General features: G+C 42.7%; 1 protein-coding gene across 5 annotated transcripts; it reads right to left on the reverse strand.

Moving 5' to 3' along the window:
* Positions 1–6,204: 6,204 nt before the first annotated feature.
* Positions 6,205–81,660, reverse strand: CCDC93 (coiled-coil domain containing 93). Of its 5 annotated transcripts, none has more exons than XM_045575637.1 (24): positions 81,462–81,659; positions 76,642–76,755; positions 75,094–75,188; positions 69,536–69,647; positions 64,305–64,403; positions 63,494–63,550; positions 59,217–59,317; positions 50,392–50,413; positions 49,572–49,664; positions 49,235–49,285; positions 48,316–48,402; positions 39,986–40,102; positions 33,277–33,339; positions 29,130–29,203; positions 27,962–28,043; positions 26,997–27,068; positions 25,693–25,746; positions 24,084–24,146; positions 21,923–22,031; positions 18,405–18,487; positions 16,337–16,374; positions 14,199–14,283; positions 12,338–12,451; positions 6,205–6,604 (listed from the first exon to the last, which is right to left on the reverse strand). In XM_045575637.1, exons 1-24 carry the CDS (start codon positions 81,504–81,506, stop codon positions 6,551–6,553), a joined length of 1,884 nt encoding a protein of 627 aa, XP_045431593.1. In that variant the 5' UTR covers positions 81,507–81,659; the 3' UTR covers positions 6,205–6,550. The 5 variants fall into 5 exon arrangements, 4 of the variants coding, with proteins under 4 accessions (XP_045431593.1, XP_036276695.1, XP_036276694.1 ...); XM_036420802.2 differs by lacking the exon at positions 50,392–50,413 and adding an exon at positions 52,106–52,142 and having other exon boundaries at positions 49,235–49,282; XM_036420801.2 differs by lacking the exon at positions 50,392–50,413 and adding an exon at positions 52,106–52,142.
* Between the last annotated feature and the right edge of the window lie 62,519 nt (positions 81,661–144,179).

Below are 144,179 nucleotides of genomic sequence, written 5' to 3' on the forward strand. Positions count from 1 at the left end.
TTAGCACTGTAGCCAAGTGACTTAGTCTAAGCCTGCATTTCCCTCTCAGAAAAGAGGAAGTACTGCCATCTGCCTCCTAATATTGTGAAGAGTACGTGAAATAACAGTGTATGTGGAATAGCTGCTGCTTTATTTTCATTCGTTTCCAGGTTCAGAATCATTCATATGTGTGTATATATTCATGCAAATCAATAAACCACTCTACCTACCTACCTATTCAAAACACACACACACACACACCCTACAGATGGGGAAAATGCCTCTTGTGGAAAAAAAAAAACCCACAACAACCCACTATCACCAACCCCGTCCACCCTTCAAAAAAAAAACCAACCAACCAAACAAACAAACAAACAAACCTGTCATGGCGAAACTTGGCCTTCTGGTCTTTACTAAATATATATATGTGTGAATATATAGGAGTCAAATATATATATATATATATATATATATATATATATATATATATATATATATATGAATTCAGGGGCCACAGTGAGCAGGCAACTGGACTAAATCATCTTGGCCACAGTCTACCTGATTTTGTAAGTGGGCTGGATGCCAACTAATTAGGCTTTCTATTTAGCCATTCTCTAAGCTGACAACCTGGAGGCAGTGGGGCAGGCAGGTATGTACATATCAATCATATGACCATAGGCCACCCGTTGCATTTTAAGGGCTATAGCTCAAGCTACTGGGGACTTTCCCTTCCAGGTATGCTGCTGATCTTAGTCCCTATACTGCCTTTCCTGAAATACATAATGAGGAAAACATTTTAAGAGGAACATTTATTGGTCACCATGTGCAGCTATACCAGGTACTGGCCATAAGTAAACCATGTGTAAACCAATTCCTGGCAAAGAGAAATAGGCTTCCCAGGACTGTTTTAGAACAGCTATCAGGATTCCTCTCCTGGGGCCAGACACAGTGACCTGAACTGGACAAAATCAGAGATCTGCTGGTAAGGGTCACCCACAGAGGTCTCCACGCAGGACAGGCATGGCTTCTGGAGCACATTAACAGCTCCCCATTGGGCCATGGCTCAAGGTACCATCTCCAATTTTTTTTTTTCAATAGTTTTAAAAATTTACTTTAGAGAGAAGGGAGAGGGAGAGAAACACCAATGAGAGAAACACTGATGGGTTGTCTCCTTATGCTCTCTACTGGAAATCAAGCCCAAGACCCAGGCAAGCGCCCTGACTGGGAATTGAACCAGTGACTTCTCTGTGCATGGGACAATGCTCAACCACTTGAGCCACACCAGTCAGCCCCATCTCTACCTATTGAACCCCAAACGCCAGAACTGTGCTATGATCCTCATGAGAGACAACCCGATAGCAGCCTTAGTCTGTTCCCAGAACACAGCCACCTCACAATCCATTACCCGCTCCCTCCGCTCCCCCCCAGCACATCCCCACACAACCAGAGTGGAGCCATCCTCACTGCTTCACCTCCCCAAAGCCTACCACAAGAAGGGGACAGCCCTCTTTTCACGACCCTATTCCCTCCAACACGCAAGAAAAGGTGAGCTTAATGACTGTTGGCTCGAGGACTCTCTTAAGGAAAGCAGATTTACTAAATGAGAATGTCCTTATTTCTATTTTTTTAAAAGTAAGACAAAATTTAAAAACTTTATTTTTTGAGATGAAACATGTACATAGTACAAAATTCAAAAGGTACCAAAGGTGTACAGTGAAAAGTAATTCCCACCTTTCTTCCCAGAAGCAACCAAGGCCACCAGGCTCCTGTGTCTCCCCAGCGACCTCCTAGGCTTCTGCACACGGGTGGGTTTGATACACATTTGTGTGTTGTGTGGATACCGATGCACACATACACCCGCGGGCTTACATTTCTCTCCACCCCTTCCTCTTTTTACAAACTAGCCCTAGGGAGTGTACTACACACTTCTTCCCTCCTCCCAGCCAGGCATCCTGGGGCTCATTCCGTGGCAGTGCAGACAGAATGGCACTGTTCTTCTGATATTCCATTGTGTGGAGTCACCATAATTTATTTAACCGTTGTCTTATGGTGGTAGATTCCAACTTTTTGGTCTTAGAAACAATGCTGCAATGAAAATCCCTATACACAGGAAAAATTCTTAGAAGTAGCACTGCTGGCTGGAAAGGTTTGTGCACTTGCACTTTTGAGAGATACTGTGATTCGCCCTCCAGAGGTGGTACGATTCCTGCTCCTGCCAACACCATTTCTGAGTGCTGCAGCAAGGCTTGGTTTTTGTGGCTGAGTCAGTTCAACCAGACAAGTTATCTTTAGATCCATGACACACTTTGAGCCAGAACACACCCCTGGTCTAATCTCTGGCATGAGTGTGCTCCACTTCTCTCCACGCTCTCCCCCACTTGCATGGGGAGAAAAAACTTCTGAAACAGGTAAATATGAAACCTCTGGCACCTCTTTCTTCCCAACCTTCAAGGTGAGAATAAAACAAGTACACTCTGAGGTTCTCTAAAGCAGCTCAGTAAATTGTCTACCTGTTTTCAAACTAAGTATAAATTAGATAGAAGGTTAAAATCTAAACTTGGCTAATGCAGGGATGCCAAGATGCAATTTGAAGAAGCTATTTTATCCAACAAAACTTCCTGACTCTCCAGACTAGCCAGACGCAGGCCAGGCCCCTCCTTGTGTGGCTCTTACCCTCCAGAGGGAGGGGCGGCAACAGCTCTTCCAAAAAGGACTATGATGCAAACACTGCCAGCAAGTGCCACCCAGACAGACAGCAGGGAAAGGACAGAATGTGATCAGGCCTGCAGCCTGACACTGAATGGATTTTGTATGAGCATCAGGTGGTCAGGAAAAGCCTCTGCCCACAGCTTTGGAGGGAGAGCAGTCCAGGTGTGACAAAATCAAGGCCAATACCATGGACAGGCATGAGTTTGACTTGTGAGGCACTGATGTAGGCTGGCATGGAGAACCACAGTATCCCCACGTCCAACAGGCTGCAGACCAGCTACTAAACCTCTGCCGATGTTTTTACACATTTATTGTTATTCTAAGGACAGACCATGGGACCTTATTTCATGTAGTATTCTTAGCTTATTGCCATGTGCTGTATGAAGGAACGCTCTGAACAGGGGAGGGGGGATCAGAAGGTGCATCACACAAGGCACTTGCCTTGTAACTGTTAGAACTTGTTGCTAGTGCAAGGAGGCAGGCGGGTGGGGTACAGGCTGCTCACCAACAGACCAACGGACGGGACTGGCGGATGCCCAGGCTGCAGGCCCAGAAGTGGAGGAGGCTGTGGTGACTCAGGGTGAACAGATTCTTAGAGGACTTTTTAGCAACTTCCATTATGTGGTACCCAAGTGGGACCAGAGGCTTCCTTTTTGTCCCTTGGTTTTGGCCTTGGAGTAACCACCAACTAATTTCTGAACAAGAAGAAGAAAGGAAACCTAAAATGACTTCTGAAAGTAGCAATCTTGTGGACGGGAGTTCTGAAGCAGATGTTTTAAGGAGGCTTCTCAGCATATACCTGGCAATGACAACTCATGGCTCACATCAGACAATGAAGATTTCAATTTTGATAGCAAGAATGCTGAGCAAAACTAACTGCTACTCAGCAATTCAAGAAAAACATAGAAGCAAAATATGGCATGTGAAACCAGAGAACGGGACTTCATATGAAGACAATTTTTATAATGAAAATGACGATGTGGTTGGCAACATTCCCAACATATTAAAAAAAAGTCCAGGGCTCTTCTCATCCTACCTTTCCATGACTTGAACCTCTTCTAAAAGCTTCTTTCACATCTTTGGCCGTTGTTGGCCTTACAAAGAAAGAAGCGACTTTAGAGGAGGAACCAAGTTGGCGGCGTAGGTAAACACCAGTACTCACTGCCTCCCAGAGCCACATAAAAACTACAGCTAAAATACAGAACCACCATCATTCACGGAACTGCCTGAAAGCTGGCTGAATGGAAGTCCTACAACTAGAGAAGAAAGCACACTGAGACTGGTAGGAGGGGCAGACACAGAACAGGCTGGCCCAGCACCCACGTGTACTGCTTTTTTAATCGGGAGGAACATGGTCTCTGTGAGGCCACCCGTGAGGAGCAAAGGGTTCCAACTCCAAACCAGACCCCCAGTCCAGGGATCAAAAGCTGGAAATAGAGGTCCCCGAAACTTCAGGCTGTAAAAATCAGCAGGGATTTTGGCTGAGGGACACAGAGGCTGTTGGAGACCCAGGTGTTCCTTTTAAAGAGCTGGCACAAGAACTTACTTCAACTCCTAGCACTGGGCAGCTTTGAGGGACCCAGACACATACGGGGAGGAGCAGGATTGTCTGGCATTGGGGCAGGAACTTGGGAGTGGCTTTCTCCCAAGACTGGGGTGCTCACAGGGGGTCAATGTTCCTGTGTTGGGACTGCCCCTGTTGCAGAGCTGACTGGCAGTTGTGCCTGAGTTTCCAACAGCATGGTATCATTTACTCTGTAGATAAACGGTAGCAAACATGGAATTTTCTAGACTGGCTTCTGCTGATTCAAAATGTATTCAAGGACTGGAAACTAATTTATTATTTGTATTAGGCCTTGTAGATTACAAAAAAAAAGAGAAAAGATTCAACTGAGACCTCCTTGCACCAAACCAAATCAAACTTTTTAGAAACATAGACCAACGTAAATGCCCCACTTTGGATAGGTCATGCCATACTTTTCCCAACAACAGAGAGGTGGCCTACAGTAACCCCAGAATGTCGCCCACTATTCTTCCCTACTACCTTTGGACAAATATCTGAATAATCTCCTAACTCCTCAAAAAGCTGTCAATTAGGGAGCTCTATAAGCTTCTCAACAAGAATAATAATGGTCCCCTGAACCTAAAATAATTTTCAAACTAACAGCTGTTTCCTTCCTCTGCCCTCCAAGTGCCACCTGCTCTGCAGCAATTTCTTTAACTTCATGGATATGAAAGTCCACAATGACCATATCCAGGGACCAGCCTAAGTGGAGATGTTCACAGTTCAACATATGGAATACCACTGCCCTGGAAGCAGCCATCCCTGCGATGCAGGCTCACTGGCCCTGGCACAAAACCAATGGCTGCTGTTAATCCAGCATGAGATTTCCTTCACATCTAGACACATCAGCCCTTTATCACATATATGCGGGAACTAAAAACGAACATGACCTTCCTTGTGACTGTTCTGTGACCCATCCATTTGTCCACCACCTTTAAGCCCTTACGTTTTATGGTCCAAACCTTCTGACTGGTATGTGTGCAAGGTTTATGCAGAATGAAGTGCAAACCTCACACTGGGAATTCCTAAACTTGACCGAGCTGCCGCTCGCTGGGGCCAGGGCAGGCGCAGTGTTTGGTTGGGACTGCTCATTTTCAGAGGTTCAAACGACTCTTCAGCCTTCCTTCCAAGGCCTCCAAAGTCTGGTCCTAGCCCGTATTTCTGGACTGGTCTCTAAAGCCTCTTGCACAGAGACCAGCCCATCCAATGCTCTTTCAGCAGGCTTTGTACTCTCTCACACCCTCTGGAATATTTGGTCAGAATCATTCATATCTTTATCTAAAATGGCCTTCCCTCTTATTTGTGCCTATTAAAATGCTGTGACCCGTTCACATGTAGCCCAAAGCCTGGCTCCGCCATGAGTCTCCTGGATCTCTGCACATTTCAATGCTCTTTCTCCTGACATCTGTGATTTATCACGTCCTGCCCGGGACTACAGTGAACGGTGTCTCTCCCCTCAGGGCTCAGACCATGGCCCTTCCACAGGGCAAGGCACGAGGAATGAGGGTTGTACAAGGCCATCCACATGTTGCTATGACTGAAATGAGAGCTAGAGCATGACTAGGCGTCATTCTTATTTACGTCCTCAATGAGAGGCCAGCTTTCAGTTTCTGGTGAAATGAACATGAGTAGTATGTAAGGATTAAACCAATAGCAGGCCCTGAGTTTTTTTTCTAGTTAACACACCATGAAGCCTGCTGGCTGGCAATCTGAGGACACAGGAACAACAAGCACCATGGCAAGTGAAGAGCTCAAGTGACCAGCACTCACATGGGTTGCTCCCTAAGCTGTAAAAGCCTGTGATTACTAAAGAAAATCCAAGGTGGCCAAGCTCTGGGGTCATGTGGCTGTATCTGCTCTCTGGCCCACTGGCTGGGTGCTCGACTACAGGGACTGTGTTTGATACTTCCATCTCCCTCAATGCTCACTTGTCAATGGTTGTTCAATTAATATTTGCTGAACAAATGAATTTCTCTTTATTCAGAGAGTCCATACAGGTACCTTCATATGTGCAAAATTATTGGAGAAATACAAGTTGAATCGACACAGAGAACAAATACTGCCCACACTCCTGCAGAGGATGAGTGTTATCTAAGCCACATTGTTTACACGGTCTGATTCCATCAACGACCATCACAGAGTTGGAATGGAAGCCAACAGGAGAGAGAAAATATCCAGGATGTGTAAGTCATTACACCTGCATCTCTCTACGGTAGTGTTCAGAACCATCTCATGATCCTGTAGCTGATACGTGGCGTTCACAATAAATCACTGACGTCCGATGATGGCTGGGAGTTTTCAGGAGGCCTTGGCTTTCATCTTGGACAGCAGCACCTCGTTCCTGCGGCCCTCCTGGAGGGGAAGCAGAGAGAGTGTGTACAGAGAGGCGGGGCTACAGTGGTACCTATATGAGGCCCAGATGGTCTTGCTGTCCTTCCCCCAGTCCCACTGGACATAACTGCTGACCAACTAAACCAGCCTCCTACCACATTGCCACCAGTGTGATGAAATTTCCCAGCGACATGCTGACCTTCAATACTAAAATAGCTATGATGACAACCACTGTTCACACTGTCAGACTGCGAACAGGATGACAAGACTAGGCACTGTCACTCCAAAAGACTTGCTGAAGTCTCTAAAACCTTAAAGTGGACACAGAAGCTGAAAGCTGCCAATCCTGGATACTATAGGCAGCGAGGAGAGGAGGGGAGGTCCTCGGAGACAGACTAAGGAGCACAGCAGGGGAAACAGTAGACAAGTTCTTACTCTGACAACAGTGAAGGTTAAGAATATCCTTAACTTTAAGAAAGAGAAACTGCCGAAACCGGTTTGGCTCAGTGGACAGAGGTCAGCCTGCAGACTAAAAGGTTCCAGGTTCCATTCCGGCCAAGGACATGTACCTTGGTTGTGGGCACATCCCCAGATGGGAGTGTGCAGGAGGCAGCTGATCGATGTTATCTCTCTCATCGATGTTTCTAATTCTCTATTTCTCTCTCTTCCTCTCTGTAAAAAAATCAATAAAATATATTGCCGAAACGGTTTGGCTCAGTGGATAGAGCGTCTGCCTGCGGATTGAGGGGTCCCGGGTTCGATTCCGGTCAGGGGCATGTACATTGGTTGCGGGCACATCCCCGGTGGGGAGTGTGCAGGAGGCAGCTGGTCAATGTATCTCTCTCATCGATGTTTCTAGCTCTCTATCCCTCTCTCTTCCTCTCTGTGAAAAATCAATAAAATATATATTTTTTAAAATCAATAAAATATATATATTAATATATATAAAAGAGAGAAACTCACTGAAGATGAGAAGCAAGCATCAGGGGACACCTTCCCCCTTAAGAATGAGCTGTGTGAGATCTATTACTGTATGGGCTGAGGGACACTACTGAGGGAGGTCACTGGCCCCATCCTCTGCCTGGGTAACTGACATATAGTGGTATAAGGTCACCTCTGCATTATTTTATATTCCATTTTTCAGACATCTTCAAAGGCTTCTCACTGTGTTCTCCTGCCCTCTTATTCCCACTGGCTTTCATAGCTCAGGATACATTCATTTACTAGCAAAAATCTCCACCCTTTCCCTGGCAAGTGTTTCCCAATGGTTAGAGCACCGGATGCGCAGAGAAGGATCTTGGGTTTGACTCCCAGTCAAGGACGCTCCCTTGACACAGATATAAAGAAAAATACTGAAAAACACGATTATCTACATGTTCTTTCTGGGTTCGCTCCTGCCCCCAATGGGGCCCTTTTGGGAGGCAATCGTCCATGCTTCTCTCTCACATCGATGTCTCCTCCCAGCCTCCTTACCCCCGCCTCCCTCCACTCTCTCTGAAAAGCAATGGGGAAAATACCCTCAGGAGATGCTTAACAGCAACAAAATCTCCACCCCTTCCCCGGGCCACGTCACAAGGAATTCTGCTTTACACTGAGAGGACTGAGAGGAGAATGTAGTAGTGGGAAGAGCCTGGAGAGGGTGAGCTTGAGGGCCAGGCCTCTAGCAGCCATGCTTCCCTGGAGACCCATCAATGTGGAAAAAAACTTCATTTTACCCTCGAACCCTCTGCATTAAGAGGGCATGAGTGCTCCCAGCTCCCTGGAGGCCCTTTGCTCCTTCTGGCAGCATCATGGCTCAGGGTCACAAGAACGCTGGTTTATTAGATAAATGCCAGCTCACTGTAAGGGTACTCTCATCTTCCACTCAGCGCCGAGGCCTAGCCAGCCTCTTGGACTGGGGTAAGGCTGAACTATTCTGTCAGAAGCAAGGTGCTCTGACACTTTTTGAGCACATACTTTTGGAGAGGGAGCAGTTCATTTTTCTCGGGGGTAGGGAGAGAAAAATGGTGAAGTTTTAAGAAGAAAATTTTCCTTTCAAAACTTAGTTACTGAAGTTTGCTTGGGAGAAAAACCTTCCAATCTCCCACCTCCTAAGATAGGGAGGGATAGGGATGGAACAAGAACAAGTAGATAGTCATATTTTTATAGAACTGTTCTCTATTTCTGTGTCTTTTTTAAAATTCTCACAAAAGATAAAACAAAATAATAAATAAAGAAATTAGCCTTAGTTTTCACCCACCTCGCCTTCTAAAAATGAGGCAAATACAACACAGAAGCCTGAGCCCTCTGCTGTGGCAGAGTCCCAGCAGGTGATTCTGGGCGTCACACCACACCCAGGCTGTCACCCCGGGGGGGTGCGCACTGAGGAAGTCCCATGCAATCTACTAGGCGCCTTGTGGGAGACTACAGAATGATACTGTTTGAACACAGAAAGGGTCCTTTAGACATTTTTTTTTTTCTAGAATAAAAGGGAAAATGTCTCCTTGCCTCTGTTTCTTTCCTACTTAAAACCAAAGGGGCCTGCTATGTGCCAGACACAGCAGATCTGCTCACTCAAGATTATGTGTGCAAAGCCAGCTTCAGGCTTCAATGCTGGGCTACCATTTAAATCTTGGTTTGGTGACCCTGTGAGAGATGTGGTTTAGCAACACAATTAACTGATGTAATACTGTGATTAAGGTGATTTGTGATTTCAGAGAACGTGCTGTTTCCTGGCAGACCTGTTATTAACAAACTTTCCCAGGGGGAAGGCATGAATTAATGTGCTCAATTAACGTGGAACAAACCACATGCAATAAAGAGAAGCAAGATTCTGGACAATAGTACTGTGCTCTGCATGATGAGTCATTATTGGTGCTGGGCCCAGGATGTGGTGGGGAGTCAGAATTCAGGAGCAGAAGACCAAGCATGTGGGCAAGAGGCAGGTAAAGAAAGCAGGACAGGGAAGGTTCTGGGAGAAGATTCCACCCTGGATGAAAGTCCAACTTTCAAACTAGTTTTCTACCCCAAATGAGATCGTACTTGGAACTGCACCATGTGAAATATCAGAATTCCTCTGGCTGAAGGTCTGAGGAGCAGCAAGCAAGCCACTACACCTCGGAGGAGCTTGTGGAAGGAACTTTAAAGTTTGGGAACACTGATATATGGTTGCTAAATTAAAATTTTTGAAACAAGAACAAAAGAGCAATGCACTATCATCATTATTTTGTAAGAGGAAGGTAATTTTAACATAAACAAGAGGCCATGCTATTTTTTAAAGAGGTGAGGTTGTTAAATAAAAAACATTTAGCTGTCTGAAGAACATACTACATCTCTCCTCCCTAACTTGCTTTGGACAGAAGGACCTGGTCTAGGGGCCTTCCCTGGCTCTGAAGGTCCCCCCCGTGTCTCTGCTGGGAGAGAACTGTCTCAGGAGGCCGAACACGGAAGTCTTGACCTTTAATACACCTGAGGAACCTTTGGTAGGAGGTCACCCTAAGTCTTCAGCCCCGAGAGCCTGTGGTGCAAGAATGAACTTTTCCATTTCACTTTTATTGCTTTGACTTTGACAACACATACTTAGCCTCCCAACTTACTTGTTTTTTGTTTCTGCAGAGCAGTGCTGGCATGTGCAAGCAACTTTTGAAACATAATTCCCAGGCCTTCTCTCTTTGTGAGGTACTTGAATTAAAGGGAAAAGAGTCCCTGTTCATTCCCTGCCAGACCCTGTTTATTCACTCACTGGCCCTCCCGCAACCGCAGCTCCAGCCTGACCTGGGACACCGTCTGGGTCATGTCTGACGCTGCCCAGCCTAAGGTCTTTGCAGGACTGCTCCCTGGCTGAAGGACTCTTGTTCTGCCCATGGTCGTCAAGTCCTTCCAAACCGAGAGAGACCTCTCCTGACCATTTCGTGTATGTTAGATCCCCGTCGGCAAAGACTGAAATTACTTATTTATTATAACTAGTGTCTTACGGCTTGTTTCCTTACTTGTCATGTCTCCCTGAGATCACGACATAAGCCTACTGACTGAATCTGTTTTCTAACCTGATATATCCCTCGGGGCATGCAGGTGCCAGAAAAAATGCAACATTCCCCCCCCCCCCCCTCCCCGAAAGCTCAACTACAAAAAGGGGAAGAAGTAGGGAAAGAAAAAATGAGGATGGAGGGAAGGAAGGAAGGTCTTAAAACTGTACAAGAACAAAATTATCACTATGAAAAGATTATATTGTTTTATTCTGTAGACCAAACACCAGGATACAACTTACCATTAATGCCTCTGTATTTTCAGCAACCTTTAAACTCATTCAAACCACATGGATTTAGGTTAGAATGGGGGTAGGTATTTCTGGAAATAAAGCTGCTGAGACCTGGGAAGTGACAAAGTAGTCTCCCTTCTGGAAGATCTCTTAAGTAAAGGGCACACACTTTCTTTCTGGAACAATGGAGAGTAAGCCTGCCCAAATGCAGGGAAGAAAAGACGGGGACAAATGAAATTCAGTGACTGGTGGGTGTCACAGGTGCTAGACACAGTGCCAGATGCAATCGTCTCTCATCTGACCCAACAGAGCCCACCAACGATGAAATTAAGGCTAAGTAACTGCCCACGGACACAGCTGGTAGTGGTAAAGGTAAGATTCCAACCCAAGCCTGGCACACTTCACAGTTCACTCGTTGTCCTATACTGCTTCTCAAGGTTCCCCCCACATCCTAACTAAGGCTGAGGGGAGAAAAGCTCTAGGTCTAAATCACAACATAGTCTCTAAGTGGCCTGTGAAATGGGCTGATGCTACCATTTTATAAATTTAACTAGAGGCCCGGTGCATGAAATTCATGCAGGCAGGGGATGGGAACGCTCAACCCTGCCTACACCTTCCAATTAGGGACCCCTCGGGGGATGTCTGATTGCCCGTTTAGACCCGATCCCTGGACATCCCTCTCATAATCCAGAACCGCTGTCTCCTAACTGCTCACCTGCCTGATCACCCCTAACTGCTCCCCCTGCAGGCCTGGTTGCCCCCAACTGCCCCCCACCCCACCCCACCCCACCTCCAGCCTGGTCCCTCTCACTGTCCCACTCTCATTTACTGCCAATTGCCCCCCTGTTGGCCTAATCGCCCCTCACTGCCCCCCTCTGCAGGCCTCATTGCCCCACACAGCCTGCTATTCGGTCATTTGGTTGCCCCCTCACTGCCCTCACTATTGGCCTGGTCACCCCACACAGCCTGTATGGTTGTCCATGTGGTTGTTTTAGTTGTGACAGCCCCTGGTTGTTTTTTTTTTAATTTATATAATATATTTTATTGATTTCTTACAGAGAGGGAGAGGGATACAGAGTTAGAAACATTGATGAGAGAGAAACATCGATCAGCTGCCTCCTGCACACTGCCTACTACAACCAAGGTACATGCCCTTGACCAGAATTGAACCTGGGACCATTCAGTCCGCAGGCCTATGCTCTATCTACTGAGCCAAACTGGTTAGGGTACCGCTGGCTTTTTATATATATGGAAGGATGGATGTGCTTGTTAAGTGTTAGGAAAATGAAAAAGATGTTAAGTCTCCTGGAACATTCAATTAGAACCTCAGGATGGCTTCAGAACAAGGTGGTCCGACCTACCCAGAGGCCACCCTCATGGTCAGTCGCACTGCCACCTTCTCTTTCCCATCACAGACTAAGAGAAAACCAAGGAAGTGCTCTGGTTTCTAATGGCTCATGTACAAGTGAACATAAATCTCCCTCCAGCTATATAAGCCCGACCCTTCTCCCTCTTACCTCCTTGAACTCTTTCACAGTCTTAAAATATAGCCTCTGTTTCTCTAACAGTTCCAAGTACTGGTCATTCAACTGGTCTCTTCTCATTTTGTTCTCTTGCTTCTTCTTTTCCATCTATTGAAACATTTTGGGAAATGGTAATGAAAAGACATGTTCTGACCAAGGACTATTGGCAACTATTACTAATATTTTTATAGATTTCCTTCCAGTATTTTCTTTCTTTGTATCATTTTTTTTAGGTTGGTTTATTTCTTTACATGATATTGCATAGAGGTTCTATTTATTCCCATCAGTTTTCCTATTACTGGGTATTAACTGCTCTATTTTAATTATTTTTGTGTGTGACTAAAAACAATTCACAATCAACCAAGGATTATTTTGTCCCCAGAGAATAGTTGGCAATGTCTGATGACAGTTTAGATTGCCACATCTGAGGAAGCGGTGCTACTGGTATCTACTGATAGAAGCCAGGGATGCTGCTAAACATCCTGCAATACACCGACAGCCCCTTTACACCAAGAAATTACCCAGCACTGAGGGGCCAACAGCATGAAGCCTGGGGGATAATGGAGAGAATGAGGGGTCAGGATATACCATCCCCAGGAAGGCACTGCATAGTAAACAGGAAGGAGAAACCAAAGGGAAAAATTGCTGTTGTTCTTTACTCTTTTTTTTTGTTCTTCTTTTTCTTTAACTACAAATTTTCTGTTGTTTTTTACTCTTAGCAAGAGCACCTAAGGAGGAGCATGGTGAGGTGGGAAGGTCCACCACACTGAGATGTGGGTTGAGACAGGCTCATGGTTAGCCAGGTTCTATGCTTTCCACCTACCTCATACCCAGGCCATCAGAGAGCTCATCCACCTTAAGTATCTATGTACAGGCAAGCACTGCCTCACATCTGCTCTCATTTTTGTGGATAAAAAATCTTATCACTAGTGACACCTTTTTCTCCTTTTAGGTTAATTTCTACAGGGAAAATAATACGGAGGGATTTTGCCCTCAGATACTTCATCACTTGTGAGATGAGAGCATAGACAGCCTGATATCTGTCTTCTGCGAGTGAGTTTTTATGACGACAGGTCCCACAGGCAACCCTTCCATTTGTTTACGTTCCAGCATCACTCACTGGACCACTCTGCCCCAAGATCATTTGAGGAGATACCCTTAGTCTCCAGGAGGATCTACAACCTTGCCTGAGGATCATTCTGGTGTGATACATTTTTTTCTTTTAAACAGGAAACTGCAGCTGTGTCTGGCTTTTAGACAGCCAGCAAATCTGCTTAGTTTCTGACAAAAAGGCCTATGGGCAGAGCCACAAGGAGGAAAACTCCGTGCTACTGGGTGATTATCTGAAAAACCACCTCTGGAGCTCCCACCCTTTTCAGTTCCTCTACTTTCTATTCTGACTTCTGAGGCATTCGATATTCTTTCACTTTAGAATTCAGTTCAGCAATTATTTGCATTTTTTAAAATAGGAGGTTCCTGAACACTACAATGTGCCTGAGATCCTAAGGAATCAATTTTTAATGGCAGAATGTCAGGAACCAAAGATGCAGTGAGGAAGTGATGCTGATGAGGTTGGTTTCTCATCTGTAAATGGGTATGACACCACTCCCTTAGGAGGGCTTTAAGAGGATTAGCACAGTCCTTGGCACAAAGCAGGTGGTCAATCGTGGGAGAGATTCCTAAGAGCTGCCTTTGGACCAGCAGTGCAGGAGGCCCTAGGAGCTGGCCCTGGCGCTGCAGAGGCATGAAGATATGTCTTCAGGACTGAGGGCACATGACCAAGAACAGCCAGAAGCAGCCTATTCTTCCCACGGCCTTCTCTCCTCCATCACCAGTGTAAAACCCGCCTTCTAACCTTCATTCTACTTTGCTTAATTCCTTCGACGATCTGTTCCATCTGACGTAAAAACTGGTCGCGGGTAGCAGGGGAAGCCATGGCTCTGAAAGAAAAACGAGCACAGGTATGACTAGCACACAGGGCTCTGAATAAGGGGGAGGTACCACAGGGTCAGCCTGGTACCCAGACGATGCCCCAAGAAGCATCCAGGCTTTTGCAAATGGACCCGTGGTTTAATAATAGAGAATTAATAATTCTAAACTCTGAAGGCATAAAAATGAACCTGATTTTATAATTAAATATTAATCTTTTTTCATTTTTCCTACAATTTTCTTCAGTAACATGTATTTCTTTCATTGAAATTCCACTAAAACTAACAAAAACTTTTTTACTTTGAATGATAGTAGGTACTGCTTAATGAATAAATTTTGAAAGATAAACATCGCATGATCTCACTCATTTGTGAAATATAATGAACAACATAAACTGATGAACTAAAATAGATCCAGAGACATAGAAGCATTGAACAGACCATCCAATCTCAGAGGGAAGGCAGGAGGGGAATGGGGGGAGGGGCAGTGAGAGATCAACCAAAGAACTTGTATGCGTGTATATAAGCATAACCCATGTACACAGACAGTAAGGGGTGAGGGCATGTCCTCAGGGATAGGAATGACCGGGGAGAGGTTAATGGGAGAAGAAAAAGACATATGTAATGCTTTCAACAATAAAGAATTAAAAATAAATGGGGGGGAAAAATAATTTTGCCTGGCCAGTGTGGCTCAATGGTTGAGCTTCACCCCATGCACAGGAGGTCACTATCAGGGCATATGCCTGGGCTGTGGGCTCGATTGCATAGATGATTTTAGCTCTCTCCCCTTCTCCCTTCCTCTATCTGAAATTAATAAAAACATATTTTAAAAAATGAGTTTCATTTATTAGTTCTTAAAAATCTGAGGATTTGAGACACTGCTCAAGATTAGTAGATATATTCTGATATTTTCCTAAAACAAGGCTGGGAAACCTGGTATTTCTAGAAGCAGTAGCTAAATGAGTAGATTCCCTGATGTCCTAAAACATTCCCCTTTGCCTCCAGTTCCAGAGAGGAAGTAACATCAGAGGGGTCAGAGCACATGCAAACCAGGATTTAGAAATTCTTCCAAAAAATGTCAACAGTCACAAAAACACCCAAACTGCAGGGCCTCTCACTGGCCAGAAAGGAAAGATGAAGGTATCATTTTTAGAAATGTCACAGTTGTAAGTCACTAACTGAGTTTTTATCACAGAGCTATGGGTGTTTTCAATTAGAAATTAAGCTTAAAATCTAGAGCTTGTAATCTATTAAGATCTTAAGTTACTAGTCACCTGTTAAGGGACAGTAGAGATCTGTGCTGGAAGGAAAGGAAGCCTGCTATACAGAGAGCAGGCCCTGGAGCTGCCTGGAGGGTGGGTGGGCCAATGGGCATGCATGCCTCAAGGCTGGTATGATTTCAATGCATCAGGTTTGGTACATCAGTTTTTGGAGAAAAAATTCATATCTGAATTAAGTACTTTAGAGGATGCACATTAACTTAAAGTCAACCACAAGATTTCTAAAAATCTTTTAAAAATTATACATATTATACTCCATCCGGGTGGCTCAGTTGGTTGGAGCACCGTCCTGTCCTGCACATCAAAAGGCTGCCAGTTAAATCCCCAGGTGGGATGTGTACAGGAGGCAACCAATTGATGTTTCTCTCACATCGATGCCTGCCCCCCACCCCTCTCTCTAAAATCAATAAAAACATACCCTTGGGTAAGGATTAAAAAATATTATATAATTCATTACCTAAATTTTAAAACATCTCTATGTCCTGAAGAACAATTGGTATTAACCTAATCATAGCAAGACAAAAGTAATATACAGAGATTATAGAAGCTGGGCACAGTCAACTAATTTGAAAGTTAACTTTTCCCTAAGCTATTCCTTGTTTTTAAAATTCACTCTAACATCATTGTGTTTCTGCAAGAACTCAAGGGCTGTGCACATTTGCACTTAGCAGCAGGGGAGAAGTATCAGCATCACACATGAGCACTAAGTCTTGCTCAGTGGCACTACTGCAGCACTAAGGTGAGCAGAGAAAAGTGGAGGGCACACCAAGTCTGACAGTACTCACTGTGAGAAGTTCTCATGAATTGAGTTCAGCAGGCTAATCTGAGGAAGAAAGAAAAAAAGAAAAACTATAAGCAAAAGATCCTTGTCCTGTCTCAACCCCTGAAAGCCTGTCCTACTCTGGACAGCACTTCTGAAAGAGCACCTCTTGTTTATGGAGATGAAAGTCACATGAAAAAACACACAAATAGCAACATGTTCTTAGCCCTAAAGTTTTCCCCCAGAAAATCTAGCTGGACACCAATGGCCACAGGAATGTAGGAAGAGGGATCCTTGAAGGAACCTAAATCACTCCAGAGAAGTTGCTGAGCTAACATTAGGGCTCTTTGGGCAAACTGCCACCACTGCCCTTTCTGACTTGCAAACTTTGCAATTTATTTTGAAGGCTCTCAGTGGAGCACAGGGTTAATTGAGGTGGGGAGTGAGAACACTGTCCATCCTATTCCTTCCCACAAAACCTTCTTGCCAAGGTGGCCAGCTGCTGGGGGGCTCTGAGAGGCTCCAGAGAGAGTGCATCATTCAAGGCCTCCATTCCCATGGGAACTGCCTTCAGCCACACAGTATGCCACTTTATCTACCCCAATGACACAGTCCAGGGCAGCTCTGAGTCCGAAGAAACTAGAAACCTAGTTCCTCCTTTTTGCCGTGTCACTAATTTAACTTGTAAGCTCTGTACTTAGCCCTTACTATACTTGGCTCAGGTTCAGTCTGTAACATAGAAATTATATTCTTGTCCTTATGATTCTAAAATATCACAGGCATAAACAGATTTTGAATAAAATGCATAATTTATTCAAATGCAAAGTTCTGTAATAATATGGATTAAAATTAAAAAGTCCTCATTCCCCTATATAGTCCTACTAGTTTTTAAAAGAATGCAACAACTTCAGATACTGCTAATGAAGGAAGGTCAATGGGTTCAAGGCTTTTTCAGGAGGAGCTGGCCCATCCCTATGTTAGGACTGACAAGTCTTTCCCATGTCACATAGAAGACTCCGAGACCAGGATGTACAGCACAGCTATCCCACCAAAGGCAATCTACTCATCTATCCAAACACTTATCAAATTCCCATTATGTGTAAGGCCCTGGATACAGAGGAAATGAGACCTCTGTCCTCCTCAAGGAGAGCCCCCTTCTAGAAGAGAGATTTATCGCATTTGATTAGCAACAGGCAATAAAGGTGATAATAATTATAGATGCTTCCATGTAGGCTCAAGTAAAAGATACATCTGTAATATTGTTCTTATTAAAGTGGCAATCAGTGCAAGCTGCAAGGTGAGAACATGAAAACAAATTCTGTCAAAGTGAGGGGGTAAGCAGGAACTATATGTATTGAAAACCACCATGTGCAAGGAATATCACATTTCCCCCATTCTGTTCCCATCATAAATCATATGAAAAGTTGTGTTCCTATTTTCCTGGTTAAGAAAATAAGGCCAGGCTACAACCCAAATCTGACTCCAAAGCTCATGCTCTCTCCACCACACTGTGTTGCTACTGTGAAAACCAGTCCATATTGTTCTTTTATATATGTAGTTGCACACCCCACCCCACTCATTTGTCATCCGACTTTGGGGAGCACTGAATTATGAATGGATTTACCTGACAGCAATACTGAGAGGCTGTCAGTGCCATGTGAAGCTTCTTTCACACATTGATGATCCTTTTAGTTCATACCTCTGTCTGATACTAATAATTAAACAGACATTTCCCCATGTAAACGACGACAAGCCCACCATCCCCATTTCATTTAGCTGGTTCCTTCCTTTAAAACTCTAACGTTTCACCAACTCCAGGATCCCTCCATATGCACTTCCTGAGCACCCGCTGTGTTTCTCTTAAGAGGCATGTTTCCAATGCACTCTAAGACAGTTGTCTACCTGCATCACTTCACCCCAGACAAGGTGAGCTCCATGGAATCTTGCACTTTCCGACTCTGCATCCCAGCACTGGGCATATACCAGGCACTCCTTCAGCTGAAACTGAATGCATCCCAGACACCAAGTTCATCTGAACTTCCTGGGGTCAACAGCACTGGTGGCTACTCATCTGATTTTACAAAGATTCTTACCTCTTTTTCCAAATAAACCTTTTTATCATCCAGGGTATTATACAAAGTGAAGAACTGCTTGGTTTCTTTATGCACTGCTGAAACTGCAAATGCAAAGAAATCAGCACATGAAAAGAAAAAGTATCAAAACAATCCTAAGCACCCGTTCCCCTTAAGGCAGCCCCCTCAAGAGTGGGACCTGTCAGGCTGGCACTCTGGACTTGCAGGCTGGGAAGAAGCTCACAGGGCATACAAGCTTGTGCTCAGCTGCTATAGGCTGATGGCACGCAGCCAGTCAAAACTGCTCCGGCCAACAGCGGGGACTGGAGAAATCTCCTTGTCAGATGTGGGTTTCTCAGAAGTCCCTCACGTGAAAGCCCTGGGAGGAAGGTGACAAGGATGATGAAAGGCCAAGCTAATAACTCTTTCTGGTTGTGTGGCTTCCTCCCTTCCCACACCAACATAGCTCAGAGCCTAGGTGACTTCCTCAGGGATCTAAATTTCTATAATATACAGCCACCCAGAGAGAGATGAAACCCCAAGACCTGGGTTCACAGCCAGGCTTTGACCCAAGCTAAGCACACCAGTGTAGCTGTAGCTAAAGATCTGATGCCACATGGTTGTCAGGCACTGCCAAGACTACGTGGGGTCTATGCCATGGGCTCTGGGTGCCCGAAAGCAGGTTGCCTCTGGACAGCAAACTGGGAGGAGAGAGGAGAAGTGGAGCAGGCCTGGGCAATTCTAGTTTCCTTGGGCAACTACCATTAACATTAATATCCAATTCTTTAAACCAGTCAACTTTTAACTTTTATATTCAGTAAGAGCTGTATTTTCCTCCAGCAGTGTAGCTCAAAGACAAGCAGGTCAGGGAAATTTGCTGAACATATCTGGTAACAGACGGTAATAATCTGATATAAGTGCTTTGATGAAACAGGAAAAAATGTTTCTAACATCAAAATGTATGATTTGTAGAAAAATCACACTATGAACCAGTGAATATAGAGTAGTATTATTCTTGCTAAAAGCTTTAGAACAGGGGAATAAATTATGCATTTTATTCCTGCTCGAAAAGGAGAATCACCCGAGGAGCTTTTAAAGTCCATGACCATTAAATAAAATATTCTGGGATGGGACCCAGGTGATTACAATGGGTGGCCAAAGTTAACAGTCACTGCTGAAACGCACCAGTCAACTTTTATCTTTATTGCTCAAGAATGTAGCTGTCACCATTACTCCATCCAGCAGAAGGACTGGTTGGAGGAAGCAAGTATCTATACATATAAAAGGCTAATATGCAAAGTGTTCCCACAGGAATTCAATTGGGACTTCCATCGTTCGCTATGATGTGTGCAGACCACCAGGGGGCAGTGCAGAAAGAAAAAAGGCCCCAGACAGCAGCGGAAAGGCCCTGATCAGCCCTGATCACTGGCCAGGCCAGGGACCCTACCTGTGCACAAATTTTGTTCACCGGGCCTCTAGTTACTTAATATTTTTAAAAGCTTTAAAGTAGGCAAGGTAGAAAATTAAGGGAAAAGATTTAACTTAAAGGCAGAAGTTATTTTCTGCTGAGAAACCGCATTACTGCTACCTGCAGCAGAGGACCTGGGTCAAAGATGAAGACTGTGATGGGGGTTAGAAATGGGAAAGAAAGCACAAGTCTGGACTCCAGCAGATACAGTGCTCTAGACCAGTGGTCAGCAAACAGTGGCTCGTGAGCCACATGCAGCTCTTTGGCCCCTTGAGTGTTGTAACACCACTTCTTCTAAACAGACTTGCCCAGGCCATCAACCGACTTCTGCGCATAGGCCACAAAGTTTTAATTGCGCTGTATGTGGTATTTTGTGGAAGAGCCACAATCAAGGGGCCAAAGAGTCACATGTGGCTCGCAAGCTGTGGTTTGCCAACCACTGCTCTAGACCGAACCAGGAAGACTCTTCAGAGGCCAAGTTTTCAAGGCAAAATCTGAGGTGGATTTTAAAGAAGAGTTGAAGTTTGCCAGGACCTGCAGGGCAGTGGCAACTGGATCTGGGGACCAGCTCACTGGCCAAGACTCTGATATCCTCCTGAGAGGGGAGAGGCACTGAGGGACTGTAGGGGAAGCCAATCAGTGACTCTAGCCTGCAAGATGGAGGACTTTATCAAGGTATTTAGGATTTTAAAGATTATCCAACAAGTTATGGCAAATTACTAAATGCTAAAGCTATTAAAGCAAGAATGCAAATGATCAAATTTATGTTTGAGAAAGGTCTCCCAGGCAGGAGTGCATAGAAGGTGGCTAGAGCACAAGTCCTGAAGGAAGACTTGACAATGACTCAGAAATGGAGCAGAGAGAGCAGCTTGAATCAGAATGGACTAAGGGGGTCCAGCTTGACCCCAGTGACCAAGAGGAAAAACAGGATCAAGAGGCTATAGAGTAGGGGTGTCGAACTCAATCAGAGAAGGGGCCAAAATCTAAAATCCAGCCTAAATCGCGGGCCGAATTGTTTACTGAACAGTCATAAACTGTCACTGTGATGGAAACGCAGCGGAGTGCAGTGATGACAGCGTGGTGCGGGCCACATTGCAAGGCCTGGCGGGACGGATTTGGCCCGCGGGCCTTGTGTTTGACACATGTGCTATAGAGTATGATGCCCAGTGGGAGCCTAGAGGAAGGAGCAATGGTCCAGGAGTCTTGAAGGATTCTGCCAGACAGGAGGAAGGCTAGAATCAGGTACAGGAGGAGTGGAGGTACATGCATCAGGTGTCCAAATGCATGTTGTGTTCAGGGGCAGTGTGTGGACTGGTGAGGCCAACTGTGGACCTAGAGCAAGCCACTTAGACTGGGGAGAACCCCAAAAAGAATAAGGAGAGGCTTTATTTAGAAGGCTCTGGGGAGCTCCTGACAATTTTCCAGCAGAGGGATAAGTGACATGGTCAGATGTGTGGATGAGAGACTTGCAGAAGGGGCTGCAGACCAGCCAACGGTCATTCAGCTGAGCTGTGATGCAAATAAGAACAGCTATGGCAGTAGCACAGAAAGGCAATGACAGTTTTGAGGGCCACTCTGAGCCTGAGATGTGGTCACTGATTCAGGCCAAGGAGATCCAGTTCTGGATTACTGGGTGAATAGATGCTGTAAAAGGCAAGGGCCACATAAGACAGACAGTCTGGAGAGAAGGACAAGGAGTGAGAACTGACCTAGAGATAATGAGGTCACGATGTTCTGTGCAATGCTGGAAAGTGGATGGGAGCTCAGTGGAACCAAATGGCTGATCGAAATGAGGGCTGGTTAAAAATATTCTAAGAACTCAACTAGAGTAACTGCTCGTTGAGAGGGCAGTAAGAGCTTCTTAGTGCTGCTTCAGGACTGTCAGTTACCCACCGGGGCTCCATGGAACGAGTGCTGAGCGGGCTTGACAATAAAACGAAGACCTTTGCAGATAGCTTTTATAGACTGTGCTATGGTGCATGCTCCACTATCCTAAAGTGGGACACAGACCCTTGCCCCCTGGCCCTCCCAGGATCAGCCTCCCAAGCTCATCAGTGGTTGATGCACCTACTCTGGCGATAGAGTTCAATAAATCTCTTCTGATACTGGATTAGCTCGGCTCGGCTGGGCACTTCATCAATCTTGCGATGCAGAATTGCTATTTCTCGATTTCTTCGAGCCTAAACGCAAAAGGGAGGGTGAGACAACACTATTTGATAAAAGGCCTTATGTGTTCTCTAGGAAGCCAAAACATTGCCCACCACCCACCCAGAGCACAGCCACATGTCCTGGAATGCAGGCCACAAATTCTGCTGTTGGCTTGAAGTACCTGTCTCAGATTCTGATTTTGCAATACTCGGAAAAGGTGTGATTGCGACTGGAACCCCAGAGGCATCAAATTAATGGGCAAGGAAGGAGGATAAGGAATGGGATGGGTGCTGTGGCCAGAGCAGCCAGCCAGCCTACTCGGCCATAAAGTAGCCAATTATAACAGGTGACAAAGAACTGATGTCACCTTGTTGCCTCCATATAAATTCCAAATCTCTTCATGTGATTGAAAACCTCCCACAATTAAAACCTAAAATACCTCTCCAGTATTTTCTCTCTCCCATGGACTGGGGTATATTGGCCAAAGTGCCTCTCTGACTGCATCTGGGGAGACAGAGCAGTGTGGTGTGGTGCAGGGGAGCTCACAGGCTTCTGAGGCAGGCACCACCTTCCCCTGCAGGGCAGCTGCCTGGAGGAAGTCGCTCAGCTCCCCCTCCAGTCTCAGGATTGGTGGGCTCTTGGGGCTGTCTTTCCTCTGTGCCAGCCTGTCCTCCACTCCCTAGGCCTGCTTCACTCACACGCAGAGGTGGAGCTCTGTATCACGGGGGAAATACAAGTCTCCAAACGAGAAGCCATCATCCATCCTGGTACGAGGGGAGGATGTATTTCTCCTTCTGGCCAAGGCTACATCCCCCATGGGTGCTCAGGCTCTGACTCCTGCTTTTATTTTAGGAATCTACTCTTCATTCTTTTTCATATGTCTCTAACCTTTCCCTTTCTACTGCCTCCCTCTCATCAGTACCTAAATATGTTCAAGTATCTCACTCTTAAAAATAAAAATAGCCCTTCATGCCCAACTGGTGTGGCTCAGTGGTTGAGCAGTGGTTAACCTGTTAACCAAGTGGGACCTATAAATACATCAAACGTAAACAATATCGGGAACGGGTAGGATGTATGAATACATCCTGGAAATACATGTTTCACCCTGAGAGAGACAGTATATATTTTTTGTAATCTTTATAATTGTTTGTAAAATTTATAATTTTTTAATTCGATGTTTCCATTTTTTTGTTGGTATTCTTTTCTATTTTTTTGTAATTTTGTATTTTCCTTTGTGCTTTATATATAAATAAATGATATATATATATATATATATATATATATATATATATATAATTTATTTTAATTAAGTATAAATAAAAAGAAAATAATAATATGAAATTACGTCCTCCGGGCATGACGTACTGACACGTCCTAGTGAAAGAGTACGCACCCATTATAGGTTGCGTAATTAAAAAGGGAACTCCCCGGTTAACAGGTTTTAAGCATCCACCTATGAACCAGGAGGTCACAGTTTGATTCCTGGTCAGGGCACATGCCCATGTTGTGGGCTTGTTTCCCAGTGTGGGGCATGCAGCAGGCAGCCAATCAATGATTCTCTTTCATCATTGATGTTTCTCTCTCACTCTTTCTTTCTTCTCTGAAAATCAATACAGATATATTAAATAAAATTTAAAAAGCCCTTCCTTAAACTCATCATGTTTCAGCTGCCAACCTTTCTCCTTTGAACAGCCAAACTTCTTGAGAGCCACATACCCTCTATTCCTCTAACTCTCCACTTCCCTCCAGCCATCCATCCCACACTCCAGCTAGCTTCTTCAAAGACCCCCCTGAAACTGTTCTTGCCAATGTCATCTTTTTTGCAATATAGCCAGAGGGCAATCCTCAGCTTCTAGCTTTCTTAACTTCTAGCAACATTTACCATTCTCTCTACTGAGCTCTCTGCTCAGCTCCCATGAGACCTTGTACTCATGTTTTCCTTGCCTTGGGCTGCCCACATGCTCTGAACAGTTGCCTGGAGGAAGTCCCTCTGGTTCTCAGACTTAAACTTTCGAGTTCTGCTACGGGACACTTGCACCTAGCTAGTTGCATTTACGTAATTCTGTGCTCTTGTTTCTACTCACCTGTAGTAAACGGATCTTATAAAGTTTCTCTTTCTCCGTATTATATCGTCTGTCTAGGTCTTCCTAAAAATTGAAAGAGGACAGTTATCTGGGAATACATAAGTTTCATTACTTGATAAAAGTCTTTTGAAGTTGAATGCTTTTAACCTTTTCTCCCCAATCCTGAGGCCTCAAATTCCTTTTCTCAAATGGCCAAGAGTCTGTATTCTATGTCATGTGAGGCCTTTGACACACTTTAACATCCCTTATAACAATTCTTCCTTCTTCTGGGATCCAGGCTGAACTCAGTGTTCTTAAGAGAAATATCCCCCGTATCCTTGTGCTTTTCCCTGCCCCACCAAAACCAAACTATGAGGAGACGATCATGACTTGAAGAACCTCTTGTGTCTGGAGGTGATGCTGGTTTGCTTTCTATGTTTCTATTTGGAGCTGCACTGTTCAATATAATAGCCACTGGCCACATGTGGTTATTTAAATTAACTGAAATAAAAAGTCAGTTTTTCAGTTGCACTAGCCACATTTCAAGTGCTCAGTAGCCACATGTAGCTAGTGGCTACTGTACTGGACAGTGTAGATACAGAATATTCACACCACTGTGGACAGTCCTTTTGGATAACAATGAATTAAGAGAGAAACTAGCCAGTTCACTGCACCCAATGAGGTAAGAGACACTGCTAGGTGGTTTGCTGAGTTAGAGAAAGCTACAAGGGGGCCAGAAATGTCTCCTACCCAATGCACACACACAGGAGAGAGAGAGAGAGAGAGAGAGAGAGAGAGAGAGAGAGAGACACACACACACACACACACACACACACACAACACAGTCTCCTCCACAGGGCTCAGCTGCAGGCAAACCCCACAGACTTCACAGGAGTCCTGAAGCTCATGCTCCAAGGGCACAAAGGGAAAAGAATCCCTAAAGAAGGAAAATGATTAGAGGCTTTCCTGCTTCTCTCTTCCTCCTCCTCTCCCATCTCTCTTTCTCCCGAAGGTTTCCTGGCATGCTGGAGTCCTGGAAGCATTAGTTTAACTCAGCACAGAGGTCAGCAAACTGTAGCCCAAAAGCCAATCTGATAGCCCTGGGACCCAATCTGCCTCTGCCTGTTTCTGTAAGTAAAGCTCTATTGGAACACAGACCCATCCTTTGATTTACCTACCAACTATGGCCACTGCAGTGGAGTGGCCCACAAAGCTAAAAATATTTACTGGCTCTTGAGTGTTTGCTGACCCTGGAATGCAGTACAATGAAGAGAGGTGTTCTTCCCTCTCACCAGCCCACCCCCCAGAGCCTGGGGGTTGTGACCAGCATGTATGGCCAATGTAGGCTTCCCCTTTCTCAGCAGATGCCAGAGTAAAGACAGCACTCCTGCACAAGGTGCTAGGAGAAACCCTCCCTAGAATGTTGGCCCTCAGGGCCAGCCCTGGTGAGATCCTGCATCTATCTGAAGAATCAGGTGTGCAAAATGGGTCATTGCTTCCAACATTCCAGATGAGGAGATGGCTATAGAGAAAATGAAAGCAGGCATGAGAGAGTGCCAAAGGAGAGTATAAAGCTGGTCACCACACTTGCAGAGAACACTGACAGTTTTGATAACGAGAAGGTACTTACATTATGAGTCATCACGGGGGTGAGGGCATCATTTGGCTCTCCACTGGAGAGGGTCTGAAACAGTAAACAATAAGAAACAACTCTGAGGGTCTAGATGTAGGAAGGAGTGGTGTGGGGGACAGTTCACCGACCATGTCTGGTCAGGAAACAGAAAGGGAACAGTCCTACGTGAGCCCCAGATTTTAAATTATTCTTAAATATCTGTCAGTTACAAATAAGCTAACCTTGTCTTTGAATGTAATAATCTTTCTAAGGAGATGTGATTGATGAGAAGAGAAATGGGATCCTAGAAGTCTGTGATGTATGCAAACTCAGAAGCTGACTGAGCTGATGATTTGAGTCTCAAAGGTTCAAAACTTTAATAACAACTGGAGAGGCAAACGGTTGACGATGGTCCCAGACACCACTGCCCAGCACGGCCACACTCTGGTATTTCCTTCTCACAGGAGGGGAGAGTAGTGTAGTCTGGCAGACATGACATGCCAGGCAGGCGGTATCTCCCTGCTGATATGCAGTGTCCCTTTCAGTCCCTAAGCAAACGGGCTGGAGAGTGGCCTGCCAACTGGCTTGCACAAGTTTCTTCCCCTCCCTGAGCCACAAGTTCCTTATTTTTATGAGGGAGTTGGTGCAATTGATGAGTGTGAGGTCATGTCCAACTCTCACACCCAACCACAGGGGCACTCAGGAAATAAGTCTTGAATCAAGTATGAGAAGGGGAAACAAACACAGCAGTGCTTATACTGGTGAGACTTTTTCTGTCCTTGTGCTATGCTTGATGGAAACCCAAACTAGCTCCTCAGGAGACCTAGTCTTTGTTCAGAGAACCAGGCAGGCCCCTCAGTGCAGGAAGCCTCTGCTGCTAGAGCTGATAGTAACCCAGCACTGTTCCCCTGCTTCCACTCAGTGCTGCCTCCTAAGGGTGGGGCATGTCCCTAGCAGGAATGGAGGGTGAAAGGAGTAAAGTGGTCCCAGATTCAGAGAAGAATAGGTTGAGTGGGAAGCAGAGCTCAGGCTGCTCCTAAAAACACCCTTCCCGGAAGGAAGAAGAAGACTTAAAATCTGGCCATTCTCGTATGGAGTAGCTGCCATCCGCACCCACTGCTGTCTTTCACCCACCAGAAGGAAGAGAAAGGGGAGGGATAGAAATCTAAATAAATCATGAGATGAAAACAGCTGAGAAATGTGTGCTCAAAGGACCAGGTTAAGGAAACTTGTCTTTCCAACCAATCCTTTCGCTGGCTAGTACTCCAGGAAACTTCAGTCTGAGTTATAACAGCGCCTCACAGTTCGAGCAGGGCCTTTACCTTTACTTCTCCGCCTGGAGCTCTCTCCGCTTTCAGGTTTTCAATATCCTGCTGTAGCCGAGTCATTTCTTCCTGTAAAAGTGATACAAATGTTTATGAAACTTGGACAAGCTAGAAACTAGATGCACTTTTTACCTTGACCCAGAGTCTTATTTTCATATTATACTTTGTGAGTTTATACTAAGACAAAAAGTCTATTAGGAACTAGCTGCCCTGATCTCCCATTGTCAGTCTGGGACAGTTTTTTCAGGCGACACAGAGCTGGTGGGGCTGCACCTCCTGCCTCCTGCTGTGGTCATGGTGCACCCATCGCCCCCACTACGAGACACCAAGTCCTCAGATGGCAGAAACAAGGACTTATACACAGGATGAACAGATATCCCAGGTTTTCAGGACATCCCTGCTTTTATATAATATTATCCCTTTATATTTGGTAAGACTTTTCTTTTAAATACATTTGTAAATTAGGAAACACTGTTTGTAAAACTGTTTGGCATACCCGGTGTCCTCAAAGGGTACCTACCATGGTACTCTATTCCTTTTACACAACTGATTGAGGAATTTTTTTCTTTGTTTTTTTTTTGTTGTTGTTGTTAATCCTTACCCAAGGATATTTTTTCCACTGATTTTTATGGAGAGTGGAAGAGAGGGGGAGAGAAAAAGAAAGAGCAACATCATCAATGTGAGAGAGATACATTGATTGGTTGCCTCCTGAACATGCCCTGTCTGGGGCTGGGGATAGAGCTTGCAATCAAGGTACATGCCCTTGATCGTATTCGAACCCATGACCCGTTAGTCTGAGGGCCGAAGCTCTAACTGAGGAGCCAAACCCCAAACTGGCTGGGACAGGAATCTCCTTTTCTGAATGCACCTGGATAGGATGCGACATCAGGACAAGGAGAGGGAAAGCAAGAGATTTTACAAGATTCCTGGTTTAATGTCTGCTGACACCAAGCAACACTTACTCGACAATGTGCTTTAAACTCCTGTTCCTGGCTTTTTAGGTTTTCATTCATGGCTACAAGTGCTCTCAAGTTCTGCAGAATACTGAAAAGACAAAAAATGACATATGGCAAGCTATTATGATTTTATGAATCACAGCTAAAACTAAGTCCCCAACTAAAAAAGGAATCCCTTTTAATTTCCTTTGTCTCTCCCAAGTGTCTAATGGGTTCTCCACAAGTGATTAAGACTGACATTATTATTCATTTATATGCCAGAGTCCATTAGCTACATCCAAACAAACATTACAGAAACCAGAATTAAAATGTCAACTGCGGAAACATCAACGAATTTCAAAATACTGGATATACTTAACAATACCAATTACTCAAACATATTCAAAGCATAGACAGTATGTAAAACCATTTTTAATATCCATTCTGAGAAGGAAACATGTTGCTGAAGGTCATTAAACACACTTTTTTGAGTATAAGAATGTCAAGTATCTAATAGTAGTTTTGCTCCATATCATGAGAGGGCTTTCTAATTATAAAGCCAAGTAAGCTGTGGGCACTTCCTTGCTAACATGTTCATCGAACCCAGAACCGCTCAATCTGGGCCTGAAGCTTAATGATTTAACTATCTCATTCAAGTGAGTGACAGACACTTCGGAGATTTCACCACCCAAACAGCTTGTGACAAAAACATCAAATGTAAGTGCTTTATCTGTATAATTTAAATAGTCTAAATACATTTAATTTAAAATGGGGAGAGGGGAGGGAAAACACAAAAAAACAGAGGCTGATTTTTGGCAGAAAAAATTGCATCTTTACTCCCAAGGAGACATGGCTGAAGTGAGTGCTGTCAAAAACTGGTAACAATGGTTGACTCCTGGGAGAAATGGGTGTCTGGAGGATGGGGTGGGAGAGAAACTTTTTAACAGAAAAATGAAAAAAATAATTAAAACTCCAAACATATTGCTTCTGATCTCCAGGGCAATTGGGAGAAACAGGCAGCCCAAGCACATCTTAGCAAGTGCCTGAGCGACAGGCACATTCTGGATAGCACAAAATTAACTGACCTGTACGAGGACAAAAGCAGGACCCCTGGCTTCTGAGTCCTGTGAGCTAACAGGTACTGGCGAAGTCCCTTTCTCCAAAGAGAAAACAAACACATGCTAAAACCTCTTACCTTGGATCAGCTTTGGACTCTATCTTCTCAAGGGCTGCCTGTTCCTTGTCCAGTTTCTCACTGTGACTCCTCAACTGCAAGAGAGAATGGAGGCCCTGTTGCTAGAGATTTGGTAACACAGAAGAGGGAGTGCTGCCATTCTCTCTTCTTCCCCATGATTCCACCTGAACTCCACCTCTGACAGGTGGCCAAGCCCACAGGACTTAGCTGAACACTGAGAAACAGGTGGACAAGAAAAACAGGATGGGGGTGGAGGGAAAACATGGGCAGGTTAAAACCAAACTCTTCTTGACGCACATTGCTTGCTGGTCAACAAAACCTTGGCAACAGCTTTCAAAAGAAGCAAATGGTTATTATTAAAAGTCAAGATTAATGTTGACAGCAGATGCCTTTCAGTGGGAAGGGGGGAATAAAATGAGTGGCTGTGAAAGACAGACCTGGGTTCAAATTTCAGAATGTTAACAGGGAACAGGGTTAAATCTCCTTTCTTTCTTGAATATCGATATTTTCACCTCCATTTCAAGTCATATTGTGAGGTTTTTTAAAAAGAAAATTTGAAAAATAAACTAAAATGTACATTATTTTGAAAAATAAACTAAAATCTATACTAGTAATAGAGGAATATGCAAATTGCTGGGACGCTGTTATATAATGACCAATCCTGCACCAGGTGTCTGAAGGGCATGGAGAGGAAGAGAGAGCAGATAGGTGGTTAGAGGGATCAGGCCAGGAGAGGAGCACAGATAGGCAATTAGGGGAATCAGGCCAGGAGGGGAGTGCAATCAGGGCCATCAGGCTGGCAGGAGAGCAGTTAGGGGCATCAGTCAGGTGAACGATTATGAGCCAGTGGTTCTGGATTGCGAGAGGGATCCCAGATCGGAGAGGGTACAGGATGGGCTGGGAGACCCCTCTTCCCTTGCACAAATTTCATGCACTGGACCTCTAGTATTATATCGATATAATAGAATTCTAACATGCTATTAAAAATAATTCAGTTTTTATAAATATGAACTCTAATATCTACTGTTATGTGAAGAAAACAAGATACAAAACCATAAGCATAATATGCTTCCAATTAGTATAAAAAATGTATGTACATTAAATGTATGCATGTATAAAAGAATGTGCAAGTTACTTATATATGCATGTATTACTTCCAGAAAGATTCATAAGAAGCTGGTCACACTACAGTCACCTCTGGAGAAGGTAACTGTGTGGATGAGTTCCTGGAGTGCACCCTTTGTACTTTTTGAATTTTGAACCATGTAAATGTGTTACTTATTCAAAAGAACAACTTAAAAAAAGTTCCAAGGATTCTAGCTGAAAATGAAGGACCAAGTACAAGTTGCAGCAACCCCTTCTTGCCTCAGGTCCTAAAAATCCAGACTATTATGTTGGAACAAGGGACAAGAAAAATAGCCAAGAGACAGAGATGGACTGAGGAGGCCTACTGTGTGGAATTAGCAGATGCAGAAAGACTGACATGCATCAGGAACAGCCAGGTGGGTCAAGCATCATGGCCCTCAGCCCATGAGCTAATTCAAGAGCTGGTGTTTGAGTCACAGAGGCAGGGCAAGGCCCCAGAGTCAACAATACCTGGGAGAAAGGGTTAGTTCTCCAACCCCGAATATTAGTTACCACCAGCTGATCCTACCGAAGAGTAGGACCCCCAGAATAATCACATGAACCAAGCTGCATAAAATAGATACAGAATCCACATCATTCATAAAAGGAAATTTGAGAATCAAAGATAGACATATCATAAAAAATTATCAAACATCTGAAGAAGGATAATGCCATAAAAAAGATGTATTAACTCAACATGAATTTTGATATGAAGAAATAGTTTATAAGAAAAACTTCAGACAATTAATGCCCTTAGAGAGAGGACAGGATATTGCTTATATTAGGAAGGCTCAAGCTCACACATAGGAAATTAAAGTTCTGATTACTGAAATTAAAAAGTGGACAGCTAGAATCTGGCAACCAATGCAGGGGCCAGCCAATCTCGAGTCTTCTTACAGTGGTGTGCAGCCTCCCCCACAAATTTTTTATAGATATTTTTGTTGATTTCAGAGAGGAAGGAGGGAGAGAGAGAGAAAAATGATGAGAAAGAATCACTGATTGGCTGCTTCATGCACACCCCCTACTGGAGATCGAGAATGCAACCTGGGTATGTACCTTTAATCGAAATCAAACTGGGACTCTTCAGTCCACAGGCTCAGACTCTATCCACTGAGCCAAACCAGCTAGGGCCCCCACAAATTTTATAGTCACCTGTTCTCTATCCATCATGCTCTGCTTTATTTTCTCTGATTTACTGGTACAATGGGTCTCACTGTTTTTTTAGTGCCACTAGGTTATCCTGGAAGGGTAGCCTTTGCTGAAAAGGTAATACCTGGGAATACTGGTAAAAAGGGTACCGAGTATTCACTTGGCCAATCTTTGCCTAGAATAGATAAGGAGACTGAGGCCCAAACACCAAGCTCATTATTAATCCAGGGTCCTGGACTTTAGTACTCTGACCAAATCAGGCTCCTTCCTCAGAACTCCTTCCTAGTTCAGAACTAGGTTTAGTAGAGCTTCCCAGTTTTGTCGATGGGAATTAGTTTGACTGTCCCTCTAGTCTCCGAGAGGTCTTTGATGTCAGACTGCCACCCTGGCCCTGTGCATGACCTTTCTGCCTTAGTTTCCTTACCTGCAGAACAAGTGTGTTGTTAGGGCTGTTGGGAAGATAAAAGGGACTTATAAAAGTGACGTGCCCAGAGCACACCCAGCAAACACTACTAATGCTGGCTGCCATTATTATTTGAGGGTGGGAAGATTATCTCTTATTATTGACTTAAATCACATGTTTACCTTTCTGAAAGGGGCTCAACAAATACTTGATTTAATGTTTAGTACAAAAAGCCACTTTATAGTCACTTAGGATTTATATCCTAAGGCATGGATGTGTTTTAGGAAATTGATATTAAGATGTTTTATCTTTAATCTTTCCCAGATTATTGCATAAAGACTGATCCATGACTTGGCAAACTTCACCTTAGGGACTTTGCGGCATTAAAGGACAGCAGTAGAAATTCCACCCCAGGAGTTTGCCATCTAATCCATAAGGAATGTAGTCACAGAAGAATAGAAAGAAAGCTGATCCTAATGCAACGCAGGCATCTTTAGAAAGAATTTTAAACAATTTACTCTGCCCTTTTTAAGCATTCTGACAATAATCAAAGAGTTTAGTCCAGGTCAAAATTGAAAAGCTTTGTCAGGTTTTCAGACTTACAAGTGCTGCATATTGCTATCTACAATATAAGAATTTAAATGGGTAAATTTCATGTAAAATTTTGAAAAATAGGGACTGGCTTGGTTTCAGAAATGTCTTGAACATCAGTCCAGTTTCCACAAAGTCCAAAAAGTACTATGTGGGGCACTTTCAGTGTGGCCCTGTACAGTACAGCCACAGCTTGAGCTCCCTAGTCCCAACAAGAGCTTTTCTGGTCCAGATGAGGGTAGTTCTATGGGTATGAAAGGGCGTAAATAACTCACTCTCTATGACAGACCTGATGTCAGAGGTATTTGTTTCCTAGAATATCAGACATGGAGGGAAGCAACACTCTAATGATGATGTGAGGTGGTACACTTGTAACCTGGATTAGAAAATGAATCACATGCTTCAAAATATACCAGTAAACCCTCTCTTCCTCCTAAGACACCTCCCCAATCCCAACCACCCCCCCAGGCTTACTCAGTAATTTTGAACAGAAAATTATATCACTGTGATCCTCTCGTATTACAAACAGAAACCGCCTCACTCTCATGGATTTCAGTATTTGGAACTATTCTACAACTTGCAGCTTGAGGAGCAGGGGCCACTTACTGTGATGACCCCTCATGTTCTTCTATGTGGCCTGCCTTCCTCAGCAAGCCAACTCTGATCTCTCCCACTTACATCGTGGATGGGCTAGAACATGGAAGCATGGATAAACTAGTGGCATGGGTCAGCACTGCCATATGATTGTCGTATGCCCCCAAATGGACCTGAGAAGGGAATCCTGACTCCTCCTCACAGACAGATGACACACGGCATTCATTAATAGTGCAAGTCAACATGATTCTCAAGATGGCCCACAAGGAAGGAAAATCTGCTCACCTCTGTCAGTGTTTTCTTTGTTTCATCGTATCTGGCTTGTAGAGTGGTATGATCTGCCTGCAGCTGTAAATGAAAGACAGAAGACATTGGCTCTAATTTGATCCTTACAACACAGATATGGATGAAATCCCCATTTCACAGATGAGAAAATGGAAGCTTAGAAAGATTTAAACTGTGCAAACATGGAAATTTTAGAAAGGTTGCCAAGAACAAATGAAGAGAAAACTCATATATAATTAGTATCAAGTACAGGTCATGAGAAATGCTAGATAGTCTGCATAAATCCTATCATTGAACCTTATATTCAATGGGAGAAGACATTATTCTTATCTTACAGATAAGGAAATAAAGATTCAGAAGGGTGAAGTGACTTGCTTTATAGCTGACAATGATAAAGCCTCGATTTACATTCAGGTCTAATTTTTCTATCTTGCTACAAATGATTCAGTTAACCAACTTGCCCATCACAGAATACACACTGCATTTCAGCACTCATGATTCTAGCACAGAATATGATTGGCTGGCAAATAACGCAAGATAGAAGAAAGGATTTAGGACTTCAATACTAACAGAAAGAAAACGAATTACCTTTACATTCAAAGTTACATAAATTGTAAACTTGCATCTCAAAAATGTCGTTTCCCTTTTTCTTACTGAAAAGGTATAGTCTTGTGCTGTCTATGAATTTGTAGAAATCTGAAAATGTTCCATTAAAAATTCAAAGGGTTGGCACGTTTCTACTTTTGAAAGGGGGAGTAGCAGACTATTACCTGTATACAAATTAACAATGAGAAATTTTATCCTATAGCTCAAAAATTATGACAAAATAACTTGCCCATCCTTGAACCTGTAAGCAACTTATTGAAAGCAGTATCATCTTCAGAAATCATGACTCCTCAATCATACTTCTAATTACCAGCCTTCAGACTGATGAACAAGGCCTACCAGGAAGCCAACTCAAGCAGAGAGCAGAAGTGATGAAGGAGGGAAGCAGGTGGGCTCTGGCTTCTTCCTTTTCAAAGGGAGCCACCTGTGTAATGAGAGCTTTTATTAACCTGTTTATGCAATTGGCAGATGAGAATATTTCTGGAGAAAGTGTTTTGTTGTTGTTTTTTCTCTTGAAATCCTAGTGATTTAACTCTTTATATTCTTTGGGGCTCCAGGAAGGAATCCTGGCATTTTCCCCTCCTCTTTCACCCACCACCCTGCCCTCTTCTCTCATCCCTGCACCCATACACCTGACATTTACCCAAAGGTCTGCTCAAATGAGGTGAGTGGGAGGAGAATTCGAACATGACACAGCCTTTGCCCTCATGGAGCTGGACCAGTAAACTGGGGAGTAAAGTAAACTGGGGAGCTGGACCAGTAAACTGGAAGAGCAGACACAGACAGGCCCAGGGGATGGAGCCCATGGAAACAGTCACCTTACTCATCTGGGATTACAAAGACAGTCTTACACAGGCTGGATCTTGGCAGGGAAGAGATGCGTTCTAAGAATGGAAGACTCACCTCTCCTCCAATTATTCTATCTAGAGTTTTCCTCGTCTCATCTGACCATATTTATTTAAAAAGGAAATGTCTCTGTAGCTAGGCTTAGTTTTCACCTTGCTCTAATCCTCCATGATTCTCCTATCTCCATTTTCTTTTTCATTAACCTTCATTACTCCCTAAATTCTGTGGATCAAGCCCACAACCTCAGCATGTGCCCTAGACTGGAATCAAACCCGGGACCCTTCAATCCGAAGGCCTACACTTTATCCACTGTGTCAAACCGGCTAGTGCAATATTTTCTTTCTTGATTCCTCTTTCTTTCCTCAATTTCTGGTGTCTTCTGAGTTATCTACCAGCGGTACTGCAATTCTGTGCCACAGCAAAATATTCTCTTGTTGGACCATGTGATGTCCTCTACTCCTTCTCCTGCTTTTACCCGTCTCCATTTCTCTGTTGGGGTAAGACCTTCTCCACAGGTGGATCTTGGTTGCTCTCCCCACATATTACTATGAGGAGAAGTTCTTAGATGTCAAGTTTTGATTCTCTCACGTACTATTGATAGAACTGTAAATTGGTAAGCTAACTTATAAATAATTTGACAGTTTTGGGCAAAATTGAAAAGGCATATATTTTTTTGATCCAGTAATTCCACTTCCTAACATTTATCTTAAATAAATATTTACATACTGGAGGTCTGGAGCATGAATTTGTGCACTGGTGGGGCCCAGCCAACCCTCCTGATAGGGGTCATCAGGGGCAGGCCGGCTGGGGTAAGGGGCCATGAATGGTTTGCCAGCTGGCCCCACCCCCACTCGGGGTTGGGGGCCCTACTCTGGGGCAAGACCAGCTGGGGCGAGAAGCTGGGGGCATTATGGTTGTTCCACCATTCAGTCATTTTGCATATTACCGTTTTATTATATAAAATTTGTACAAAGATGATGGCATAAAGGTATTCATGGGAGCATAAATTTGCAATTGGGAAATAAACCTTGGAAAAACCTATATACCCATAAGTGGGGAACAAGTTAAATAAATTATGGTACATATATCCTTTGTCACATTAAACAGACATTATAAAGAATGAGGAAGATCTATATGTTCAAATCTTAGTTGCACTGCTAACAAGCTGTGAGATCAAGGCAAAATTACCTCTTCTATGTGTCCCTTTCCTTATTTGTAAACTGAGGATAATCTAAAGTCATACCATCCTGAACATGTCTGATTTTGTCTGATCTCGGCAGCTAAACAAGGTCAGGACTGGTTAATACTTGGATGGGAGAGGATAGTAGCAGTAACTTCTTCATAAGGATGTTATATAAAATTAAGTAGTTAATTTAAAAAAAATACACCTTGTAATTACTTAGTAAAAAAAGTTATTAGCCATTATTATTACTGGAAAAGAGATATTTTTAATAGAAGAGGTTAAAAAAAAATTCAACCTTGTAACTAGACAACCCACTGTCCCCAGGTAAATGGGCATCTATAAATGCTTGCAAAGGCCTAGAAAATCAAGGCTGGGCTAAGAAGTGAAGCTTTTTAATCATTTTTTAAAAACATTTTAAAAAACATTTTAGAGAGAGGAAGGCAGAGGGATAGAGAGAGAGAAACATCGATGAGAGAGAAACATTGGTCGACTGCCTCCTGCATGCCTCTGCTGGGGATCAAGCACACAATCTGGGCATGTGCCCTGAGCGGGAATTCAATCGTGACCTACTAGTTCACAGGTTGACACTCAACTACTGAACCACACCAGCCAGGCAACATTTTTATACTGGAGGCTGGAGCTCAAAATTCATGCACGGGGGGAGGGGGGTTCCCCTCAGCCCAGCCTATACCCTCTCCAATCCGGGACCCGTTGGGGGATGTCCGACTGCTGGTTTTGGCCTGATCCCAAGGATCGGACATCCCTCTCACAATCCATGACTGCTGGATCCTAACTGCGCACCTGCCTGATCACCTCTAACAGCCTCTGCCTGCTAGCCTGATCACCCCTCACTGCCCCTCCTGTCCGCCTTGTTACCCCACACAACCTGCTGTTCAGTTGTTACTGTGAGGACGTCATGACCAATTTGCATATTCCTCTTTTATTACCGTGTTTCCCCGAAAATAAGACATCCTCCGAAAATAAGACCTAGCGCATGGAAAGATAAGACATCCCCTGAAAATAAGACCTAGCGCAACTTTGGGAGAAAAAATTAATATAAGACAGTCTTATTTTCAGGGAAACAGGGTAGTATAGACAGTTCTATACTATTTGGTTTATTTACAGTCAACTTGTATGATCCCTATAATTAAAAACAACACATAAAAATGTGTAGGAAGCATTTACAACTTGATGAGACAGGAAAAAAAAAAGTGTTTAGCACATCTACGCATGTGTGCATGTACACACACACAGTATATACTCCCTCACTGTGGCTCTCTATTCAGTGTGAACCAAGAAATAAGTGTAAGATGGACATACAAGGCCAGATGAGATGGCCAGAGAGGCAGTTGAGGAGAGAATGCAAAGAACTAGGGTTGAAGCTCTAAAGACCTAGATTCTTACACAAAAGGCTTGCTGTTAGGATTGTTGTTTGTTGCCCTGTGACTTCTAACAGATAAAACCAGACACTATTAGAAGATTAAACAATTCTGTAGACCAGATAACCTAGATGTGAGCAATCTTTTGTAGCAGGGCAAATTTAGGGACAGTAACAAAGTTTAGAGGCTTCAGATTTTTTTGATAGAACATTCCAAATTAAAATTGGTTTATTTAGCAAGTAACCTAGAAAAAAATGTATATTCTTATAGCTGAAATAATTTTTTTGGAAAAAATGTTTATGAAAATTTTGATGTTAATTTTGAATCTTCATAAAACTTTCACATCTAGGCTTATTTTGAAACATTCTCATCTTTGGTGTCTTACATTTGTATAAAGCTTTGGTTCATTGAAAAGTGCATGCCTGTTTACATTTTTCATTTTGTCCTTAAAGCAACTTCTCTAGGCACATGTTTATCATCATTTGAGAGCCCCTAACCTCATATGTGCTATGTGACCCCTAGTAAATGTCTATGTCTCTACCTCATTCTCCTCATCTAGTTGGCCTAGATACATAGACAGGGGTTACTGCACATGCTAGGTTATCTTTAGTAACACTAGCCACTGCAATAATGATCACTCTCCTTTACTGACTACATGTTAGGCAGTATTCAAAAAAATACCAGGCTATTGGTAAACAGTTTCAGAGACGCTGTTCTTTCACCTGGATTAAGAATGTGCCAGGACTGCTACTGGAAGGGCACACAGCATGCCTTCTCTCCAAGTTTAGACAGGATTTGAAAAAAAAAATCTATCTATTCATGTTGAAATATGATAATCTGGTTCATGGGGTCTGCAATATCCCCCAAACTGTCCTTCCTCAGAGGACAAAGACATTCTGATGGATAAAGCCTCATCCTTGATTCATGTCATTCAATTCTGTTCTGAGTCCTTTTTAAACCAATCACTTTCAGGTTCTTTTCACTGGCAAAGGTCAGGGGTAAAGATAATACTTTCTGTACTGGGAATTAAAATGCCTAAACAAATTATCAAATGAAAACCAAATCACAGTCCACCTTGGAATCCTTGTTTGCTTATGATACAGAGCATTTGGTAAATCTAGCCTACTGTTTTTTCAGCTGTGGTTGAACAAATTCAATCAAAGAAATGACTGGGTAGGACCATTTGATATACTTTGTGGGATTTGAAAAGATGAAAAATATACAAGTTCATAATGCAAACTGGCACCAATTTTTGGAAAATCAATTGTTACAGAACTACTGGTAAACTGTTCTTTAGAAAGCCATATTCATTCCCATCTTCTGTTACATGTATTTTCCTAATTAAATATTATTGCCAGTGCAACTAAAGCATATAACATTTTCTCTTCTAATGACTGTTCCTGAGTCAAACTCCCCAGCTTTCTCTTATGCCTTCTTTTCAAGAATATGTGAAGGTCTTTCTAAAATAGTTCCATCTATCATCAAGTATTAGAGAATGCCATCTCCTAAAGTAGGGGTGTTGAACTCAATCAGAGAAGGGGCCAAAATCTAAAATCCAGCCTAAATCGCGGGCCGAATGGTTTACTGAACAGTCATAAACTGTCATTGTGATGGAAACGCAGCGGAGTGCAGTGATGACAGCGCGGTGCGGGCCACATTGCAAGGCCTGGCGGGACGGATTTGGCCCGCGGGCCTTGTGTTTGACACGTGTCCTAAAGCTAAAAAATGATCTGGTTTCCTCCATTTCCCCTATTACCACTAGTCAAAGCCACCAAAAGCTCATGTCTGGACCACTGGATCAGCCTCCTAATGGTTCTTCCTAAACCCCTTCTCACCCAAATCCAATGAACTCATGCTCCTACAGTAAACAGAATGGTCTTTGAAACAAAACTGATTCTGCTACTCTCCTACTTAAAACCTCCCATGGCTTTCACTGTCCTTAACTTTACCTCAGAGATTTTGTCTGATCATGTTCTGCCAACCAGCTGTCTCACTCATGATTCTCCAGCCACAAAAAAAGATATTGGCCAAGACGTATCCTTTTTTAGGTCTTAGTTCATATTATTGCATAAGCCCTCACCTAAGCCCCACAACTCCCATGCAGACTTCCTGCCCAGCCAGAACACACTCAACAGGTCTCCCTTCAGGTGCTTTCTCGACTCTCTAGACGCCTCTTTCAAGCACTTACCACAGATGTAACTAAATGAGGTGTGTGAATGATGTAGTATATGTCTCTCATTATTACTTGGAGATCCTTGAAAGCAGGATCATAACTTGTTCTTCATTCATCCACATAGTTTAGTTTAGTTCCCAGCACAGAGGTACTGAGTAAGTATTTATGAATAAATGCTACTCTTGCTCTGTGATCTTCTAGAATAGAGGTTGGCAAACTTCTTCTGTAAGGGGCCATATAATAAATATTTTAGGCCATGTGGTCTCTGTTGCACCTAGTTAACTCTGCCACTGAAGCTTGAAAGTAGCCACAAACGTATGGGTGTACTTGTATACCAATAAAACTTTACTTACAAAAAGAAGTGGAGGCTGGATTAGCATAAGGACTATAGTATACTGACCCCTGTCCTGGAACCTCCTTCGACCATTCTACCACAACAATCTTAACTCCTTCCCCAATTTTTACCTTCATGAAGAATAGTTTCATTTGACATAAATAAAACTATAAAAGGAAAATACCAACCTCTTCCAGATGTTTGGTCTTCTGCAGAATCTGCTTGTTTAAGGAAATGACTTTCCGATGATGAAGTTGAGAGGTTCCTAATTTTTCTGGACTTCCTTCAGCTGACAGCTCAGACTGCTGTGGAAAACAGAGAGGGCAAATCCAGATTTAATTAATCCACCTTAGTTCATGTAAGATAGCTCCATCCCTGCCCAGTCTGGGCAGAGCACCCGTGCAAACTTCAGGTTCAGAGAAGAAGACTGGCACAATGACCCATCCCTATCAATGGGATCTGCACCTCTGGCAGGGAGAATGGCATGTGCAGAAGCAGAGGAATATGTAACAGTGGTTTGTTGATAGCATATAGGCAATGGGGCATCATTAAAGGGTCTTAGAGGAATAACATCATCATATTAACATCTTTAGAATACAATTCTGGAATTGTCAAGAATGATGAAATGATTCAATTTCATAAAGTATTATAAGCATACTAGAGGCCCAGTGCACAAAATTCATGCATTACTAGGGTCCTAGTGGCTGCTGGCTGTCAGCTGCCAGCTGGGTACTCTCTCCCTTCCCCCAGCTGCCGGCCAGCTTTGCCCCCTGGTCGAACTCCTAGACAACCACATGGTTGAGGGGATAATTTGCATACTACACTTTTATTATAGAGGATGGTTAAAAAAGTATAAGCAGTCAGAAACACTTGGACAAACACAGAGACTGTCATACAGGAGAGATTTCTGGATCAGGTGAGGTAAATGTAGCAACATTACTGAGAAATCACACAAACAAGAAAGCAGCCTGGTATAGATTCTGAATACAAATACATGCCTCAAGATACCAAAGAGAAGCTCCCCAAAAAGAAACAAAAAAGCTGACCTTGTTGCAACAGGTATACTTAGAATACTTGTTGGATGATCATAGATAACTTTATTACACAGTAAATGCCCATTTAAACCACATTTCCTTTTTTATGGAAGCATCTCAATTCCAAGTGAATCGCTGACTTTAAACCTAGGTGCAACAAAACAATTTGGGTATCTGATTTTTAACAGTGATCATGAGCTTGAAAGTCTAGAAGACTTACCCATGGGGAAAAGGATGGGAAAGTGAGGAGAAGGAGAAATTAGATGTCACAGTCATCATTTATTTTGACTAAGGACTTCCCTGAATTATTCAGCAGCATTATTAACAGATGATGAGGGTGGTTTTTTTTTTTTCCTTTTTTCTTTCTTTCTTTCTTTCTTTCTTTTTTTCCCTTTTTTGCTTCTTAACAACTCTGGAGGTAGGAAACAATCAGCAGGATATGGTTGCATAAAATAGTAAGAAACGTCATTTTCTATTTTGTGGGCAGGCCATAAATGTAGCATTTGGTTTTGCAATATAACTAGCCTTGAAATCTGGGATTTTGGAAAATGTCAAGTAACATATTCCAGTTTATCTGGATTTATTGGAATTGGAGTTATCTTTTAAAGATGCAATTGGGCACAACAATATATCCACAACCTGGAGTCTGGGGAAGAAGAATTGTTTCTGAAAATCATTTGAGTACAAAAAAGGAGGGGGGCAGAGAGGAAAGACCAACCCTTTTCAATTTCCAAGTCACTTGTCAGAAACACAATTATAATTAACTAATTATATCTGCTCTACTTTGACTGCATTACCCTACTGTGTGTTATATATTTAGTTGCTTTTCTCTTGTAGATAATTTCAGATTTAGGTTTTAACGCCCAATTAGACCTTGATTTCTAAAGTGTCACTGGAATATTCTCAAGGCATTTTACCTTACTAGCAGAATTACATAAGCCTTCTATCTCATCATTTATTGACATTTGAAATAGAATTAATTCCCCATTCAAGGAACTGTCCCATATGGTAGGTCTCTCTGTTTGCTTTACAGATCCTCTTGAGTACCATGACCTCCTCCAGCTGCCTGCCTGGCTTTGGAGCAGAACAAGCTGTGGGCAGACAGGCCTGGGCGATCAGTTCATGTAAGTAGCTCCTGTCTGCAGGGGTGAGCACACCTTCATTCAGCACTATTCTGCACTTGGGCTTGGGCTGGATGATGTCTTAAACTCTCAGCAGGTTTTCCTGCCCACTACCTGACTTGATGGCCTAGGTTCCAAGAGAATGAAAACTGCATTTCCCGCCAGGTTCCACACCATCTTATCAAGTTTGCCTGGTACACACACAGCTTTGTTTTAACCTGTTAACTGCCATGTGTCCAAAACGGAAACCATCCCCATTTCTTCCAGGAGCACTGCAATATTTATGAATTTTAAGTTACCATAATTTCTTTACAAATCCAGAGATGTCACTGACAAGATCACTGTTTAAAATTGGGTGATTAGAGTTGATATGCAAGGTTTGTAGCTATAGAAGCTTATGGTGTACAAAGTATTAAAACTATGACCTTTGACTTCACTTCCAAGAACTCTTCATGGAGGAAAATCAGTAGCTATCTTTTTATCTGAAAGATTTCCAGGCTGGCCTATCTTTTTCTTTCTCTTGCTGGCAATTTTACTTCCTTTCTCCCTTCCTTCCTTCTCTCTTTGTCTCTCTGTTTCTGTCTCGCTCATGATTTTACAGTGAAATTTTCAAGATACCATCGCTTTGATGTTAATATGTAATGTACTTTTTATTGTCATTTGTAAATGAATTAATACATAAGCTATTGGGATCTCAGTAATTTTTAAGAGTTCTAAAGGGTCCTAAAACATAATTTTGAGAATCACTACTTTAATCTAAGGGGCCTGACGCACTCAGGAGTTATGGTCACAATCACTGGAGTGGGCTGACCATCATTTATACAACATTCAGAGGAGAAAGTTCTTTCTGATTCTACTTTTTTTTACTAGTCAGGTGATTCACAGAGGGAAAATACTTGCAGTGCACAGAAAGGTTTGAAGTCTTTATACAAATGTACTATTGTATCTCCTGAATGATAATATACTAGTGGTCCAGTGCAAAAAGGGATTAGAGAAAATATTTTAATATTGCTATTTGTCCTTTCTCTATAATAGAAGTGTCAGAGATTAAAGAAAATTAGTAATGAATATGAAAATCTTCCTCCTGTTAAGAGTCTGGAGCACACCAGAGAACCCAGAGTCAAGTCCCCGACACTGACATGCGCCTCAAAATTGCATAAGACCCAGACCCAGCTGGACCCCTCACCCCCATTGGGCTAGATCCAGACCCAGCCGGTCCGTTCCACCCTTATCAAGCCCCGCTGGGCGAGTGGCACAGTCTCAGGTGCCCTGGCCAAGCACTGGGGAGGGAGGAGCAGCCTGAGCTGAATGGAGGGGGACGGGGGGTGGCGTGGCCTGAGGTCCTTCATCAAGCCCCACCGGGGGGGGGGGGGGGGGTGCAGCCTCAGGTTCCCCATCAAGCCCCATTGGGGGCGTGCGGCCTGAGGTCCTTCAGCCTGGTGCCAGGGTTGGGAGCACAGCCTGAGGTCCCCTGTCAAGCCCTTCTGGGTGGGGGGCATGGCCTGAGTCCCCTGTCAAGTCCCGCAGGGCTGAGCAGCGTGGCCTGAGGTCCCCTGTCAAGCCCCACAGCAGCGAGGGGGGCGCAGCCTCAGGTTACCCTGCTGATTGCTTGTTACGGCTCCTTACAGGAAATCAGCCTCTGCTGTAGGTGCAGCCATCCTGTCTCACGGAAACCCTTCCTCCGCTGTGGGTGCCGCCATCTTTGTGGTGGAGCAACAGTCAATTTGCATATTCCCTTTTTATTATATAGGATGTTCTCAGCAAACACAGGCTTTCAAAATCCTTCCTCTTATTGCTAGGTAGTAATTCTCATCGCTCTGTGGAGTCCCTTAAATTTGCCCCTGCAAAGCTTTAATGTACATAATATCATATTTGACATTTCTCAAGCCCAATTAAAATGAATAATGTGCAATGAACAGGTCCAAAGTACATATAAATTTGTAAGTTCCTTCATTTGAGTTCCATCCAACTTGTGAGTTCCTTCATTGAGTTCCATCCAACTTGGTCATCTTTTGAGTCTAGAGATGGTGCTATGCAGCCCTAGCTGGTTTGGCTCAGTGGATAGAGCACTGGCCTGAAGGGTTCCAGGTTCGATTCCAGCCAAGGACATGAACTGCAGCTGTAGGCTCCTCCCCAACCTGGACTCTGGTCAGGGTGTGTGGAAGAAGTAACCAATGGATCTCTCTCTCTCTCTCTCTCTCTCTCTCTCTCTCTCTCTCTCTCTCAATGTTTCTCTCTACCTTTCCCTCTCTCTTCTACTTGTCTCTAAAAATCAATGGAAAAATATCCTCAGGTAAGGATAAAAAATAAAAATTAAAAAAAATTAGAGATGGTGCTATGCAAACTGCTTTGTTTAATGGGAAATTATTTTTGCATAGAAAAGTCATTTATTCCAGAGCTAAGCTGCAAAGAGTTCTTAACCTAGTCAGGGAAAAGCTGATAGCTTAATTTTTCAAACATACCTTTAATTAAGCAATCTAAGTTTTTAATTTCTTTCAATAACCTCTACGCAACCAAAAGCATCAGACTGATGAAGGCAGAAGCATGTTTTTAAAACAGTATGTCTCATCTGACATTCTGTTGACTGAGAGTCACACTGGGAAGAACACTGAAGATGACCAAGTTGGATCTTGAAAGATGACATAAAATTGTCCAGGTGGAGAATAGTAAAGGGGAATTTTCAATAATTCCTTGATAGAAAAAAATTTAAGTCCTGGGGCATCTAAACTGATTTCTACTTGAAAAGTACAACATCTCTCAAAAAATACCAGCCATGTACAAATAATCCATTTGTGTTTACACTGGAGTGAGGGCTATAGAACCAATCTAATTATGTTCAACAATTTCAGATTAAGAACGTGCTTTCAAAACTACAGCATGGATTAGATGACTTCTAGTGCAGATTCAATGTTTTCTACAATAATAACTGACATATATTAACAACTTTCATTCGAGTGGAATCAGATATAAATGTCACTCAATAAAATTAACCCAGTTCAAAATAGTAATTACTCAGAGAAATAAAAAAAAAATGATTACTTTAGCTAAAACTGCATACTTTGATAATGAAAGAGACCTAAAAGGTTATTTATATAATAACCTTCTTGCTAATACAGGAATCTCTCCTATGTCACCCCCCCTCCTAAAAATATAGTAAGTTGTCAATAATAAAGATCCCTATCGTAGGAGGGTGTCCAAAGTTCTCTACTGAACAGATGAACTTCAGTTTCTGACACCTTGATGAACCTTCCTACTAAAAACAGGTTAATATAAAATATTCATTTTTAATCTTTAAAAAAATCTAAAGCTAGCTAGAATGTATGACATCCTGGATGGCCAAAAAATCTAGTGAAAGTGGAAATACAGGAAGGTTTTGTATACCCACTGAAATTGGCTTTTTTCTTCAGCATATTTGAAAAACCAGGTGATCTCAACATTTGATTTTTACAGTTCAACACCTGCTATGCATAAACCTTGACACAGGTGTAAAAAGGAAAATATCTGCATTGAGATTTTGTAACAATAGATTGGCCCACGTTTGGATATGCACTCTAAATTTACACATTAACAGGATGGTTCAAAAACCCATAAGTCAATACTGTAAGTACAAGCGTGGGCTAGGTGTCCCTAGGTGTCTGTCAAAAACAAAAGCAAATTTGCTATAGAAGAACAAAGCTTCAACTCTAAGCCTCAAAAAATTTCTACAGATAAATTTCCAAGGAATATAAATTCACAGTCAAAAATCAAAAACACACACAAAGTAAAAATATCACGAGCAAGAGCTAGCAGAAAGACAATAAAATCAGATGTGTAAAGACTCAAACAAGTACCCACCCATTCCTCCTTAAAGTAATAGAGATTAAATGTAATCACTCTTTTAAAGTTCAATTTATCTCACCTAGAAGCCTCCACAGCTTTTTCCTTTCTCCTTTTTATAACAAGACTAGAGGCTCCGGGGATCGGGCCTAAGCCAGTAGTCAGACATCCCATTTGAAATCAGGGGCTCTGATTTCCAGGACTGCTCGCTTCTTACCACGGCAGAGGCTCCCACCACCGCCGCTGTGCTCACCAGCCATGAGCCCAGCTTCTGGCTGAGTGGCACTTCCTCTGATGAGCACACTGACCACCAGGGGGCAGCTCCTGAGCTGGAGAGAGCAGGAGGCTTGAGTTTCCCCTGGCCATGGGAGAAGCCAAGCTTTCAGCCTGCCCTGGCCTCCGCTTAAGGTTACAAAGTTTCAATTATAGAAGATAAATAAATCTCAAACATCAGGGCCTCTCTTGACCCCCACACCCAGGGCTAGCCTGCAAACCATCACAGCCCCTCACCCAAGCTGCCCCACACCCCAAGGAACCCCCACCCTGATCCAGGTCACCCTGCAAGGCAAACCAGGTGGCCCCCACCTGTGCACCAGGCCTCTCTCCTATCTAATCCTATATAGTAAAAGAATAATATGCAAATTGACCATCACTCCCACACACAAGATGGCTGCCCCATGTAGTCAAAGATGACTGCCCCTATGTATTCACAAGATGGCCACCACAAGATGGCCAGCTGGGGAGGGACCAAGTCTTGCAAGGGAGGGCAGTTGTGAGCGGTCAGACCACCAGAGGAGTGTATTTGGGAGGAACCAGGCCTGCAAGGGAGGGCACTTGGGGGCAATCAAGTCTGCAGGGGAGGGCAATTAGGGGTGACCAGGCCAGCAGAGGAGGGAATTTGGAGGTGACCGGGCCTGTAGAGAAGGGTAGTTAAGAGGAACCAGGCCTATAGGGGAGAGCAGTTTGGGGAGACCAGGCCTGCAGGGGAGGGCAGTTAGGGGCAAAAAGACTGGCAAGAGAGCAGTTAGGCATCAATTAGGCTGGCAGGAGAGTGGTTAGGGGGTGATCAGGCTGGCAGGCAGAAGCAGTTAGGGGCAATCAGGAAGGCAGGCAGGTAAGCAGTTGGGAACCAGCAGTCCTGGATTGGAGAGGGATTGTCCGACTGCCCGTTTAGGCCCGATCGGGCAGTCGGGACATCCCTTGAGGGGTCCCAGATTGGAGACCCCTCCTGTGCACGAATTTCATGCTCTGGGCCTCTAATGTGCAATAAATGTGATATGGAATTAGGATTAATGGCAATTTAATTTTAAGAATCATCATCTTTAATGCTATATGATCTATTCAATGCAAACAACACAGATAATCAAGCAATGAACTCTTGTCCTACAATTCTAAGAAGTTGATTATGTCTTTGGAAAGAGACCTGTCCAAAAGGACTTCTAATTTCACTCTTTTCTGGCATTTTGAGTAAGACAGCGAGTAAGCAGGTTTCTACTACCTGGGGGTGAGGTTCTCTTGCCCCTCCAGCCAATACTTCTTAACACTGTTTTCTAATCCAATTTTCATAGAATCCAAAGTGACCTCTATTTCAATTTACAACATAGGGAAGGTGACAGTGGTCAGAATGCCATTTATGGTTTTCCCAGAAAAGAACTTAGGTTCTCCTAAAAGTACACAGTATATCTTTAAGTCTTTTGAGCTTATTGGATGGGAGATGACCATGTGCTATGTTTATAGATTACATCTTCCAGATTAAGTCTCCCAGATTACAGGTAGTATCCCTTCCCAATTACAACACCCGTGTAATCACTTCAGAAGAATATTGCACAGGGGTTGAAGCAGAGCTAATTTTTGGTCAAGGCTTCCAAGACAGGAAAGCAAAGCTGGAAGCTGTAATAGACATGAACATTTTAGGGGGGCAGAATGAGTATGGTGGGGAAGGAAGGATGTGAAACAATGCCCTGTAAATCTGATTTTACTGATACTACATCTCAGCCAGATCAGATTCAGTATGTGCAAAATGATTAATCACTGTCTCCCTTAGATATTCAAGGTCCTGCTGCCTATTCTCAGCATGAAAAAAAATCTAACACTGAAATAATGGCTTTCAGGCTTCTGTTCGTTCTATACTCTTTTAATAAAGTGGAACAAAAAATTTTGCCTTGGGCTTGGCTGAGTTATGGGGTTTATCTCCTCTGTGGCAAAGCTTCATTCCTCAGCCCAATCACCAAACCGAGCCCAAGTCATAAGAAGCCTGGTAGAGAAGGAAAAATGCCTGTGCTGTACCTCAGGCATCGATTTATCAGATACAATAATTGCTCCGAGAGACAGGTTTTCTCTTTATATTTATAGAAAAATAGGCACTGCAAAGAAAATTAATTTAGCTAGTGGGCAAATGCTGATGGCTTTGTGTGACATATATGTTTCTGACAAACGTAACTAATGAATTATAACATACCTCCATCACTGCTGGGGGAGAGTGTAGAGAAAAAGGACAAATTCTTGGGGCATTACCTGAGGCAAAGACTCCAGTGAGCCCCCACATACCTTCTCTGCGTACTCGGACGCAATCTGCTTGATCTCAGCTGAGCAGAGTCCCACGATCTGGCCCACAGAGCTTGCGGTGAGACGGCTCTGCAATCACAGGGAGGGTATGTTCTCAAGACCATACCTTATCTTTCACAGAATTGAAAAACCTAATGCTCTCAGGATTACAGTAAAATAGGTAATATTCCCAGGGGGGAAAATAGTTGGGCTTTTGTTTATGGATTCATCAACAAGAGAGAAAACAAGCCTTGGGACAAATGTGAATCCACCTCTCCACTTCCTGAGTCACTCAGCTTACTGGGCCACATTCTCTTGGGACCCTGGGTACCTCATTCTTCACCCTATATACCCCATCCCAAGGTCTCTCTTCCTAAAGGTCACTACACAGAGCCTGCAGGGAACTAGCAGACTTAGGACCCAGGGAAAAAAGAAGTGCAAATGGGAGAAAAAGAGGACTCTCAGAATTCCTAAAAGGTTCTATCACAGGTCTTTCCTGCTTCTAAATAAACGATCCTTCCAAAGCTCTTGGTTAAACTTTCTCTAGAGGCCTTCTGAGAAGACCAACTCTAAATCAGGTATTGCATTTTCCACCTAGATGGTACAGGAAGGAAACAGAGACAACGGCTCCTTTGGCATGGGATTAGCTCATGGTTATGGAGAGGCGGAACCATGGCTCTTCCCCTAAGGACCATATGGTACTCCCCAGCCCTCAGGTCTTCCTCCTAGAGGTCCGGTGGATGGGAACATTATAAAAGCTTCTCAAAAGGAAGATTCCTAGGGAAACGGGAAACACTTGAATGCTGAAAAGACAAGGCTCTGAAGGTAGTTCCTAAGGGAAGAGGCCCCAGAGAGCCAAGCAGGTTGGTTCCAAGTTCCCATCTCCATACCATATCCTCCCCAAGGATCACTCCCACCTTACCTCCTCATTTGCCATGGCGGTCATCTTGGTCATCAGTGATTGAATACGTTGCTAAGAGAGAAATGGAGAGAAGTAGCAGTAAGATTTGTCCATGTAAGACTTACACAATTATGTCTAAACAGGTCTTTGTGGTAGAATCTAAGGGCTGTTTTATTGATCTCCTTTTATGGTTTTCCCCACGAGAGGTGATAAAAGGAAGCTGGAAAGGGTGTAAAAGGCCAACTAACAGCAGCTGGCTGTGAGAAATGCCTGGCCATTTTGGAAAGCTGAGGAGGAAAGTTAAGTTTCTCCCCAAATGATTTAAACCGAAACCTCAGGGACCACATGGGCCACATACCTCCTCAGCAGCTTGAAGCTCATCCTCCTCATGGGCATCAGCTTTTTCTGCAGTCGAGAGCCCTGTGGGAAGTGCCGTTTTCTTGTCCTCAGCCTGGAAAGGAAGATTCAGAAGCAGCTAAGCATCAGAGTTGGAGACTCAGTAGAGGAAAGAAAACACTGCAAACAGGCATGAGTCTGTGAAAGAAAACACACAGATCTGGAGAGCTGAACCAGTCCCTGAGAAGAATGGAAAATCCAGACACCTACACTTCCATTCCAAGTGCAGAGCAAGCAGGTCCAGCTTCAGGCCCTGGCCAATGCCTGTTCCTGAACTGCTTGCTGATTAATCCCTATCAGATTGTACATATTTGCCTGACTTATCCTTACATTTTGATGGGAGGTCTTTCCCCGACTTTAATGCCTTCAAGAGCAGATCACTGCCTAAAGGAGTGTTTGTTTGTTTTTTTTCCAAACTGTCAGTTGAGACCTATTAGTAGGACATGAAAATAATTTAGGTACGACAAGCATCTAAACAGACTGAATAAAATTTACAGAAAAGAAGAGATCAGAGTGCTATGCAGGTAGTCAAAGGTTAAATACTGCTTTGTGAAACTGAAAGTCAACAAAGTTTGAAAACCACTGGCTTAAGGGATAAAATTCTAACCTGCTTCACCTGGTGATCATGCTCCATGCTCTGTATCCGGTCTCAGGCTTTAAATGGACCACACCACACTCAAGATACCTGGATTAACTATTATACTGTTCCTCAAACATAGACTTGAGTTCTTGAGTTTTAATTCCATGTCTGTCATCTACCAGCTGGGTGACCACAGGCTTACCTTCTCTGGATACCAGGGTCTTCTAGGGTTGAAAGGGAGGACTGGTCTCAAACACCCTTCTCAGATCATCCCAATTCTAGGGTGCTTTTCTATAACTAGTCTACAACTGACCCTGGGGAACACCTTGAGCTCCCAACTATTGGGTATATCTACAGGGTACAAGACTTCCAGTTCAAATGTGCCATCTGACATAAGACTGACAAGACAAGCCAGATGGGAATGCCTATTTATGGGCATTTTATGATTTTTCCAATCATAATCAAATGGTCTTATTTCATGATTTAGTCACATGCATAAACATGCTTTTCAGACTTAAATTACACATCAAACTAAATGTATGCATCAAATTCTTATATACCAGATGCCACATGACATACTTAAATCCAGATAATACCTTGTTTTGGAGGAAATAACTGTTTAGTTGTGTGAAAAACACAAATGGGGGGAAAAAATAACAAAAAAACCCAAAAAAGATAAAATCAATGCATGACTGATTACTAATGAAATAATAACTATATGTTTACTCTGTATTGGATCATTCCATGTCCTTTACATTTTAATCTTTACAACAGTGCTGCCCCCATTTTATAGATGCTAAAGAATTAAGACACAATAATTGAGCATATAGTCCAAAGTCACACAGAGAAGGGATGAAGTTAGCAGAAATCCAGCTTTAGAACACATGCTCCTAGTCATTGTCAGGGCTCTTCATGACAGAGACAGCAATTACCACAGGAATAAGAGGAAGGCGAAGGTCAGGAAGGGCCTCCCAAAAGAAAAACTGAGAGATGCGAAAGCTAGAGAGAGAATAACAATAGGTGTTTCATTAAAGAAAATCTGGGGATTAGATGAGGAATGAGAAAAAGGTTACTAATAGACCTCAAGCAGCAGGATTCTACTTTTTAAGAGGCCACTGACTTCTTTCGTTAGCACTTTATTTTTTAACAGGCAGTGGTTAAAAGCACAGGCTTTGATGTCACACAGACCTGGATTCAGATTATTATTATGGTACTTAAGGAGCTGTGTAATCTTGGACAAATCACTGAGCCTCTCCGGGCGTCAGCTTTCTGACCCGAAAAACAGGAATTAGTATTTTCCTCAGAGAGTTGTTCAGAGGAGTAAGTGAAAAAATACATATTGCTCTGTTCAAAGGGCCTGGAGCATAGTAAAGGTTTGGCACTGTAAGATTTATGTGCATGCCCTACTGCTGGATTAAGGATAATTAATAAATACATAAATGACGAAAAATCTTTGTGACTGCTTTGTGAAGTTAGAAAAACCCATTTTGACTTACCTGATTTTCCCACCTAGTTACCTTAACACAGGCAGGCCTGTAATTTATGGTTATGCTCTATCTCACTGCCAGCATCCTGCTTCCACCTGTCTAGGATCACTCTCACCGGGTGAGGAGTGCTTAGGTCACTGGTAGTGGAGTTCACTTTTACACTTTTAGTATTAGTAGGGCCACAGGATTGACCCAGGGGCCATGACTTTCAATTACCCTCCAGTTCTAGCCCCAGATGAGGCTGTTGCTTCAGCTCCCTGGCCTGGGAGGCATGTCCTTGCAGCCCTGGGGTTTGCCCAAGGAACAGAGCCTGGTTGGCAGCAGCCCTGTCAACCCATGCTGGGCAGTCTGTCAGTATCAGACAGAGGCAAAAGGGTGGGTCACTCCCATCTCTCAAATTTTCTCTCCCATTATCTATGCTTTTCTTACCTTCTCTGTTTTGCTCTGGCGGCTAAATCCATATCTCCTGCAGGCCACAAAAAAGGGGAGTTCAATTACTATTCAAAAATCACATTAAGTCTGTCAAATGCAGTTTAGTTGAATTTTTATATAAAAAGCCAATTTAGGCTATTTGGTGACTGGAGAAAATATTTTAAGTGCCCAAATCACAAATATATTCCACTGTTTTTGAATAAAGAGCCCGCTACCCTATTCACCATATAAATACTTAAACAGGAACTCAGTACAGAGTACGTACAACATTCCCTTTAAGTACATTCTCTCTACTTTTTGAAGAAGGAACTATATTTCAGATTCACAATTTTAGTTAAATGTCTTGAAAATATCTGTATAAACAAATGTGAATGTATTGATCAAGCTAACCATACTCTCCAATAGCTTGCACAATCTCCAGTCCAGCCCATTTTTTCCTTTCAAGCATACAGAAGCATTTTACCAGTAATATTGTGTGTTCCTATCACTCAACTTTAAATTCAAAGACATTCACAAATGCTCTTTAATGTAAATTAGTTTATTTTCTGGCTCTAACTAATATATATATATATATTTAATAGCAAGTATAACAATGCAAAACCATTCAACCTAAAATAAAAAAAAACATGATGAAAAATACCAACCTCACTTACCTGTAAATAGTTTATAAGGACATAAAAATGACAAGCAACCATTAAAAACAAGACAAATTAAGGGCTCCTACTCTGCTCTCACTCATCCCAGGCCTTACCTAATAGATCCTTGTGCTGGCCTCTCACCTGGTCTCTGACCTCGAGCTTCACTCTACTCCCACTCCTCCCCATTCTTATCCAACTTCCCATTGTCCCACAGGACAAACTGGACCCCCTGGGCACTCTCTGTTAGATGAGGTGAGAGGAAGGTCATAAAGGATTCACTGTGTGGTGTGGATCACAGAAGCAACTTGGTTTGGGGACCCCAAGCTGTCACAGTGGCTTCCTGATTTTGGCAGAAGTGGTGTGATATTTTTGTCAGCAGCTGCAGTACCAGCTTCCCAATTCCTCAGTCCTCTAGACAGCTTCCAACTTGGAGGCCCAGTTCCAATGTGATGCTTGGGAAATGACCCTGTCTCAGTCAAGATTCCATGTTTTAAGCTCATGGATCTCAGTAATCAATCCTTCAGTTGAAACTAGGGGAAGGGTTTTGTGTTCTCAACCAGGGAGCCTTGACCAATTGAGGATTTCACTAAGTCTCTGCTCCTAGCGGTGTCTTTGCACCTTGAGTATCTATTTGTTTTCCAGATTTTAGTCTGTGGAAACCCTAAGGATAGAAGACATACCCTTAGGCAGACATACCCTTATTTAAGGCCAAGGAACTCTGCGGATTTTCCAAATTAAATCAGTCAGCTACTAAATCTGAGCAATTTAATTCCCAGGTAGAATTAATCTACTCTGTTCTTAAAGATGAAGAGTCTGGAAAGACTTCTCTAACCATCCAAAACGAGGTTAGGTCCCGAGCTATGTGTTTCTATGTTTACACCACTAGTGCACTTGTCCCACAGTGCACAGAATAACTATGTTATGTGGAATCTGACTTCTGAGTTCCTGGAGGAGTGGAAATGCATTTACTTCATTCACTTTCTTTGTATATTTTTAAAATTGAGATGTGATTCATGTAACACAAAATTCACCATTGTAAAGTATATATCTCAGCAGTTTTTTGTCTATTTACTATTTTGTGCAACTATCACCACAAATTCAAGAATAGTTTCACTGTGCCCCAAAGAAATCTATACCTATTAGCAATCAGTGCCATTTCTCTCTCTCATCCCCTGGCAACAAGTAATCCTTCTGTTTCTGTGGATTTTCTGGATGTTCCATATAAATGGAATCATACAACATGTGGCCTTTTATACCTAATTTCTTTCACTTAGCATGTTTTCAGGTTCATCCATAATGTAGCACAAATCAGTACTTAATTCTTTTTTATGACTAAACTAGAGGCCTGGTGCACAAAATTCTTGCACAGTGTGTGTGCGTGCGTGTGTGTGTGTGTGTGTCCTTCAGCCCAACCTGCGCCCTCTTGCAATCTGGGACGCTGCATGCACCAGTGACTAACCAGATGATTTTTCTAAAAGCTTCCTTCTCCATGTGACATTATGGCAATGCTTCCATTATGACAAAGAAGAGTTAGCTGCCTTCAGTTGCCTATTAATGCATGCTGCATTGTGTACACTAACTACTCTTCTAATGTTGTTTAAGCTTCACCAGAACATGATATTCCCTTTGTGGCCCATCATCCCTCACAAAGAGCAGAGAGAATTTCAATTTACTTCTACTACAGAAGCATTTACTTCTCTCTATCATCTCCCTAGGTATGCGGCTCTATCCTACAACCCCTCTTTCCTCTTGCCCAGTCAGGCCTACCCTTTCCTCTCTAGAGTTGCAGTGCCATATGCTCAATCTGCTCCTGCCTTCCCCTTGTCAGCTCTGACTTACCAACTTTGCTGATGTCCTACAATGTCAGCATCAACAGAGCTCCAGCCCTCTTACCTAAACCTAGTAGTTGTCTTTAACATCAAGGATGTTATTTCTAGAATAGCATATATGTTCTAGAATAGCATACTCCAAAAGAAGTATAACGAGAGCCACATATGTGACTTTATTTTATTTTATTATTATTTTTAAAATATATTTTATTGATTTTTTACAGAGAGGAAGGGAGAGTGATAGAGAGCGAGAAACATCGATGAGAGAGAAACATTGACCAGCTGCCTCCTGCACACCCCCCACCGGGGATGTGCCCACAACCAATGTACATGCCCTTGACCGGAATCGAACCCGGGACCCTTGAGTCCATAGGCTGACGCTCTACCCACTGAGCCAAACCGGTTTTGGCACATATATGACTTTAAATACATAAATTCATATACTCTGATAATAATAAACATATTCTGATAACTTAAGTCAAGCATGGACTTTAAAATTTTAAATGAAAATTCTGTTCATAAGGCACACTAACCACATTTCAAGTGCTCAATACCTACATGTGGCTAGTGGCTACCTTAACTGAATATCACAGTTCTAGAAAACAATCTAACCTTCAAGAACAATTGCCCCAGGATAAATTAAGACATATCAATCTATCTTGAATCTGAACAAATCAGGAGCATAAGAAAGCTTTAAGTACTAAGGACTGTGAACTCTGTTCTTTGTTCGTTCAACAAGCATTTACTCTATACCTTCTATGAGCATACATAGGCCTCACTATCATATGGGATGCACTAAGTACAGAATGACTTCAAGGCAATTCAAAATTAAGCCTCAAATAGTGTGAAGAGGTTAACGCTAGCATCCTAGTGATTGGGCTTCAAATTTCCACTTGCAAGTCAAATATACTGCATATAAATTTCCCCACATTGGCAGTTTTGTATTATGGTTAAATATTTTTTAAAATATATATATATATATATATATTTTATTGATTTTTCATAGAGAGGAAGAGAGAGGGATAGAGAGTCAGAAACATTGATGAGAGAGAATCATCAATCAGTTGCCTCTTGCACACCCCCTACTGGGGATGTGCCCGCAACCAAGGTACATGCCCTTGACCGGAATTGAACCCGGGACCCTTCAGTCTGCAGGCCGACGCTCTATCCACTGAGCCAAACCGGTTTCGGCTATAGTTAAGTATTTAGGATAGCTTCTAAAAGTTGATTGGGACCATAATAAAATAAAAATATTATACAGTGGCAATTCTGTTTACATCTAAAATAAAAATGATGAGTCTTGTTTTTCCAACACCATAACATTTAAACAAATACAGCCAAACATCTTTTTAATAGACACACAGTCCTTAAGGCCTTCAGTATGATTGACCAGGCTCGAAGTCCAGCCTTATTTGAGCAATGAAAGTCAAAAAGGGGGGAAGACGCTGGAATGCTGACCTCAAAGCCAGGTGCACTGTGGGCCTCGGCAGATGAGTGACAAGAATACTAATGAAAGATGAGGAATTTTTTATTTCTAGGTGGGGATGAGCGATTAGGGGTGCACAACAGTGAGGGGTGAGGCAGGATGGAGCAGCCTGCTTGAATGGGAAAGGAAAGGAAGACTGTTGAGACTTCCCATAAAAGGGCTAGAGGTTGGCCTAGTCCTAGGAGTAATGAGTATACAGAGACAGAGATAACTGAAAGGGGGGCTTAGGAATCTTCATTTGAATCTAAAGATCATATTTAAGGGAATTTTAGAACTGAAAACTGCTGCTGCTCCTGCTACTGTTGGGGCCTAATAGTTAACATCCACTGTTTGCTACAGAGGACCAACTGTTGAAAGTTCTTAATTCAATTATGTAACCCACATTTAGTGGTAAAGATCCCCATGCAGTGGGAAGTCCTGAGCAGAACTGTGAGGAGAGAGAATCATATCCAGATAGGAGGGAAGGGGACTTCTCCAGATGGGAAATAAAACGCACACCTGTTGGGCCTTTAAGTTTTTGTCAGTTTAATAATCACTCTCTTCTTGTTTAGTCTCAAACCAAAAAACAAAGACTGGGCCTGTCCTTCTAAAACTAAAAGCCAAACTCTCAATTGGAGGCTGAAACAATAATATTGTAGATAATGATAAGACATGTTTTTAGATTCCAAGAAACCTGATTTTAAGTCCTACTTTAAGACTCTTAATAGTTAATAGTTGACCTCGGGAAGAGTATTTTTTAATCTTTCTGAATACTGTCTTTATCATTCTCAGAAAGGAAAATAAACGAAATAAGTTATAAAAAATGTAGTCAGTATTTCCTTCTCCACCTCTCAAAAACTCACCATTCCTTACCAACAAAGCTATAAAGAAAGCAAAATAATCCCTCTTCTAAAAAACAAAACCAACAAACCTTCCACCTTCCATCCCACCTACTTAGGCTTAGAAGGCATGACCCCACCAATAGGAACTAAGAATGGTATTCAGACACTGCGCTTTCTTACACTCCAAATTTGCGAGGAGTCACAAACAAAACCTTGCTCCCTTCCCTAAAGAAAGACAAGCTAGACTCTGCCTCAAACTGGCCCAAACACTCCTGAAGATGAGCAGGAATGTCCCAGATTTATTGAGGATAACAACTATTATCTATGATATATGCAAAATATCTAATGTGAACCAGATTTTCAAACAAAATAGAATATTACAAGCTATCAGCATGGTCTCCATAAGGTGGACTGTTCACCAAATCTCTGACTCCTTTTCAATCCCAAAAAAGTTGGCGTTTCCATGATAATGGGAAAATTAGAAGAAAGAACATACAAACTAACAAGAGCCACAACATTCCCCTAAGTACTCCTTGGCTCTGAACATGGTGCTACAAGCAGGTGCCCCTCTCCAGTTCTGGCTTTCCCTGAGCAGTGCAGCCTCACCTGCCCACCTGCAGCTGGGGCGTGGCTGGAAAGACCCATCCTAGTGCCTAGAGCATGTAAACTGTCCAATCGCAAAGGGCACAACACTCAGAAGTGCTCCATATTTGTATATTTGCTATCTCAAAATTCTTAATGTTAATCATCTATATATATAAAAGCCTAAGTGATCAGACGACCAGACGGCTGGTAGCTATGACTCACACAGACCACCAGGGGGCAGGCACTCAAAGCAGGTCATGTACTCCCACAGTGGGAGTGGTGCTCAGCTGACAGGTAGGTGCCAGATGCTGGGCTCACGGCTGGCGGCTGGCAAGCGCAGCTGCGATGTTGTGAGCCTCTCCCACTGACACTCCCTGTGTGCTGGAGCAGTAGCAGCAGCAGGCACAGTGGGGCCAGGAAGAGTAGGAGCAGCACAGTGCCCAGCCAGGACTTGGGCTCCTCCCCAGCCGCCTGCCGCTTCCCACATTACTTTGTACTTTGCGGGATTGATGTGGACAGCAGGCGGGAGCCAGACCAACTGGCAGGTAAGGCTGGGCTGCAGCAACGTGGAGGTCCACTGATCCCTCAGGCCAGGCGAGGGACCCAACCAGTGCACGAATCTGTGCACCAGGCCTCTAGTTATTAAAAATTCTTAACAAGGGGCCCTGCATTTTCATTTTATACTAGGCCATGCAAATTATTAGCTGGTCTGATGATGCCTCACTCAGAAGAGTTCAATTCACAGCAGCAACTGGTGAGCTGTGTAGGCAGCCATCACACAGGCTTAGGGCCAGAACTAGCAGCTTCCTTTGAATGAAACAGACTAGCTTCATTCTCAGGAAGGAAGGACTTGACCCCACACAATCCCCTCAAAAAACAAAAGCACAGCAATAGCAATTCCATTTGAAAGTTGGAATACTTAAGCCAATTAAGCCTAGTATCCTTCTGGTTCTCTCCAGGACCTAGAAGAGGAAGCTATCAGAGGCTCACTCAGGAAGATGCTAGTGGCAGTGCTGTTAGTTCCAGCCACCCAGTGAGGGCTGGGTTACTCAGCAGAACAGTACACAGCAAACACTCCCAGCAAAAAGGAAAGAAACCAAGGAGACATACTCACATCAAGGAATCAGTTACCCTAAGTAGAAAATGCAGGACATAAATGAAGGTTAATATCCAGTGTCAACCAAAATATTCAATGGGGAGAAGTACTTCCTTATGTGTATCTCATTAGTAAAAACTGAAGATATAAAATAATAATTTTTTAAATAATTAGAATGTTTTTTTTTAAATGACAAAACTACTTCTAAATTCTTTATTTTCCTAGTCAGGACAATTCTTCAAAGGAAACCAAAATTATTATTCTAACACTTAAAGTAAAACTGTTCAAAACTCTTTAGTTTACCTGAAGATTTTATCAAATGGCAGAGATCTGAAGGGCAGACCACCCTCAGACTCCACAAATGCCCCAAACTCCCAACCCCCACGGACAGCAGTTAGGGCCCACAGTTACACATGCTCCTAGAGAGGAGTTTCAAAGATTTGGCCTCTACCAACATCAGGGAAGCAACTCCCAGAAACTTAGGTAATTCAATACTAGAGAGAAAAGTTCCAGATGCTGGAGAACTTAGGCCCCAAATAGTAAATTCAATCAGGTAAAAGCCAACCACACTAATTCCAATGAAGAAATTCAAAATAGCTTTTCTTTTCAAAGGTTTTATAAAATAGGCACTTTAGACTGGGTCCCATTCATACCTGCCATATTCCAAAAGTGTAGCATGGATTCGAGATTCTTCATCGAGCAGCTCCTCTGCCCCTTGTTGCCGTTTGTATTTTCGACGGGGCTTGTAAACATCCTAAGAAGTGTACAAGACAGAGGAATTACCGAGTGTGAGAAGTCTCTCACACTGAACTGGCTGCTGAATGTGAACATCCAGTCAGGGAATTGGAATTGTCCCCATCATAACAGCAGGCTCTCAGGGGAGCTTCCTTCAAGGAGTCTGCTCCTTCAACTTTTATATAGGTAGCAAATATTCCACCCAATCTATTGCTTGTTAACTTTGTTATAACTTGGTGTTTTTGTCCTAAGACACTTTAATCTTTTATGTAGTCAAAATCATCAATTATTTTTTATCTTACTTCCAATCCAGGGCTTATGAAAAAAAGCTGTCTGTTACTTTTGTAGGTTATTTTTAGCCTTTTCATCTATTCATATTTTGAGTGGGAGTAGGCATAGTGAAAGGTAGGGATCTATTTTTACACACACAGGAAGTGCCCGGCTAGCTCAGTCGGTAGAGCATGAGACTCTTATTTTTACACACACACACACACACACACACACACACACACACACCCCTACCTTCTAAACAAGTATATGGCACGTAGTAGTATGAACTCCACTAATGTGGGTCTTCACCCCCAGATGACCTGGATTGTCATTCTACTCTAAATAAATGTTCTTGACTGATAAGCTGGCAGTCAAATAATACCTTAGCAATATTAACTCAGGCGTCAGGGTCCAGGTAGGTAGTTGTTTAAACCAGCAAAGTATTCTAGTGTGTGTCCCTGGATCTTGCTTCTCCACTGTGAGAGTTTACCACATTTAATTTCTACCTGGACATCATCAGGACAAGCAGCACTATCAGGTTTCTACAGATTGTGACATTTTTATTCTAATTAGAATTGTTCCTTCCTTGATATTATCATTCTTTTATTATGAAATATTTCAAACAGAAAAAAAATCTTTAACATATACTATATAATTTCAACATTTTGTGGAAAAGGAATGGAATAGGGTCTGAAATGATGCTAGAGGGTTGTTGTTATAGCTTACGACCACAAATATTTCCTACTTTGCTACTGGTGTCTACATGGACAGGAAGCTATAAATAATATAAAACAGATTTATGGGGAAATGAAAAATATAATGAACCAAAATGATGTCAGTTACTGCATATGCTTTAAATTTCCACTGAGCCCTATTATAGCTCTACTTTTATAGCAATACTATATAATTTGGCTTAACTGCTATCTTCCTTATTTACCATTGATAGAATCAATGACCCAAGACAGAAAATTGAATTCTTTAAGAAAAAAAAAATTTTGATTCCAAAACAATATACTGAACCAACAGCTACGAGGACCTTATTCTTCCAAACAATGACAATGTTAGCTTCTGTTTAAAATATATTTTATTGATTTTTTTACAGAGAGGAAGGGAGAGAGATAGAGAGCTAGAAACATGGATGAGAGAGAAACATCGACCAGCCGCCTCCTGCACACCCCCTATCAGGGATGTGCCCGCAACCAACGCACATGCCCTTGCCCGGAATCGAACCTGGGACCCTTCAGTCCACAGACCGACGCTCTACCACTGAGCCAGCTTCGGCAATGTTAGCTTCTGTTTAATTATTCCCTTTACTTTAAAGCATCTCATAAACATTTTGCAAATTATAATTACCCTGAGATAGAGGCAAGGCAGATGCTAGTACCTCCACTTTACTTTTGAAGAAGCAGAGGTTAAGTAATGTTCAGGATTGCTAGGAGAATATTTGGCCTGGTTCTAGGTACTCTGATGGCCCCAAGGTTTTCCCATTATACTAACTTGGTTCTGATGGGCATTCTAGTCACGTATCTACCATTTCAGCTGAGCCCTCTCATGGATTCCCCATACAATCTGAGACTGCACATTAATCATTACAATGATTTGGACCTAATAATAATAGTAAAACTGAAGTAAAAGCAGAGGTTCCAGGCCAACCAAAAACTATTGCTAAGTCACCCGTTAAAGCAACAGGAGTCAGGAACACTAATGTCTAGTCCTGTCTTGTACTAACTAGCTGCATGACCTTGGCAGTTCCCTCAGTGGGTCTGTTTCCTCATCTATAAAATGAAGACTGGATTACTAGGTCTTGAAGGAGACTCCCAGTTTCTCAATCTTTTTGTTATTTTAATCTTGTAAAGATATTGACTTGGGTCCTAGTTTGTTTCGCTCAATGGATAGAGCGCTGGCTCAAGGACTGAGGGCCCCGGGTTGGATTCCAATCAAGAGCACGAACCTTGGTTGCAGGTGCCAACCCTGGCCCTGGTCAGGGCACATGTGGGAGGCAACCAATAGATGTGTCTCTCTCACATCAATGCTTCTGTCTCTCTGTCTCTAACCCTCCCTTCCACTCTCTCTAAAAATCAATGGGAAAATATTCTTGGGTGAGGATTAACAAACAAAAAAGATACTGACTTGGCAACATAATCCCATCAATAATATAAAGTGAGATCAATTAAAAAAAACACACACCCATGCTTTATACAGTTGTGCTCTTACACAGGCATGCAAAATCAACTTCTCTTTTGCCATTAATAGGAGTAGCAACAGTAATGGCTATCATTTATTGAATGTTAGGTATGTGCCAGGCATTTAATACCTGCGTGTGCTATGGCCACCTCATGGTCCTAACTTTTTACTTGATGTGCCCCTGATCTGTGGAATCCCTGACAACTATAGTGTCACTTTCACCTCAGCTCCTAGAATACAGTGTGGTTGGTTCATAGTGAATCCTCAATTAATCTTACTAAATGAAGACATGGAGTCAGGCAGATGGGGCTTAGTCCTAACTCCATAATTTACTACCTGTCTGATTTGGGACAAGTTACTTTAACCTCTGTGGCTTCCCATCTGTAAAATAAGTATAAGCAGAGTAGCTGTGAGGATTAATTAATTATTTAAGAATACCTGACATACAGTGAAAGCTAATATACATATTTTTACATACAAATGGATATTATTAATAAAAGGAAGCATCATTTAAAATTAGGGAAAGCAACACAGCATATCCAACCAACTGGTTATTATTTGTCATGACAAATGTTGTTAGGAAAAAATTTTAATAGCTTAAAGACTGTGTTGATAAGTGAAAAGAAAAACCTTACAAAATTACAGTTAAAGTATAATTCTAATTCAGTATAAAAATGCTTATTTAAAAACATGAAAGACATACATCTGACCACCAAATGTGGCTGCTTCTGTGTTGTGAAATCAAGGTTGATTTTCTTCCCCTGCATCTATCAACCTTAAAAAAACCAAACTTTAAAGAACTTCATAACCAGGAAAATTTTACTCTATGTCATGTCATGTGCTCTTTTTCTTCTTATTACTTAATACTGCTACCCATTTTGAAAACAGTGTCTGGCTGTAGAGTATAACTACATTAAAAGTTTTTCATTCCCTCTATTTACAAAATGGAACTGATAAAGATACAAATTACAACTATAAAGTGAGACTTTTTTTGTTCATTTTAAACAAGTACTTCTTGTTTTTAATCATCAAATGATAGTTCTTGGAAGACTACACACTTATTTTTTCCCTATACTTATTCTTAAAGTGAAAAATGTGCAAAATAACACTATACATTATTTCTAGAAGAGACTTTACACCCAGGCATTGAGGCTTCATTCCTATCAGCTAGGTTGGGGATGAGCTGACAAGATTCTGCTGGACTCTGGCCCAGAGTGTTTTGAAAAGGCCCAAAACTCTCCTCTGCCCCTTGCATGGGGGAAGTGGACACATGTATGCAGTCCTCCATGTCAAGAAACACTGTATGGTGACAAAGGACATTCCAGAGTTTCCTCCGCAAAGCTCAGAAGCTACTGTGCCTCTCCAAAGCCACCAAAGGGGTGATAATCTCAGTTTACCATCTCCAGTTCATCATCTGCTTTTTTTGAGTTATACAAAGTTTACATCTGCCACTGGCACAAATGAGGAAGGGCTTCGGGCTTCGAAAATTTCTCTACTAAATTGGGAGCTAAGAAAAATAGAGGGTAGTGGTTGTGGCAAGACCTACCCATGAATGTCCAAATACAGAGCACATAGACAGGCAGGGCTTCCCTCACACCTACCCGAGGTTAATCAGCTCCTGGGCAACCCCAGCAGACAGAAACCTCAGGCAGCAGGGCTTTGTGATTTAAATCAAAGCCCTATTTGGAGGCTGCGAGCCTAAATGCTTCTTTTACAGATGGATCAAGGTAGGGGAACTTACTGAGAGGTCAACGACTGTCTTGATGGCCTTTTCTTTCCTCTTTATGAAGTCATCATCCTATACAACAAAGAACAGGGATTAAACAAATCTTGTGTGAAGACTGAAACTCAACTGGACTGCTCAGAAATCTGTCTTATAAACTGACTTCACATCGTAACTTCTCCTGAAGAAGTCTCAACTTTCTAACAAATTGCAATATATTGTGTATGGGAAAAAGTTAGAGCATCTGCAGGTGTTAAAACAGATTCCTATAACCGGTAAGAAAACTGTTAAGTGCAGAAAAGTGTTCTCATTTCAAATCGTCATGAGCTCTGAAATCTTGGCCAAGTTACCTAATCTCTCAGTTTCTCAATCTGTAAAATGGGACATCATTGCCTATGTCAGGGAGCATTTGAAAGGATTAAGGAGCAGAAGGTATGTGATATGCTTGGACTAGAATATAGTAAGGATATGATGGCTATCAGCTATTGTTGTTATTGAGATTATTATTAAACTGTTAATAATATGTCCTAGGCAGGTGGTCTCTCAACTATACAAAAATATAGTCGTGTTCTTGTAATTTAAGAAAAGTTCTGGACCACGTACCAAAATGTAAACAAAAGGACAATATTGTAGGGCTTTATACTCAGTGCCCCCAAAAAGCGACAGTTCAAAAGAATCAGGAGGCCCATTTCAATGCGGACCCAGTAGGGGCAGAGATGCCACGCAGGGGATGGGCAGGCAGGGCAGCCTGAGCTTACTGAGCTTCTTCCCAGGGAGGCTCTAAGTATGCACTCATGGTCTCAGCAGACAAGAAAAGTAAAAAACTAACCTCAGGGAGACTGTAGGTTTTCTGGAACTGGGATATAGAGTAGGAGCGGATGTAGTCACCCATCTCTTCTTTTGTTTCTATAGCTCGCTTCACCAGCCACTGTGGGAAGAAAATTAGAAATGTAAGGATGAAATACCACCATGGTGAAGGTCAACTCTTGGATTCCCGAGAGATGGCACAACTCGGGAGTCCAAATCACCATATTTTAATGGACCAGGCGATGAGAAACTATCAATGTGTACTGTCCTAAAAAACCCGTATGAGTGATGGAAATAAATGGAAACAAAGCCACCAACTGGGCATCTGGATGCTAAGACCCAGTGAGACCTAGAGCAGAGCAGCTGTGCAGGAACTTTAAAGCCTCACCTCAGATCCTCAAGACTCAGTTTCCCTCTCTGCATAAAGCAGAGGTGAAACTGTGGGAACACATGAAATCACAAGTACTAGAGTGCTCTGTAAGTACCTGAAGCACAACGCAAACAAAGCTATTTCCCACAGTCAACTGGTTCTAGCTGATCTTAATGTAACTTTCTCCTGGGCTGCTTGCACCACAGGACAGAGAATAGAGAAGAACCATAGAGAACAACTAGTGTAACTCCTCATTTGACAGATAAAAAAAATTCCCCAAATATTCAGATTTGAGAAGAGTGTGTACTGAGTAATAGCCCTAAGCTTTGGGTTAGTTTGGTACTCACATTTTCTCTCTTAATCCACACATGATAAAGCAGTTGATACTGGCTGTGTTTTACAAAACCTGAAGCTCTGAGGCCATGTAATTTGCCCAGTGATCCATAGCTAGCAAGTCGCAATTCTGTGAGTCACAACTGGGAGAGTCTTCCACATCGGAAGACTGGACATATGGATTTTATTATAAACTAGAGGCCCAGTGCACAAAATTCATGCATAGAGTCGGGGTGGGGTGGATGAGAGTGTGTCCTCAGCCCAGCCTGCACCCTCTCCAATCTGAGACCCCTCTAGTGATATCTCACTGCCCATTTAGGCCCAGGATTGGGTCTAAACGAGCAGTTAGGCATCCCTCTCACAATCCAGGACTGCTGGCTCCCAACCACTCGCCTGCCTGACTGGTTGTTTAATTGCCCCAAACTGCTTCTCCCTGCCAGCCTGATCACCTCCTAACCACTCCCCTGCCAGCCTGATCGATGCCTAACTACTCCTTTGCCGGCCGATTGCTCCTAACTACCCTCCCTTGTCAGCTGGGTTGTTCCTAGCTGCCCTCTCCTGCTGGGCTGGTTGCCCCCAACTGCCCTCCCCTGCAGGGGTGGTCCCCACAACTGCCCTCCCCTGCAGGCCTGATCATCTCCAACTGCCCTCACCTGTGGGCCTGGTCCTCTATAATTGCCCTAGCCTGCAGACCTGTTCCCCCCAAATGCCCTCCCCTGCAGGCCTTGATCACCTCCAATTGCCCTCCCAACTGTCCTCCCCTACTGGCCATCTTGTGTCCACATGGGAGTGGCCATCTTGTGTGTTGGAGTGATGGTCAATTTGCATACCACCTCTTTATTATATAGGATGTTTCCCAGTTCTAATGAGCTGATATGCAGAAGTAGCTACTCTTCATTTTTCACTACTTAAAACTCCAGTTAATTACCACACAACCCATACCCTATATAATCTTAGGAAGATCCAGGTGCTCTTAGGTAAGAAGGCAAAGATCAAAAAAGGGCCTTCCCTTCTCCTGCCCTGGCTCTTCATTCATCCTCTTTATTACTGAAGAATATTATGGAAGGGGATCCCATCTGTCAGGCTTGTCATTCTTTCTCGAGAGAAAGCTATTACATCTCAAAAGCAGCTTTTGGATAATAGTTGAGTTTCCCCAAGAGCGCAGCCAAACTTGGCAAATTTAGCTACCTAAGAAAGTAGAGACATGGCATATGACATGCTGTTCCCACAGGGCTAGAAAAAATGCTTGCTCACTGAGGGGGCCAGCTCAAGTAAAGGTCACATTTAGGAAGTAAATGTTTAGGAAGTTGCCCAGGATAGGGGTAGTTGCAATTAACTATATGAGGAATATTCTTTTGTTGTTAATATCTTCCATTTATTTCCATTACTCCAAACAGTGACCTCAGGTCCTGACTAAAATCCAGAAGGAGGGCAGAAAGTCAGACAGCATTCAGAATTACTCTAGCTTCTTAGCCAAATCCCATGCAACACCATGGCCCAGGATAACTAAGGAGGCTGACTCTTCCTCAACTCAATTTTGCTCTGCTTTCCTTCAGATGGGGAGAGCTGGTTTCTGGCCTTTCATACATGTTTCCTATTCAGATTTACCTCTATTGATCAGATCTATACTGGAGTTATTACGTGGCTGGATCCTGGAGAGTGTGATCAGATAAGGAAAGTAAAGTTTGTTGAGTCATTGGATTCCCTGAGAGAACTGAATGTTCTGTTTTGGAGTTCCCAGTATGAAAGGTTATGGAGGGAACTTCTTAGACGACCAAGCTCTGCCACAACCCAACCATTCGAAAAAAAATTCCTACCCTCACAGGATTGATATGTCCTTATGGGATAAAAGATGTGACCTAGAACTAACAGTGCCTGGAAGTTAGATGGTTTTCCTCTTGGCTAGCATTCAGAATGCATTACTACTATAGCTTCGCTATGTGAATGTGGGTAGTGAGCCTCTAGAACACATGTGTCAAACACAAGGCCCGTGGGCCAAATCCGTCCCGCCAGGCCTTGCAATGTGGCCCGCACCACGCTGTCATCACTGCACTCCGCTGCGTTTCCATCACAATGACAGTTTATGACTGTTCAGTAAACCATTCGGCCCGCAATTTAGGTTGGATTTTAGATTTTGGCCCCTTCTCTGATTGAGTTCGACACCCCTACTCTAGAATCACAGACAATGAATTCAATGGTTCCCAATCAATGGTCTATGACTGTTCTTTCATTGGTCACCAGCAAAACAGGAAAAAACTATAGGCATGTGGTGAGTTTTTCATAATGCTAAAGGTATTAAATTTGAAGACTTGTCCTTAGTCTGAGATTGGGGCTAAATGATATTTCTTTCAGGAAATGATAATCAAAGTAAGGCAGTTACTAGTTTAAAAAGCAATCTTGCCTACCCTAGCTGGTTTGGCCCAGTGGATAGTGTTGGCCTGCAGACTGAGGGGTCCCTGGTTCCATTCCAGTCAAGGGCATGTACTTAAGTTGCAGGCTCCACACCGGCCTGGCCCCAGGTCCTGATCGGACCTGTGCAGGAGGCAACCAATCACGTGTTCCTCTCACATCGATGTTTCTCTCTGCCTTCCCCTCTCTCTAGAAATCAGTGAAAAAAGTATCCTCAGGTGAGGATTAAAAAAAAGAAAAAAGCATACTTACCTGGAAAAAAACAGGTGCAACTGTCAGTCAACCTCCATTTTTGCTTTTAAATTTTACAGGTCCATGAAATGAAGAAATCTAGTAATCACTAGCCTACACTCTCATATCAAGACAAAGCTCTCCAGCACTCTACTCACAAAATGGAACTGTTCATTCAGACACTCAAATGCCCAAACTAGAGAAGAGCACTTCCCTTCATCCCTTCTCACATCTGGACTACATTTTTTGCCCTCAAAGTTCCAACAGAGGGTTGAGTAGGTCTAATCACTAGAGATACAGGCTTCTGGTGGTGGGAAAATCAATAACTTCACAGCGTAATAATGTTTTAGTAACAATCAACGCAAGGTCCTTACTTTGTTTTCACAAAAAGAATTAGGTATCTTTTCCTTAAATCAGAGAGACAAGTCTACCAAAGATACAAATCAAATTTTGAGTTACAAATCAAATGAGGCTCAAATTTACAAATTTCATGGTATGTGATTTGAAGTCTAATGCAGGGAAGATTCCCAGTAACAGTAATAACAACAGAAACAACTATATAATACTTATTTAAAGCACTTACTAAATGGGCCAGCCCTTCAGCCACGTGTTTTACACAAAGTAACATAATTCTCATCCTATCAGGTAGGTATATTATTATTTCTACTTAACAGAAGTTAAGTCTTTGCCTAAGGTCACACATCAGAGACAATATTTGAACCTAGGGAATCTCCAGAGTCCATGCACCTACACTATATAACCTTGACACAGACTTAGGTGATGTTTGTAGCCAAAGCTGCATGGCTTTGTCCTTGCCAGCTGCACGAATGGAGGAGTGGGAAAGTACAAGGCTTGGAGACAGAGCCTTTAGATTGGAACCTTTGCTTTGCTCCTCTGCCTGTGGGCAAATCAATTACCCTTTCTGAGTCTTACTTTCCTCAAATGTTAGACTGGGATTATAACAGAAGCTTCAAAGACTCTATTAGGATCAGATGCAAAGTACTGTTCACAGCACAGGCAATGAAGATGAGTCCCTTTGCTCCTCCTCTTTCAAGCGCCTGGAGGGGAGGCAAACAAGAACTGCAGAGAATACAGGGAGCTGTACAGCACAAACCACTTAATCACAGAGTCCTGGGGGAAACTGAGGTGGTCATAAGCCTCCCGACAGACATTTAGTCATCAAGTAAGACTGAATGCCTACAAAGTGCCAGACAGTCTACGAGATGCTGGAAACACAACGGTGAGCGAGATAGCCATGGTGCCTGCCCTCATGAAGCTTACAGGAGGATGGAGAGACGGATAAATAATCACACACTTAAATATACACAGTACAAATTATAGTAAGGGTTATTCCTGTGAAGAAAGGGAATGTGGCCTTATGAATGGATATGGCAGGAACCTGTTCTAGACTGTTGGGTCAGAGTAGCTTTCTTGAGGAGGCTTGGTGAAACTGAGGTCTGAATAAGTATGAATTAAACAGAAAAGAAGAAAAGGGAAGAGCTTTTCAACTTGGGGGAAAGGCCAGTGACAGGAGAAAGCATAATAACTATGAGAAAATCTAAAAGTCAGAGGAACTAAAAAAGAAAGAACAAAGGAAAGCAAGGAATGAGGCTGGGTAGGTCAGAAGTGACCAGAGCATGGGGGAATGGGGGCTGTGGAGTTTTATCTTTACCAAAAGGACAATGAAAAGCAACTAATGGGGACATTTAGAGATCAGGTGACAGTGAAAAACTAGGGGAGGAGGAGTACCAGCGACCATCTGAGGATGACATCAGGAAACATCATGTTCTGCTGCCACCAAATCCACACCACACCCATTAGATTCAGGATCTAGGCCAGCCAGCCTAGGAGTCAGACTCGTTGCAGGAATTCAACATTCAGAGGACAAGGAACCACACTGAGACTCTCACCTGAACAACGGGAAATATGTGAATAAAATCCATCCCCTGGATCTGGTGAGGCTCCAGCTGGTGTGGACACTTCATTCTTGGCAGAACAGAGACAATTTTTTCTGATAGAGCTCTATTTGGAAAAAACAACAAGCGAAGAGTGAGAACACACTAAGTGGCTCTTAAGCCATCTCTCAAGTCTGGGCAGCATCCCAGAAAAATCTGAGGCTTCTCAATGTCAGACCATGACCAAGTTTCTCCTGACTGACTCCAAAATTAGGAAAAATAAGCACAATTTAGATGTGTGCATGTAAGGCAACAAAACTGCCTTCATTCTTTATTCTAAGACTGTGTGCTTCCTACTTTTTTATATTAAAATATTTTGATTCTTTATGAAATCATGGTGATGTTTGAGGTAGTAATTATTATTATTTTTTAACATCTTTACATGGTAAAATAAAAAGTTATCAGTACCCTATATCCTTTTACATTACATTTTACTGACCTACTTTTTCCAAAAATCTGGGAACCACTGGGTTACACATTTAAAAAATTGTTGTAAATGTCAGGCAAGAAATAATTATTAGACTTGTGCCAGGTGTCCAGAGTAAAAACCTGGTGCCATAAGCTCAAGAAAAAGTTGGAGTTCTCTACTCTGGTACAAAAATATTTTTAAAATAAAAAGTACCCAAAACTCCAAGCTTAGCAAATGAAAATGGCTCTGTCTCCTTGTCCAGGCAGGTTTTAACTATTTATATGTGTGGGGGCCATCTTTCCTCTCAGTTATCTTTTGGTTCAGCAGGAGGAAAGCTCCCTCTAGCAGTACAGATTTATGCATTTGCATAAGGTTAAATGATTGCCCTACCAGTCAGTAACTTAAAAATGTGGTTGGGTTTGGTGCGGCCAGGCCCGGAGCAGTGTCTGCCAGGCTGGGAGTGGCCAGGCTCGGAGCAGCGGCTGCCAGGCTGGGAGCGGCCAGGCCCGGAGCAGCCGGGTCTGGTGCGGCCAGGCCAGGAGCAGCGGCTGACAGGCTGGGAGCAGCCAGGCCCGGAGTGGCCGGGCCCGGAGCAACCGGGCCCAGAGCAGCCGGGTCGGGTGTGGCCAGGTCTGTAGCAGCAACAGCCAAGTCCAGAGCAACTAGGTCGGGAGTGGCAGTGACCAGACCCGGAGCAGCAACTGCCAGGCTGGGAGCGGCCAGGCCCGGAGCAGCCGGGTCTGGTGCGGCCAGGCCAGGAGCAGCGGCTGACAGGCTGGGAGCAGCCAGGCCCGGAGTGGCCGGGCCCGGAGCAACCGGGCCCAGAGCAGCCGGGTCGGGTGTGGCCAGGTCTGTAGCGGCAACAGCCAAGTCCAGAGCAACTAGGTCGGGAGTGGCAGTGACCAGACCCGGAGCAGCAACTGCCAGGCTGGGAGCGGCCAGGCCCGGAGCAGCCGGGTCTGGTGCGGCCAGGCCCAGAGCAGCGGCTGCCAGGCTGGGAGCGGCCAGGCCCGGAGCAGCTGGGTCTGGTGCGGCCAGGCCAGGAGCAGCAGCTGACAGGCTGGGAGCAGCCAGGACCGGAGTGGCCGGGCCCGGAGCAACCGGGCTCAGAGCAGCTGGGTCAGGTGTGGCCAGGCCTGTAGCAACAACAGTCAGGTCCAGAGCAACTAGGTCAGGAGCGGCAGTGAACAGACCCGGAGCAGCGACTGCCATGCTGGGAGCGGCCAGGCCCAGAACAGCCGGGTCTGGTGTGGCCAGGCCCGGAGCAGAGGCTGCCAGGCTGGGAGCGGCCAGGCCCAGAGCAGCCGGGTCTGGTGCGGCCAGGCCAGGAGCAGCAGCTGACAGGCTGGGAGCAGCCAGGCCTGGAGTGGCCGGGCCCGGAGCAACCGGGCCCAGAGCAGCTGGGTCGGGTGTGGCCAGGTCTGTAGCAGCAACAGCCAAGTCCAGAGCAACTAGGTGGGGAGTGGCAGTGACCAGACCCAGAGCAGCAACTGCCAGGCTGGGAGTGGCCAGGCCTGGAACAGCCGGGTCTGGTGTGGCCAGGCCCAGAGCAGTGGCTGCCAGACTGGGAGCGGCCAGGCTTGGAGCAGCGGCTGCCAGGCTGGGAGCGGCCAGGCCCAGAGCAGCCGGGTCCGGTGCGGCCAGGCCCGGAGAAGCGGCTGTCAGGCTGGGAGCAGCCAGGCCCGGAGCGGCCGGGCCCGGAGCAATTGGGCCCAGAGCAGCCGAATCGGGTGTGGCCAGGCCTGTAGCAGCAACAGCCAAGTCCAGAGCAACTGGGTCAGGAGCGGCAGTGACCAGACACGGAGCAGCTGGTTGTGGAACAAACCAGAGCAACAGAGGCCAGGCCCGGAGCAGCCTGGCCCAAAACAGCTCGCTCCTCACCTGTCCCTGCCCCACGGCTGCCTCTCAGACATGGCTGGAAACTTTTGCGGGAACTTGAGGGTCTGCTGAATCAAGTGATGAAGGCTTAGATCTGGATGTGTTGAGTTAGTATAGTCCTGGGGTGTTGATCTGTGAGTGCCTTGGGTGGGGCCTGGATGAGGCTGGTTGTCCTATTAGGAAATGTCTTTTGTGTGAAGTGTATCATTGGGCATGTGGAGGTATTATTGATATGAGAAAATGCTAAGTAACAGATTTGCTATCTGAAAAGGGATTTACTATCGGGGAAAGGGAGGGAGGAAGAGACTGAACATAAACTGTGCACCAATGGATGAGGATGAGGGGGCAGAGGGTGGGGTGGGAACCTGGTGGAGGGGGGAAGAAACGAGGAACCTGTGTAATAATATGAACAATAAAGATTGATTAAAAAAAATAATAATAAAAAAAAAAAAATAAAAAAATAAATAAATTAAAAAAAAAAAAAAAAAAAAAAAAAAGTGGTTGGGACCCCCAACTACAACCAGCATGGGACATGCAGGAGGTAGCTGATCAATGATTCTCTCACATCATTGATGTTTCTATTTTCTCCCTCTCCCTTCCTCTCTGAAATCAATAAAAATATATTTTTTTTAAAAAAAGAAAAGAGCAGAAACCGGTTTGGCTCAGTGGATGGAGCGTTGGCCTGCAGACTGAAAGGTCACAGGTTAGATTCCAGTCAAGGGCATGTACCTTGGTTGTGGGCACATCCCCAGTGGGGGGTGTGCAAGAGGCAGCTGATCGATGTCTCTCTCTCATCGATGTTTCTAACTCTCTATCCCTCTCTCTCTTCCTCTCTGTGAAAAATCAATAAAATATATTTTAAAAAAAGAAAAAGAAAAAACAAAGAAAAGAAAAGAGATAACAAGTGCTGGCAGGATGTGGGGTAAAAGGAAACTTTGTGTACTCTTGGTGCGACTAGCCACTATGGAAAAACAATATGGAGGTTCCTTAAAAAATTAAAATGAGATCTATCATATGATCCAGCAATTCAATTTCTGGGTATATCTTAGAAAGAAAATCACTATCTTGAAGAATTATGTGAACCCCCATATTAATTGCAGCATTATTTACAATAGCCAAGACATACGAATAACCTAAGTAATCATCAACAGATGAATGAATAAAGAAAATGTAGTATATACATACATTGGAATGTTACTAAGCCATAAAAAAGACGGAAATCCTGCTATTTGCAACACCATGATAGCTTGAGGGCACTGTGCTAAGTGAAATAAGTCAAAGAAAGGCAAAAACTATGTGGTCTTTCTTAATCGATCTCATAGAAAGAGAGAACAGATTAATGCTTAGCAGAGGTGGAGATGGATGAAATGGGTAAAGGTGTTCAAAAGATACAAAGTTCCATTATAAGATAAATAAGTTCTAGGGATGTAATGTATAGCATGCTATTTTATCAACACTACACTATATATCTGAAAGTTGCTAAGAGAGTAGATCTTAAAAGTTCTTGTCATAAGGGGAAAAATTTATATCTATGTGAGATGATGGATGTTAACTTGTCGTGGTAATTATTTTACAGTGTATATAAACTGAAAAGCATTATGTTGTATACCTTAAGCTAATACAATGTGATGTGTCAATTATATCTCAATAAAACTGGAAAGGTTTTTAAAAAAGTGTTAGAAATAGCCTGAACACTGAAATGACTCTTACATAATGCAGATTTTTTTTCAATAGATGGAGTTTTCAATAGATTTTTTTTTCAAATAGATGAAATGTATTTATATATATATATGTGTATATATATATATATGTGTGTGTGTGTGTGTGTGTGTATGTGTGTGTGAGAATTGATATGTATGCTATTTTGTTGTATTTTCAGCCAGCTTCAAAACTTCATATGTCAAATTTGCTGAAGGTGTTAACATCATAGATATTTTTACACTTAAAAATGTCGAATTTCATGCCCCAAAAAGAGCATTTGTGGGGAGTTTTAATTCATTACTTTATTTTGAAGAAAAAGTTATCGTATACTTTGGGAAGCTTACGGTGAACATGCTCCATCTCAAGATACTTGTGAATGTTGGTTTAAACACTTTAAAAGTAACTTCAATGTGAAAGACATAGAACGTCCAGGTCAACCAAAAAAGTTTGAAGACCAACTATTACAAGCATTATTGGATGAAGATGTGTGTCAAACTCAAAAACAAATTGCAGAAAGATTAAACATTGCTCAGCAAACAATTTCTGAGTGTTTACAAGCAATGGGAAAGATTTTAAAGAAAGGAAAATGGGTGCCACATCAACAAATGGAAAACCAAAAAGTTATCAGTAAAATGTTGCTTCAACAGCACGAAAGTCTTTTTTGCATCGAATTGTGACTGGCTATGAAAAGTGGACTTATTTTGAGAATTCCAAACGCACAAAGTCATGGGTTGATCCAGGTCAACCATCAACATCAACTGCAAAGCCAAATAGCTTCGGAAAGAAGACAATGCTCTGCGTTTGATGGAATCAGGAAGGTGTGGTGTATTATATTATGAGCTTCTAAAACCAGCTGAAACCATTACTAATGATCACTACCGACAACAAATAATCAATTTGAACCAGCCTTTGATTGTGAAACGACCAGAATGTGCCAGAAGATACGGCAAAGTAATTTTTCTTCAAGATAACGCACCATCACACACTTCAAAACCAGTTAAAGACACGTTAAAAGATCTTGCCTGGGAAGTATTAACCCATCTGCTATATTCACCAGACCTTGCTCCTTCAGATTACCATTTGTTCTGATTGATGGCAAACGCATTTTCTGAGCAGCACTTCAAAATGTACAAAGAAGTGTAAAATTGGGTCTCTGCATGGTTTGCCTCAAAACAAGAAAAGTTCTACTGGGACAATATCCACAAATTACCTGAAAGATGGAAGAAATGTGTAGCTAGTGATGGACATTACTTTCAATAAAGCACTTTTGATGTTTTTCTTGAAATTATTGTGTTTTCTTTGATTACAAAATCCACCATTATGAACCAGTATGCCTAGTATATGCTACCTGTGTGACCTTGGTTTATTTCAGTCCGTTTTGTAATCTATAACTGCGATATTACCTGTTGTAATGAAAATTAAAATAAGTACAGTGTCTAGCACAACTTCTGGCACGTAGTAGGCACTCAAAAGTTACTCTCTCCTCTTTTTTTTGGCTCTTCCATGGCGAACCCTAACAACTTACATTTTTTGACCTATTGTAGAGTTTTCTTGAAAGAGCAAATCAACATCTACATCAAAGTTGCAAGTGGTAATACACCAAGTCATTCCTCCTACCACCTGCAAGACAAAGAAAATATGTGTTTTCTCTTTCTAGCTTGAGGAGAGGGAAAGAAGTCAAAGGTAGTCAAAATATAAATATATTTTACAGACTCAATAAACATACAAAATTATGTATTGTTAGAGAGAGTATGTATACCCTGACTTCATCAACTACAATTCATCTAAGATAGCACTGTTGGATAAAACTTTCTGCAATCATGGCAATGTTCTGAACCTGCACAGTCCAATACAGCAGCTGCTAGCCACATCTGGTTACTGAGCACTTGAAATGTGGCTAGTGTGACTGAGAAAGTGGCTTTTATTACTAAATGGACACAGACAGACTTACTTTATACTGAAGGAGACAGACATTAATTCTTAGGTGAGAGAAGTCTTAAACCAGTTTTGGGTAGTGCTAGATTCCAGAGAGATTATCTGTTTAATACACCAGACACATGAATATCAAAATTGACATTTTGTGGCTCATTACTTTATTTTTATACCTCTTAAAGGAGATGTGAATTCTTGCTCTACTTTCCCCACAGGATTTCTTTAAGATGCAAATGAGACTAAGGCTAAAAGTCCATTTTGAAATTTAAAAAAAAAAAAAAATCTTACTTCTGGCTGTGCTTAGACCCACGTGAAATGTCTAATAGCACACAGATTCCAGGCCCCAGTCCAGACCTACATAACCAGAATTTCAATGGGTGAGGCTTAGACATCTGTATGCTGAAACAATGCACAGTGATTCTGTCATGAGAAGGCAGAACTGTGGCCCATTGGAGCACTCAACATTTTTTTCCACCAGGAAGCTTTCCTGGCCTGTCCTGTCTGATCTGGATATTTCATTTCTATACTAGAATACAGTTTACTGCAGTAGTACTTACTGCATTATGCCACTTATCCCATGCATGTTGATATACTTGTCTCTTTTCCCTATACTATAGAAGTCGAGGCCTTTGAATACAGGGTGTCTGTCTTACCTCTGTGCCCTCAACACCTATTACTATGCCTTGAGCATAACAATTGTTCAAGATTCTGCTGAATTAAACTTCACCCCATAGTGACTTCTCCCTCCTCCAAACTAAGCATTTACCATCCACCCAAAGGCAACCTGACAATTGTCTGTGAACTCACTGACTTGGGATGGCTCCTTATTAACTCAGATTATTTTCTTTTACATAAGCTTTATCTTCCCACCCAAACTGTAAGTTCCTTGAAATGAAGAAGTATTTCATTAGCTTATTTGCATTTCCCAAGGTTTCATGCATAGAAAAGGAATTCAAAATGCGTCTACTGATATATTATTATTTTCTTTTGATAAGAAACACTTCCATAGTAAATCTGAAAAAGGAAGAAATGGAAACACAGGCATGGAAAAAGGAAAAACACAATCTCTTCTTCTTTTCCATAGTTAACCATGCCATCCTGACAAAAAAATGGACTAATAGTTACAAAGATGTCCTCTTACCTTATCAAAAGGTGACAAGCCTTTAATTCTTGCCCTGAAATACCCAGCTGCAACCAAAAGCTCCAGAATTTCAGTTAACTTGACATTTTGTTCTTCATCTTCTCTTGTTTCTACCTAAAACAAAAGGTGAAAAGCTGTAAAAGCTATCTTTGAATACAGCAACACCAGATCTATCTCCTGATGCCACAACATTGTCAGGTGACATTGGCTAGACCAATGCTCTCATGAAGGCGCACGGCCCACAGAGCTGCCAGAGTTTCACAGAAGAGACCCCCCAGGTGTCTCTTCTTATCATCACAGGTGAGGGCAGAAGACAGGGCCTGTTTACCAGGTCCTGAAGGAATCCAGAGAAAGGAAGGTTAAGGCACATTAACACCCTGTTCTCTAAGACATGGTGTACTTGACAGGTCTCAACTAAATTATAAATTCCTTACAGAGGAACAAGGTGGTTTTTATTTTTTTTAACTTCGTAGTCATTTTGGTCCATATTATTTTAAAGAGGGTCAAGAACAAAGAATAAAATATATATGCCTCTCCACACTTCTTTTTGTTCTCTAAGACAAACATAAAGAAGGCTTTCAACTCAGTAATACTAACGGGTAATTATTGCCACATAACAGGATTGCCTTAAAAATAACACATTCACCTAATATCCTGTATAATAAAAGCCTAGCGACCATAATGGCAGGGCTTTTACTTTATTTTCATACCTCTAATTTTTCATACCTCTAATTCATATGACCAGAATGACCGCTTGACCAGTCACTATGAGGTACACTGACCACATCTTGGTCCCCACCCCTGTCCACAGGCTCTAATCGCCTGATGGCGAATGGAGATCCTGGGTGGGTAGCAGGGGATGTGGGCGGTGCCAGGCATAGACTCCTGCTCCACTGGTCACCCTGCACACAGAGGGCGACCTGTGGCTGAGGTGGGGCCAGCAGGTGTGTGGGAATGGCCAACCTCTTGGTCCCTTCCCCCAAGTAGGCTCTGATCGCCCGATGGCAAACGGGGATGTAGGGTGGGTGGCAGAGGATGCAGATGGCGCCAGGCCAAGACCCTCACTCCACCGGTCATCCCACACACAGGGGGTGTCACAAATGAGCAGGACTGGCCGATCTCTTGGTCCCTCACCCCCTGGCAGTCAGGTTTCAATCGCCCAATGGCAAACTGGGAACCCGGGTGGGTGGCGGCGGGGGCAGGGCCGGCTGCCAGCATTCAGGGAAGATGGCCCTAATCGTGGGCTAGACCTAGGGACCGTATCCACACATGACTTTTGTGCACCAGGCCTCTAGTATGTGATAAAATAAAAAATTGTTAAGTTTACAGGGAAGGGCAAAAGTAGGTTTACAGTTGTTGGTAAGAAAAAGAATACAATAAATTACAAGAATAAACTCTGTGTTTCATGTACTCACAGATGTAAACTTACTTTTGCCCCACCCGACATATCCTATCTTCACTACCAGGTGTTTATTTACAAGTTAAATTTATCAAAATATTTTAATACTTTTGCCTCCATTTACTTTAATGAACTGTTTCCCTTTCCCCTCTTGCGTCACTGCCGAAAATAAAATCCAACTGTCTCTATAAAATACCACCAAAGAATTCTGGTTCAAGTCCTTGTACCTACCACTTGGGACTATTCTCTTACTCAACAATGCCTGTTAAATCTTCTTTACTAAGCTTCTCACATTAATCCTCCCTTCCTTTTTATTTATTCTTCATGCCAGGACTATTGCAACTGCCTCTCAATCTTTCTTCTCTGGTAATCTGTCTTGTTCATTCATTCCTAAATCACAGCTTTTACATCATTACCTCTTTAGCTCATCCCCCAGCCCTCATCATTAATGCATCACACACTGTCTATAAGATAGACTCCAAATGTCTTAGTTTGGCATCCAGATTTTTGGCTACAACCTATCATTTCAGCTTCATCCTTCACCTCAGCCAATCCTGATATGGCTATGGCCAACCTCCTTCTCTTAATATCCTCTGATCACGGTCAAATCATCAGCAAATTCTAGCTCCTATTTGATGCCAAAACCGGCAAATACAGCCCGAAATACCCATTTCTCTGCATTTATCTTTTATTTATAATCTGTCATTCATACAATGACGTAACAGCCTCTTTTTTTGAGGGACATGCCTGGTGTTAATGAACATGCCTAGCTTTCCAAATAGACTATTCTATTAGCTGTTCACTCCTGTTATGAAATAGCATGTTGGCTTCAAAAACACACTTATTATAGAATGACATGCTCAATCATGACATAGAGTGCATGACCTAAGCCATTCATGTATGAGCAAAATGTTTTAATAGTCATGACACTGATGATGGAAAGTCAAATTTATTTTGAAGTATAAACTGTTAAGAAAGGGAGTATACATATTAACATAGGCATATAGTTGAACAAGGAATTATTAAAGTGATTGTTAATCCCTTGAAATGGGGTGGAGGTGTCAACCACACACTAGTACTCATTTAACTCTCAGATGACACTGGCCCAGCCTATCCAATATTTTGAAGATTAGCATTCACCAGCTATCAGGGACATGTATAAGTAAGGAAATATCAATTATTCATACCTTCTCTTCCTTGGCAACAGATTTGTGATGGATGAAACTCAAATAGAAGATAAAGAGCAGTTATGGTTCACAAAGGTAGAATAGGGAGGAAATGGGATGATATATATTGTACAAGTATTTTCTTCAAACTCCTGGGATGTAAGACAGGTGGCCTTCATTTGTGCAGTCATTTGTCATAAAAACACTTCTAAGAAGAGGACAGAACATCATGGGACGATCATCCCTGCTTCAACTGCTACCTAAGGAGCACTCCAAGGAAGATGCATGGCCCATGCTTCCAACCACTCACCCCCAGAATAAAGAAGTGTACTTTTACACTATAACCTGTGAAATAACTTTGTGGCACAAGACACTGAATGGATAATGTCAATAACACTTCAAATGCATTTCAGAGATTACATTGAGACAAAATAGAAAAGAGCATGAAAGAATGCTATTTGAAGCCATAAAAAGCCATCAGATTGGTTAATACATCCAATTGTTAAAAACAAAACAAAAACAAAAACAAAAAACCAGCTGGAACTGATTTGGCTCAGTGGATAGAGCATTGGCCTGTGGACTGAAGGGTCCCAGGTTCGATTCCGGTCAAGGCCATGTGCCTTGGTTGTGGGCACATCCCCAGTTGGGGGTGTGCAAAAGGCAGCTGATCGATGATTCTCTCCTCATCGATATTTCTGACTCTCTATCCCTCTCTCTTCCTTTCTGTAAAAAACAAACAAACAAAAAAAAAACAACACTTAAAATTCTGGTAAAGACAAATGGCTGTGAGCTCCTCAACCAGGCACATTAAATTTCCAATTGCCTTGCATTGCAGTTCATGTAAGCTGGAGGGCAGGGCCACGTCCAGCTATCTGCATATCCTCCATACTATAAACGGTTTAAAAAACTGATGTTAATGAATTAATAGGACCAGTAACAGCTTAATCACACAGAGTATATGCACTAGTCTTTGAACTAAATGACAACTTGATTTTATAGTCATTTCGTCTGCCTCCTAATTGCCAAGAACTGTCCTAGTCTCTTGGAAAAGTGACAAATAAGATGCTGCAGTTAGAGCAGGGTTAAACAAAGTTTATTTTAGAAAAAATCCACACTGGTAGTGGGACACTGAATCAGGAGAATTTAAGATAGAACCAGGGAGATAAGACAGGAGTCTACAGCCACAGGCCAGGCAAAAACTTGATGACATCCTGGAATAAAGAAGTGGCAAAAAAGAAATGTCAAATAAAATATCACAGTATAGAACCCGATATTCACAAATCCCTGGCTCCATCAAAGCAACTCCTGGGGAAGGTTCTACCTGATAAGAGGGCTCTGACATTACACTTGATAGGATTTCCTAAGATAACAACGAAACGGACGTGTGCTCTGGGAACTCAGGCTAACTAAGTCCATCCTTTCAACACCAAAGCCCCAGCTTTTATGCGCAATTAGTGGGTTTGTGATATGAAAGGGCCTAGGGGTGGGGGAGCGGAGAAGCCAGAATGGGGGCAGCTGAGAGCGAAGGAAGCGCTCCTGTGTCCAGAAATCGGTCTCCAGCCAGAGGCCTGCTTCAGAACCTCAGGAGGAGACAGGGGGGCGGCGTGGCCTCCGTTTCTCTCAAGAATCCGATCCACTCGCTTACGAGCAAACCAACTGGAAGGGAAGGCAGATGTAAACCACCTCGCTAAGTGATATTTGCACCCCGAAGGAAATGCACTTCCCCTTTATCCCCAGCCGACGTGGAAATCCGGAAACCATTGCCTATCCTGCCCCAGGCCCAGCCAGTGTCAGTGACAAGCGCCTCTGGGAGGACAGGAGCCCGTTACCTCCCGGAGGAGCGGCCCCGGGCACCGCCACACAGCACACCCCGCGGGACCGACCCACCGCGGGGACGGCTCCCAGACCTCTCCGCCGGCTGACTGCGGGGGGCAGCCCCCCCGGGCACAGGCGGGCGGGCTGGGCCCCCAAAGGCGGCGGCAGCCCCACAAGGTCACCGCCCTTTGCACAGCCCGAACCCGGACCGTCCCAAGGCGCATCTCGTGACTCCTGGCGCAATAGCCCGGCCTCCCGGCGAGCCCTGCGGCGTCCGAGGGTCCGGCGCCCACCCGGAGCGGGAGAGGCGGGGAGGACCAGGTAGCGCCCGAAGCCGGGCCGGCACTCCCCGCGGGCGCACCTGGGGAAGGGGGCGGGGCGCCCGGCGCGGCCTGGCCCTCTCGCGGGCACCCGACGTGTCAGGAAGAGGGGCTCCTTACCTCTGCGAGACCCTGGCCCTCCGGCCCCCTGGGCAGCCCCATCATCCGACTGACTGATGTGTGCAGGCACCCAAGTCCGCAGAGCGGCCGGAGGAGGCTGTCCCCCCGCCGCGAAGCCGCTACCGGAGCGGAGCGCCCAGCGGCCACTTCCTCCGCCGCCGCCGCCGCCGCGGGTCGCCGGCGCCAGGCCCCGGGAGCATGCGCGTTGGGCGGGACCGCGCCGCGCTGCGCCTGCGCCTGCGCGAGGCGGCCCGGTGGAGGCGGGACTGGGGGCCGCGGAGCGGAGTCCCGCGCGGAGGATGCTGACCTTGCAACCGCGTCTGCGTTTCCCTCCAAGAAACTTGATGAAAGGGCCTCTTCCCGCATCTTGGGGACATTTTTCATCCTGGGTCTCCTCTCTGCTTCTCAGAGGCATGAATCAAGCGGGCTTGGTTCTCTCCGTCAGCCCGGCTTCGGGAGCCGCCTGGCTCGGGGTCAGAGTCCGAGCTTGAAGAGCGTGGGCTCCACCCCGCGCCCGGCTGCAGCTCCGCACCGGCTGCCCGACTTCGTCGTGCACTGGGACAAACTTCTCACATGTGGACCAGGAGCCCAGCCCCCGAAAACGCTTTCCTCACGCCTGCTGCCTCCCTAACGCCTGAGCCATGCCTCGTGCTCCCCAAGGAAACTCGTCGGGGATAATGTGCCCCCATCCCACTCCGCTCTCCCCCAGCTTCTGGTCTTCCTTAAGGGAAGGTCTTCTAAAAAATGCGACTCCAGTGTTGAGGTCCTTTTAGCTGCCACATCACTTACATGATGCACCCCAGTGTATCCCAGAGGATGGCAGCAGCTCTTTGTAGAGTTGTCTTCCTGGCCACAAGCCACTGCACCTGCTCCATAATGGCTTCTCCAGCGTTTTCTCCTCCTCCTCTCCCTCCTCCTCCTCCTCCTCCTCCTCCTCCTCTCTCTCTCTCTCTCTTCCTCCTCCTCCTCTCCCTCCTCCTCTCCCTCTCCTCCTCCTCCTTCTCTCCTTCCTCCCCCTCCTCCCCCTCCTCCTCCCCCTCTTTGTCCTCCTCCTCTCACTCCTCCTCTCTCTCCTCCCCTCCCCTCCTTCTCCTCCTCCTCTTCCTTCTCCTTTCTCCTCGTCTCCCTCCTCCTCTTCCTCCTCCTCTTCTTTGTGATGAAGAAAGCGATGGCATCTGAAAACGTTTTTAAAAATTGATTTTAGGGAGGGGGGGGGAAACATCATCAATGAGAGAAACGTTGACTGGCTGCCTCCCTTATGCCACCCTACCGGAATTGAACCCGTGGCCTTTTGTTGTACAGGAGGAGCTCCAAGCAACTGAGCCACCAGGTCACGGCTGCAGGTGAAAACTTTGGCTGTTTCCCTGTGAGCCTTTGGCAGGGGGGGGGGCAGGAGTGTGAGACTCTGAGCTTGAGATAAAAAAGGTTTGTGTGTATCCTTCCTGTCTACTTTCCAAGTGGTTATTCGGTAAATGTCCTTGAAGAAATTCGTGCCTTTTGTGCTCCCAGAGTTTATCCTGACAGAACAGAGATGTCTCTGGAACCTTATGCACGACCATTTCCTTCTTAAATGTAGTTAGCAAATATTGCTGACAAAACTTTGTCCCATCAGCCCTGCCCGGGTGGCTCAGTGGTTTAGAATGTCCTCTTGATAACAGGTTTCGGGTTGGATTCCCAGTCAGGGCACATACAAGAATCATCCAATGAATGCATAAATAACTGGAACAGCAGATCGATATCTTGCTCGCTCTCTCAAAGCAATACTTCCTCCCCCCCAAACTGTGTGCCACCTCCACCAGACACCAAGGATTAAAAAAAAAATTGAATATGCAAATTAAGCTGTTAAGATGGGAACTCTGTTATGTTAGTTTTATGTGTGTTAAAAAATGACGAACCCTAGCCAGTTTTGCTAAATGGTTGGAGCATTGGCCCGGGTTTGATACAGTGCAGGACATACCTCAGCTACAGCTTGATCTCCGACCCTGGTTGGGGTATGTGCGGGAGGCAACCAATTGATCTTTCTCTCTGTCTCTCCCCCTCTTTTGCATACTCTCTCTCTAAAAAAAAAAGAGTCAATGGAAAAATATCCTCAGGTGAGGATTGACAACAACAAAATGATGAAATAGAAATGACCTCTTGCTCCCACCCATTGTGAAGTCAATGAAACTCAATTTCTAAGGCATCCACTTTCATAACTCCCCAAATGTGTTATTTTTGTAATATTAAAAGTGTCCTTCCTTGAGATGGTATTGAATGAGGGAGAATGGAGGGTGATGATTTGTAGCCACTCTTGGATGACCAGACAGGTATTGACGTCTAGGGACAGGCAGCACAACCTCACATAGCAAGCCTAAATAGCTGTGTATAAAACAGCCCAGGGAATAGAGCTTAAAGAATAATAGGACTCAGTAGGCTACACAGGAGTCCCATATTATAAATGCCTCTGTAATGTTTCAAAAAACAAATAAACAAACAAACAAAACCCCAAAACCATGAGCAGCTATCTTTCCCAATAAGAAACTGTCTCAGTTAACTTTCTGTGTAAGGTCACAGTAGCAGACTTGCGTTGATAGCATGTTTTGTTTTTTTCGCCTAAGGCCCTAGCAAAACAACTCAAGAATGCTGGGGCAGCCCACTTTGGAGAGAGAAACACCCGCACAACCTTGGAGACAATGTAGGTTTGTGAGGTCTCTCAGATAAATGTGTCTCTCTCCTTCTCTCCTGGCTCTGGGTGTCCACACACACATGTCGTCTCCAGGTGAGGTATTTGGGGATGAGGGATCCCCTGTCCCTCCTCTGCACATCCAGCACAGAGGTATGTGTTGTTCCTCTAAGATTCTCAGGGACCTCACAGATACTTTTCTTCCTGGGTAAAAGGGTGCCGTAGTAAAGAGCTTCTTGTTAGGACCACCTTTATCCTGGAGGAAGTTTACTATAGTCTCAGTCATCCTCTCCTCGTGTTTCTCTTGGTCCTTTCATTCTGGGCTCATGCTCTGTCTAAGAAGGGGAATCATGAGGTCTTGAAGCAGGAAAGGACTTTAGGAGGCATGTAGTGCAATTATGGGTGTTTGGAAAAGTGGAGTGACAGTTTAGGTTACATATTATGTTAGTGGCAGTGCTGGGATTAGAGCCCCATATGTCTGATTTACAATGTCCTTTTATTCATCTATCATCCACTCACCTATTCATCCAAAGGTATTCTGAGATCCTTCTATGTCATTGGCTCTCAAGCTTGGCTGTATGTAAGAATCACCTGGGGAACTTTAAAAGCTACCGTTGCCTGAGTTCAACCCCCCCAGGGATTCTGATTTAATTGATCTGGGGAGGAACATAAAATTCATTTTTTCTTTGCCAAAACCGGTTTGGCTCAGCAGTAGAGCGTCGGTCTGCCAACTGAAAGGTCCCAGGTTCGATTCCGGCCAAAGGCATGTAAGTTGGTTGCGGGCACATCCCCGGTAGGGAGTGTGCAAGAGGCAGCTTGTCGATGTTTCTCTCTCATCGACGTTTCTAGCTTTCTATCTCTCTCCCTTCCTCTCTGTAAAAAAATCAATAAAATATATATTTTTAAAATTTATTTTTTCTTTGAAATATATTGTTTTATACATAAGACAATATATATTGTTTATAGACACTGAGTGGCCAGATTATTATGATCTCTGAACGCACAATAATCTGGCCACTCAGTGTGTGTGTGTGTGTGTGTGTGTGTGTGTGTGTGAGGCCTGGTGCATGAATTCCTGCATGGGTGGGGTCTGGCCAGCCTGGCCATGGGGAGGGGATGTGGGTGGTTGGCCGGCCTGGCTGCTGGTCAAACTCCTGGTCAAGGGGACAACTTGCATATTAGCTTTTTATTATATAGGATATACACTGAGTGGCCAGATTATTATGCATTCAGAGATCATAATAATCTGGCCACTTAGTGTGTAAACCAATACAGGGGACATATACCCTGGGCAACACAGTAACCTCATTACTATCCCTCATTTATGTTTTCTTATAAAGCACACAAAATTTAAAATTCATAAACAAACTAAGAGTCCTTAAGTTAAGAAAGTTCTTCCTAAAAATTCTTAATTGTATGCCAATCCATTCTCAAACAGTAAAAGTTTATGATACACTTTTTATTGAGGGGGAGTGAATATTAAAACTTCACAGGTGATTCCCCTGAGCAGCCAGTTTGAGAACCACACCTCTCTGTGCTGGAGATACTGCAGTCACCGAACCAGACAAGATAATTACTGACACAAATTAAACATGTAAATTAATAAGATAATGTTGGGAAGGAATTAGTGCTCTGTAGGAAAAAAACCAAACCAGTGTAATGTGATAGGGCGTAGCTGAAATCAGAGGCTCCTTTAGATGAAAGACTCAGGATTGAGGGAGACCTAAATCCTGAGAAGGTGCCACGATAGTGTTTCAGGGAAAAGCACTCCAGGCAGAAGGATGTCCGGATGTCTTCCATCAGCCCCTCCAAACCCAATCTCACCCCTCTCACCATGCCTGCTACTATATTAGGCTGGCCAGAAAGGACCTCGTCAGCAGGGTGTGGAGTGTGGGCATCTAGGATGCGAAGATCCGGGTGTGGATCCTGGGGTGGAGAGATCTAGGCCATGGGGCCTGAAGAGGAGAATCTCAATTGTGACTTGGTTAAATGTATCAAGAACCTAAATGCTATCCCTGGATATGATAATTCCACTTTTAATATTTATGTACAAAGATCTTCATCACAATGTTATCTAAGAGAGAAAAACCTGGAAACTGTAAATAGCCCATAAAAAGGAAATAGTTAAAAAAAAATATATATATATATATATATTTTTTTAAATACATTTTTATTGATTTTTTACAGCGAGGAAGAGAGAGGAATAGAGAGTTAGAAACATCGATGAGAGAGAATCATCAATCAGCTGCCTCTTGCACAGGGGGGATGTGCCTGCAACCAAGGTACATGCCCTTGACCAGAATTGAACCCGGGACCTTTCAGTCCGCAGACCGACGCTCTACCACTGAGCCAAACCGGTTTCTGCTAAATATTTACCAGTAAAAATATTCACTGCAGCAGGCCATGAAAGAAAAGGATGAGAGATGATGCTATCTAAATATTAGCAATGTTTGCCTGTCAAAAAGACATTTAAAACATTTAAAAGACAAACTGGAAAATATTCATTATCTGTGACAAGAGTTATTACAAATGAGGAAAAAAATTAATAGAAAGACTTGAACAAGAATACCTAAAATAAATTGTCACTAAATATTTTTAAAAAGCAGATTCTCAGCCTTAAATAAAAAGTTAAAATTCGGTACCTTTTTACGTGGGAGAAGTAATGTTTTAAGAACATTGAATTAACACCATAGCACTCCTAGTCATTAACTTCTTGCAAGGGTTCTGGAGAGCAAACTGGAAAAGTTAATTTTTCAGTAAGTATTCATTGAGGGCCCACTGTGTGCCAGGCACTGAGAAGGGTTCTCATTGGGGGAGGGGAAGTGATGCAGCATCCAAGGGGCATTTGGAGTTTTCAGAGTGACTGGGAGGGATTACCAGCATCTAGTACCCAATCTTTGTTATGGATATCAAGTGTCCTACGTTGACTTTGAGTCATAAGAATTGCTCTGGCAAGAGGGATGTGGGAAGATATGATATCATACCTGTTTGGGGCAGAGATGTTAAGAGCCTTTTATTATGCATTTCCTTCACTCTCTTATGTTCTTTCCATCCATCACAAGAACATACCCAAGTAACCACTACAACTTTGCCGAGGCCCTTGAATAAGAACCATATGTGAGAGAAAAGGCCCAAACCCAGCCAAGCCAGACTCATGAGTGGGATATCAGTGTTTATTGGGGTCATTGAGATTTGGAGAGTGTTTGCTAAGCACTGTCATTACAGCACAACCTAACTAACACACAGAAAGAATTGTTCCTCCAAATGCTTTAATCCTCTGCCTTAAAAGAGACAAAGTGGAGCTGTGGATGAATGTGCACAACCGATATAAAAAATTGTATGACTGTATGTTGAAATATGTGCCATTCATGACAAGTTGAAACCTGGATGAGAGAGGAACAGGAGCAATAATTTGAGTGGGAAGTCAGTTACAGCTTCTACAAGGTCATAAGACCTGAGGTCAAGGAAGAGTGAGGCTCTGAGTGGGGGAAGCATTGCAGGCTGAAGGACCAGTGTGGGCAGAGCAGGAGGAGTGGGTGGGTCTGGGGGCTGGAGTGCAGAGAGCAGAGGTGGAGGGGCCAGGTCTGGGCAGGACCCTGGGGAACATGAGAAGGGGCTTGGATTTCACTGAGGCACAGTGAGAGCAATAAGAGGGCTTAAAGAAACATTATTTGTTAAACATGCTGTGCTATCACTGGAGTCAAGTCAGCCCTTGGTGTGTAAAAATTGTTCCGCAGTGACAAGATTGCTCATGTGCAACTCCTGCTGCTGTACATATTACAGGGCTTGGTAAATTGCAACAATTGGAATGCAACCTTTCCACTGTCTGAAAATGGAGGGAAAGGAATCAATGACTCAGGAAATGCACTTTGAAATAATCTACATTTATGTAACACTAGAGGCCTAGTGCATGAAATTTGTGCAGTGGGGGGTGTCCCCACAGTCCAGCCTGCCCCCTTTCACAGTCTGGGAGCCCTCAGGGGATGTCCTACTGATGACTTAGGTTTGCTCCCCTCAGGGAGCAGGACTAAGCCACAGCCTGGCCTCCTTCTGTGGGCTGATCTAGGGCTACTGGGGCTGGGTGGTGGCAGCGGCTTGGACATGCTCCTGCCTCTACTCAAGGGCTGCTGAGGACCAGGCCACTCCCCTGCATGTTATTCTCTCAGGCTCAGGGCTATGCCTGGCTCCTCCTCCTGAGCTGATCGTGACCATTATGGTGTCCAGGCCCAATTTGCATATTACTTCTTAAAAAAAAAAAAATATATATATATATATATATTTTATTGATTTTATACATAGAAGAAGAGAGAGAGATAGAGAGTTAGAAACACCAATGAGAGAGAATTATCAATCAGCTGCCTCTTGCACAGGGGGGATGTGCCCACAACCAAGGTACACGCCTTTGACCGGAATTGAACCTGGGACCTTTCAGTCCTCAGGCTGATGCTCTATCCACTGAGCCAAACCGGTTTCAGCTGCATATTACTTCTTTATATACATAATCTAGTTGCCTGGTGCATGAAATTCATTTACATTAAAAAGGAATTAATTAGAGGAAATATTTTAATGTTGCTATTTGTCCTTTATAATAGAATTGTCAGAGATGAAAGAAAATTAGTAAAATGTATATGAAAATCTTCCTCCTGTCAGAGTCTGAGGTGTGCCATGGGACCCAGAGTCAAGTCCCCACCCACCCATACGCGCCTTGAAATCACAGAAGACACAGACCAGGCCAGCCACACCCCTGCCAAGCTCCACCAGGTGAGGACACACCCTCAGGTCCCCTGGCCTGGCGTTGGGCAGGGGGGCAGCCTCACATCCCTGGTGCAGCGTCAGGTCCCCTGGCCCAGTGCTGGGGTGGGGGGCATGGACTGAGATCCCCTGACCAAGGCCAGGGAAGGAGGCACAGCATGAGGTCCCCCGGCCTGGTGCCAGGGCCAGGGGCGTGACCTGAGGTCCCCCATCAAGCCCTACCAGGTAGGGGGTGTGGCCTGAGATCCCCAGTCAAGCCTTGCTGGGCAGGGGAGCATGGCCTGGAATCCCTTGTCAAGCGTCACAGGGAGGGAGCTGCAGCCTTAGGTCCCCCGTCAAGTCCCACTGGGTGGGGGGGGTGAAGCCTTGGGTTTCCCGGCTCAGCATCGAAACAAGGGGTGCACTATGAGGTCCCCCTTCAAGCCCTGCCAGGCTGGGGCGTGGCCTCAGGTCCTCTGGCAGGGTGCTGGGACAGGGGTTGTGGCATCAGGTTCCCTGGCTTAGTGCTGGGGTGGGGGGTATGATCTAAGGCACATGTGTCAAACACAAGGCCCGTAGGCCAAATCCGTCCAGCCAGGCCTTGCAATGTGGCCCGCACCGCGCTGTCATCACTGCACTCTGCTGCGTTTCCATCACAATGACAGTTTATGACTGTTCAGTAAACCATTCGGCCCGCGATTTAGGCTGGATTTTAGATTTTGGCCCCTTCTCTGATTGAGTTCGACACCCCTAATCTAAGGTCTTCTGGTATGGTGCCAGGGCAGGTGGTATGGCCTGAGGTTCCCCTGCCCCAGCCCAGCACCAGGCAGCCTCAGGTCCCTGAGGATTGCTCCTTAAGGCTTGTTATAGAAACTCTGCCTCTGCTGTGGGTGTAACCATCTTGTGTTACAGAAACCCCACCTCTACTGTTGGTCGGCATATTTGTGATGGCGTGATGGTCAATTTGCATATTCCCTCTTTATTAGATAGGACTAGAGGCCTGGTGCATGAAATTCATTCACTGGGATTGGGAGGGTCCGTCAGCCCGGCCTGCACCCTCTCCAATCCAGGACTACTTGGAGGATGTCCGACTGCTAGTTTAGGCCCGATCCCTCAATTGGACATCCTTCAGTTGGACATCCCTCTCACAGTCTGGGGCTGCTGGCTCCTAACCATTCACATGCCTGCCTATCTGATCACCCCTAACCACTCTTCCTGCCTCCCTTACCCCCTGACTGCCTGATCACACCTAACTGCCTCTGCCTGATGGCCCCTAAACTCCTCTGCCTGCCTGCCTGATGCTCCTAACTGCTCTCCCCTGCCAGCTTGATCACCCTTAACTACTCTCCCCTGCTGGCCCGATCGCCTCCAACTGCTCTCCCCTGCCGGCCTAATTGTCCCTAATGCCTCTGCCTCGGCCCTTGCCATCATGGCTTTGTCCAGAAGGACATCCAGTCTATCTGGTCTAATTAGCATATTACCCTTTTATTATTATAGATTATCCTAGGAATTACAGTTTCAACAAGTGAAACTGAATGAGAGAAAATCCAAAATTACTTTAGAAAAGAGACTGAAAAATGATCCATAGGAGAGACTTCTTAAATAGTAATGAAGACATATTATACTTTCAGTTCAAAATCAAATGATGAAATTAATTTACTAATGAGATTCATACATTTGTAGATTTTTTTTAATCTTCCCATTTCTTAGTAAAGACAAAAATTACTGCCATGTTTCTGGATTATTTTATCAGGCATGTTAACATCAACAAAAATACTCTAATTACTCTACCAACAAATAGAATAACATGGAAGTCATTAATTTATAAGATTGGCATTTAAATAATCTAAAATTATAAAAATTACCCTAAAAATTATAATCTTAAAAGTATCTAGTTGAATCATTGTGTCATCTTTTTAAAAAAAAAATATATATTTTATTGATCTTTCACAGAGAGGAAGGGAGAGGGATAGAGAGATAGAAACATGGATGAGAGAGAAACATCAATCAGCTGCCTCCTGCACACCCCCCTACTGGGGATGTGCCCGCAACCAATGTACATGCCCTTGACCGGAATTGAACTGGGACCCTTCAGTTTTCAGACCGATGTTCTATCCACTAAGCCAAACTGGTTTCAGCCATTGCGTCATCTTTTAAGAACAGTAAAAAGTAAGACACAATAAATCTTAATTACAGTAGTAGAGAGAAAGAAAATTATCTTGTTGCAGTTCTGGATCTCCAGAATGGGCTCAATGCAAGGTGCAATCAACTTGGAAGGTGAATCCCCTCTGTTTTTAGGTTGTGTGGACTAAGGTCTGAATCCAGTGCTTGGTGTAGCCACACTTCTTGTTGCCAGTGGAAGATGTGATGGGCCAGCAAAGACCCTCAGTGGAGAGAACTTGTAGGGAGGCTCTTACTCGTTTTTCAGAATGGAAGGAAGGACAGAGGGTCCTCTTCTCAAGAACTACACATGTGGACAAGGAGGCGTGCGTGAGATTGTTCTTGGCAAGCATTGTTAGAAAAATAGTAAGAAAAATACTAAGTATAATCTAAACAGTCATCAAAATAATAGACTTGTAATTTGTGATATTGTTATACAGAGAGTTAATATGCAATGGTGAAGGTGAACTAGAGTTACATGTTTGAACATGGATAAATATGAAAAAACTAGAGGCCTGGTGCATGAAAATTCATGCAATGGATTTGGGGGGGGGGGGTCCTCAGTCCGGCCTGCCCCCTCTCACAGTTCGAGAGCCCTCAGATGACCCAGTGATCAGGGGAAGGCAACGCCCCATCACACTTCTGCTGCTGCCACTGCCAGCAGTGCAAATCTTGGCCGGCCCCGTTACCTGAGCCTTGGGCGATCCTGGGGAGCTGGGTAGCTGCCATCCAAGGCTTGCCTGTGCCTTGGGCTGGCCCTGGGTGCCTGGGCAGCTGACATCTGAGGCTTGCCTGCGCCTTAGGCCAGCCCTGATGAGACTGGAGGACTCTGGAGGCAGATGCTCAGAGCAGCAAGGCCTGCCTGTGGGCGGGCCTGGTCTTGCCACATGCCTGCTGCCCCAGCAAGGCTGAGGGGACTGGGCATCGCCATCTTGTGGCTGTGGGTGCTGCCATCTTTGAGGGTGTGGCAGTAAGTTAGCATATTCCCTCATTATTGGCTGTGGGCACTGACATCTTTGAGGCTGGGCAGTCAATTAGCATACTCCCCCTTATTGGCTGTGGGTGCCACCATCTTTGAGGGTGGGGTGATCAATTAGCATATTCTCTCCTTATTGGCTGTGGACACTGCCATTTTTGAGGGTGGGGCAGTCACTTAGCATATTTCCTCTTTATTAGATAGGTGTAAAGTTGAATTTTTATTTTTATTTTATTTTATTTTTATTTTTTTTAAATCAATCTTTATTGTTCATATTATTACAAAGGTTCCTCATTTCTTCCCCCTCCACCAGGTTCCCACCCTACCCTCCGCTCCCTCCCCACCCCCCATTGTCCTCATCCATAGGTGCACAGTTTATGTTCAGTCTCTTCCCTCCCTCCCTTTCCCCCCAGAACAGTCAGTCCACTCCTCCCTCCCCATATCGCCGACTCTACTACAATGAACAGCTATTATTGTCAATCTAGTTTTTCAATCTCCCTTTTTGTTGTTGTTGTTGTTGTTTTTTTAATTAATAAACTTTTACACTTCTAAGAATAAATTTTAAAATCTAATAATTTTAAACCTTGTTTTTTTTCTGCCCTGTGAATTGAGAGCAAACTTGTTTACATGTAAACTTGCCCTTAGGCTATCAAAAGGTGTTGCCATTCAAGTGTAAATGGACACATTGTTTAAACATAGCTGCTGGTTGGAATTGGATTACCTGTTCTGGGTGGGAAGGGTTTGTCATTACCTTTCTCCATTAAAATTAAGGTGTTATCTTTAAAACCTCTTTTTGGCAAGAGACCTTAAACTTTCAGAACTTTAAAATTTTCAGGTAGTAAATCAGTTACTTAGCATTTTCTCAAATCAATAATATCTCCACATGCCCAAGGATACACTTCACACAAAAGACATTTGCAAATAGATCAACCAACCTCATCCAGGCCCCACACAAGGCACCCACAGATCAACACCCCAGCGCTATACTAACTCAACACATCCAGATCTAAGCCCTCACCACCTGATTCAGCAGACCCTCAAGTTGCCCCAAGTTTCCAGCCAGGTCTGAGAGGCAACCCTGGGGCGGGGGCAGGCGAGGAGCGAGCTGTTCCGGGCCTGGCTGCTCCGGGCCTGGCCTCCATTGCTCTGGTCCGCTCCACAACCAGCTGCTCCAGGTCTGGCCACTGCTGCTCCCGACCTGGCCGCTCCCAGCCTGGCAGCTGCTGCTCTGGGCCTGGTTGCTCCTGACCCGGCTGCTCTGGGCCCGGCCGCTCCAGGCCTGGCAGCTCCTGACCTGGCTGCTCCGGGCTTGGCTGCTGCTGCTCCGGGCCTGGCCACACCCAACTCGGCTGCTCTGGGCCCGGATGCTCCGGGCCCAGCCACTCTGGGCTCAGCCGCTTCGGGCCTGGTGGCTTCCGGCCCAGCAGCTGTTGTTCCGGACCTGGCCGCAATCCGACCCGGCTGCTCCGGGCTTGGCTGCTGCTGCTCTGGGCCTGGCCGCTCCCGGCCTGGCTGCTGCTGTTCTGTAAAGTTGAGTTTTTAAGAAAAGCAACTTTCATAATGATTTGCTAAGTTTTCATTGAATGCTTGTCCTATCTAATAAACATGAAATGTGCAAATTGATGTGACAAAGATGGCAGAGGCCAGGCCAGGATGCTTGCTTCATCGCCATGGTGATGACGCAGGCGTTCTACCCTGCCCCAGCCACTCTGGGCCTCTGGGCAGCCCACGAAGGTGGAAGGTGGCTCCGGCAGGAGCAAAGGTGGAAGGGTCTCTGGTGCTGACAGCCAGGAGAAAGAAGGCCTATTCTTGCACGAATCTTCGTGCATTGGGCCTCTAGTGGATACATGAATGTGTAATGTGAAAGTGTGGCTGGAAATTATGCTCAAGATCCTGGTTTTCTCTGGGGAGGAAGGAGGAAGGAGGGCCCAAGAGTAGCAACTCTATCTCTAATGTTTTATTTCTTGAGGAGAGATGATCTAAGGCAATTATGCCATAATGCCAATATTTGATAAAGGTGGATTATTCATAGATGAGTAATTATATTTTTATTTTCTGCATATTTTAATTATTTTATAATAAAGGTATGTTGTAAATGAGATAAACAAATCAACTACTAAAATGAATTAAAGGCAATAAGAAGGAACAGAGGAGTTTGACTATGAATCAAAGAAAGATGGTTGGGAACAGCATGATTGATGGAGAACTTTTTCCTTTGGCATTTTTTGAATATAGCTCCTCAAGAAAAGATTTAAATATTAAAAAAAAAAATAATTTGCAGTATAGAAGCCAGTTGGAGGACAAAAAAAAAAAAAAAAAGATTGAAAATACAGACTTGAACCTTAGCATGTGGCTCTTACATATCTCCCTCAAAAAACAAAACAAAACAAAACATGCCCTACCAGTGTATGAACCAGGAAGTCATGGTTGATTCCCAGTCAGGGCACATGCCTGGATCACAGGCCCGCTACCCAGTAGAAAATATGTAGGAGGCAGCTGATCAATGATTCTCTCACATCATTGATGCTTCTATCTCTCTCTTTCTCTCTGAAATCAATATGTATATATATATATATATATATATATATATATATATATATATATTCTATCTAATAAAGAGGGAATATGCAAATTGACCGCCATTTTGTCACAAAGATGGTGGCACCTATCGCCACAAGATGGCAGTACCCACTCTCCTCAGCCCCCACTGGAGTCGTCCTTTTAGCCCTTGATATGGTGAGGGGCAAGCAGGCTCCAGCAGAGAGCAGACAACAGGCCCCTGCAGAGAGAAGATGCAGGGCCCTGCTTGTCCCTCACCATAGCAGAGAGGGGCAAGCAGGCCCCCTGCAGAGAGCCCATCGTGTGATATCACGCTCAGTAGGCTTCCTGCTGCTTCTGTGGGAGTCAGCAGGAACTGCAGTGGAGCCGTGCTGCTTCCATGGGAGCCGGGAGGGTCCCACACCAACTTCTCAGGAGGTGGGAGGGAACTGCACTGCTTCCCTGGGAGGTGGGAGGGACTGCACTGCTTCTCAGGGAGGCAGGCTCACCGTCTCCTCTCTGGGCCTGCGCTTGGCCATGGAGACTGGGAGGACTGCCTGAGCCAGGCGCAGCAATGAAGCAAGCTTTCTGCCAGGCCGCTCACATTGCCTGCTCTCAGCAGTTTTCTCCCTTCTCCCCTCTCAACTGGCTTCTATACTGCAAATTACTTTAAAAAAAAAAATATATTTAAGTCTTTGCCATCTTCAAAAAATGCCAAAGGAAAAAGTTCTCCCGGCGACTGGGGGACTCCAGCAGGGCTGAAAGGACTGGGTGCTGCCATCTTGTGGCTATGGATGCTGCCATGTTTGTGACAGAGTGACGGTTAATTTTCAAGTTACTTTTTTTATTAGATAGGAGATATATATAATAAAATACGTTTTTTCCCTATAGCTCCTCAAGAAAGGACAAGGACCCTAACCGGTTTTGCTCAGTAGATAGTGCGTCAGTCTGCAGACTGAAGGGTCCCAGGTTTGATTCCAGTCAAAGGCATGTATCTTGGTTGCAGGCACATTCCCAGTAGGGGGTGTGCAGAAGGCAGCTGATCGATTCTTCTCTTTCATCAATGTTTCTAACTCTCCACCCCACTTCCTCTCTGTAAAAAAAAAAAAAATAAAAAAAATAAAAATCAATTTTATATATATATGAAAGGACAAGGACTGTTTGTGTTTTTTTTTAAAAATAAATTTTTATTGTTCATATTATTACAAATGTTCCTTCTCCCTCCCCCCCACCATTGCTCTCCTCCATCAGGTTCCCACCCCACCCTCTGCCCTTTCCCCACTCCCCATTGTCCTCATCCATAGGTGCACAGTTTATGTTCAGTCTCTTCCCACATCCCCCTCTCCCCTTTTCCCCAAGAATCATCAGTTCACTCCCCTTCCATACCTCTGATTCTATTATATTCAACAGTTAATATTGTTCATCAGATTTTTAAAAAAATATATTTTATTGATTTTTTACAGAGAGGAAGAGAGAGGGACAGAGAGTTAGAAACATTGATGAGAGAGAAACATCGACCAGCTGCCTCTTGCACACCCCTACTGGGGATGTGCCCGCAACCGATGTACATGCCCTTGACTGGAATCAAACCCGGGACCCTTCAGTCTGCAGGCCTATGCTCTATCCACTGATCCAAACCGGTTTCAGCAGATTTTTTTTTTTTTTTTAATTTCCTTGGTTTTTAGATTCACTTGTTGATAGTTACGTATTTGTTGTTCATAATTTTTATCTTTATTTACTTTCTCTTCTGTAAGAACCCCCTTCAGCAATTCATATAATTCTGGTTTGATGTTGATAAACTCCTTTAGCTTTTTTTTTTATTAGTGAAGCTCTTTATCTGACCTTTGATTCTGAGTGATAGCTTTGCTGGATAGATTATCTTTGGCTGTAGGTTCTTACTATTCATCACCTTGAATATTTCTTGCCATTCCTGTCTGGCCTGCATGGTTTCTATTGAGAAATCAGCTGACAATCGTATAGGTGCTCCTTTATAGGTAACTACCTTCTTTGTTCTTGCTGCTTTTAATATTCTCTCTTTGTCTTTTGCTCTTGGAATTTTAATTATGATTTGTCTTGGTGTGGTCCTCTTTGGATCACTTTTGTTTGGAGTTCTGTGCGCTTCCTGGACTTGTAAGTCTAATTCTTTCCCCAGGTGGGGGAAGTTTTCTGTCACTATTTCTCTCTCATCTTCTGGGACCCGCATAATTCTGATGTTGGTTTGCTTGAAGTTGTCCCAGAGGTTTATTACATTATCTTCAATTTTCTGGATTCTCTTGCCTTCTAGCTTCTGTGGAGGAGTGTCTTCTGGCTCTTTATGTTCCAAATCTTTGACTTGATTCTTGCGATCTTCCATTCTGTTTTTAGGACTCTGTAAAATATTTTTTATTTCAGACAATGTATTCTTTATTTCTTGTTGATCCCTTATCATTTCTTGTTGATTCCTTTTTAATTCTAGTTGATCTCTTTTCATATCCTCATAGGTCTTATCGATCTTTTCTAGGAAATTCTTGAAAAACCTTATAAGTGTAGATTTGAACTCTATATCCAGTCGCTTTTTGTCCTCCATTTCTTTCGTTTGTGATCTATTTTGTTGTCGCATTTTTGCAGCTTCCCTAATGGGGCGGGGTTTCAGGGTGGAGCCTACAGCCTTGGCTTCCATCAGCCCCGCCCTATGCGGCTCCTGGATCTCAGGGTCCTTCAGTACTCGCCTCTGAAAGAAAGGTGCCCTCGATTTTTGCCTGCTACCAAACAGTCTAGGCTTTCTCCCAATGAGCCCGGTATTGGGGTTCAGTTCAGTTGGAAGTGGGATTGGAGGTGGCGTTCAGAGCAGTCTGGAGCCCCTGTCTCCTTCCTGCCAGGGCAATCCCGCGGCACAGCCAATCGTTCCTTCTCTGCGTGCAATGTGCGCGCCTCAGGGACCTCCTTTCGCCACTCCCCCAGGGTTCTGCCTTGCAGCCCAGCTCTCTATGGATGAGCCTGGGTCCCCGGGGTCTGGCCTAGAACTGGGTTTCAGAGCAGTCGGAACTGGGGCCCAGCACAGTTGGAGCTTTTATCTCCTTCCCACTAGGGAACGCCAGCCAGGCACTCAGCCTCCCTCCTCTCGGGCTCCGTCCTTTCCGCTCGCGCGAGCTGCGTGTCTTTGTACCTCAGGTTTTTACAGCTTCTCCGCGCTTCCTTCTAGCTTTCTCCTTGCTTCTCGTTGTAGAATTTCCAGTCAGTCGACTTTCCTGTAGTTCTGGGTAATGTCCATTTTATATTATAGTTGTATTTTATTGAAATTGTTGTGTGCGGCTGTGGCTAGGTGTTTACCTGGGCAGCCATTTGGATTCTCCCTGTTTGTGTTTTATCTGCATTCTCAGAGCCTGCCTTGCACAAGTGCACCAGGGATGGATGGGTGCATAGATGGCTGTCTGGATGATGATGGATGGGTAAAGGGTAGAAAAGTGTCAAATGTGGTGTAGTCAAACACTGTGTGCATCAGAGTGACCACAAGGTGGCAGATGTGAGTCAATGATTATCTTCAGAGAAGTTCAAATGGTAGCTACAAATTCTAAGTTCTCTCCTAAGTAGACTTATGTGAAGGAAATATGCTCAGTTTTAAGTGGAAACTGTGACTATCCTGTCATTTACTAACTTTGCATTTTGAATATCACTAGGTCAACTTAGTCTTTCCTGGAAAAGGAGCTCTTGGTGCCAAAAAAAAAAAAAAAAAAAAAGTTTCGTTGACTGAACATATATGTCCATCCTGAAATCCAAATAAAATAATGGAAAACTGTGATTCTACAAGGACAAAGAGAATGGAAGAAAAAACACAAAAGTGCTATTATAACCAATTTGTTAAACTGGTTATACTTGTTAAGATACAAGCAGAAAGCCACCTAGTTTTCTTCCTATTAATCTTCTTTAAAGTTGCTTTTTAAAGATTTTCTTTCTTCCACACCTAGGTGATATCTTGTGCAGATTCTAAGTCTCTTTTGGGCACTTTTGTATATTAGAATAACCTCCTTTTTAGATATTAAGAAGTTCAATCTAATCTAGTCTTTAATATTTTACCTAATTCATACTTTCTCCTCTTCCTTGCTTTGGTCTGACCTTGAATTTTGCAAAATGTCTATTTTTTTCTCTATCAACCCACTTCTTCCTAATTTACTGATTAATGCTTTTACCCCACCCCCATGACCCCCAGTGTCATGCCAAGGGAAACTGGAATTAGTAGAGGACAATTGTATTTGAGTGTCTGTAGGGCCTAGCATCCATGCCTCTATGTGGCCTTTCTATTGGAGGTGCTTTCAGAGGGTATTTTTTTTGTGCACTGTCTTGTGGGGCTCCTGGGCTTGCACTGTTCTCCCCATACTAACTTTGGGGAGTACCATGCAGCTGATGTCTCATGATGTTCCCTTAATTTCCCTTCCAAATACTCCTGGTACAAGCTCATTCTGTTAATGCAAAACTCTCAGGTGGAGTCATTTCAAACTCACACTTTGTTGGTTTCCCAGAGTTGTTGAAAAGACTCATGAATGTCTGTGCAATCTAAGGATGGAAGTTCAGACCATTTCCACTCTAGTGCCTTCTTTGTTCTACACAGGCGTCTCCAGACAGCCCCAGGTGATTAGAAGACACTAATGTAATGCCAATGATCTTGATCTGGCATCTAGAGGGGTTCAGGAACCTGGAGAAGGCCCTGTGCATAAATTAAATAAGAGTCCAGAGACTAAGCATAATTTTGAAAGGCATCATGGGGAGTCAGAGAAGACTTAGATAAAGGAACTAAGTTCTCCCTTGTCTCAGGACCTCTTGCCTATTATTAACACAAATTGTCCTAAGGCAAGGTAGATATACACTTCAAAGGCCAGGGTTTTAGTATACAGAATCCATTGTCAGATTAGAAGAATTATCTCCAGCTGTTCAGGTGTTTGACCAGGAGGAGGCAATATCATGTAGATTGAAATTCCCTTAGCTGTCTGGCAGCAAGCAATCATTTTATGCATCCTTCTCAGGTTTGGAGAAATGCTCCAGCTGTTCCCAGGTGAATTCAGCCCAGCCGACATGCTGGAATTGGCTTCTGGCACTAATCTCTCTGCCCCTCCACACTTTGTCCAGGTTGCAGAATGTATCAGGCCCACAGGCTTCTGCAGCTTAACAGAAGCAGCCTGGGGCTGAGATGTTGGTCTCCACTCATGGCAGTGAATCTGGGATCTTGAATGTGTCTTGAAACCTCTCTTTGTTTGGCCCAAGTTGTGGGGATTAGCATCCACTTTATTCATTTTAAAAAATATATTTTTATTGATTTCGGAGAGGAGGGGAGAGAGATAGAAATATCAATGATGAAAGAGAATAATTGACAGCCTGTCCCTGCACACCGCACATTGGGGATCGAGCCTGCAACCCAGGCATGTGCCCTGACCTCTTGATTCATAGGTCAACCACTGAGCCATGCAGGCCAGGCAAGTAACATCTATTTTAAATATTCACACTCTTATGTGTAACTTAAAAAAAAAACCCCACAGACTCTGAAGAGTCTCTTGCCTTTTTATTTCTTTCTTTGTGTATTTATTTATCTTTATGTATGGGCTAGAGATGGGAGGTGGGCTAAGGCTCAGGGCTTGTCTATGTCTCTTAATGAGTCCTATGTGAATGGATTAGCATCTTCCTTTGAAGTATGAGATTACATTTCATTCTGGGCTTTGAGCCTCAGCCAAAACTCCAAATTTATTTTTAAAACCTCACTTAACAGCCTTGTATACTCTAATTATATAATTACTAGAGGCCCAGTGCATGAAATTCATGCATGGGGGGAAGGGGGATGTCCCTCAGCCCAGCCTGCACCCTCTCCAATCTGGGACCCCTTGAGGGATGTCCGACTTTCCTTTCACAATCCAGGACTGCTAGCTCCCAACTGTTTGTCTGCCTGCCTTCCTGATTGCCCCTAACCACTTCTGTCTGCCAGCCTGTTCACCCCCTAACCACTCCCCTGCCAGCCTGATTGATACATAACTGCTCCCCTGCCAGCCTGTTTGCTCCCAACTGCCCTCCCCTGCAGGCCTGGGTCCCCCCCCCCAACTGCCCTTTCCTGCAGGCCTGGTTGCCCCCAACTTTCCTCCTCTGCTGGCCTAGTCACCCCTAACTGCCCTCCCTGCAGGCTTGATTGCCCCAACTGCCCTCCCTTACAGGCCCAGTCCCTCCTAACTGCCCTCTCCTGCTGGTCTGATCACCCACAACTTCCCTCCCTTGCAGACCTGGTCCCACCACATCTTGTTGTGGCTATCTTGTGTTCACATGGGGGCAAGATCTTAGACCACATGGGGGCAGCCATTTTGTGTGTTGGAGTGATGGTCAATTTGCATATTACTCTTTTATTAGATAAGATAGAGGCCTGGTGCACAGGTGGGAATTAGCTTGTTTGCCCTGAAGGATGTCCTGGATCAGGGTGGGGGTTCCATTGGGAAGGTGGGGTGGCCTAGGCGAGGGGCCTATGGTGGTTTGCAGGCAGCCATGCACCCCAGCAACCCAAGTGGAAGCCCTGGTATCTGGGTTTTATTTATCTTCTACAATTGAAACTTTGTAGCCTGGAGTGGAGCCAAGCCTCCTGCTTGCTCCGTAACAGCAGCCATTTCTGTTGGAGTTTATGTATCTTCTATAATTGAAAGTTGTAGCCTTAAGCAGAGGCCTGGGCTGGCCAGGGTGTGCGAAAAGCTTGGCTTTCTCCATCGCCTGGGAAACCCAAACCTTTCTCCTGCTCTCTGTGGCCGTAGCCATCTTGGTTGGGTTTATTTGCATATTTGCTCCAATTGGCTTGTGGGTGTGGCTCATGGGCATGGTGGAATGTTGGTTAATTTGCAATTACTCTTTTATTAGATAGGATAAATAATTATTAATTATAATTAACTAGAGGCCTGGTGCATGAAATTTTGTGCATTGGGTTGGGGATCCCTCAGCCCCTCCTGCACTCTCTTGCAGTCTTGCTCCTTACTGTCCACCTGTAGTTGAGGCAGGAGAGCTCCCGCCACTGCCACTGTGCCAGCTGTGATCCCGGCTTCTGGCTGAGTGGCACTCCTCCATGAGAGCATACTGACCACCAGGAGGAAGCTCATGCATTTAGCGTCTGCCTCCTGGTGGTCAGTGTGCATCATAGGGAAAGGTTGTTCTGCTGTTTGGTCAATTTGCATATTAGGTTTTTTTTATATAGGATAATAATTGGAATTTAAAAATAAAGTTATTGGGAATTAAAAAATGATAACTGAAATTAAAAATTCAATAGCAGAATTGGAAGATAGAGCCAAAGAAATATCTAGGAGGTCAGGCATCCAATAGAATACAACAAGAGATGGATTTTTCAAAGAAATAATAAAGGGGTGTCCAAATTGAAAGGACCCTCTAAGTATCAAGCATAAAGAATGGGAAAATGAGCCACACCAAAGCATATTACAATGGCATTTTAGAACACTAGAGATGAAGGGAAGAGGCTAAGATTTTACAGAGAAAGATCAGGCCACATAACAAAGAAATGAGAATCAGAATGGCATTTCTCAAGAGTAATATCAGAAGCTAGACCACAGTGTATCAGTGCATTCAAAATTCTAAAGCAAAAGTATTTTTATTTATTTTAGATTAGATTATTATTATTATTTTTTTATTTTATTTTTTAAAATATATTTTATTGATTTTTTTTGCCCCACTCCCTCCCTCCCACACATCCCCTCCCTCCCCAGAGTTTTGTGTCCATTGGTTGTACTTATATGCATGTATAAAAGTCCTTCGGTTGATCTATTATCTCCCCCAGATCTTCCTCCCCTCCCCGCTGTAATTTGACAGTCTACTTGTTGATATACTGTCTCTATATCTATCTTTTTGGTTCATCAGTTTATAAAAGCAAAAGTATTTTTAACCCAGAATTATAGCAACCAGGAGATAGAATAAAAATATACTTAAACATGCAAAATGTACTTTCTAGTTGTCTATACACAACATTCATTCTTCCTTGTTTTCTTTCTAGCAGAACTTGTTCAGCTTAGAAATGTGCTCAGTTAAATGCTCCATTTCCAGCCTGCCATGTGGATTACCATAGACATGTGACCCAATTCTGAGAATAAAATGTAAATGGATGTTTTCTAGGAAAATCCTTCAGAATTGGTAAGACACAGCACACACGTTGTTTGCCCTTTTCTGCTGTGTTCCTGCCTGGGAAAGTGACATGAAGCTGGAGTTGGAGCAGTATTTCCCCACATTTCTTTACAAGTTCTTGTTACCTGTACACATTACTCTGAATTCCATGACTTCCCACCTTCTGGTTGTGTTATCTAACTTTGAAATGTTCCCCTAAGTGAAGACAATATGTTCCCCTTTGATCAAAGTTGTTGATTCTATGTGTCTTGTTAGTGTCTGTTTTCCCAGTACCCAGTGGAGTAGCTTTTGAATAAATACTAGTAAATGAGCCAAAGAGTGAAGAAACAGCCTCCCCTTCTATCTCCTTTCAAGACACTCTCACTCTTCCTTAAGACTTTAGCACTCAAATAATACTTTATTTTAATCACCATCACTTGCTCGCAACTTCCATACCATCAACACCCACAGATCTTTTCAACCTCTGACCCCAATGTGCCTTGACTTCCCACGGGATGGCTAAATGATTCACAAGTTCTGTTCATTTTCCCATCCCTATTTCTTATCCTACAATGTTTTGTTGCCTCTCCCCAGAAAAATTACAGTCCCATGCATTACCACCAGATTTATCCCATCTGAACAACACAGCTTCTTACTTAAAACCAGCTTATTAAAAATAGTCTGTGGACTTCCAGTTTCTCCCTCACAATCTACTGGTAGCTCAACACATCTTCCTCTCCCAACCACTCCCAACCTCTCTAGATTTCTCACTCCTGCTGAAACCCATCTGGATTTTTTTCTAGCTCTTTGTGATTGTTTATACTATTCTTGCTGCCTAGAATTGTACTTCAATTGCCTCCAGCCCACAGCCCTTTCTCTCAGCCAATTGAAAACGTGCTCATTGTCCTAGAAGCAGTTCTAACACTAGAAGCACTTTATCCTTATGAAGCATTCCCCAGTGATTCTAGCAGAGTTGATCCCTGGAGCTGCTCTGACAAAAAAAAAACATTTTGCTATTATGTCTATTGCAGCATTTATTTAGACAGTGAGTAGTTACTTGACCATGCTCACTCATTGAGAATGCTCCATTTCTGCAATACTCACAGACTTAGCCCACCGTGCCTGGTGTATACACACTAAAAATTGTTAGATGAACTGGATTGAGATTCAAGGAGCTTTTCTGCCAGTGATTTAAGTCTAGTGACATATGGAAATAGGCAAGGGCAATGCATATCTATTCCCTTAGGAAGACTGCCTCATAATTATTTTTAAAGTTTTCTATTTTATCAAAGAGCCTTAGAAAATGCTCCTTTTCAAAGCTCTATCAAAGTATTATTTTTCTAATTAATTATTGCAGAGGGATAACTATTGCATAAATCAATTTTCAACTTAGTTTGATCATGATCACTAATGAAATAAATTGAAGATCTGTAGCCCCAAAGAGAATGTTTTCAGATGAATAATATATTTTATTTGTCACCAGTCCTCAGGCTCAATTTATAGTGAAATTAACTGAAAGTGGATTGAAAATAATTGTCAGCTCATTGTCAGTCTGCATTTCTAAGGCCCTGAATAGATAGAATGACGAAAGGTAATTTCGTTTTTCTTCGTAATTGCTTCTGAATAATGCCAGAGCTTTTGAAAGAGTATGAGGCTGTGCATTTTGAAAATTGCAAAGAAAATGCAAAGCTTGGGTTGAATACCAAAAATTCTCAATATGTCAGATGTAACAGAATTAACATTTCTAGGGTTCTTTGCAGTCTGTTCCACTAAAACTGTCTACAACAGATAACATGATTGTAGACTTGAGATATGAAAAACACTATTTTACATGTCAACATAGAGTTAGGACGGGATCTGAGTTCAATTACTTTTATGGGAATTTCTGAAAGGGGTTAGAATCCAATAAAGTTCTTTACTTTATAAATTAAAAAAATTGACAATTAATTTTATTAATATCATGTGTTCAGCATAGTGGTTAGACATTTATATAACTTATGAGGTGATCCCTCAATAAGTCTGGTACCCACCTGACATCATACATAGTTATTACATTATTATTGACTATATTCCCTATGCTGTACTTTACATACTCACGATTATTTTATATCTGCCAATTTATACTTCTTAAACCCTTCACCTTTTTTCACTCAGCCCCCAAACCTCCTTTCTATCTGGCAACCATCAGTTTGTTCTCTATATCTCTGAGTCTGTTTCTGTTTTGTTTTTTTCATTTATTTTGTGTTTTAGATCCCACATATAAGTGAAATCATATGGTGCTTATTTGTCTTTCTCTGACTTATTTCACTTAGCATAATACCCTCTGGGTCCATCCATGCTGTCACATATGGTAAAATCTCATTTTTTTTTTTTTATGACAGTAATGTTCCATTATGTATGTACCACTTCCATTTGTCTATCAGTGGACACTTAGCTTTCTTCCATATCTTGGCTATTGTAAACAATGCTGTCATGAACATAGGGATGCATATATCTTTTCAAATTAGTATTTTGGATTTCTTTGGATAATTACCCAGAAGTGGAATTTATGGTACTTATATTTTTAATATTTTTAGGAACCTCCATCCTATTTCCTGCAGTGGCTGCCCCAATTTGCAATTCCACCAACAGTGCATGATGGTTCTTCCATTTTCTCCACGCCTTGGCCAACACTTGTTTGTTGATTTAATCATGATAACCATTTTGCATTTGTTTGATGATTAGTGACTGTAGGGAGTGGATATAGGGTTAAGCCTTGGACTGACCTGCTGGCAAAGTCGCAAACAAGTCCCAGTTTGGAGGGCACAGCCCTCTAAGCATAATTAAGCTTGATCTTGTGACTGCTCCCTAGATATTTCCTGGGTAGCTTGTGGGCTGTGGGAGGTGCAGCAAGTGCTGCCAAAACAAGTGAAACATACAAGAACATTATAAACTACCTTGTTTGTCCCTAACTATCAAGTTTGCAGTCTGGATCTGTTCTGTGGCCTCAGCCAGGCACAGACAATCCACCTAGACTCAGCTGATTCTCTTGTCTATCTTTTTTCTCCATCCTTCACTGCCCCCTCCCTCATGTTCGCCAAACCCTTGGCTGTGCTGGCACGGCACAAGTGACATTGAGCATCTTTTCATTTATATAATATATTGGTCTATATGTCCTTTTTGGAGAAATGTCTATTCACTATGCCCATTTTTCATTAGATTATTGTGCGGGTTTTTTTTTTTTTTTTTTTTTTTTTTTTTGTGTGTGTGTGTGTGTGTGTGTGTGTGTGTGTGTGTGTGTGTGTGTTAAGTTATATGAGTTCTTTATGTGTTTTAAATATTAACCCCTTATTAGATGTATTATTTGTGACTCCCATTTGGTGGGTTTTCTTTTCATTTAGTTTATGGTTTCTCTTGAAAAACTTTTTAGTTTGATATAGTCCCATTTATTTATTTTTTCGTTTTTCCTTTGCCCAAGGAGACATACTCCCAAAAGTATTACTAAGAGCAATGTCAAAGAGTTTTCTTTTAGGAGTTTTATGGTTTTGGTCTTAAATTTAAATCTGTAATCCATATTGAATTTATTCTTTTTTTTATTGATTTTTTACAGATGGGAAGGGAGAGAGATAGAAACATCGATCAGCTGCCTCCCGCACCCACCCCAATGGGGATGGGCCCGCAACCAAGGTACATGCCCTTGACCGGAATCAAACCCAGGACCCTTCAGTCTGAAGGCTGACGCTCTATCCATTGAGCCAAACCAGTCTTGGCAGAGTTTATTCTTGTATATAATATAAGAAAATGGTCTATTTTCATTTTTTTGTATGTATCTGTCCAGTTTTCTCAACACCAACACCATTTAGTGAAGAAACTGTCTTTACCCATTGTATATTCTTGTCTCCTTTATCATAGATTAATTGATCATATAGGTGTGGATTTATATCTGGGCTCTCTATTCTGTTTCATTACTCTGTGCATTTGTTTTTATGCTATTTTGATTAACTATAGCTTTGTAGTATAATTTGATGTCAGGCAGTGTGATGCCTCCAATTTTGTTCTTCTCAAGATTGCTTTGGGTATTTGTTATTTTTTGTGTGGTTCTATATAAATTTTTAATTATCTTTTCTAGTTTTGTGAAATACATTTTGACAGGAATTATATTGACTCTATAGATTGCTTTGGGCAGTATGGACATTTTAACAATGTTAATTCTTCCTTTCCATGAGCACAATAAATACTTTCATTTATTTGTGTTTTCTTTAATCACTTTATTCAGTATCTTACATTTACTTCTTTGGTTAAATTTATCACTGCTTTTAATTTTTTAAATTACATATAAATGGGATTTTTAATTTTTTTCTTCTGATTTTTTTATTGGTATATAAAAATCAACGGATTTCCAAATATTTATTTTTATATTTTCATACTTTACTGAATTCATCAGTTAGGTTTAGTAGTTTTTTGGTGGAATATTTAGGGTTCTCTCTACACAGTATCAGTCATCTGCAAATAATGACAGTTTTACATGTTCCTTTCCAAATTGGATTCCTTTTTTTTTTTTTTTTTCTTGTCTGATTGCTGTGGCTAGGACTTCCAATACTATTTTGAATAAAAGTGGCGAAAGTAGACAACCTTGTCTTGTTTTTGATTTTAAGGAAAACAGTTTTACTTGTGGGTTTGGCATATACAATATGTTCTTTATTATGTCAAGGTATATTTCCTCTATTCCCACTTTGCTGAACATTTGTATCAAATAAATGTTAGATTTTGTCAACTGCTTTCTCTGCATCTTTTTATATTATCAAATGATTTTTATCCCTCATGTTTTCTGGTTTTGTCATCATTGGTAAGCTGGCCTTATAAAATGAGCTTAGGAACTTTCCCTTTTCTTGAATTTTTTTGGAATAGTTTGAGAAGGATAGGTTTTAATTCTTTCAATATTTGGTAAAAATCACTTGTGAAACCATCTGGTCCAGAACTTTATTTGTTAAGAGTTTTTATTATTATTACTGTCTCGATTTCATTAGTAGTTATTAGATTTTCTGTTTCTTCTTGATTAAGTTTTGACACCTGTATACTTCCAGGAATTTAATTTAATTTATCTTTTCAAAGAAACCAACTCTTGGTTTTATTGATCTTTTATATTTTTTTAGACTTTATTTTATTTATTTCTACTCTGATATTTATTATTTCCTTCTTTGTACTCAGTTAGTGCTTTTTTTTTTTCTTTTTCTAGTTCCTTTAGGTGTAAATTTAGGTTGTTTATTTGAAGTTTTTCCTTTTTCTTCAGGAAGGCCTATATTGCTATGAAATTATCTTTTAGAACTGCTTTGGCTATGTCCCATAGATTTTGGGTAGTAGGTTTCCATTTTCATTCATCTGCAACTATCTTTTTATTTCTTCCTTAATCTCATTGTTAACCCATTTATTGTATAACGGCATGTTATTTAGCCTCCACGTATTTGTCTGTTTTTCAGCTTTTTTTCTTGTAGTTGATTTCTAGTTTCATACCATTGTGATCAAAGAAGATGCTTGATGTGATTTCAACCTTCTTAAATTTATTGAGTCTTGTTTTGTGGCCTACCATGTGGCTTCTCCTGGGAAATGTTCCATGTTTGATTGAAAATAATGTATATTTTGCTGCTTTGGATGAAATGTTCTAAAATTATCAATTAAATGCTGCACATTGTTTCTACCTTCTAACAATGTAGAAAACTATAATGCACATTAACATAAGAAACACCTTGAGAAGTCTTGCTATAGAAAAAGTGTAACTTTGACTAAGTATTTCACCAAGGAATTTGATTATAAATACCATTTGATACCTTGTAAAGTACTGCTGTTCTCAAGGAAGCCTGTCTGAACAGAGGTGTGCTAGATGACTATGCTGGTTATGCAAAAGTGTCTTGATCTGTACACTTAGACATAGTCCATCCCTTGTGTTATACCTGGGAGAGGAGTACATGCATGATCCTGTGTGTATGTTAGAAAATGACACCGTAGCAATGCTGTTTGGGGCAGAATTGGCAAGACAAGTGAGGATCCCCTAAATGCAAATTGGAAAATAAAGTATTGCTATAGAGTGACCCTCAGTTGTCAACTCATCCAGCAGAAAAATTGAACGACCACTTTTTTCCAAGTAATCTATAATGTGTTTCCTTCTTGAAGGCCCCTCATAGGTCCCAGCCCAAGCCTACCTCCTCATGCTTGTCTCACACTGCTCCCTCTGTTGTTTTTTTGTGACTCAACCTTTTAATATTCTTTCAGACATTCCAGAGGTCAAGCTTTTCTCACCTCATCACCTCCTACAGGATCTTCTCTGTGATTCCTTCTTTTCCACTTCTGACATTTTTGGGGATGTTGTCCTGTAGTTCACAGCTCAGATCAGGTCCTCTTGTGGAACACTGTAGTTTTCCTTGGTATCATTTATTAGAAATGACTAATTATATGTGGGGATATTTGTTAACATCTATTGGGATATAGAATACATCTAGTATTTTCTGCTGGATGAGTTGACCTGATCCTGAAGAATGTTTACATGTTTGTAAATCCAAGGAACCACTACCCAGATCAATCTATAGAATGTTTTCAACATCCTAGAAGGCTGTGACCCTTCCCATGCAAATGATTCCCTTTTCTAACTTTTATCATCCATTATAAGCTAGTGTGTGTGTGTGTGTGTGTGTGTGTGTGTGTGTGTGTGTGTGTGTGTATAATTGATATCAGAGAGGAAGGGAGAGGGAGAGAAAGAAACATCATTGATGAGAGAGAATAATTGATTGGCTGCCTCCTACACAACCCACACTGGGTACTGAGCCCAGAACCAGGCATGTGCCCTGACCAGGAATCAAACTGTGAACTTTTGGTTCATAGGTCAATGCTCAACCACTGATACATGCCGGCTGGGCACCATAAGCTAGGTTTCCTGTTTTTGGCCTTCTTACAGATACTCTCATTTTGACTGTGGGATGGACCCAGATTATTGTATGTAGCAGTATTTTATTTTGATTGTTGTAGCATTTAACTGTATGATTGTATTACAATTTTTTAAAAATATTTTTTTACTCTCTTCCTGTCTATACTATAAACTTCAATGAAGCCTCAAAGAATATGTCTGTGTTATTGACTGGAATGTCCTTGGGCCTTGTAAGGAGACTGGCAAAGAGAAGGAACCATACTTTGTGTTGAAAAATGGACTTTTGTGTGTAATTGTTGTTGGTGTTAATCCTTTTTATCAGAATCAAGACCTGAAACATTACCCAAGGAACTCCTGCTTTGAGCCTCCACTGACTTCCTAACTGGCAGGTCAGTACACTCTCTTCAATCCTCATCTTTGGACCTCTTTTCACAACACTCTCACTATGGTTTCCATTACCATGTTTCTATGATGGTTCATGAATCTCTATCTTCATTTGTGTTAGGTCAGGCTTACTTGTTGCAAGTAACAAAAACCTGATTTAAGTTTGATTAAGACTAAAAGGAGGACTTATTAGCTCATTTGTGTAACTGGTGATTCAACCAAGGTGCTGAAAAGCTGTATTTTCTTAGGGGTTCTCTCTACATCTCTCAACTCTACTTCCCTCCACATTGACCTTGTTCTCAGACGGTCCCTCGCTACATGATCACAAGTTGGCCATGGGATGCTCCATGATTTCATGCTCCCCAGTGCCTCAAGATTCCAGAGGAGGCGAGATCCTCACAGCTGAGGCGAGGTCCTTGCAGAGCCTGCAGCTGTGCTAGGCCTGCCTAAGGCCCCTCTCTGGCCCTTGATGGGGAGGGTGGGAACCCATCTCACCAGAACTACAGGGAGTGAGCAGGATTGCTATGGCACGGGGAAAGGAAGCGTGAGCAGCTAAAGGCTCGGTGGGCTGGGAAGGGGTGGCGAAGGGAAGGAAATATTGCTCTCCTGTTAATAGTTTGATTGATCTAGGGCACCAAGGCTTTCATCCTGCCTCTTTAGGCTGCTTCTCCTTTGCCTGCAAAAAGAGGAAGTTAGACTCATAAGGCCTTCAGGCTGCCACAGTCTTTATTTTAATTCTGTAGATAATGGACAGATAAAGTAGGACCTTTGACAGTGTCTCTGGGCACAATCAGAGGGTCGGGAGAACCTGTTGCTTAAGCGCATGAGCTCTGGATTCAGGTCGCCTGTGTATGGTGCATGTCTACCTTCTCAGAACTGCTTCATGGTGTGTGGCCTGTGCAGTCTCGAAGGATCCCATGCACAGAGAGCCGCATGCATGATTTAATGCTCTGCTGTCTGTGTCTTGAAATTCTTGATGGTTTTATCTTTGAATTTATATCTTATAAGTGCAGTCTGACAAGATGTTAGAACATGTGAATAGAGAAGATGAGCTCAGTATAGGTGCCCACTGTGCCTGTCATCTCATTCCCTTAGCATTCACAATGACACGTGGGAATCAGTGAGAATCAAAGTATGTACAAGGTAAGCATGTTATGTCTGTGATTGACTTTCCATTTGAACTAGAATTTGCTTTGAATACAGAAAGAAGGCAGGGGCACACTAAGAAACACGAATGACAGGGAACTCCACAAAGACCACTCTCATAACATTTCTCTGTATTAGCCAACCACTTACACTGCAAACAATGACATAGAAGAAAAGAATTTTATAATTCCCTTTCCTTTCAGTTCTTGACTCATCAGCAAGCCAAAGGTAGAGAGTATTTCTAGAATGTGCATATATAAAGTGAAATAAAAACAGTTGAGTTAGTTTTGTGCAGCATTTCCACTGTTCTGGTAAGAGCAAGATACATTTCTATAAGCTGCAAAAGAACAAATTGTTATTTTGGCTCTTTTGTATAAAAATTAAATGCTCTTATATTTGCATTTAAAACTGACATTGTACAATATAAAAATGAATGGTAAATGTCATATTAATAACTTAAAATCATTATTGTTTTTCTTAGACTGACATTAAATAGGAAATAGGAAAATCACAAGTTCAGAGACAGATGTAGTAACTTTAATGGTACTTTTTTCTGCATTTGGAACAGTAGACCCTATATTTCCAGCAATGGACCCTGTAAATTAAGTAGAGAAATCTGCATCAGCAAATTACTTTACCTCTAGGGGCCATGGTGTTCTTAGTTGTAAATGGGCACAAAAAGTGTCTGCATCATTGGATGTCTCAAGAATGAACAGTGCTTGGCACTCAACAATCACTCAACAAACGAGCTTTTATAATAAAGATGAGTTCATATAAAGTAAGCCAATAGGTGATCTGGTGATCAAACTTAAATTTCCCTCAATTATGACCTATTGTAAACCAAATTAGTTAGCTAGTTTTCTATGTTGTACTTTCCTATGGAGGTTTAATATGACTATTCCACTGTAATTTGTTAATGGGCTCACTTATTTGACCACTTAGATGATATCAACAGAAGAGTTTAGGCAGGACAACTAAAGTCAAGAGAAAGATTTTAGGAAGAGAACTTTGTGGATCAAACTTTTCCAAATTCAAATAAAAGCTGAGAGGTAAGGATTAAGCTATTGTTCCTGTGAATAAAGAACCCAGAAAAGGTTTTTTCCTACTTCCTAACAACAGATGGCGATGTCGCTAAGCAAATGGAAACATTGCTCCTTGTTAGAGAAATTCTGTGATCAAGTATGAGGAAGCAAAGCGATACCGGTAAACAACATATGGAAAACAATGAATATTTTAATTAGGTGGTAATAACGGAATATTGAATCATTGTCTTCCACCTAACTCACAACAGTGTTATGACAGCTAATTAATAAATGATTGCAAAAGGAATGATTAATTATTTACAGTAATAATTAGAATAGCTTACATGCTTGTAATCATAAAATGTTTTTTCAAAAGTGGATGGATGCAAATGTAAAGCAAGTTACTGTTCTGCTATTGCAAGGACATTGTGGAGCCTCTTTTAGGAAGATTTCTATTATCATTCCACACTGAATTTATTAAACAGGTATCATTATGGATTTGTTCCATCCACTTGCATTTCAGCCATGAAATATAAAATCATATATGTGTATATATTTAAAAAATCTCTTGGCTTACTTATTTGAAATCATGGACATACAGATAAACATGAATGCTTCCTCATGTGGGGAAACTCTTTGGAATGCTCTCAACCATAGAACAAACCCAAACAAAATCCCGGACCAGAGGAATAAAGCCTCCCCCTCGAGACTCAGTTTCTCATGTCTGATTCTCATATATAAAAACAAAACTAAAAAAGCAAGTGTATAAGCCCAAACCTCTCCTCCTCCTCCTTCTCATTCCATATTTCAAATCTTTTTGAACTGCCTCGTGTCTTCAGGATATAATGAAATCCCTTGCTCTGGAAGGAAGCCATGAAAGATAGATTTCAAGACCTTTTTCTTCCCTCTCTGCTAGTGGCAGAGCTAATGCAGTTTACTTATTAGATGAGTCACCATGGATACTGATGCACTCAAGCCAAGTCTACCCGAGTGAGGGGAATTGGAGAATTGACTCAATTAACCTCGTAATTTAAATAAACAAAGTCCCCTTTGTTTTTGTTTGGGTTACCTGAATTTTTCAGATGAATGTCTAATTTCAGTATTGAATTATTAGCGGTAGCGCTTGCCTCAACTCTCTCATTAAATTTGCTGGCAGACCTCTAGGCTTCTTTGCTGCGAAGCATTTTAAGAGCATGTGCCCAAGGCAAATGTATTCCTGTGCTCTCTGTTTTATCATCCCAAGCATTTCTGCCCAGCATTTGAGTAAAGAATGAGAATAACTCAAGTCTAGGATGAAATATTTCTGAAGGGTAGATAACATTCAGATCTGGGAATGGTTGCTTAGAGAGATTATATATTTTCAGTCAGACAAAGACATTCATAATACCATGTTCTTCCAAACAATATGGCCTCCAACATGTCCATGTGTTTTTTCACTGGCTCCTGTCCCATCTACAGCCTGTACTGGAACTTCCAGTATGGATTTAATGGCAAGTCTTGGCTGCCTCTCCTAATCCTTCTTCTCAGGCCATGTCCCACCTTAGTCAATGTGAATTCCTTCATTTTATTACCTTGAATTTAATGCTGATGGGCATTCGGGGAGGTAGAAGAGCTTTGTAAGATAAGGCATGACTGCTATCGCCAGGTAACAAAGCATCGTTTATTGTTATTTAGTATCCAATATTCAGTGTTTTAATTATTTATCACTTTTTGTCTGAAAGCCACTGTTATTGTTAAGACTCAAAGAGAACCCTGGTGATGGTGATTGTACGGCAAGTGCCCAACATGACTATGATCTTCAATTCTTTTCATACTGTGTATATTTGAAGACTGACTGGGTTTTTGCCACTGTTTTGCTCTGTGAGCATTGAAGGCTCCTGTGGTTACCCCATCTCTAATTTCTTCCCATCCTCACTAGTAGGAGGTAGCTCTCTGGCATGTTGAGAGGCTGAGTATCTGTCTGATTGGACAGTATTTTTGTGGGCCGAAGGGCTGAATGGCAGATATGAATATTGGATGGATCTGGATTTGAATCTCATTCTTTTTCTTCAATGATGTGTTCCTTGTAAATAGACCTTACTTCCCTGAGCTTCAATTTTTGTTTCTGTGAAACGGAGATAATAGCACAGATCTTGCAGAGTAGTGATTGGAAATAACTCATGTAAAGTATCTGGCATGAGGTGTGTGTTTAAAAGTGGCCATTATTAGAATGCTCTCTGGACAACAGGAGCAGGTATTTTTATTCTCTTACTATTATGCTTCATTCTCCTTTCTCCACCTTCACAGAACTTTATCCATCAGTTCTTATGTTCTGAAAAGATGTGAGCCAACACTGTAAGGAACACAAATGGTATGTGCTGCATGGGAAAGAGTAAAAATAATAATAATAATAATACCTAATATAGATTGAGAATTTTACTCTGTGTCAAGCTTTGTGCTAAATGCTGGATCTCATTGCATCATCATAACAATTCACTAAATAAACAGTCTTTTAAAAAATATATATATATTTTTAATTGATTTTTTACAGAGAGGAAGGGAGAGGGATAGAGAACTAGAAACATTGATCAGCTATCTCCTGCACACCCCCAACTGGGTATGTGCCCACAACCAAGGTACATGCCCTGGACCAGAATCAAATCTGGGACCTTTCAGTCTATGGGCCGATGTTCTATCCACTGAGCCAAACCAAAATGGTCTTGGCTAAATAAACAGTCTTATTGTCCTCCTTATACAAGCGAGGAAAGCAGGGCTCAGAGAGGTTAGGAGACTTGTCCAAGGTCAAGGTCACACAGCTAAGAGTGGTAGAACTAGGAGTTAGACTTGGGCCTTCCCGACTCTAGAACCTGAGCCTTCAACAGCTCTGTCTCCGTGTGCACGTGGTTAGTATTAGGTGGTCCAAGCAACAGCGATCTACTTTAGGACAAGAGATCCTGTGGGGTGCAATTCTCCCCCATGGTTTTTTGGAGGAGGGTACCTTTATCTGAGTATTACAAGGCTATCTTTATTTTATCATTGAAGTATAATTGACATGTAATGTTACATTAACTTCAGATGTACAACATAGTGATTTTATATATGTACACATTATAGAATGATCACCACAATACATCTAATTATCATCTGTCACCATACAAAGTTAATGTACAGTTATTGTACGTTACATCCCCATGATTTTATTTTCTATATTGAATTTTATATCTCATCCTACCCCCCACCCCTGGCAACCATCAATCTCTTCTCTATACTTATGAATCAGGCTATGTTTAGTTTTATTTGTCTGTTTTGTTTTTAAATTCCATGTAAGTGAAATTATTATTTTTATGTCTAAGTATTATAGTAGTTCGTAATGTGTGTGTGTGTGTGTGTGTGTGTGTGTGTGTGTTCTTTATCCATTTATCCATTAAGGGACACTTAGGTTGTTTTCATATTTTGGCTATTGTATAATGCTGTAATGAACTTGGGTGCATGTGTCTTTTCAAGTTAGCGCTTTTATTTTATTCAGATAGATGCCCAGAATTGCTGGATTATATGGTAGTTCTATTTTTATTTTTTGAGGCACCTCTATACTTTTGTCCATGTCTCTACCACTTACATTCCCAACAACTGTGCACAAGGCTTCCTTTTTTCCACATTCACACCAATACCACCCAAAATTATCTTCAAATGGTAATAGTTAATGGTAGAATGTAACAGCCATAAGAAGGTGATGAGAAGTTCTTTATGAAATCACATGTCCATCCTTTTTCTGCTTGGGTTTATGCCAGGGTCTGAATCTTCCCATGTGATTCACCGCTGGTCAAGGTGTCCCTTGCATCCTCTAGTCTCATTGCTCTTACATCGGTCCTTTGGACCTCATTGTTTAAAAATCAAGGCATTTTTTTGTGCTGAAAGGGATGCCAGGAGTCCCCTCACAAGCTCTAGAGCACATGTGTCAAACACAAGGCCCGCGGGCCAAATCCGTCCCGCCAGGCCTTGCAATGTGGCCCGCACCGCGCTGTCATCACTGCACTCCGCTGCGTTTCCATCACAATGACAGTTTATTTATTTTTTTTTTATTTTTTTTTTAAAATATATTTTATTGATATTTCACAGAGAGGAGGAAGGGAGAGAGATAGAGAGCCAGAAACGTCAATGAGAGAGAAGCATCGACCAGCTGCCTCCCGCACACCCCCCACCGGGGATGCGCCCGCAACCAATGCACATGCCCCCGACCGGAACCGAACCCGGGACCCCTCAGTCCACAGACCGACGCTCTACCACTGAGCCAAACCGGCTTCGGCAGTTTATGATTGTTCAGTAAACCATTCGGCCCGCGATTTAGGCTGGATTTTAGATTTTGGCCCCTTCTCTGATTGAGTTCGACACCCCTACTCTAGAGAGAGGGTGTGAGTCATTCAAGACGACACAGATGGCCCAGCTAGAAACCAGCCTCCTGACGGCCACACTGTTCCTGTCACAGTGGCACATTGGGCCCCTGCCTTTCATGGCGTCAGGGATGGCGGTCCAGGTTTCATAGAGAGATTCTTCCAGCTCCACTTCAGGTGCTTAGTGCGTGGCCTCATTTAATACACATTTCCTTCCAGGGCAGTAAGCACTTACCAAAAGACATCACTGGTCAGTCTGCATCTCCCCCATCAAACGATACTCTATTGTCTTGCTCACAATTACAACATGCTGAGGCCCCCTTCCTCCCCTCCCCCCCAACCTGGAGCAGGGTGTTCACACTCAAAATCCTGAGGGTTTGATTAGATTTTAAAGCTGGACACACACCCTCTTCCTGCCACCCAAAACATTATGTGTTCCGCTGCAGACTCTTTGTTTTGAAATAATGTCTTTATCTAAAACAAAAATTCAGAGCCCGGTTACACAAATGCATAAACAGGTATCTGATTCTGAGTGACTTCTTCCAAAAGCCAGCCCCTTGCCCGCTGTCAGCCAGTCCCTGCTGAGTTGTTTGATGCATTCACTGCATTTTATATTACTTAATGTGGCTTATGTATCTGCCAATAAATCTGAAGCACAGGTCACAGAATATGCAGCTCAAGGAAATCCATAAAGTAGTAGAGAGAGGCTTCACCCACTGCACCCGATTGCCAAAAGCTGAGGTCATTTCCTCTTGCTGAAAATGCAGAGCTTCATAAATTACTTTTATCACCTCCCGAGCCAAGCAAACAGTTTTGCACAGATGCCAAAGGGGTTTCATTGCTTTTTCCCCCTCTCCTTAAGCTGAAAACATTTCTCTCAAGTCCCCTGCAAAATGATTATGGGTTTGTTTTCCTGGTATTATTTACATCCATGTAAATCTCGGAGCAGACACACGGTTGCATCTGGTCAGCGTCTCCAGTGAAAGAGATGCCAGAGAAGATGCTTCTGGCTGGGGCTTAATTACTCCCGTGATTGGGAGCTGACACGGCTTCCTCTACAATGTTTTAAAGCAGATGTTAGGTACGCAGAGACAGTGAAAATGATCAGGGAACCTTCGGCGAAGAACTTTATAGAAAACACTACTAAATTAACTTACAGTACATTTGTTAAACATGAGCACCTCTAATAATGACATTTCATTTAACAATGCCCTTTGTCTTTTCAGTTCATCAGTTACCTATTTCGGTAATGAACTGCAGTCATACCATTCTGATTCTCCCCTAATGTACAGGCTCAGCTCACTTCACTGCCAGTGAAGCATGATGCTATTATTCAGTTCCTGGCTTAGGAAAAAAGCTATAGAATATATCACAGTTCTAATTGGCTAACAAATATTAAACCTTATGATTGTTAAGGGCACAAAGTGATTCTGTTTAGCTTTTGATGAGGTTAAGTAAAATGAAGAAAGGGAAACGGCTTGAAAAGGTGGGGGAAAGGATTAGTGTGTATACTTTATGAGCAGTGACCCACGTATCCATTGAAAAACTGTGAGCACACATTATATTTAACAGCTCAAATGTTATCTTAATTCTTCATCAACATTTCATGCAGATAGCTTAAGACCAAACATTTTAGGTAGGATTGACAATCTGTGAAACAGAAGGCTTCGCAAATGAGAGATGGAATTTCTCTAACTGCAGCTGCACGAGGAGGCCAATGCAAGCTCCTGGAAGGCTGGGTCGTGCACGAGACATTCTTTCCCTGCCAAGGAAATGCAAGCAGATTTGGAAAATATTATGGTTATCGCAGCCCTGATTTATACTTCCCATGGAAGGTAATGAGGCCTGTGTCCAAACTTATTTCTGTCCCCTTTGCCAAGCTTTGCTGGGAATGAAAGATAGGTGCCTTCCTTGTTTTCCTTTATCCACGTGGCAGAATCCCCTCAAGCACGCCCCCGCCCCCCTCCCCCTTTGAACTCACCAAAACATCTCATTAGTAAAGGCAGCATTCGGCTCGCCATAATCTTTCCCCAGCTGAGGCAAAGCCGCACAATTTACAATAGATCTTTGGAAAACTGCTTTTTACTGAGTGCTACTGCATCTATAGATCTCTCTCAATTACCCACAGTAAATTTAGGCATTGTACAAGAGCAAATTTTACAGTCCATGAAGAGATGAAGTGAAATCTAGATGAAATTCATTGTGACAGATTCCCAGTTAGTGCTCTGATGTGTCTGTATTACAGAAGATAGACATTCTATTAGCATGGAAGCTCCCATAATGGACTGTGAATCATCTCAGGTAATAGAGATGCCAAGCAGAATGACTGAAAAGCACTATTGAATTCCATTAGAGCTCTTTGTTTTTAAATCAGTCATTTCTTGTGAATAACCAACTATACACTTCTTGACCCTATCGCCAAGTGATAATTGTGGACTAATATTACAATACATTAATCTGAGTTACTGTGCAATTAGCGTTCCAGGCCCAGGCTGATTTGGGCTTTCCTAAATGCAAAGGCTGCCTCCTCGGGACGCTGGAACTTATATTACAAATATGCAGTGTCAGAAATGGGCTGGTCCCTGATCTCATTTTTAGTTCTGTTTCAGCATCACTGGAATGGTTCCTCGGACATACTGGATACCAGGATTTTGTATTGTGACTTGTGACTTCCTGCCCTTTTCCTTTAAAATATCCTCTGCCCCAGATCAGACATCCAGGGGGAAAATAATTATGACAGGGGTAAGTCTATAAGAAAATAATTTTAAACAAGTCAGGTTAGCAAGTATTTTTTTTGTTTGTTTGTGGTATTTTTGTTTTGTTTTTAACCTTAAACATGTAGCTAATCACTAGGAAAAGAAAGCATCACATTCTGCTGCATAAAAAGCTTCACCTAATCTATCAATCAAGTATGATTGATCAGACGTAGTAATTACTGGGATAATGAGGACAGGTTTGGGTTTGTGCAATATTCTGTAGCCTTCAGGATGCCTGCATAATTACCACTTGTATAGTAGATCGAGTTATGTGAATTATTCTATTCAATTATAACATAAACACGAAGCACTTGGAATAGACAGCCCGAACAGCACACATTTCTTAATTCAATACATTTGATAAAAATGCAATAGCTTGTCATGAGGCAAAGCTGTGTTTGGCCCAAAGCTCTAAAGCTAACATATATACACTGCAACCAGAACAAATCTCTTCTCGTGTGTAGTGCCTCCCACCTGGTGCACAAGGCAGGACAGAGGTCGTTTTGAACGGGGACCAAAGTAACCAAAGTGAAACAGTGTCAGTTGAGTCACTTCAATATTTTCTCGTAAATCCCCTGGGGGCAAATTTAAAAAGAGTCCAATTCACATCTTCTTTCTACAATCACATGTTTTCACGTGGATGTGAAAACATTATCCTCGTAGTGGGAGGACCCGAGACTACCGCCTCAACAAGAGGCTCTCCTTCCTGTTGTAATGACAGGTGTAAGATTAACTTTGTTAGGTGTCTAGCCACTCATGCAAACTAAATTAAATTAATGGAACAAATTTCTCTCATAATTAAGATAAAAATTCATGTCAGCTGTAACCTTGCTGTACACTAATTATATACAAATGATTTATCATCTGCTTCGCCCAGAATATTAATCCTTACCTCATTGATAACTGCAGCCAGTGTTAAGAGATGAGAGTTGATTAACTATGACAGATTGGGCAACCACAGCCCTTGGTGCCAGCACAACCGGTGAAACCAATAATACTCAAGTAGCTGTCCATGTTTAGAATGCATCCCCATGGAAACAGATGCATGCTTAATGAAGGATACTGAGATTATTTTCAATAATGACTGATATTGGAACAGTGGGCAGAACTGATCAATAACAATTAACCACTTAGCCTGCTAAAGACATGGTTAGAGAAAGCAGGTTATTTACACATTAGTAGAACCTTATTCAAAGACGAGTCCTCCATAATGTCTCTATGCTGTATCGTTTCTGTCTCTTCCTGCCTGGGAGGGGCTCCACGGTGGAGGGATGGTGATGTGCCAAGCACTCCATCTTGTCATCTATTTATTTACTTATATGGAATTTATTGGGGTGACATTAGTTAATAAAATTATAGGTTTCAGGCATACAGTTCTATAATACATCATCTGTATATTGCATTGTGTGTTCACCACCCCAAGTTAAGCTTCCTTCCAACACCATTTATCCCCCATTACCCTTTTCTACCTCCCCTTACCCCTCTTCCTTTCTGGAAGTCATCATACTGTTTTCTGTGTTCATGAATTTTTTTCTTAATCACTTCATCTTTTTCAACCAGCCCCTAATCCCACCCATTCTGAAAAGTGTCAGTCTGTTCTCAGTATCTATGAGTTTATTCCTATTCATTTATTACTTTATTTTGTTCATTAGATTCCACATATAAGTGAAATCATATGGTACTTATCGTTCTCTGACTGGCTTACTTCACTTAGCATGATACTCTCCAGGTCCATCCAGGGTGTCACAAAAGGTAAGATTTCCTTCTTTTTTTACAGCTGAATAGTATTCTATTATGTAAATGTACCACAGTTTTTTATCCACTCATCTACTCATGGACACCTAATTAAAAAAATGGACAGAGAACCTGAAAAGACACTTCTCCAAAGAGGACATATATTGATAGATGGCCAAATAGACATATGAAAAGATGCTCAATGTCACTAAATCATCAGAGAAATGCAAATTAAAACCACAATTATATAGCACCTCACACCTGTCAGAATGGCAATCATCAATAAAACAGAAAACAACAAATGTTGGCAAGGATGTGGAGAAAAGGGAGCCTGTGAGCACTGTTGGTGGGAATGCATATGGGTGTAGCCACTGTGGAAAGCAGTATGGAGCTTCCTTCAAAAATTAAAAATGGATCTGCCTTATGACCCAGCGATTCCTGTTGCTTCTTAATGCCTGCTTATAAAATGAGTGATGGATGTTGCCAGGGGTTCTTTGGATGCTCTCAAGATAGCTGCCAAATGTATCAAGGAAAGCCCAAAAGCAACTGTAGCCATGAAAGTCACATTGCTTTGTAGGGATTTGGTATGGTGGAAAACTTTAGTGCCAAGGCGTAACTCAATTGTACAGACAATTCCTTTCATCTTCCATGATGTGCTCTTTTATTTAATTTCAAAGAGTCCAAGATGAGTTGTGCAGTTATTTAAGGAAACTCTCTGCTTTGGACCCCTGTCATACTGGATGGAAAGGGTTTTAATAACATAAATTTAATAATAGATATGGCTTTCAAAGCTATTTGAAAATTTGCACTTTTACTTTGTATTAATTTGAATCACCCCAGGAGCTGAGATTTTGTAATGCTAATTACTAATATAGACTCCCCAATTCCCTGCCCTGACAGTCAGCTTGGAGAGATCCCAACTCCCTGGGCCAAAAAGTGTTAATAAAAAGTGATTAGCTACTTAGGCCAAGTCATATTATAATAATGCATTATATCTCCCTTGAATGGGTTATGTGCATTCTCATTTCTCTGAATGAGGGAAATGGTTGAGAGTGATGGAAATCAGGCATTTTAGCTGGCATTGTTACTAAAAGAATGAAGCTTTAAAAAAAAAAAATAGGAGAATGCTTCTTTCTTTACACTGCTTAGATTTGAAGACCCTAGAGCTGAAAGTGCAAGTAAACAGAAACCTACTCTGCATATTTGCCAGGCGAGGTCATCTAATTGTTCTGTTTTGCAGACCTATGTGCAAACCCGTGCCAGCAGCCAATCCTACTCTAACATCATATACGTGTGTTAGAAGTGTTAAGTTTAGGTAAAGAAAAGAACATAGCATTTTGTGTCCTTTGGCCCGTGGGATGGACATTCCTCACTGAAATCACCAGCCACAGGGTATATGTGGCTGGGACTCCATACGGATACTAATTAATCTGAAACAACACGTATGTGACTGAACAAAAATGGATCCTAAACACCCCAAGTCAAGCGCAGCAAACAAGAAATAGGCTGACACATTTCTATCAGGAAGGCAACCAGAATGTCAAACTCTTGAATGATACCGGGCGATCTCAGCTCTGTTTTATCATCTCAGTAAATAAATCTAGAAGTGATAAACAACCATAAATACCTGTAAAGAAAGCTCCATAAAAATCAAATCTTAACTCTACCCTCATACCCTTCCCATATCACTCCCTCCCCATAAAACACACCTTTTGCTAAATCTCTGGCTGGAAATAGACTTATATTTAACACAGAGATACTGATGATAATATTTTTCTACCTACAAGGACCAGAGAACTGGAAGGAAATAAGACAACGTTCTTAGGGTTGGGACTCATCAGCTTGTTTAGCTGTCCTTATTGGAGTAGCTGTCCTTATTGGAGTATCTGTTAATCATCTTTCCAAAACCACCATGATCCCATCCCAATGTCAAGGACTTCAATCTTTACTACAACTAAAACAGTCCTACCCCAACCCTGGCTGCAAATGCAGTGGAGGCAATTACACTTTCCCTATCCTCTGAACAACACAATTACTGGGAAGATAATAAGATTATTCAGGCTTTTGCTTCTTAAAATTATACAGAGGAACACCAACAGAGTACTGTTTCTTAGGCATTCATCTTTAAAACAAATAAGGGAAGTAAAACGAGCTAACGAGGACCATGAGACAGAGCCACAGATACATTTTCTCACTTGCCTAATGAGCAAAGTGACAGACAGTGAAACAGTTCACACTTGAGTAATTCTCTAGTCATCAGCAACTGCGCAGGGCCCCTCCTCCCGAGCTTCGGAGGGGATGGAGGGGAGAGGTAATAAATAGATCCTGGCTCTGCTGGCCAGAATAAGTTATCACAAAGAGAGAGGTCTTGGGGTACGCTCCCTGAGGAAATTTAACCAGAAAAAAAAAAAGAGTCCATTAAAGGCATTTTCAGCCATACATTCAATTAGAATTAAATTAAAAAAGTGGGAAAAAGAATCACCTGCTCCTCATCGGGGGCCTCTGCCTGAAGGGGGTGGGGCGATGGGGTGGCTAAGAATCCGGAAGGCAATGACCCCTCCCCACTGAGATCTCAACCCTGCTTTTCCCTCGCCTCCCCTGGTCTGGGCCTCACCTTCCTGCAGGCTGGTTTCAGGAGGAAGTGGGGAAGGTGGGCGAGGGGAAGTGTGGTCTGGGCTGTGGTGGGTGGGGTGGGGGGGTTGTACGTGTGTGTGTGTGTGTGTGTGTGTGTGTGTGTGTGTAAGAGACGGTTAAAACTAATGTTTTTACTGACTATTGTCAGGGGCCTATGTGAGAGCTGGGAGGCAGGGATCTTAGAAATCCACTTCTTTTCCTGTTTGAGGGAAAGGCACGAAAACGTGCTGTATGCCAACTACATGGGGATAGCATAAGCCCCTTTAGCCTTGTGCTATCCCCATGCTGACATTGGGAGTGGGCTCTGTGCTATTTTAGCCATTTTACCGGGGAACAAATTATGCTCAGCAATTTGCGGAGGCTCACATGACCGGTAAATGGAAGCACTAAGATTCAAATTTCAGTCTACCTGGCCCCAAAGCCCACGCTCTTTCCACTCAAAACCTCATCCTTCTCCTCAGCAGGAGCCCGATGGAGGAGAAAGATTTGAACAAGAAGCCAGCCTGAGAAGTGCGGGCAGCCAGTGTTCCTTTTTCAGCCATGAAAACTGCCTAGAAAAATAGTAGTTCTCTGACCCATGGGTTGAGACTTATAGTTCTTTCATTTCAATTATTGTATTTTACTTTATGAAGACTGTTCCCAGTTTTATGGAGAGTGAAATAGAGGTCCAGAGCATTTGGGAAGTAGCCACAGGCCACACAGGTAGGAGGTGTGAGGTCCAGACCAGACCATGGTTCCTGGGGCTCTTCCTGACAACACACACACACCTGTCTGCAGAGAAACACTTTGTTGATATGCAAGGCTCACCTAAAGCCGATGCAGTGTGATAGGAATGGTGTCCTAAGAAGTGGGGTGAAGACTTTCTGTTGCATATCTTTTTTTTTTTTTTTTTAATCATTGGTAAAGAAGCAGTACTTGGCTATCTTCTGACTGGATTAGTGTTTGGGAAAAGTGTATCCATGAGGAGTTTCACCTTGTTTGCATGAGATAGATGCCTTAAACCAGTGGTCCGCAAACTGCGGCTCTCAAGCCACAAAATACCACGTGTGTGTGTGTGTGTGTGTGTGTGTGTGTGTGTGTATGCACGTACAGTGCAATTGAAACTTGGTGGCCCATGTGCAGAAGTCAGTTTTTGATCCTCAAAAGAAATTTCAATCGTTGTACTGCTGATATTTGGCTTTGTTGACTAATGAGTTTGCCGAGCACTACCTTAAACTAAAGAGGACTGGGTTGGTTAAAAGGAAGAGGATAAGTAAGGCTTAACATGTTGGATTCAATCCAAAAAAGGAGGAATGATTTTGATCTTATCAGAATATTGGTTATGATCCTATTGGTGCCCATACATGATCTTTAATCATAATAGCCACACTAAGGGTGTGTGTGTGGGTACTATTATTATTCTCATTTTACAAACGAGAAACCTGAAGGTCAAAATGGCATGTTTTTTTGTGTTGGTTTTTTTTTTCTTTTTTTTTTTTTTTTCTCATCACTGCCACTCTCTCTCTGGGTCCTGGCAAGTTGGTGTGACTCAAGGGCCAAAGCTCAGCACGGCGGCTCCCAGGGTACCAGATATCCAATATGTTCAGTCCTCAGCCATTTGTTTTGATGTCACTTATATCACACGTGCATATGGCTTAAAACATGTTTGAAATACTTAGCACATTCTGTATCTTTTTATCTTAGTGTTTTAATCACCACAGTGTCTTTGAAGCTAGTGTAGGCTGCTGGTTCTGGCACTTAAAAGAAAGCCTGTTTAACATGGGCCAGTGCTCCATCTTTCAGAGGTTTCTTACTTTATTCAAATTACTAATCATTTAGAGCGTCACTAAAAGCCATTCTCCCTTGCTCCCCATGCATGCTTAACCTAATTAACTATAAATGAGGAAAATGCTATTCGCATTAAAAGAAAATGTTAACCTATAAATTATCCCACTCTTGCCGGTGAGGCTACGGACTTCTTCAGAAGTCCTTGTGCTCCCCACATCCTCCTGCACTAGAATGGACCACAGAGTCTTCAGTTCACGGCGGGTCCTTTACTCTGTATTGACTATAACGCTACTATAATTTTGCAAATTATCCCCCTTGGTGTTTGCTTAAATACTCTCAGGAAGCCAGAGTAGTAAAATGGAAAACCTCTAAAATGCCCCCAGGAGCTCCCTGGGATAGAAAAATCACAAGTTACATCCCAGACTTGTCCCCAGTACAGGAAATCCTGAGCACCACCTGCCCCTATGGACAGATCCAGAATAGGAAGCCAGGAAGGTCTGTAAGCCTCAGTTCATACCCCAAAATATTCTACCTCTGGCTGACCCCACCCAACATCCCCTCTCCCCCATGCTGCCTTTCTTCTGAGCCACTGCATTAGACGGGTCAACACAAATGGGGAAAGGTCTTTTCAAAGCTCTTGTTAGCAGAAGTGCCCATAAACACATTCATCTGAAAGCCCAGGTTAATTGATCAAATCAATCCCAGCTTTAGCTATCAAGAGCTGAGGGCAGGCCTCAGGCAGAGCAGAATGTGGAGCGGGAAATTGGTTATGAGGCCTCTGGCTGGGCATGCAGATCATCCCCGGGAAGCTCTTGGGGGAAGACCTTGAGCAGCTAATGGACCCAAGAGCCAGGGGCAAAGGAGTGAAGACAAGGGGCAGCAATGCCCAAAGCAGAATATCCCACTCTTCACCTTGGTTCACAGTGGTCTCTGCTTTTAATCCATGTGATGTATTAGGTAAGACAACTCTGAGGTTGTGGTAGTTTGGGAAATGCAACTGGTCTGAACAATTCCTGATTCTCTTTTCCAGGACATCCTTGCTCCTGTTGACCTTTGATCTGGTTGTAGAGTTCATAACAAGCCCTGGTTCATTCGTGTAGCCCTGGGGAAACTCTCATCTTTGGGGGGTGTTATCAGAAGGTCCCTGCCCCTGGCCACTGTGGATTTATACCTTAATTCCTGCCCTGGGCTCTGCAGAGGGAATGATGGAGGCTGTGATCAGGCCACTGGGGGATGCTGAGTCCAAGCAGCTTTACATCCACATGTGCAGTCAATTCTTGATTATCCACACCAATGGTCTGTGACCCACGCTCAGGGAATCCCAAATAATTGACAGTTCAAAAGGATTCCTCTTTGATTTTAGAATATGCCCTGGTTTTCTGGCTGTAGATCCCCTTCTTCCACTCTGCTTTTCCTGGTAGGATGTTAAGAATCATTTAAGTTCCTTTAGCCTGGAACTTGGTCTGAGCAATGGCTTGAAGTCAGCTTCGGGCTGAAAATTTGCCTACTACATAGACAAATGATTCCCTTGCAGGCAGTTGAATTTGACAGTATCATATATTGCATAAAGAATAATCTGTCTAGGCCAGTGTTGTTCATTCATTTATTCATTCATGCATTTAACTCACATACATTGAGTTCCTACTGTGTTCTAGGCACTGTACTATGAATTACAGATATAGAGATGAAAGATTGAGCCCCAACTCTTGAGGCACATGCTAGCGGGACTTAATGGGATAATTTCTAGTATCGTCCTCTGGACCTGCATGTGCCCACTGCTCATTCATTTATCACTCCCATTTCCAGCTTAGATCTACCTAAGCTTTCATCTGAGAAGTGTCAGTATTTGAGGGGAAGAGTTGTAGGTGATTTCTAGGGAGGGCAGGGTCCCCCAGAGACAGAAAGAACCCAGACCACCCCATTTTTAAAGGATTTAGACATACTAAAAATGAACAGACGGCAACACATCTACACATATGTGGTAGATTTAAAAAGTTTACATTTCAAAAATTAATAGCTTAACACTCCGAAAGTATAGTATCAATATAACTTTATTTGGAGAAAATGTCAAAGGTCTAGATTTCAGGCCCTTTATGAATGTGAGATCTGGCTCCTCTCCCTGTTATTCCCCACTCACACTTCACCTCTGCCAAGAAAAACCCGGGCTGGTGGAGGGCAGTCTAAATAGGGCTGAGTGGAGTCATGTGAATGCTCAGAGAAACCGCTGTAAATATGAAGCAGTTGGTCCATGGCTCTGTGCCCTTTGGTCACAAGACATAGTTCTTAACAGGGCAGACACATCTTAAGTACTTTAACTCAAAAGGCATCAAATCAAGTTGTTTCTACAAAGTTGGCCTGTTCCCATGGCACTGGAAGATCCTGATAGAGTCCTTGGCTACCAGTTATATCTTCCTGGTATGACCCTCCTTTGCTGCCCTGCACACACACTAATATCAACCCTCAGTTCTCTTCTCAAAAAGCCCATCTATCTAATAATAGAGGAATATGCAAATTAGCTGGGACACCATCATGTGATGACCAAATAGGGACCTGAGACTGCATGGTGCCTGGCCGGGATGAGGGAACTCAGGCAGGGTCCCCTGCCCCCGTGCTGCGTTGGGAGACCTCAGGACATGCCCCCTGTCCTAGCTGCACACCCTGCCTGGCAGGGCTTGATGGGGGACCTCAAGCCATACCCCTCGCCTGATGTGGCTTAATGGGGGACCTCAGACCATGACCCCTGCCTGGCAGGGCTTGATGGGGGGCCTGAGACTGCACCTTCTGCCCCAGGGCTGGGCCAGGGAACCTGAGGTGGCACCCCCCCCACCTAGAGGGGCTTGATGGGGATGGGGCCGGCTGGGTCTAGGTCTCACCTAGTGCGGGTAGAGCTGGCTGGGTCAGGGTCTCCTGCGTTTTTTGAAGCATGTGTGGAAAATTAACCCCAGGGCCCACGGCATGCCATGGACTATGACAGGAGGGAGATTTTTGTATACATTTTACTAATTTTCTTTCATCTCTGACACTTCTACTATAAAGAGCAAATAGCAATATGAAAATATTTCTCTAATTAATTCCTTTTTAATGTGCACAAATTTTGTGCACTAGGCCACTAGTGGGAGATAAGGCACTTATGACAATGCAAAAATTGAGGTTAAGGGTCAGAGGTTGTCACTCACCTTACATTTTTATGTTTGTGAAGATAAAACAGTAAAGAGAACACTAAACAATTATCTGGTGACATTTCACCCATTTAAATTAGTTATGATGGGTGCTGTGTGATTTATTTTATTTTAACACCCATTGCTTATGAGCAACTTTGCAGAAACTCCCTGTTGGAGAAGATCAAAGAGATGCTTGTAAATGTGTTTTGCAGATAATATGCATGCTAGGAGGCAATTGTCTTTGTGTCTTGTACTTTATTTGAATGTTCGATGTTTGTTAATATTATACTCAGAATTATTAACTTCCATCTCCAAGATCCTGGGTCCCCTGTGGGTTAAAAAATGCAGAGTAGTTTCCAAGGTGCCTGAGATGGAAAAAGCCTTGGGCTACTTTCATCGCTCATTTGTTGTATTTGGAATATCTGTCCAATAGCCAGGCTTATGGCCTCAGCTCTGCCCTAGACCCTGTTCAAAATCAGCTTAGCCCTTCACTTCCTGGCAGAAATAGGTGTCTCATTTTTTTTTTTTTTAATTTCCTTCAGAGTTTCCAGTGCTTCCTTACTAAAAGCTCTCATTCTCTATTTCCTACATTAGTCTTTCTTTTCTATTCTCAACACCTGTTTTCTTCATTTTTTCCAACAGGAGTGATTCATGTCACACAGATTAGAACTGAAATTTCCCTGGTTGCTAAAAAGACATACAGAAGTCAATCCTTTAATATTCATATTTCCTAAAGGAGAACTTGTGGTTTAGAGATATTATCTTGGTATGTTTGTGTTTAAGGTTTGTGGGTAAAATAGTGAGAATCACAGGTGGGAAGCCAAAAGAAGACCAACAGGAACAGAAATGTGGTTGTGGTTGAAGAAGCAGAAGTTAAGGGAAGAAGATATCATTAATCCTGCTAGTTGGGAGGCATAAAGTTAGTACAAACTTTTATGAGGCTGAAGTCAGGGTCATTTTATAAAGAATGTGATAGTTTGCTATTCTTTGATGGAAAAACTCATTGTTTAAATATGAGCTAACAGTTATCAAACATTTATTATGCCAGGAACTAGATAAGTGCTTTCAACACTTAATTTCGACAATGCTTCTAGGATTAGGACCTTAAATAACACTTGTTTTGTACAGGTAGGAGGCAGAGAAGCTAAGAATTAAGCTTCAGTATGTGTGACTCGAGAATCTGAGTGTTTGACCATCACATGCTAATGGCAGAGAACTCAACCTTGGGAGTTACGCTTAGAGCAGAGGGGACAGGATGACAGCCTTTTCCTTAAATCTTATGATTAGAAGAAGGCAACTGGGATTAATAATGTAATCTGTTCCAGGTACATATTGTTGGGTAACAAATCACCCCAAAACTTACCATTTTATAGCATGTTGTCATTTTGTGCTTAGGAACCTAGGCAGGGTTAGGGCAGTTCTTCTCAGAGTAGCTTTGACTTAGATCACTCAGTAGTATTCAGTTGGTGGGAGGGCTGCCCAGAGGCTCCAAGACCTCTTCCATTGCACGTCTGCCACTTGGCAAGAGTGAGTGGAAGGCTTTGTTTAGTTGAGACTGTAATCACAGACTAGTGGTCATGCTTCTTATATGGCTACTCAGGGATCCCAGAGAGAGTACTCCAAGATACAGAAAGTGGAAGCATCCAATGTCTTAAGTTCTGGGCCTAGAGTTTGCACAACATCACAGTATTTTCCAGAAGATTGAAAGAAAAGTTCCCTCTCACTAACTCTATCCCATGCATTCTATCTGTGTCCATTTCCAGGCACCTGCCACCTCCTTCCCTAATCCTCTGAGATTTATCTCCATGAGGTCACTAAAAATCTCCTCATAACCAAATTCAAAGGTTATTTTTTCTATCTGTATTTTATGTAAGTTTTTTGGCACAGCTGACTTTCCTCAACTTTTCTGAAACTCTCCTCTCATGGTTGTTCATAGTAGCTTCTCTTCCTCTGCCTTCCTTTTATTATTTTTAAAAATTTATCTTTATTGTTGAAAGTATTACAGATGTTCCCTCTCTTCCCCCCATAGACCTCCTTCACCCCACTCCCAACCACTCTCCAGACTCTCCGCACTATTGTCTGTCCATGGACTATACATATGTGCATATACATGTATTGGTTAATCTCTTCCCAGCCCCCTCTTTCCCTCTGAAATATGTCAGTTTGTTGCCTTCCTTTTAATATATTTTATTGATATTTTACAGAGAGGAAGGGAGAGAGATAGAGAGCTAGAAATGTCGATGAGAGCTAGAATTGACCAGCTGCCTCTTGTACACCCCCTACTGGGGATGTGCCCACAACCAACATACATGCCCTTGACTGGAATCGAACCTGGGACCTTTCAGTCTTCAGACCAATGCTCTACTGCTAAGCCAAACCGGTTTCGGCTTGTTGCCTTCCTTTTAAATGTTGGTGGGCCTCAGGTCCAGTCCTTCATCCTCTTGTCATTATTCTCTACCAATGGTTTTCTACCAGGGACAATTGTGCTTCTCAGAGATAACTGGGAAAGTCCAGAGATAATTTTGGACATCACAAGTAGAGTGCTACTGGCATCTAGTGGGTAGGGGCCAGGGGTGTTGCTAAACATCCTACAATGTGCAGGACAAACCCACACAACAAATAAGTATCTAGTCCTGTCAGTAGTGCTGAGATTTAAAAAAAAAATTGGTGCTGATATTTAGAAACCATCTTGTGGTTTTAAAGAGAGGGCATTGGAAAGAGGGTGAATCTTTCTAGCTTCCCCTTCTTAGAGAGCTATCTCTGAAAAGGAGGCTCCTTCTTGTCTGACAGCATGGTATCAGGCAAGGCTTTGTGGTCAATGCATCTAGGTTTAAACCCTAACCTCCTGAAGTGGAGATCATAATTCCCATTTTGTGGAGTTGTCTTGATGACCAAAGGAGATAATCTCTATAAAATACCAAGCACAGAGTAGGTTCATAAATGTTAGTCCTTCCCTTTAAATTACATGACAAAGCTCCCTCAAGGCTGGGTTTAGCTCCCCATTGAATACTTAGGAGGTATGTACTACATAATAGAAGTTAAGAAATATTTGCAGGAGGAAGCATGAATAAATCAGCTATGTCACCTCTGTAAGAGATTGGTAATTCTTTAACTAGAGGTGGGTTTCCTCCTTCTGTTCTTGTTGGAATGAAGGTTTAGAGGTGAGTTTCATAACTCTAATTGCATATAGCCTAGCCCTATCAGTATAATAACCAGTGAGGTTTTAGGAGGCTAGGTCGTTGGCTTGGCATGCAGCCCTCCAATTAAAGGAGATGTAATTAGAGTTATGAAACTCACCTCTAAACCTTCGTTCTAACAAGAACAGGAGGAGGAAACCCACCTCTAGTTAAAGAATTACGGCAACCAACCTCTTACAGAGGTGACGTAGCTAATTTATTCATGCTTCCTCCTGCAAATATTTATTCAAAAAAAATATTCAGTCATGTGACTGTCCATAATATAAGGCAATAAACACAGCCTTATTCTCCTGTGGTCACAGCAAAAGCAGTAGAGGAGAAGAAGAAATTCAAAGGTCTATGTGGTACCTCTTGGTCCTTAATATTGATACTAACTGTAGAAGGAAAGATTTGCATGTTTGGTAGGTCTCTCTCCTTCTTTCCTTTTGCTGCCTATGAAGAAAGCATCAGCCTAACTCCCCCCCCCCCCCCCCCCCCTGAGATTCAAAGAAAGAATCACAATTGAGACTGCCCTTTGGGGATTTTCTGCAATGTGAATCACTGGCATTTAACATCTCCCTCTATGCCCCTGTCTCATGCTGATTTCTTCTCCATAGGGTCATCAATGTAAGCTTGTGGAAAAAATCTCATATGCTCTATCTCTTACTTCCTATTCAATTTAGGACAAAAACAAAATTTCATGACATGGCATAGAAACCCCCATGTGCTAGGCTTCTTTACCCTCTAAGCTTCCTCCTTCAGACTTCAACCCCTTCCCTGATCATGTCAAAGCTCCCGCACAGGACTGTGTCTCTCTCCTTTATGGCCTTTGGCAAAGGTGTACAATGGTTTATTTGTTAATGTCCTTCTGTGATTCACATCAACCTCTCTCTCACACACTCTTCGCACCATAACAGCAGGTATTGTGTTACAGATGCCATCTGCCTCTCCCCAGAGCCTGTCACATAATAGCTGCTCAGTAAATAGTTCTTAAGTACATGAATGATCAAGCAAATAGATTATATCATTAGTGGATACCATTTCCCTGCTTCAGCCAAGGATCCAAATTCACTTTTTATAAAAGATGTAGCTGCTACTTCTAAATCAAAGAAGATGTGAGATAGAAATAGAACAAGTTCATTGATGTTGGTGATGGTGATCATAATGTGTCATATTAATATGTAATTGAATAATAGAACAATTGTACCTATTCGTTAAATCTTAGTATTTCTTGAGTGCCGGGTGTTATGTTGGTAATGGGGATAAAATATGGAGCAAAATCAGACATGGCGCCTTTCATGCACTATCTTTTTCAATAGCCCATTAATTAGGTACAATTACTTCCCCATTTTATAGATGAGACATTGTGGGGGCTTAAGTAAGTTGCTCATGATCGCATAGCCAGTAAGTTGTTGCTCATAGAGCAGGCACTAGAACCCAAGAGAGATTCCAAAGTTGTTAACCATTAAATTGTTTACTTTTTGAAGACAACAGATTATATGTAGCTTGTGCGTCAACCTAAGAGATAATATCTCTCAGCAAAGGCTGCAGATACTACTAGATCTCCCAGCACCTACAGTGAATGGAGCATCACTACATGCCAGACACTGGTTTAGCTGCAATCGGTACATTTTCTCCTATATATAAAGTGATTCTACTGTAGGTGTAACTAACCTCACTTTACAGGCCAGTTAACATGGCTCAGGCAGGAGGAAGAGGCAGGGAAGATGGCAAAAGCAGTAGGGATACTTGAAAACTTTCCAGCTCCTAAAATCTTTACAATATAACTTTTTAAGTTGTATTTTAAAGGCAGGAAAACCTTTTGAATTCAGATTTTAAAAAAACACCCCTGGAATTTATAACATTGAGACACTGAATTATAGACTTTTGTAGCTGAAAAATACCTAGAGATAGCTAACCTATGCCCTTCATGGGGCTTCTGATTGAGTTTAAAATTAGATAAATCTTAGGTAGCTCAAAACTTTTATTTTATTCATATAATCTTATAATTTATAGGCCAATCACAACTTGCCATTTTATAAGCATACTCATTTAAAAGAATTAGTAACCACTTCAATAAATTTATAACTACCCTAGTATGTAAGAAAAGTGTAATTCTTTACAAATATTTCACATTTTTAATAGTTACTGATTTAGATAGGAGGTCACCCACAGGGTTCCTCTTGTGGAGGAATGAGATATGAATGAGATTTTTAGTATTCAAACATGTCTCAGGATCTGAGGCACATGCATGTTAGAGAATAAAAGCACATTCCCAAAATGATATGAAAGTCTTCCCTCACTCCTTTCCCCCCCTCCCTTTTTTTCTTTCTTTCAATCCCAAGCCACCACTACATTCTATTGTTTTGAACTAGTAAAGATAGATCATATTTTAAATCTTTTATCCTCTGGTTATTAGTAGGATCTCAAATGGTTCTGGCTCCCCAGACCATTCAAAAGGAATAACTTTGGAAAGAGAAGATGACATTATTGGCGAAATTGAAGGCTCACCTGAATTTACTTTAATGGGGGGGACCCCGATTCCCCAGGGGGAGATGTCTGCAAAGATATCACTGGGAGCTCAGAGGAAAATATTATGTTCTAACCTTTTAAAAATTAATCCAACTATTAGCAGGGATCCCAACTGTATTTCATTCAGGCCATGATCTGAAAGGTAGGATGATTAAACCAAGACAAATGTAGTGTCATAAGCAAATGTCATGCCATAGATTTACCTACCAACAAGACATTGGCATGGTTTAGGTCAGAGGTTAATTAAAGACATTGAAAGGTCATCCTGTGATTAGCTGAAAGCAGAGTTTTAATAGGGCATCAGTCCGACCCACACTGACAGAAGATTTATGCCAGCCGCGATGACACGGCCAAGAATCCTGCTGATAACAAGAGCCTCAATATTGGACTGAACAGAATGATGAATGGAGCACACGTATCCTCACACTTCTCATTACAAGCTCTTTCACTCCCGGTGGCACTTAGCAGCATTTATTTACTGGGGTTTGAAGGTGTGGGACAGCAGGACAGTATATCTAATACTTTTAAATGTAGGCTTGTGATATAAAAATGAAACAAGAGATAAGATTAGGTCTTTGAATAATTGCACAGCTTTTCTTCCAAGATTATATTCACTAGTACTAACATTATTTCCCCCCCTAATGTTCTAGTGTGTGAGCAGTTCAAGAAAATTAATTGTCTGAGGCAGAAGGTCAGAGGGAAAAAATTACTGATAAGCATTAAACATGCTATAAAATAGAACTTCACCACATTGTGCCGTCCACAGCTCTCAGGATGTGAACAAAAGATCATATGGAGAAGAGGATATATACATTTCCCCTTATGCCATATTTAGGGCTGCCTAAGTGCTGTTGTTATGTGGATTTGATTAGGTAAAGTCTAGAAAGACAGGCAAATAAATGAAATGTAAATAAAAATCAAATAAACAACTTAACAATATTGCTCAGCTGAAAACACAATGTAAGAGGAATCTAAAGCCCTGATGAATAATGTTTACTTTTCCAGGAAACTCCTTCAGCACGTTATATATTTATCTAACTACCAGAGTGTAAATTCCAAGCAGCAGCACCATGAAAATTACAACTACAAAAATTGTTATATTATAAAAAGGCTACTTTCCAAAGATTCAAACATACCTGCTGCTGAAATTTCATAATAGGAAAAATCAAACTCTTTCTGCTTGGGCCACCACCCAGGGCCAGACCAAGGGAAGAACACACCCCATCACAACCAACCCCAAGCCAGTCCTCCCCTTTATTCAGAAACAAGTCCGAGTCAGCCTGATGAACGTGGGGGAGCTGGAGACCTGCTGTAGAGTGGCTGTGAGGATTCTCCTTCCTGGTCTCAGGCAATTGCGTTTGTGGGTGGTGAATACATTTTAAGTAGATTTGCACGAACCAGCAATTCAGCCCAACACATGCAATGGCTTGGAGCTATGTGAAATGCAGGCATGTGCACGTCAACCATGTACACACCATATTAGGAACCACTTCTTGGCACTGAAAGAACTAAATAAGCATTTTGAGTGGCCAATTTAACCCATGCTGAGTGTATAAAAGCTGATAATAACGAGGAGAGTTTCCTTGTTGGCTTTTGAAAAGAGGCTCCTTCCTTACTTGTAACAAATGTTAGCCGACAAAGTCTTTAGAACAGATAACATGGCCATGCAAAAGGCTTCTTGTCACTTCCAGTCCGGTCCACCAGAGGCTCATGTATGCAGAACCTCCGGTATTAAAACGCAGACTATTGCCCAGCAGTTCTGCCTGGGACCCACGGTCTCAGCCAGGCCACTCCTTCTACCAAGTGGCCATCAGGAAGATTAGCATCATGGCAGCAGAGAACTGTATTGGTCCATTTTGTCAGTCCACATTACAGACGCCTTCAGGTGTGTTATTGTGTGTGTGTGTGTGTGTGTGTGTGTGTGTGTGTTGTAAAGGTTTTGGGGTAGTTGGAATCAGTTTATGGTAGGTGAGGAAAGTATTAATATTATGTATGTGTATAGAAAGAATAATATTTTCCAGACTACCTGTAAGAAATATATGACTGTCCCCCTGAGCTTTATTTTACTTTCAGAAAAAAACAAAAAAACAAATGAAACGAAACCCAAAGCTAACTGACTTAAACAGCCCGTGCTCACTTCCAAGGCAGACCACAGGACTGATTGGTATGAAAATAACATGATATCCTTTACTCTCTCCTTTTTGGTATTAGGAACATTTCATGGAAAATTTGGATAAATTGTGCTCTTTCAAATAAAATCAATTTAAAAATTGATGATTAGCTAGTGTTTATTGATAAACTATTCTGAGACAGGTTTTTACAAAAAATTCATAAAAAGTACAAATCATAGGTCCTGCCCTTAGTGGGCTTAAAAGGTTAAAATTCAAAAAGAAAAGTATGAGCTGCAACACAAAGTTAGACTGTATGAAGAAATGGCATAGCCAGGGCGTGGCATTTTTTTTTTTTCCTGTAAAGAAAAATAGCAATTATGTAAGGCTTGCATGCTATATGGTCTCTGGCTCAACTACTCAGTTTTGCTCTTGTAGGGAGAAAGCAGCTATAGACATACATAGAGGAGTGAAGCATGGCTGTGTCCCAGTAAAATGGTATTTACAAAAATAGATGGCAGGCTGGATGGGATGGAGGACCATGTTTTGCTGACTTCTGGCATAGTCATTAAGTAGTGTGGGTATCCAAAGCAATAAGGGAGTGTTCAGTGGGTGGAAAGGGAAGCTTCACGCGGGAGCAGGAGAAAGATTATGTAGGAGTGAGTTAGGGAGGTGATGTTCTTGGTATACACAAAGGCTACGTATAATAGAAGGCTCTGTGTAAAAAATAGAAACAAAAATGGCTTCTTCATGAGTGTACCCTAAGAGGGAAGGGCATTTCTCTTCTGACAATCAATTGCCAAGAGATTAAACGCACAAATTAGGTCCTGAGATGCATAGCCCTAAGACCACAGAACCCGATGCAGGTCGCTCCCCTTACATCAGGCTATTTTCTCAGCCTCTCTTGCTGCAGGATTGCCACGTCAGGTTCCAGGGCACAGTGATGTCAGTCCCCATGAAGAATGGATGTTACTTGAATGAGTATGAGTATTTGGGAGAATTCCTTTGCTGTCAACAGCCGTACATGAACCCAAATGACCTAGGTAGCTCTGAATGACAAAATCTCATAGTTTAAGCCAAATTCTAAGTCTAATGGGTGATGTTTGTTTAAGTGTGTTAATCAGAATACTAGTCTGCCAGATGTTCTGCGGTACAGATGTTCTGTCTCCTCCTACTAGACATCAACTAGGTACAGTGGAAAATTAAAGAACCCGAAAAGGCCTGTTGCAAAGAAATCTGCTTAACTTGTACAGCTGTAAGTTTCCCAAACATTTAACCACAGAACCTTTTCCCATGTAGCATCTATGAATATTTCATAGAACCCACTTTGGAAAACAATGCTTTAAGGAAACAGATGTTGATATCAATGTTGCTAACAGCGTCTAGTTGTGGCTTCAAGTTAGCATAGGGAGGGGGTGATGAGAGAGAGAGAGAGAGCTTTAAAAACTCAAATGTCTACTGAGGGATGTAAGTTAGGGTAACTATTTAAAGTCTACCTGTCGCAACCTATTGATACTTACACCATTCCAATTGCAGGTGAGCAGGAGTACTAAAACACTGAGATGGGAGAGCAGCAGGATATTTAAACTTGTTTTTTCTTTTTCCGTGCTGTTGATGTTAAACTTCTGGCTTTGTTCCCTTCTTCCATGTCCTACTGGAGCCTTTATTTGACTGAAAGCATGAAAGTGATTGTCATCCTGAGCTATTCTTGGCAGGCAGGACTGAGCTTAGAGGGAACACAAACGTATGATTAGCAAGTACATAAACATCCCCATCCTGGCCCCACTCCCCTCCTCCGCAGAGCAGAGGAAGAGCTGTGCAGAGGAGCGAAGCAACCAAGACTTTTGTTGCAGTATCTGGAGAATTCACTGGGAAATGGTGTGAAATTTGCTGCAAACAAGTCAGACTTTACAATGTAATGAAATATAATTCTATGTTGAAGAGGCAAGTAGTTAGCATTTTATAGCATTTTATCCCCCCCCCCTTCATGTGCTTTCTGGTTATCCTAATTTTTATACACTGTATTGCTATCTAGTGTTGTCAGTTCATTCACCTCATAGGTATTTATCAAGGACCTACTATATAACAAGTACTAGCAAACCAATGAAGAATAAGACATGATCCCTGCCTTTGAGACGCTGACGTCAAGATGGGGAGTCACTGAAGCTAATAAGTGCAGTCAAATGTTATAGATGCTATACTAAATATCTGCACAGAGACAGGGGAACCCAAGGGGAGCAGTTGTCAGTTCTGCCTGGAACTGCCAGGGGAAGCTTCAGGCAGGGATCCGAATCTAGAAAAATGAGGAAGTGGTCATGTACCAGACAGCCAAGCATTCACATTCTCCAGAAATATTTTTCTGGTTAGTTCCATGTGCACATGGATGATCAGCAAATCCTTGAGTCCATCCCACCCCTATATCCTTTTGTATTTGAGAATATTGATTCATCAGGGATTTTCAGAGTGGAGCATGCACACCCAGGGTGGGGTTTTTAAGGTGATCCACTAGAGCAGGTATGGGGGACATCCGGCCCTCTGGCCATATAAGGCCCTTTTAGTCTGGCCTTGCCAAGGCATTATGGGTGAGACAATTAAATGTTTGACCAAATATAGCAGGCTAATTTTTAATTTTGTATGGCTGTGAATGATGTTATAAATATTCAAATGGCCTTGGCAGAAAAACGGTTCCCCACCCCTGCACTAGAATGTGAACAGAAAACATCAGAACTTTAAAAATTTTATTTCATCCCTCTGAAATTTCTACTTTGAGTTTTGTAATATGCATATGAATACCATTGTAGATGTTTATAATGTATAAGCATTATTCATATACTAGAGGCCTGGCACATGAAATTCATGCGCGGATATGGTCCCTAGGCCTAGCCTGTGATCATGGCCATTTTTCCCAGCTGCCTGCAGCCAGCCTTGCCTACTGCTGACACTCACCACCAGTTCCCCATTGGCCATCGGGCGATCGGTGCCTGATGGCTGGGGAAAGGGACCAAGAGGTCAGCTGTTCCCGCCTGCTCGCCAGCCTCACCCGCAGTGGGTAGTCATCAGGAGATTGGAGCCTGCTGGCCAGGGAAAGGGACCAAGAGGTGGTCAGCGTGCCTCATAGTGACTGGTCCAGCAGTTGTTCTGCCATTAGAGTCAATTTACATATTACCCTTTTATTATATAGAATAGAGGCCTAATGCATGGATGGGAGTCCTTGTTGGGGGGTGGGGCTGGCCTGGGCTTGGGGCTGCTGAGGGTTTGCAGGCTGGCCATACCCCCGGCTTTGTCAGTATAATTAGCATATTAGCCTAGATTGGAGGTGCATAGCACCAATTGTTTTTCATTAAAAGGTGCAGGATAAAAGAGCTTTGTAGACCACATGTATTTATTATTCATCCATAAAGTAATTGCAAATATCTAAGACTTGTCTCCTTTATTCAATAAATTATTCCTCAGAGTTTTCTTAGAGATTTTTTAGTAATAATAAGACACTACTTTATGTCTATACTATATCCCAAGTTTGGTACTAGGCATTTTGCATAAAGTACCTCGGTTAACTCTTATAATAGTCCTGAGACTGAGATAACTATCCCAGCATATGACTGAAAAACTAGGAAGTATAGAAATTTAGTAATTTCCCCCAGATTAAAAAGTGGCTAAACCTGGGTTGAAGTTAGATGTAGTAAAACTTAAATCAATGTGTTGAACAACTAACAATTGCTTTTTCAAAGTAAATGAAAATAAATTACTAAGGGCTCTCTTTGTTTTGTTAAAGATATTAGAAATTAAGTATTCATAGCCTTTGCACTATAATTTTTCTATGAAAATGTGTATGTCTGTGAACAAAAGTGAACTGAGATGCTTATTAGATTAATTCTTAAGCCTTTTATAATTGCATTTTATTTTTGAAAATATATCTCTTTGATCTTGAGAGAATTATTCAGCTCTGATAATTTATCATAAATAAAAACCTTTTTTTTTTTTTTTTATTTTTTTTTTAGTACTTACTATATGTCAGACACTGAAAAAACTTTCCATGTAAAAGCAAGTCTCCAGTTAAGTTACTATTCAGAGTAATAACTAGTAAGTATTGGGGCCAAAATTTGAATACAGACAGTCTGACTTTGGCTTTAGAACCCACACTGTTAATCATTAGGCTATATTCCCTCCACAGAAAAGGGTACACAATAGTTGGGACAAGAAGGTTTATTTAGTAGTAATAGTGAAAAACTTGAAGGAACCTAAATATCTATCAACAATGCCCATCAATCGCCCCTATGGTACATCCATGTGTAATGGAATACAATAAATGCCATGCAGCCAATAAAAATGCTAATTGTATTGGTTGCCTAGGGCTGCCATAACAAATTACCACACATTTGGTGGCTTAAGACAACAGTAATTTATTCTTTCACTATGCTGGAGGCCAGATGTCCAAAATCAAGGTGTTATCAGCATTAAGGTTCTTGGGCTTCCCAAGATAGAAATTGAGAGAAAACCCCAGATAAGCTTGCAGACATACTTTATTAAGTTTATGCTTGAGCACATGGGAGGCAGCACAGAGGAAAGGAAGGTCCTCGGAGCTGGCTTGGGAGCTGGCTCTGCTTGGCTGCTTTTATAAGAAGGGAACAAAGCTATCTAGGGACAAAGTGGGCTTGCATGAAAAGGTGGGCTTACTCGAAAAGGTGAGCTTTTTGAAAAGGGCAGGCTTGCACAATGTTTCATTTCAGGGTTGGGTGACTCCCCTTTCCAACTGCAGTTGCCTGGTGACTACTTCCCACCTGGGCTGTGGGGGCGAGGTGGCAGACTGCTTGCTACCTTACCCTAGGAAGTTCCCATAGCAGTCAAATCTTGATCAACTGTGCATGGAGGCAGGTAGTTAAAACAGGCAGTTTTAGAAGGGAGACAAAATAAGTTACCTCTGTTTTTGAGTAGGAAGTGGAGGGGTGGTGACATTTTTGTGTTCCTTCTAGCCACTTGGCATCCTGACCACCCAGAATTTTCCATCCCAAGGTCCAAGTCCCTATGCTGTCTGAAAGGTGTCAGTAGGGCCAGGTCAGTTTCTATGCCAGTCAGCGTCAAAAGCTCTGCCTCCTAGGCAGCCATTGGCTCCTCACAGTTGACCCAGATTTGGTTCTGATTGGTCAGTTTCTATGCCAGTCAGCGTCAAAAGCTCCGCCTCCTAGGCAGCCATTGGTTCCTTACATTCACCCAGATTTGGTTCTGATTAGTCAGTTCTATGCCATTCAGCTTCTCTGGGCTTATGAATGGGGCCTGATCAGAAAGGCGGGGTTGATCAGCAGCTGGGGTGGGGCCTGGAGAGAAATGGAGGCCTGGCTGTTAGTCAGACCGGGAGAGAAAGACAGGCAAGTTCTGATCAAGTTGCCACAGAGGCTATGGGTCAGACTCTGCCTCTCTCTCTGCAGGCCTCTCTCTGGGTCTGATTTACAGCCCCCTAGGCAGACAGTGCTGGGTTGGGCGCTGCAGTGGCCCCAGTCAACCCAGCACTGACTTTAGGTCTGGTCGAGCCTTTGGTAGTTAGGACCCTGGCTCTTTATTATGTAGATTTTTGCTCTTTTCTTTATAGTTTTCCATACAGTCTGAAGACAAAAATAATCAGAAAACAATTTCTATTTATTTTTTAAAAACAAATCTATATTTGACTCGGAATTTCCCAATCACTCCAGCGACAGGGTATAAAATCTTATTGGACCTATGCTTCTGATGCTTACAGAAAATCACTTGGGGGAAATCATTACAACGGATTTTGCTTTTTTAGTTGCACAGAAAAACAGTTTACCAGCTCTTCCCAGGTTTCTAACCTCAAGTCCTTTGTCATTGTCCCCACACCCTTACCCCATTAACTACAAAAAACCTCTAAACTCCATTTTTTACCTCTTGGTTATGGTCATACATCTTTTTCTTCCATAGAATCTTCAGACATCAAGCAAAGGTTTGGAAAGTATTTTACAGTGTGAATCAATATCTCTTTAATTTTTTCATGCACAAAACCTCATCTTCTCACCAATATTGTGACTCCAGGAAAAGATTGCATCACACTTCCTTGTCTTCGCCTGTTGTGGTCGCCTGTCTCTCAATGCTAAGAAAACATGTGGCTCTCAGAGAGACTAATTTCTCTATGTAATGATACCTTTTAAAAATAAATGTATGACATCTTTTAAAAATAAATGTTTAGTTCCCATAACTGCCTAATGTTTTATGAGAAATTAAAAGGCTTTCCCCAGGATATATGTTTTATTTACAGCAAATCTGCTGTTTTTCTCAACATGCCAGTTGTTGATATGTTTCTGTCAGCTTCTTGGATGGAGTGGCTTCTCCACTTGCTGTCTCTGCAGTCAGAGTTCCAGTCCCTTGGGATGTGCAGACTATTCTGCCATTACCGTGGCAATTTAGCTAACGTTTTGCCACATGAAAAATACGTTGGGAGGCTCTTAAGATTTATCATAATGTTAAGAACCTTAACAGACCCATAGAATCAGAATTACTGTGAGCTCCCTACCAAACTGAGAACTCTCTGAGGGCACAAATTGGGTTTCCTTCCTTCTGGTACCCTCTGCCTTGTATCCTGTCGGGCCCATAGCACTCAGACCTCTAAGCTGAAGCCAGAACATCCTTTTTCCATCCTTTTTCCATCAGCCATGGGCTGAGGTACAAGAAGGAAGTGCCCCAAGGAGAAAAAGGGCTGGAAGATTCTGCTCACTCAGCTTCTAGGTGTGCAAATTAGTCCCTGGGACATAGGGCGTGTGTCTTGGCCCTCAGCTCTGGGCACATGGGCTACCAGTCTGTGGTTCAGGGGTGCAAGAAGATGAGCAATAGGAGAAGTAGTTTCTTCGGTGATTATGTGAGGAATAAAGATCAAGGAAAATGTCGCCAGCTCCCTATCCATCCCACCTCAGTCAACAGCCGGCCCAAAATTGTAGAACAACCTCTCTGCCTCCATCCTGCCCCCACCCCACCATGCACATTCACTGGATAAACACTCTGTGTGGCCCCTGGGACCAGCCACCCTAACACACACACACACACACACACACACACACACATACACACACACACAAATCCAGCCACCTCTGGGAGGAGTGTTGGGATTGACTGTATTTAGTGAGTGTGTGGTGAGAGAGGAGGTTGGCATAGCCAGGCCCAAATGTACTCTGAGTTTCTGGAAAGCAGGAACAAACACTGGATCCCATTTTTTTTTCCTACAAAGACTGTGAGGAGCCCAGGGGATCTTCGGTTTGCACAGGGGGCGGGCAGCTGTTGCTTCAATGCTAGGATGTCCTTCAGCAGAGGTGGCAGGGCAGATCATAAGTGCCGAAGGAGTGCTCCACCCCTCCCTGACCACATCAAAGACTGAGAGTGCCAAAGCCCGCCGAATGTCAAATGTCCGTTTTGTCACTATGGCATGTCTGAACTTGGCATTGCTTTAGCTGGTATCTCTCAGAGAAAGGGGGTGACATTGGTTAAAAAAGGAGCACAGATCACTGAGTGGCTTTTCCGGGAGAGTCTTCAGGACAATAGCAGGGGGAGCACACAGATTCCTGCCAGAAGAGTCAAAACACAAAGAAAGCAGCAGAGTCAGCTGGGATGCTGAATCACTGAACAACATTCTGCATAATTATTGGAGCAGGAAAAAAATGCCAGTGTGTTTGCATCATTTCTTGCTTCAAAAGAAGAGAAGCTAAAAGACACTGACAAAGACAGATGTAAAATTTCTGTTTCAAGATTCCCAGCTGACACTGACAGATTCTTGGGTTTTTTTTTTTTGTTTTTTTTTTAAAGGAGATGTTTTCCAACAATTAAAATCTTACTGTAAAAATAGCACAATTGTAAAGACTGGGAGAAAAGTAGCCT

Source organism: Pipistrellus kuhlii, unplaced genomic scaffold (assembly GCF_014108245.1).
Source record: "Pipistrellus kuhlii isolate mPipKuh1 unplaced genomic scaffold, mPipKuh1.p scaffold_m20_p_7, whole genome shotgun sequence".
NCBI classification, from domain to species: Eukaryota; Metazoa; Chordata; class Mammalia; order Chiroptera; family Vespertilionidae; genus Pipistrellus; species Pipistrellus kuhlii.

What these genes read in the sequence shown, in the direction of transcription:
- CCDC93 (XM_036420801.2), bottom strand. Translation starts at nt 81,506, where the DNA reads ATGATGGGGCTGCCCAGGGGGCCGGAGGGCCAGGGTCTCGCAGAG. An exon ending in ACATATTTCCCGTTGTTCAG is followed by an intron (nt 64,404 to 69,535) that starts GTGAGAGTCTCA and finishes TTCTTCCCACAG; the next exon opens with TGGCTGGTGAAGCGAGCTAT. An exon ending in CAAAGAAAACACTGACAGAG is followed by an intron (nt 29,204 to 33,276) that starts GTGAGCAGATTT and finishes TCTCTCTTGCAG; the next exon opens with TTGAGGAGTCACAGTGAGAA.